Below are 118,170 nucleotides of genomic sequence, written 5' to 3' on the forward strand. Positions count from 1 at the left end.
GATCAGTGGGGTTTAAATAAATTTCAGTTCTGGCTGAAGCAAGAAGATGTATCAAGCAAAAATAATAATAATAGTGTTTATTGATTCCAGAAAACAGAATACAAATGCGGGTCTGCCAAAGCCACAAGGGCTTGAAGGGCAGTTCCCGGCAGCGCGCAACACGTCGCAAACCAACAAACAGCAAAAGTTGTAAAAAAAAAAGAAGAAACCATGATAATTTAGACGAAACAAAAAAAGAGGAAGAAGAAAAGAGAAAGGGAAAAAAACAGCATTGTTAAAGGCGATAGTGAAGGTCTATAAGACTGGTTTTAATTTTCCTTCGACTATTCATCGAAAAGAAGTCGTCTGGCAAAGAATTCAGCACCATCGGGACATAGTATTCGCGAACATGTTCACCAAATCTAGTTCTAGTTCGTGGTAAAAGAAAACGATCGCGAGGGCGTAAATCCCGCACAAGAGTGTACGGCTGGCAAAATTGCAGAGACCAAATATACTCAAGTACAGTAGTTTGTTTAAACAACAAGGTAAAATCGGGCATGCGCAAAACACGAAAGACATCTTTGTTATCAAGGTCTGGTGTACCATACAAAACGTGTTTGAGTATCGAACGTAAAATAGCATCCACCTTATTTTTCCAGAAATCAGAGCAAAAGTAAAAACAACAAATTCCGTATCTTAATGTGGAATAGGCTAAGGCAAAAGCAATTTGCTTACGTACTGTTAAGGAACAAAGTGATTTGAGCCCGTACATCAAACACGCAGTTTTCCTCAGCTGAGAACATATAAAGGCCAAATCCGTATTCCAAGACATGTTAGAGTCAAAAAATATACCCAAGTATTTAACAGAGTCCACAGGCAAAATAGGAGTGCATTTACAGTTCGAACAACCAGGGACATGCAAAAAAATTAATGTAACATTCGGTATAGGCTTTAGACTATTATGAAAGCAAACAAATTGAGTTTTTTTAGTGTTGATTCGAATTTCGTTGCTGCTAAACCACTTCATTATCTGTTCACAATCATGTTGCAGATTCCCAACGGCACGATCGAAGGCACTATGCCTGGAAACAAGGAGAGTGTCATCCGCGTACTGAAATACCCGGGAATGAAGTACACAGTTTGAAATATCATTAACATATAAGTTAAAAAGCAATGGTGCCAAGATAGACCCTTGCGGAACGCCAGCGTGCAGTACTTGTGGGGAGCTTGTAATTTTACCCGAAACGACATTCTGTCGGCGGTTACGAATGTAATTTTCTAATAGCAACAGGAATGGACCCCGGAAACCATATTGGTGCAGTTTGTCAAGCATTACATCGTGGTTTACAGAATCAAATGCTTTTGATACATCAAGAAACACTGAACAGGCAAATACGTTGTGATCAATGGCATTATTAAGTACATCCGAAAGGTCATCCAATGCTTTTTGTGTACCCCTACCAGCGGTGAAACCATATTGGTTGGACGAAAGTATGTCGTGTTTTTCGATAAAGGAAGTCATTGTAAAAACCAAATGTTTTTCTAGTACGAGGGCAATTGTTGGCAAGATTGATATACCTCGGTAGCTATTGACACAATTTTTTACGCCTTTCTTGTAAAGAGGTCTAACGAGAGCACTTTTTAAACCTTGTGGCACGATTTGGGTTGCAATAATATTGTTGATGATGGCAAGAATTACACATTTAAGTTTATCAAAATGCGTACGAAGTAATTCAACGGATACACCATCCAAACCTGGTGATTTCCGCTGGTGAAATCCAGATAAGATATACCTTAAACCTTCCTCGGTACAAGGGGGAAGAAACGCAGAATCTTTAACAGAACTAATACTTTTAGTCTTCGGGTTACTACTAACGGCTTGACCAGCAGAGGAAAAGAAACAGTTGAACTTGATTGATTGATTGTGGGGTTTAACGCGCCGACGCAACGCAGGCGATGAGGCGCGCCGTAGTGGAGGGCTCCGGATTAATTTTGACCACCTGGGGATCTTTATCGTGCGCCGAAATCTCGTACACACGGGCGTTTTTGCTTTTCGCCTCCATCAGAAAAGCGGCCGCCGCGGCCGGGAATCGAACCCGCGACCTCGTGCTCAGCAGCGCAACGCCTTAGCCACTGAGCCACCGCGGCGGGTGAAACAGTTGAACTCATTAGCGAGGGTAAGTGATGCCGCGCCAAAGTTTTGGGCAATTATATCAGAGGCATGTTTAGCTGTTTTTCCCCGTAACCGATTAATGGTAGACCATGTTTTGGCCGGTCTATTTCGGGAATCGCTGAATACGCTGTGAAAATATTTTCTTTTTTCAGAGCGAAGCACAGCATTTGCTTTGTTACAGGCTGATTTAAATTGGGCTCTTAAATGGTCATTTTTGGGTGAGCGTCTGCAACGGGCCCAGGCCCATTCTCTTTCTGCTATTGCTGCAAGCACCGAAGAATTGATCCAAGGACAATCAATTCTCCGCTGTTTTAAAATCACTGTTCTTTTCGAAGCTTCCAGTATCGTAGTTAACTGGGAAAAAAAGCAGTCATAAATATCGCTCGGAGGAGTAGAAGCAATCAAAAGGTTCCAGTCAAAATTTGCTACTGCCAAGTCCACTTGTCGTTTATCTGTAATTACTACGGAGTGGGATTTCTGCGCATTCGATACGGTATTGTTAGAATCACTGAATACCCGGCACCCGACGAAAAAGTGATGTGACATTTTCTGTTCAATAATGAAAGAAACGAATTTCTTATGTTCGAAGCGGACATTCACATGATCAATGCATGATGACACTATCTTGTCACCTCGAAGCTCGACACGGGTTGGACTATTTATCGCAGCTTCAATTCCTTTATCTTCAAGAGTGTTTAAATAATCAACAACCAATGGTTGCTTATTTTTTATTGTGTTTATATTTACGTCCCCCACCATGCAAAAGTAACCAGAGGGAATACGTATGTCATTTATTTCTTCGATAAAGCGTCGAGGGTTTAGGTTAGGGGGCCGATAGATTGCAAGCAATCTGATATCTGACGTTGCTTTGTGAACATGAATCATGAGGGATTCAGCGGTCACGAGCGAAAAATCGAGCTGATCAGAAGCCCAGTTATTCTTCACGAACACTGCGATGCCGCCCCCCGCCTTATTCCTACGCGTTCGAAAAAAACTAAAATATCCTGCTAACGAAAATGGGTGGCTTATGTTCTCCGCAACGTTTATTTCAGTTAGTACGAAAACATCAACTGCATCTTTTAAATTGTGAACAATACAGGAAAATTCATCCCAGTGCTTACGTACACTTCGAATGTTAACATGAATACATGTCAAAAAACCAACAGTGGTTGATAGGAAAGTATTATAAAAACCCGAGAAATCTTTAAATAAAAGAGACTCTGATGACATGAAAGAATCTGGTACGCAGGATTACTTATCCCCTTTAAGCCAGCTGTGTAAGGTCAGTTGCAGGCGAGACGCGAATAGAAGGATCATCCTCCCTCTTCTTGAGGAACGTGAGGCCGTTTTTTACCCAAACGAACTTATATGATTTGTCCTTCGCCGCCGTACGCGCAGCCCAGTACAGCTCCCTGTTTTTCTTAGTCAAGTTTTCTGAGAAAAACACAACTGGAAGGTCACCGTTCTGAGCACATTCTCTGAGTTTTGAACGCTTATCCAACCAGAGGTTCCTAACTTTGACCGAAGTGAACCTAACCAAAACAGGTGCCGGTTTATTTCGAAGAGGGGCTAACCTATGAGCAGCAACAACGTCACCGGAAGAAAAAGGGATGTCAAGCTTTTGAGCAAAATTTGTGAGTATAGCAGGCAGATTCTCATCGGGTGTTACGGGAAGGCAGTGAATTTCTAAGTTTGCTAGTCGGCTGTACTGTTCAGAGTCATTCAGGTCACTCTGAAGTTGTTCAATAATTGAGGCTTGTGAGGTTACACAAGTCTCAAGCTCTTGCACCTGAGATGACAAAGCAGTTACAGTAGCGTCTCGAGCATCATTTTCAGTCAAAATAGTGTCGTATTTTGTCGAAAGGTAGGGCCTACGCGACACAGAAGTATGCGAAGCACCAGAACGCAAGCGGGGGAGGGGGGGGGGGTCAAACAGAGATTCTGTTCAGAATAAGAATCAACAACCACCGAGCCCTACCACACCTTCCCCTATATAAACAGGTAAATAATCTAGGCCACCCCTTCCACGCTTTTACAGCCACGGTGGCGTTCACCATGGCACCATGGCGTTCACAGCCATGGTGCCATAGGGAGCTTAGGAGGGTTCAACGCTGGTTGACCACTCTCGACATGTCGTAGACACTCGAGTCACGGCGCGGGGATTAAAAAGAAGGTCCCCTTCACCCCGAGAAGTCAGAATGGCTCTGGCGGCTACCACCCCCAAGCACAGGAAAAAAATTACATTGACATAAATACGGGGCGGGGGGGGGGATTGCCCCACCGGTAGCGTAGTGGTTATCGCAGCAGACCGGTATTCAGGAGGTCATGGGTTCGGATCCCACCTGGCGGGCATTTTTTTCCACTTTCTTTCTTTCTTTCCAATTTCTTTATCTGTTTCAATGACCTACCACAACCTCCCCTTTGCTTTCCGAGGTTTTCTTGACTGCCAACCCTTATTTCGGTGTTATTTCTACGAGCCCCTCAATTCCTATTCTGATTCGCTACATGCATAGCGAGGGCCTCTGTTCTCGCAGTCTTGGTGCCATAGGGAGCTTAAGAGGGTTCAACGCTGGTTGACCACTCTCGACACGTCGTGGACACTCGAGTCACGGCGCGGGGATTAAAAAGAAGGTCCCCTTCACCCCGAGAAGTCAGAGTGGCGCTGGCTACCACCCCTAAGCACAGGAAAAAATTACATTGACATAAATACCCCACAACGCGAGAGGGAAAATCGCCCCGCCGGTAGCGTAGTGGTTATCGCACCAGACCGGTATTCTGGAGGTCGTGGGTTCAGATCCCACCTGGCGGGCATTTTTTCTCCGCTTTCTTTCTTTCTTTCCAAATTCTTTATCTGTTTCAATGACCTACCACAACCTCCCCTTTGCTTTCCGAGGTTTTCTTGACTGCCAACCCTTATAGGTTAGTAGAGACAGAGACACACGAGAAGTTTACTGACGTCAGTAAACTTTTATTTTTATTTTTAATGTCCTTCTCGTGTGTCTCTGTCTGTACTAACCTTATTTCTTCGCGCTCTGTGTGCGTTTTTGATTTCAGGCTATTATATATATATATATATATATATATATATATATATATATATATATATATATATATATATATATATATATATATATATATATATATATATATATATATATATATATCGTGATAGCGAGAGAGAGGGTGAACAGAGAAATCTGAGCTCTTGTAATGAAGCCGAAGCCGAAGTTTCTGACTTGTCACTACTTGCAAGCCACACTGGTGGCGATTATAAAGCTTTCGATGTAGGCAGCTCGCCATCGCCGCTGATAATTTATGCAAGGTTACATTTGAAGACATCCGCCCCTTCTAGGCGATCGTAAGACTCCAGACCGCCAGTAAATGGCTGTTGCCTGCTCCTGAGAACCTAGATAAACGTGATGCCTTAGTATTGTTTTTATTTTTGTATATTTACTATAATAAATATTGTCGTCTATTGCAAGTTCATCATCAACATCATCATACCCTGAAAATAATTTTATCGCCACCTCTCGACCGCACTCAGAAATCCGCGCCTGATTTTATGGCTGCCATTTGATGTGGCGCAACGGACGATTGATAATACAATTTTTAACCACATGATGAGGTATTTTTCCACATAAGTCACTTATTTTGGCCATGTAATTCCATTCGCGTTCCTTATCTATCAATATTCGTCTTCGTTTTCTATGCGGGGTACATTTTCCCAATGCGATTCCAGATGACCAGCCACTAATACCACCACACAGACCCATTCCACCATGAGTAGAACTTGGCCACGATTTCTATACAAATTAGCCAGGCCGTTAATACGTAAAAAGGATAGATGAGACAAGATGTGACTAAAAGATACCAGGTGTAAGGTCCACTTATGAGATCAGCGGTCAGGCGCCCGGGCTGCGCGTGAGAACCCGCCACCCTAGCTGGGGGCTCAGCATTGTGCACTCTACGCCGCAGCCGTCGCCAGTTCATCACGGCACGCACGGGAGACGAATTTTCTGGCCCACCGAATGCCATGGGGATAATCCCCCATTGAGAACGCAGACGGCGCCGCCAGATTCGGAGAATCGGCGACGTGACGCGCGGAGAAGGTGGAATTACCGGCATCGAAGCGCGCGCTGCGCGGGCAACCATTGTTAACGCGCCCCGGTCGGCACGGTGCACTGTCGCCGCCTTTCGCACTCACCCCGCGGGGTCGCGCGCACTTGCTCGTCCGCGAGCGTGCCGTTGACCCAAATATGGCGGCGCCTCATTGAATATTCCGTAGCGCACTGAGTTACAGCTGTCTACGTGAATTTGGGCACTCCCTTACGGTGTACGAACGCTACAGGGCGTTCCCGAGAGAGTGTGCTCACGAGGTGTTATAAGGTCGAACTTGGCCGTTAGAAATCGTTCTTGTCTGAGCGCTGAGCTGGGAAGTTCCCGGCGGGACAAGGAGTCTCGACCGTTGAAGCTAGGTTGGGATTTGTGAGCCCCTAGGCTAGAGGTCAAGATCGCGTCGGAAGTTTAGGTACAGCGCCATACCGAGAACTAGACGGATCTTGCGGCGAGACGGAGTCTCGGCCGTCGTTTCTCGAGCGGTTTGTGCACGCGCCGAGGATAGGAGAGTTAGACGAAGTTGAGAAGCTAGAGTGATTTGTGTTCACTTGGAGTTAGCGTCTAGCTGAAGTTTGACGTTTTTCCTTTTATTACTCATGTACCCACTTTTCCTGCTGTAAATAGCTGTATATAAACTATTCGTTTCACTTAATCAACCCCAACGCCTCGAGGTCGTCAATTCGACCGCCGCCTCCAAGAACTTCAACACGATCGCCCTGCCAGCCTCCTGCCAAATCAACTGGAGCCCGGGTGATTGGGTTCCTGATCGACACCTAACTTCGGGAAAACGAACCACGACAATCTTTACTCCAGGGTTGTGCGTCATTCCCTCGTCCGACATGCATTAAAGCCTTTCGGTTCTGCATCGCTTGTTTGAAGACATACCAGCGCCGATAACAGCTCTTCGCCAAGCCCATCACATTCACAGTTGCCAGGCATGACTCTCTTGTCTCATTTTTCAGTACAGTCACACGCGCGGCAATGCTCTCTCGATTGGGATGGTCTCCCTCGATGCAGGAGAGGAAAAATGACCAGAAATGATCAAGTGGACCGCCTCGCCTTCGACGTAGGTGAACAAGTGTATGGCGGAAGGTGGTCCCAAGGCCCCATTGGCCAACATGTAACTACATCGATGCACCGCCAACCCGTGTGTGTCTCCTGGTCTGACCATGTAAGAATACAGGGTCAGTGAGCAATTTTCAATGGTAAAAAAATTATCAATTACTAAAGTAACAAGAAAGGTGAGAATTATAGAAAACAACAGTAGAGAGATTATTAAGAATAAGAATGATCAGATAGGAGAAGCAATATTGAAAATACTTTAGTAAAAACCACGCCAGGGTCTAATAAGAATTCAAATACTTTCAAATCAGGACAGAGAATTTGCTTCTCAGGATTTTCTTCGGTGTGTATACGTTGTATTCTGCTTACAATATTGTTGAGACGGCAAATAAATTTGTCTTATAAGGCGCTGCTTCTCCCGCACGTGTCTGGCAGGAATTGGGCATTCACTCCTGGAAACACGGAAGTCTGAGGCTCACCTTTTCTTGGCGTCATCTACTGGTCATTTACCTCTAAAGCATACACGCTTTATTGCATGTTCCCTGGCGTTCTTTACACTTTGTTCGGAGGATCTAGACCCGTTATTTTCGCACGAAGGTTATTGTGTTTCCTGTATTAGAATGTAGAAACTGGTCGCAAGCCGTTCTCGTTACGGGATGACAGACGTTTCTTGTCATGAAAGCTACTGTAAACCTGCAGTTCCTGCTGCACCTACATTTCCGCTCCTGCTGCACCAATAAATACAGAAAAAATATTTTGTATTGATGCTTCGGAACATTGGGCATAATTTTCACGAATTGTTCAGGTGTTAGGAACTGTTAAAAGAACACACAACCCGGAGTGCAAGACAGTTGACAAAAAATTTGAAGAATATTCACAAGGAATTTACAAATACGCTCATCGTAATACCAGTCATGACTTCGCAATAACACAATTTAAGAAAAAAAAGACAGCATACAGAAAATGTCTTTTATTCTGCAAGACTTGTTGGAAAGGTCACATTGTGTGGAACGCCGGGAATACTGTGTGAAATCTTTCCTGCCGAAGGCTCTGAAGATTCCTCACAAAATTTGGCATCTTTTGGTATCTTGGAAGGATCCCTTTGCTGGAGGTGCGCTTTTTCATTTTTTGCAAACTGTCGGATATAAGAATTGACCTGGCTGTAGCACACCCTGAGTGGCCAGTGACCAACTCCGGAAAAGTACACAACTCTCGAGCTCATTACCCACTCTCGATTGAACTCAGCGATAGCGCTGGAAAGAAAGGCGTCCGTATCACCCCAGAGGATAAGAGCCGTGCGATTAATTTTTCTGTAGGGAAAGGCATTCAAGTTGTCGCTGTCATTATTAAAAGCACGATAGTAGTTCAAGGCAGCAGTAAGGGCACCTGAAAAACAAAAGAATAAATTTGGCGCAGAGCCACAACTCTATTCTCATCGATGATACAGTTCTATTTTCCTCAGCATTACACCAGATACCTCATTCCTATTAAAGTACTCATCTACATTGCCTAACTCAATGATTGGCTGAAGCACGCATTTACAACTGTAGGGATTTTCCTTTTTAAATTCTTGGTCATAAAATTCAACCCTACATTTTGTTTGAAAACAAATTTAATCTTATTTTGTGGATAAAAATATACCCAGTTTTTTTTAAAATATATCTGAAGTGCTAAAAACAATATGTACAGGTCTGTCTGACTGGTGGAAACGTCAGCTTCAGTTTATAAAAAAAAGATCAGATAAAATATATGTTGAACCACAAATTCTCCGCTTGGGAACAACTGCGAGAATTACTCTACAAGGTAGTAATATCATTCTCTTTTGATTTGACACTACCGGCAGAGGATGGCTTTAGATAGCCAAAAGTTCACTTTCCTACAATTGACTGAGATTCGACACATCAGCGTAGCAACATCCACTTAACCACGGGGAGAACGCTATGATGTTTCCTCTCTTCCCCACAAGAAACGACCAAAATGCTCGTGTGTTGCTTAACCATGTGAACAGTACGGTTTGTGTATAGCAAACCGTGTTGCAAAAAGCGAGATATGCGCTTTATTGTCTACTTTTGTCACCGTGTATACCACCACCAACACATGCTTATGCTGCTGCATTTGTTTTACCTGTATACAATGTGTACCTTACTGATACCAGCAATCACTGTTTTGGGAGAAATGGCATCCAGCGCCAGCTATAGCCCCCCACCACGCTTAGCTGGGGAGCATACTGTGATACCACGAAGTGGCCACACCTCACCCCGGTTGAAGTTGCCCTAAAATTATTATCATGTTTATTCCAACACAATGGTTCAGCAGAGAACACAGGCAAAAAGCCACCTCGGGCTTGATGAGGCCTATGCCTTATATACCGGCAAATCAGCAGTTGCAATGCACATTCAAATACACGTAGAAAACAATTTTGCAGGCTGAATCGAATAAGATATAGGGAAACGTGGAGGTAAAAAAACAATTTGGTGGCACACTTAGCCCTGATATTTCAAACTGAACTGGCATAATTACGTTGGAACAAAAACAGTTTTCAGGCACACTTAGCCCTGATTTATACACTGAGCTACAAAATACTTATGTGCAAAACAAGAGGAATGTTTCGGCGAACTTATCCCTAAAAATACCCTGAAATAAAAAGCCGTAATTTCTTACGAACAAAAACAACCAGAGGCACGGTAAAGCAAACAGAAACATAAAAATTCTAAATGTATTTAGCGATCATAATGAACTGGACTATACAATAAATTTGAGGTTGTAAAGCTGCTAAAGAATTTATTGCGGTCGGTAGGGCAGAGCAGGGCATTTTTTTATGTAATTTTTTGTTCGTAGAGAATATTCCACATATGCCCGCAAAGAGCATCGTAGGCTTATGGACGGGTAGCTAAACCAGCGAGCTGTGTAAAGTATAGGTCGTTGTTCTTGATATATATTTTGTATTGCGTCAGCAATACTGACCAATATAATTCATGCACAGGAACCAGTTCAACCATCCAAAAAATGGGGAATGTGTGCTCGTTGTACACTACATTTTCAATTGCCCTAATGGCCTTTCTTTGGAATCTATGGATTTTATTGATATCTGTAGAGGTTGTGGTACCATACAAGGAAACAATACCGTAAGGTTGAGCACAAAAGTAATTATATATCAGTAATTGTATATTCACGGCGACAACAAATGTAAGCGGCACAGCCCGTGAGCCTAAGAGAGAGTTTTGAACAGGTGGCGTCAACTTAAACATTCCAAGACGTGTTTCCGTGAAAGAGAACACAAATATTTTTACGTTTCAACTAGTTCGATAATTACATGCCCTACGTGTTACATGGACCCTGCAACGGTTTTCTCAAACTTTTTCAAATCCTAAATGCTTGCTGAACGCAGTCACCCAACACACCCAGTACCTAGATTGGGCGGTCGCAAAGAACCTTAGCCAAAAATTACTCCTCTATGCCCATCGGATAGCTAGGAAACTCGCTCAAAATATTTTTTCCTCTTTCCCGGCCTTGGCGTTCTTCGACGGCTTGAATTACGTCATTAAGGCCGTGTAGCGGCAGCTGGCCGTTTTTCCTTCAGATGCAGCAATGAACGCTTTTTGATGGCAACTTCAAAAATAAAGCTACAAAAACTAAGCAGAAACGGAAGGCGTATCTGCTGCGACGAGCAAATCACGCAGGGCCGCTCCATAGTGGCGATAACTAGAGCTTTCGCAGTGCTTCCAGACGCCAAGAAAAGAGTCCGAAGCGTTTATCGCAAGTTTTGCAGGGTCCCTTTAAACGTAGCTCTGAGTCAACTGAAATGTTTCGGATTCCAAATACTAGAGCTGTGGCTTTAGGAACGTTTATGAATAAATAATTACTTATGATGCACGTTTTCAACTTTGCCAAAGTTCTCTTCACGTTTATTTCAAGTCAGGCTAAAGTTCGTTCTAGGAAATACAGACAGTGTATTTGGCGTATGCTACCCTTTGTCAATGTTTGCAATATCATTTGTAATATAAATGAAAAACAATGGTCTATAGCAATGGCCCAATCAAATAGGATGATACCTTTCTGTACACCAGCTACCAAAGTCAAAATTTATTTATAGTGATTTGTGATAATTTGTTGCTTCCGATCACACGAATAACTCTTTAAAACCGCAAGAAACGTACATCAAAAACCAATGTTTTAAAATTTTATGTCATATTCGACCGAATGCTTTTTAGCAATCGATAAAAAATGCTAAATCATACGTTCCTTTTTCGAAAGTCTAGTATTTTATCCTTTTGTAACAATGATGCGGCTTTACTACATCAGATTTGCATGCAGCCGAACCAGAACAGGGCTGCATAAAAGTTGACATTCTTTTGTAATCAACCCTTCAATTAATTTGCAAAATGTTGGTATTACTGATACAGCTCAGCAGGTCAAGATGTCATTCATATCACCAGTCTTCAAAGTTACGGAAAACTTCGCTGTCTCTAACATATTTCCGAATTTACCCTGTGAAAACGTGAAATTTGCTATACACTAACACTGCCACAGCAGCTATATTTAAATGTAGAAAATATCGCTCTGATTTCTCTCTCATCGGTCGGATATAAAGATGCCCGTTCTCGCACATTGGGGATTAAAAAGGTCTGTGGTATGGGGAATGGATAAAATTTGGCATAGAGATAAAGTAATCATTGAGCGCAATGGCTAGGCTCTTCGGGTTGTTTTGTTCTCTGTGGAATGTATTTTCTGGAACCGCAGTGCATTGATTTGAAGACCGAGTCAGGGTAATGTCCAGGCGCTTCCAGATAGCTTCAGAACTGCGAGTGGCCTCATTGCCAAAGAAGTAGTGAAAGTATCAATGTTTACTTTTTTGTATAAATTTAATATTGTGAAGCAGTATACCTCAAACCTCTCAAGGGAAATTTCGTAACCGCGTCCGCAAAAAACTTCCAGACAACAACTGGCTACACAAACAAACATCCCAGGCACTGGCTTCTGGCTACAACCCTGCGAGGTATCAAACCTGGGTAGGCATAGAGAAGAGATTAAGCTACGCTCACACAGAGAGACCGAGCAGAAAGACGGTGGTTTAGATTCAGCATTTGGGGAGGTGGGGGGCGCTCTTTGCTGGCGACGCACTGAACAAGAGTGAAGGGGAAGGAGAGAGAGAGTGGACGCCAAAGACGTGCGTGCCGCCATCCTGCTCACCCTTGAAAGGACGCTAAAAGTGGCCACCAGAAACGGCGTGTTCCAAACTGCGCAGTAACACGGCGGCACGTGCGACATGAAAGCATGCAAAGCAAGAACAGAACTTCCACTCGCGCTGCTCAGGCAGGAGGCGTTCCGGCATTGCGAAGGCGGGAAATTTAAATTGCGCTCTATGCACCTCCGTTAAATTCATCAACCGAGTAGTGAGACAGGGAGGCGATGGGCGTGATTTGTGGTAGCAGTGAGCCGATGCCACGTGTATGAATTCAATGGACGGCGCATGGGTATCGTTGTTGGTATCGTCTACAGCTTCGCAGTCCAACCACCTGAACAGTGTGGGATTGAGACATTTTTTGTTTTATTTCTACATTTTAAAGAATACAACATCTTCACTACTTCTAGTCGCTATAAAGCGTCAGTAGAGAGAGTATTTTTTGCTAATCGCTTTTAGGTAATCCCTTGTTATCCAAGATTTTCAGCCGTTGCAAGATTCAACTTTTGTAGCATAAGGAAAACGTTGCTTGTAAATTATCTTGTAGTTCCCAATAAACCGTTCGTATGCCTGACGAGGCTTTTTGGAGTACACAGTGTCATTTCAGTTTGTAGCGGCCAATCCGGTTACACAACATACGATAGTTTATTTCATATGCTTCTGGTTTTAGTATTTGCGATGTTGTATTTGTTACAGCGAAAAATTTGGGAGATGTTCATTATGTGCTGCCAGTACTCCTGAGCAAGTTGAAATTGCGCTTTAATACACCAATTAGAGTAGACGAGTCGAGCTGTACACGGGTGGCATCACTTACAACATTTTTGGAAGCAACTGATTCGAATATGCGGTGCAGATTTGGGGTGGTATTCCAGAAGGCGCGAGATTATGCGAAACCTGGTATACAGGAGCTGTGGGGCGGCCCTGGTAAAATGTCGGTAACATGTCGAGAGGAACTCAAAATGCTTTAAAAATGCTGTTCAGGCTTTCTTCTGAGGTTACGTAACTGGCACAGCAGAGCTCGCTCCTAGAAGGCGCGGCTATGGCGTGGTGGCGCTTTTCAGTGCTTTCGCTCGCTCCACTCTTGCACTGGTGGCAAACAAATCTAACTTTTCTATTGCGTTTTTATATTAGCATCTGGATATCAATTAAAGAATCTTCTTGGGTTTGGAATATAGGTGCGTACAAGACGGCTAATGAAAGCTGCCTTCACTGTCTCGGGCAGGTTAGAACTGGCAAATGATGGAATTATGTTTCGGGTCATGAGTTCTGCCCCGACTCATCTCATAACAATTGTACGGACGCCAACAACTCCTTTGTCATGCACTCTCTCCAGGAGATCATGATCTGTCTCATGGAGGAGTCTTCGTATGAAATACAGTCAAACTCCGCTACAACGAAATTCACGGGGATCGCGAAAAATTTCGTTGTAGCGAGAATTTCGTTGTCGCGGAAAAATCAGTAAATACAGAAAACAGGGCAGGCGTCTAACTGGCGTCGTGAAATCTCCCACCTACCTTCTCGCCCCAATGTTGCCAACTTGCTTGGAGCTCGCTCCGCCAAAAATAGCACCCTTTTTATAGCACGGAGTTTATATCGTAATTTGCGGTCACAACGCTTCTCGCGGCGCTTAGACCAGCGTTGTAATATGCGCGTCGTACTCGTGGAGATCCGCGCAAAAGCAGGCGTCGTGAAATCACAGCGCGGAGTTTATATTTTAATTTGCGGTCACGGATATGCACGACACTCTGGGAGCATTTTATTTCAAAAACTTGAAAAAATCGCTGATTTTTGACTGTTTGCGCTTTCGCACGAGCAACGGGAGAATGCGCTGCTCACAGTCTGCGAGGAGCTGCATGGTGACATCATCGTCATGGGCGCCAAGGAAACTACGTAAAACGTCCAAGGAGTTCATGACCTGCGACGCGGTCACTGACGTCGGGACCGTCGGAACACCATGCCCGACTTCTTCGTCGTCGGATGAATCGGCGGCGGCGCCGGAGGCGGCGCGAGCACTCTTGAGGATCTCGGCATCACTCAGCTCCTCGTAGACGATCACGTCCGCGTCGGCATTTACGTAGTCGCTCAATGCTACGTTCTCAGGAACAATGCCGGCTTCCTCGAGAGCTGCCCATGCTTCGGCCGTTTCCTCCTCCTCCGCCGCCGCCGCCGCCGCTTTTGAGCGCCGTCGGCGCCGGCAATCCGGACATCGAGAAGCTGCAGCTTCTCGATGTCGGGATGTTCGGAGAAAATGTTGCTACTAATAATTTACATTGTTAGAACTTATCAAAATTAGTTAGAGTGGTTCAGTCCGTTGCAGATCGAGTGACTTGTGTCCCGGGAAAATTTCGTTGAACCGTGAGAACAATAAAAAAAGTGGTTCGTTGTGGAGGGAGTTTTAATACATTGGGGCCTATGGGATGCGGGCGGGGAATCTAAAAACCTTCGTTGAAGCGGGAATTTCGTTGTAGCGGAGTTCGTTGTAGCGGAGTTTGACTGTAACACCTTGGACACTGCTTAGCGTGTGGTGTAACGATGATGGTGAAGATGGCAAATTTTTATTTCTTCAGTAGGTTCTCACTTCAGTTTTTTTCTCATAACTTCAACAAGGAGGTGTCCAGAGATCATCTTTTTGACGCTCTAGTCTTTCGCAACAATGTTTTCAATATACGTGGCAATGAAGAAGGCTGACAGGTCAGGGATATGTTTTTTCTCGGTAGAGTTCCCCCTTTGGTATTTGCTGAACGTTGCCTGAGGTGGTTGGGTTGGGAGTGGTTCACTGCGATCCCTTTGAAGGAGTTGATCAGGGTGTTTTGTAGGAATAGAGGAAGTAGCCAAAAGACGCAGAATCAATTCTGTGGCAAGATCAGTCGCCCACCATGGAACGTGGCCAACGCCAAGTGAACGTGGCTTTGCAGCACACGTAAGTGTACGTCGCCACCATAACCCTACGCTCGGAACCTAGGGTGATGTCTTCGAACAGGATAAAACCTCGCCGACAGGAGAAAAAAAAAGAACAAATGAGAAAGAGTAAAGATAACAATACATGAATAGGAAAGAAAATATGGAAGGGAAAATGTGACGAAGAGGACAGGAAAAGGCGACTGGCTGATCCCCCCAAGTCTGTGGGCACAGTCTACGAGAAGCGGTTGCCGAAGTTACGTGTTGCCTCCGCCAGAGGGCCATGAAGGCCCAAAACAACCCTCAGCCACCAGGATGCCATTTTTTCCTGAGACGGCAAAGCCACGCACAGCCTTGGGCGCGGGTGGCTCTAATCCACACGAGCCATGTCCGCGATGTTGTTACTAGTGTTACCCTACATACACAAACTGCCCCTGCGGGGAAAAATGCCCTTTTTATACACGATTATAATTTGGTTACCATAAGTACCCCTTAGCTGCCTTATTATTTGCCTTAATTTTTGTCATTTGGCTTGATCTGGTAACCCCCTGGTTTCAGTTTTACCCGCCTTGTTACCGAACTTGAAGCACTACTTGTCTAGACAAGAGATTCATTTTAAAAAGCCACCAGCTTACTTCGGAGAATAGATAATTGATGTAAAGGGTGTGCTCTAGCACACCCTTTACATCAAGTATTTATTGCAGTATATTGGAAACCAGTACACTGCATTACAATACAGTAAGCTCCCCTTAAAGCCACATCGAAAGGGCCGTAAAACATTACTCGTAATACCACTAATTCGCCTTAAGCAGACTCTTTGTGCCATGCGTATTACACAATAGTGTAAACGTCTTGCTCGTTTAAACCATATAATTCGTTGTAGCACAGTTTGTCTCAACGAGAGTGTACTGCCTGTTGTCAGTGCCCCATATTTGATGACCCGTAGCGTGCACTTCCCTAAAGCAGCAATGCGTGAAAAATACAAGTTTTATTCGAAAGAATTCGTGTTTTAGTGCCCCCAGGGCTTGTCCGGAAGGATGGTTGAATAACTGCGTAATTAACCAATTTTGGTTGTAATGTTGATTCTCCTGCCAAATCATGTGTTTTGGGACATCTGCAATGACATCATAAAAACGGGTCTTCAAGCTAAACTTGGTGTGACTTGTTTACCGTTGGTCAACCTAGATGGCTCCACCATACCGAAGGGTACCATAATGTCCCTTTCATTTGTTTTTCACCGTATTTGCACGTGGCTTGTTTTTCTTCAAGGACAAAATAATCGTTTCATGAAACATGGTGCTCGCTCGACAAATACAGTCTCGTAAGACGCCCTCGCTTATGCCAATCGGCCAGTGTCGTGTAAGACAACTCCAAAGCGCCGCAGTGCTGTGCAGCTAAAACAAGCACCGTGCGCGCAGTACCAACAGCAGTACGCATCCGTATTTGTATGTTTACGTGTGCTTTCGTAACTTACACTTGTTTATTCCAGCATTCTTACTACTATAAAAAATGAACCCTTAATTAAACCGCAAATAGTTTGTTCGGCAAGCTTATAAGCCCTGCCTAATTTCCGTTTGCTTTTGCCAGTCTCAGCGAATGGCAGAGCTGGTGCGTATGACATTATAGGTTTTGTTGTGGGATGGGTCGCATGATCATTTTTTATTTTCCTAATCATATAGTTTATTTGATTGAAGTTTACGTTAAGAATGGTGTTAGTACGATTCTAACGAGGCAATCCTTCAAATGAACCATACTTGTGTTTTGTCTGCCTGCCCCCTTTAAGTGAAGTCGAATATAAATGCAAGACCCAAATAACGAAAAATTCTTTCAATATTTATGGAAGCCAGAAACACCACATACCTTGCTGTGAAAACATGTATTTGCTCGCATTCAGTTCTTTCGGAGAAAATGAACCGGCGTATATTTTGTCAAAAAATTGGAAGTCATTCATAATTAGGAACTTCTCGGGAACATCCGGGTGGCGAAACGGGAGCAAATACCTTTAATGAAAGAGAATTTGTTCGGTATGTTTTTTGAAACAGGGTTACAATATTGCAAAGAGATAATTCCACGCGAAGTCTGCAGCTCAGCACTAAATTTCGTTCCGAATCTCTGGGCGATAATTGCAGCACAATGCTAGAAGGACAAAACCACCCATGCAACAGCCATATTTTTATTAGGCTCAGGAGAGGTCTTATGTCCGAAGATATCTGCATGAAAGAAACACTTTTTTGCTAGCTTTTGCCTAATAATTAAAAAACCACTTATTTCCCCAACTAGTGGAAACCATGATACCTTACACCACTTAAAAAGCCTGCCAACTTTCATCCTGAGAAAGCAGCGGGGCTTCAACCTCGTAGCTAACACACAGAGAAAGATTGCGAAATCAGCAATGATTACGTTCGGGCAGTACTAAATGCACAGTGTATGGGCATAAACACATGTACAGAAATTCGGCGCAGGCAATACCACAGAACAAAAAGATATACTTTAATTCATTTGTTAACATGAGCACCTCAACAGTACGGGTTGACAAATTATTGCAGTAGTGTACTTGTTGCATCTGGAATGCAAGACGAAATATCTTATGACAAATGGATTCCTAAGAATTAGCGCTAACGACGATACGAATGCCGTTCGTTACAGTCAGATGTGAAGGCTGCAGTCAAGATTATCCTCTGGAAACTGCCTTGCCTGTGGGATCTCAATACTAACACTAGCGCCCGCATAATATTAGAGGAGTGACTATGACCCTCTAATTAACAGGAGCAGCTTTGTTGAGTGAGCCAGTGGGCGCTCGATAATCGCTTCAGAGCTGTGTTGCCATTTAGCCACAATCGGTGCGTTTGATGACGTGTGATGACTTATGGTCGCAGAAACTACGTTCGCTGAGCGCAACACGTGTTTTTGTTTGAATATCCACATTACAAACTCAAGATGAAGCATCTTTTCGTAAACTCAGTCCGCTTAAACTGCAATGTTGCTTTCACAGACGCGAATCTACTTCCTAAAACGGTGATACTCAAAACAGCCACTTTCTATAGAACCAATATTTGTCTATGTAAAACGATACGTGTATCCTTGCATGGATGCAGAATATATTACGTACACCACCCAGCACACCAGACAACATTGTTAGTGATTGTTACAAATACAAGCATGAGTTGACGGTTTAATTCATGTCCTCTATACAGCAAAGGTAACATAAATGGTCCAAATGCGCCCATGTCTGGATTCCTTCAGTATTTGTAATTTCAAAATGTCTGGTTGTCAACCTTGCGCGTGACTGATGACGGCTTCACACCCTGTGATGCGTGGCGACAATTGACATTATTTTTACAAGCCCCTTGACGGACTTCTGCGCGAAAACGGCAGCGTCTCGTGTAGGTCATAAAGGCATGCTCAAATTTGTCATGATCTTGGGCCATGGCCCAATGGTGCTGATAGCACCATGGGAAAAAAGTACTGCTCCGGGTCCTACGAGTCTATGAACTGGACAAATATCTTTAAATCATAGACATTGCTAGGGTGTCAGATATGTACTCTTTCGTACTCTGGGGTTTATCTATTTTTTTTTCGGAGTTGTTGTTCTTCATCTGTTTTTTCACCGTTTACTTTGTATTTATAATCAGAGTATACTTTAACGATTTCCTTTTTAAACATTCATATGTACCGTCGATTCTGGCAGCATTTCCTTGCTGGCAGCATTTACTCGCTAGGAGTGAGATATTGTAAAAATTTGGGGGACGCTTACTGCACGAGCGCTATACAACAGAGTCGCCTAAGCTGCTTAAAACTCTAAAACTACATATATGTGTAAACTGGTTATACGTTATATGCCTTATATTTCCGCCGTCAACAGAGGTCGTCCGTGTCTGAGTGGTCTCGAGGGCTAGGTACGATATTTTGTAAGCGCAAGTTCGAATCTCCAAGGGTACTTTTTTTGTAAGCTGATTGCTTTCGTTTTCTTCCGATCTTTTCTATGCTGAGTTCACCATTTTTGTGCCGTAACGAGCCATGAACGAGTTCGCAGAAGGCGCGAAGACTGTCACTGACGCGCCAGCCAGTTCTCGTTGGCGTGTTGTTGCCATAAGCACTGACTGCTTGCGGGCAGTGGACACAGGCCAGAATCAGCAGACCCTTGGCCTGGTGTGAGCACGCTTTTACGATGCAGTCATGAGTGGGGCAAACTCCAAATACGGGGGGAAAGCGCATGGCATTTCAGCGTCTGCGGTGACGGGGAGGGCGTTCATCCACTGCGTAGGCCTCGGCCAGTGATTGCTACGATTCCAAGCCATCCTGGGAGGCTTATCTTAGGCATTTCACAGCTGACCACATGGTGGTAGCGCGGTATGACGGTTACTGAGATATCGAGAATTCCCATCGGGTAACGTTGGATGTCAAGCATGTTGTTTTAGAGAACCGAAACCTAAACTTGTTTGAATGCTAACCGTGGGCATCGTTCAATCACGGTGCACCTCCTCCCGTCGTCACAGCGTTTAGAGGGTGCGGCCGCTGCAGACCGCGCATGGTAGTTTTTCTTCTTTCAAGCTTTGTAAATTAATTACGGACTTGTAAACCGGATAAACGATGAAAAGTGGGTTAATTTGAATCACTCTACGCAGTAAATGCGAAAACGAGGGCTTGGCAACTTCACTTCAGTGTCCCTTTAACGTTTTGTTTGTTTGTCTTCTCATTGCTTTAACCGCAATTTTCGACATTCACCACGCATCACTGCAGTCATCCACCATCTGCCAAAGCAATCTCTCTCAACTGCAGGGCTGACCTCACCAGTTCACATTAAAAAGCCCTCTCTCTCTCTCTCCGGGAAGGCGAAGTGTCATTTATTATTCTGTATCTTCTGTTTACACAGAAGGACAAACAACGGCTATGCCTGTTCTAGAAAGGACTGTGGCCCCCGACCTCTCTTTAAGTAAATCATTAGGCTGTTACTTTGGTTTCACTGCCTACTACTGGATTTGTAGGCAACGTGAAAATATTAGTTCCCAGTCAACCATTAGTGGGTTGTGCGTGGCTGTTTTGCGAATTTTGAGAACACAATATATTTTGCTTGCAACGTTTTACTCGTCAAAAAAATGTTCCCTTCAGAGACATTGCTCAACGTAAGCATTCTGCATCATAAAAATGTCAAACACACGCAGGCATATTCGAGCTTCCATACAGCTTCGCTACCTTCAAGTCTTACGCGTTAGAGTGAGCTACCTCCATTTTTTTATTTATTTACAATTCTGCCATCCGCGGTTGAGGGGGTATAACAGGTTGGAAAAAGGAAACGCATGAAACTATAAAAAGACAGTAAAAGAAAAGTCCAAGTATGAGAAGGAACTTTGAAACTGATTGCCTACTTACAGAGGCGATCTCAGACTGCTCGTCTTCAAGGGCGAACTAAAAAGAGGCTGCTGACCGCTCTAAGAAACGTCCTCGAAGCATCTGGGCTCCACCACTTCCTGTAGTTTTGTACCCCCTTGCATGAATAACCTTTTTTTTCAATTCCCAGTACCTGATCCCTCTCCCCTAGAAACCAAAATTCACAAACTTGGCGTCTTAGCATTTCTGGAACAAAAAATAAATGCGTGTTACCACCTCCGCTAACACACCCGTCAGAATAACCTGTGCAAAAAAAGAAAAAGTGTTCACCCGTCTTCCTTACACAAACTGCAAGCCAATTACGAAAACATATTGCGCGCAGATTGTGGGCGCAACGTACAAAAAATGAAAAAGGCAAGTAAACTTTTAAATGACCTAAGGGGAGGTTGCTGAACAGCACCGTTTCAAAACTGAGTGAACTGAATCACTGCTCTCGGGAAGAGCGATGAGAGACAACGTAAAAACTTTGTTCTTCGCTCGTGTCTAAGTAATGCTGAATGACGTTAAGAAGAATTCAGTTCACTGCTGGATGATTCAACCCATTCAAATTTACATTTGCACGACTTGCGAAGGGTATGCATGGTTCTTAAAGAAAGTTACCATATTCTGGCCCTAATCTTCCACAATATCTCGCTACATTTAGCATCACTGCCCGCGCTGTTGCCAACCTAATATGATTTCTGTAGAATTTTTTTGCCCGAACTGTGCATTGCTCAACCTTTTATATTTTGCGTTGTACCACAACAAACGGTACACGTGGTGTTCGACCAAGTATTCTGTAAAGTGCATGAAGAAGGGCTTGCGTTCGGGATAGTTGGTATTCCATAACGTTCATCTTAAGCGCAGAAAAAAAACAGGGACACAGTAGACAAGGACAAGCGCTTGTCCTTGTCTACTGTGTCCCTGATTTTTTCTGCGCTTAAGATGAACTGTAAAGTGCAGTAATGCTTAAGGCATGCTCGCAAAATATCAAAGCTCCTTCTCGAAGAGAAAGACGGTTAAAAAACAAATCTCTCTTTCATGCAACAGGAATCAAATTCAAATTCCAAAATCCTAACTTCCAATGTAATGGGATGGTGCAATGGCATTGGCTTCATAATTCGAGGTATCCTGGTTCGACGTCGACCACGGGAAGCGTTTTATTCTGGAGGCCCTTGATGTGCCAACGCCCATTGTCATCATCGCTTTGTGAAATTCATTGTGCAAAGTAGCTTTCCTACAGTGCGTTTTCACTCCTAGACGCCATCAGCGAGGCATACCAAGCGCCGCTTTTAAAAGCCCGTGAGTTTACAGCAGCTCCAGGTTATCCAATTCTGCGTACAACCCAAATTTTGTATTCTAACTGGATGTCCCATGGACGTTGAAAACTGGCTTTGTTCTTTGAAGGAGGTCCGACTTGTTATTTATTTTAGACACGGGCCGGATGTCGGAAAACCCGACTGGCCCGTCCTTTCGATGTTCCTAGGACGACCACTTTTTTTGCACCCGGAAATCTCACAAACGTCTGCATGCGACCGCCGCCTTTCTGAGGATGTCAGACGGATGTTCGTCAGACGTCCGTGGCGCAAGGGTATGTAACCCGACTGCCGTGAAAGCGTTACAAATTGCTTGGATGTGACATCAGCTTCTGGTTTATTGGGATCGCAGGGCAATCTGGCAGAATTAGCACAAATTGTAGTAATTTATTTTCATTTATTGCAATAAACTTACAGCCGCCAATAGACGTAGGTATAAAGGTAAATGCCAGCATTTATATTTTCTCTCCTTTCTACGGCAAGTATACTAAAGACGTTTGTTATCAAGAAAATGATTTGTTAACTAAGTTGTGCGAACAAGGAAGCTGGTGTCATCGCTACAATATTCTGGCTTGATTTGATTTGATTCGCAAGCGTACTCCATGCATCCTGTGTCTGTAAGCTAAATCCTTCAGCTGAAATATCGCTCTTAACAAACGTTTAGGTTCCGCTGGTATAGGCCGTTAAATTGTGTTGAAATCAAGACTTTTTAAAAGAAATGAAAGAACCTATGCAGGTCCCTGCCGTATTGCAATGCGGTCGGTAAGGCTGATTTCAACGACAACAAACATTTGGAATAACGGACAATTTTTTTACATATGTATTATGTGTTGTACGACGGAGACGGAGATGGATGTGATGCACGACGGAGGAGACCGTCACTGGGCAAGGTTTTCCCAGCAGCAAAACTTTTATCCGTGAAGCATTCCAAGGGCTCTCAGCGTGGATCTAGGGCCTGAGCCAGAAGGGCTGCCGTCGCAGTGCATCACTGTCAGACTTGTTAGCTCTATTAAATTCCACAGTCCTTGCGGTCCAGCAAGCAGGCGTTGCTGCATTTCTTCAGCTTCACTTTTTTGTCTCATTCCAATGACTCGTCATCACTGTGGGGTGGCTCCTCTCGGGATAAACCAGTTTACACCACGGGTACCAATTTTTGACACCAACCATACCGACTATGTTGACCGCCGAGTTTAAAACTTGGCATTGACTTTTACTTTGAATAATACCAATCTCAAAGTAGTTATTATTCAAAAGCACGACTTGTCAGTTACACCGCCGCAAATTTGTTGCATTATTGAGCAATTTTCTACGAGTTATTACATATACCTTCGAATAAGCAAAGCTTGCAGTACGAAACCCCGTACCTCGATCTCAAAACAACAGAAAAAGCTAAGCTCAACACCATGATTCGCCAAGCGTAGAAAACTGCACTTGGCCTCACCACTGCCACTGCGGTCCACAAACTACTCAATTTGGGAGTTCATAACATGTGGGAAGGCGTGCAAGAAGCCCATCATTCAGATCCACTACGGCGCCTGCAATTTGCTCCCACAGGTCGACAGGTCCTTAGCGCATTAAGGCTACGTCCGATACCCCCGAGGGAATAAAAACAGTGCATTCCTCCCGCCCGGCGAGATGGCATCCGGGTGGCCCCGATTCCTCAAGATATGCACGCCAACTACAACCTTGGCCGCTGGGCTGCCCGTGCTCGAACCCCGAATCCGCGATACGGGAAAGACCCCACCACGCTATATACAGATGCTACCTCCTACCCTAGGCGCCCCGGTCATGTAGCCTGTGTAGTTGCACATACTGGCCAATGCGTCAATGGCGCCAGTACTACCACAAGCTCAATCGATGTCGCCGAAGAAATAGCCATTGCCATGGCCGCCATTTTCCACTCTCACAGTCACCATCCTCACCGATTCGCAGACAGTATGCCGGAACTGCCAGATTGGCCGAATTTATTCATTATCCCTCCACATGCTCAAAAACTGCTTAACAACCCCTGACATCCGCATCGTCTGGGCTCATGGACACGCAGCCATCCCCGGCAATGAAGTGGCTAACGTCGCGGCTCGCGATCTGATACACCGAGCCATTTCCGATGGTGGCCAATGTTTACCCCCTCAAGATCAAGCCCTCCCACCGAGTGGCTACACGGAGATTCTCGCTCATTACCGGCAAACTCGCCGTCGCATCCCAACACCACACTGGCGCCTCTCCAGAGAGGAAGCTACAACTTGGTGGGGGCTGTAGACGAATACTTACCTACATCTCACCCGCCTCCACCTTATCTTTTCCACCCAACACACTTCCCTCTGCGCTCACTGTCCCAAGCCTGGCACCCTCTCCCATGTACTATGGGAGCGCCAACGTACTCCGGACTTTCCCCCAATTTCAAAACCCACAGTGGATGGCTTCCCTGGCCAGCCCAGACCCTGATACCCAACTGATACCGAGCAAGAGCAAAACCGAGTACCTAGGAGGAGGTCTCGGTTTTGCGGGCACCCGCCGACATTTAAAACGGCTATTTCGGCTCCTGAAAAGCATGCAATACACTTTATACGGGCAAGCAATCAGTAGATAGAATTATTCGTATCGATGTGTCAATATAACTCTTTAGTTCAAATGTATTGAAACCCGCGTATTCAATTGAGCACCGTTAGTTGAAAAAGCAGGAAATATTTTTACGGCACTGCGATGAAGAGGGCAGTGGCGCGTAGCTCTGTTCTCACAGACTTCGACGACGAAGAAGCTCTGTGGGGCGAGCTGCTTGCGCGGACTCTCGCATGGCCGCCATGTAAGCAGTGTAAAAAGGTCGCTCCCCATCAACCATGGTTCGTCTCATTTGTTCTAGTGTCACGTAACAATATCCTTCATTCACGATGTCAATGCTGACAATTCTCAGGTGGTCGTTGACAGTGACAGATTTCACACGCTAAGTACAACAATTTCCGCAAAAGGTAAAGATTATGTATTTTTCGTTTCTTCTAAACCATACGGAATTTACAGTGTTCTTTGCATATCTAATGCTCTTTCTGTTTCATCATCATCGTCGTCATTATGAGTCGCCGTTCTCTGCTAGAAATCTATTTGAAAGCAATGTGAAAACTGTATAAAAATAATATCCTTGGGAATAGGCAAACTCACCATGACATTTTCATTTGTGTAACACTTCTTAGCAACTGCTTCCTGAAAGCTACAGGATGCATTCCATTGATGATGACCATGCTGCTAATCAAAACTTCGTGCAAAGTCGCAAAGACAAAGCCGATCATTCCGCCCCAGTCATGTCCAACCAGAACAAGTTTCCTCCGGCGACCGGGATCTGCACGGGGGAAAAAACAGAAGCTTACTGTTTTTTTACATGCTCACACATAAATGAATATGTCTTCAAACAAGTAATTTTTGGTTACACAAAATTGCCGCTTAAGGAACAAGCCATTCTTTCCACTGTATTATTACATTTGCGCTGACGCTAGCAAAATATGTTGGCAGACATTTGTCAGCAGTATAGATTTAGGTACCACGCTGTAGAGAAGGTTGAGATTGCTCGGAGCCCACGAGACAGACGACCGACTCGTTCAGCAGCAGGAACGGAACCCCCTTAATATAGGCGACCTTTCGAGCACGCACTCCCGCCGCGCACTCTCCAACACTGAGGCACACATGCAACAGTGGCCAACGGTCACAGAGAAAGTTTCGTGCCAGCGCTCCCTACATCTCCCTTTCGACTATAACCAAAATGCTCAGGCGCTACAGGTTGAATCTTTGGGGGGGATAGGACCACTCTTCCCAATGTAGTGCGATATTTTCCTAGGCATTGCGCCAAGTCAGGAACGGAAGCTTCTCCCAAGTTGGTGGTCGCCCCGTAATGCAGTGTTGTAAGTAAAGCACGTGCGGAAGGAAGCGATTAACGTGATGATTGACAATGCCCAGTATCCGGCGTACTCCGGAGGTATCCGTTGGTGGCAGAAGACTTTGGATAGCGTTGACATTGTGTGGGTCTGGTGACACTCCAATCTCGTTGACATAACACCGAGGAAACAGAGAGACTTGGCTCTTAACTCGTATTTCTTCCTATAGAGCATAAGCCACTTCCAGGCGTTTCAGGGTGGCCTCCAGTCTTCTGCAATTATCTTAACCTTCTTTTCTGAAAAACAAAATATCGCCCATCGTATTGGCGGCCCCTGGAAGACCCTTCAGGATTCGAAACATGAGACGCTGGAAGAACTTCGGAGCGGAAGTGATACTGAAAGGAAGGCGACGATAGCAATTGTGACCGAATGGTTTTATGCAGGTAGTCAGCTCTTTAGTTTCAGGGAAAAGCTTTGCCTGATAGAATTCTGATGGGGCGTATAACTTAGAGAAGACGTTCGTGTTCTTCAGCTGACCAAGCACAGAGGCCACAGTTGATAGAACGTAGCGTTCTCTTTGGACACAGTGGTTTAGCTTGGTGAGGCCTAACAGATTTTGTAGCCACCTTTCGATTTTGTCAATTAGACCGGCCCACCACGGCGCTGGGTTGTGTACCTTGTGGATGACGACCGCGGTCTCCGTCCCGTCGGGTGATGCTTTGACCACTGGCAGTAGTTGAATCTGAACCCACAGTTGTGCGCACAAAGCGAAGGGCTGCGCATCCGGTAAAAGGTGGATATTGTACGTTTCTTGAAGTACACCAACCCCTTCAGAGATTAGAGGTTGCAGAGGAGGCTATCGAGGAGGTGTCGCATCAACGAACTTTACTACCCCAACGTCGTTTACGGCGGAACGCCCAAGTAGCGAGATGCTACTTGGCTTACCTCGCATGACGTAATGTTGTTGATTGGTCGACGTTGAGTGGTCGACTTGTCTTTCCAGTACACGGTCACGGAAAACGTCCAGAGCACCGGTCGAAACTATTGCTTCGACCATTGAGTTTCGCTTCTGCTCGATCAGGAACTCTCGGAACGGCAGGAAATCTAAAGGGAGTACTGTATCCTCGGCGCCAGAGCCTATTTTTAATCCATCGACAGATTCGCCAGGTTGCTACGTTCTGTGTTTGAAGCGTCTCGTAGATCTCGTTGACGGAATGAACGTAATGACGGGTCAAGGTCTGCGTTACTGCGTCAAGTGTTGGGACTCCGCTGCTGATAGTCTGCCTCTGCTCTCCTAAACTGTAAAGAAACATCCCAACCTTTCGTTGGTCACCCGCAGAGCCGAGGCTAGACACGAAGACGTAATCGTCGAGTGTGGCGATCAACGTAGGCCATTCTCTCATTCGTGAAGACAAATGGGGACGGGACGGCGCTCTTAGACCGGAGGCGTCGAAGCAGACGACTTGGACATCTGTGACTCAAAACATTGGTGAGCGCCTCTGACACCACGTTTGGAGCTCACGAGAGAGATTACGGAGTCGTTCGTTGGCAGGATTGGAACTCCCTCTTCCAGCCAGCCTCGAAAGACGCCACGCCACACCCTCTCGCGCACTTAGGCACTCATGGTAGAGTAGCCAACGGCTCTTTCAAAAATGTTTATCCGAATGCGCTCGCGGTGCGCATTGCCACTGAAAGGGCTTCCATATTATTTAAAATGTTTTATTACGAGTTGAATTTAAAAGCAACTGTTTTACATATTTTAAAACATCAACGAATTATAAACGAAAAAAATTCTGCAGGCCTAGTTTGAGGATTCCGACCGGAAACGTGTACATACATGTGTGCCCTGGCAGCGCAAAACAACCTTTTCTTCACACTATTCAATGGTAACACCACGATAGTAAACGTTGTGGTGGCCTATTACTTAATTCATATATACTTCAGTTAAAACGCTACGAAATCTGGCAATAGAGCCGACAAGAGCCAAAAATTATTAAACAATTCCTGAACACGTGACTAATGCGGGTAAAATGTCGAGATACGTGTATGTTAGTACCAGTGTAAAACCGTTGCCTAAATTGAGTGATTGGGAGTTTGCTTATATACCCATTATTTATTTTCATGCCGGTTTGCAGTACATTGTACGCTATGTACAATAGGCACGGCCAACGTAATTTACAGAAGGTATGGACGCCATGTCCTGCTCTTAATTATTAGTTCTAATACATTTAAATAACTTCACAAGACGATACTGAAGCCTTTTATGGTGTGGGAAAGATTATCTTGATCGTGAACAAAAATCGAAGCCAGCCGTGGCCACCATTTTGGCACACGGCCGCAAGCTTCGAAAAGCTTACCCCACGTGGCGTACCGAGTTCAAGACGCTTTTTTCTTTACTCTTGCTTTCCCTGCCAACACACGAGCACCAGCGGCTTCACACTGTCCAGCTACTCTTCGCGGTTTCCGCCAGTGGGCAAGCTTTTCCCGGTTGAAACTACGGAAGAAGGAAGGACAAAAAAAGAAGCGGGCAGCCTCGACAGAAGCACCCTGCATGGCCTCCAAGAAACGTAATTGCCGTCTCTACGCTCTCACTAAGGAGGCGCACCCGCCGCGAGCGAATGCATTCAAACCATGAGTGCGTCCTTTGTGACTAGAAGCGCAGCCATCCAAAGTGCGGCCTACGAAATAGAAACTAGGCTCTGTTGAAGTGGCTTCCGCGAACGGCTGGCGGCACCGCGCCGGAAGTCCATCGCGGAGGCAATGTGTGGAACTCCACGCACCGGACTCCAAATGTATTCTATCGTATGGTTTAGACAAAAGCGTAAATTTATCTGTTGGAGACGCATTTACAAAAAAAGGCAGATATAGCACCAACGAAACACATTCTTAAATAAAATCTGTTGCCAAGTACCATTAAGGAGGAGTTTCAAACAAGGTCACCTTGATATCTCGACCTGCAATTTTTGTTTTACGCAAAATTGCGAACACCTAGCTAAATTTTATTTAAGAGGTTAGAGATTTAGGATTTGAGATATTTTATTCAGGAGTTCATTGCGCAGGTGTAACTCCTATAAAGAATCTCCGCCCCTGTCTAGTTCCGCATCTCATCCGCAGCATACCACGTCATTGTAGCGTATAGCTATCAAGCCTTGATAGACCTCTTAGGTTTTCATACTCCTCCTTTGTATCGGTACATAATTATTTCGCTACATGTGTTTATTTATGTGAGGGACTTATTGCCGCATCCGCCGCGGTGGCTTAGTGGCTAAAGCATTGTGCTGCTGAGCCTAAGGACGCGGGTTCTATTCCCGGCCACGGTGGGCACTTTTCAGATGAAAGTGAAAAGCGATGAGCCCCTAGTATTGATATTTCGGGGCACGGCGAAGATCTCTAAGTGGTAAAAATTAATCCGGAGCCCTCAACTGCGGAGCGTGTCATAGCCGAGGTCTTGCTTGGGGGCGTTAAACCCCCAAATCAATCAAATCAGAGCTTATGCGTCCAATGGGAAAAAACCAAATGGACAGCCAGTAAAAGTCTCCCCCGATATCTGCATTTCAAGCTCTTTATCGAAACGGATGATTGATGGATTACTTGATTGTAGGGTGTAATGAGCCGACGCAACGCAGGCGACGAGGCGCGCCCTTGCGGAGGGCTCCGGATTAATTTCGACCACCTAGGGATCTTTAACGTGCGCCGAAATCTCGTACAGGCGGGAGTTTTTGCTTTTCGCCTCCATCAGAGCAGCGGCCGCCGCGGCCGGGAATTGAACTCGCGACCTCGTGCAAAGCAGCGTCACGCCTTCTTATTGGAACGGTGTTTATTTCTATTAAGTTACCAAGCCTTGTCCTACTGGTGAACGAGCGCACTTGTCACAAGCCCGCTGGTCACCGGAGAACTCCTGGTAGGCCAACTCGTCACACCGGCCTCTTCGTACAATGACATTTAAAGATAGGAGCTGTCGGACAAGGTGCCTTTTCGTGGAAGGGATTTCGTCGTACCGCGACCGTGTGAACAAAAGCCTCGAAGCGCTTACCGGAAATTGACGTTGAAAGTGGTTCCGAGGCTGGTTTCAACTGGTTACCGCTGTTTAGGAGGGCGTGGGAAGGTCTGTGCCACCTGCGCGCGTGCGTAACGCCGTTAAGCAGGGATGTTTTTTTTCTTCGGGGAAGGGGGGAAAGGGGGAGCTGGAGAAGTCACCCGTGACGTGGACTGCTGTGAAGCTGCATCTTGCAGCTTTTTTCCGTGAGTCTTCTCTCATGATGTACTTTTTATGAGAGGAATAAAGATCTATCTATCTACGGGATCTAGCTAAGGGCTGATCATACGTGGGCGTTGAGGTTGGATATTTAGCTGGTATGAACAATGGTACTTTGAGTTACAGCTGTAGTTGGGCAGTGTTGTGGAGAGCTTTGTGTGGCCGTGTCATGGTGTGACCTGCACATGTTTGAACCTTTTAAACGCAGCTGAACCGCTGTTCACGGGTGGGCTACGGTGCAGGGGCAGGGGGAGGACGGCCAGAAGCAGCGCTCTCCGCACTTGTCTCAAAAACAGGAATGATACCAGAGGGATTTGTAGATTTGGGCCTAGAAGGTATGCTAGTTTTTCTCGCTTCGATTTCATTGCTCCGCCATATTGTAAACAAATCACTGGCATTAAAGAGCCAGGAAGAATGGTCTACGGGCAAATCAAGTGACCCCTTAAAAGAAGCATCACGGTGAAAAACGTGTCATGTGATATAAGTTCGATTACAATCATTATATTAACATAATGATGAGATATGACGGTATATTAAAGGAGTACTGACACGAAATTTCAAAGCTGTGATTATGTAAAACGCTTCCTTTTTATCAGGAGATATCTCCCAGCAAGTGTCACCAGCAACAGTTCAGCGAAACATATTTAAAATCCATTTTAATCTTCGCCCGCACGAGAAAGCCCAGAGCGGGCCGACATGGCATCATGTGCTACTTGCCCCAAACTGCCGACGTCGGGGCTCCCGTGACAAAGCCGACGCGCTGGCTGTGGTTGGCGCGCGCTGCTCGGGCGTGTGTGCACGTCATGGTTTTGGGACTGACGTCATGCTGCCCGGCCCTGTGGGGACGGCGAAGACCTCGGCCGGTCTGGGCGCGCGCGTGCGCTCGCTCGCGCGCGCTTCCAGAGAGGTAGCGATGCGGCAAGAATGGTGACGTCATGTGATATATTTTGTTATGGCGGCCGCTCGGCGTTTTTCAGTCGAAACCGAAACTGGCACGAATAAACGACGCCGTAAATTAATGTTTACGCTGCGCTCGACCGTCTAATCTGTCATTCTATGATTAGTAGGCTGGTAGGCACGCATAGCAGCGAAAAAACCGTAACACGAAAATTTCGTGTTCGTGTCAGTACTCCTTTAACCGATCTTCCTGCGCAAAAAAGTTCGACCACACTCGCCCGGGGCCGTAGCCAAAACTTTCTTTCGGGGGGGGGGGGGGGGAGGAGGTGGGGGGACGAAAGAAGGTTATCGGAAGGGAACATATTTTCCGAAATAAGCACTAAGCTAAGTCTGGCGCCCGTCGTCCCTGAACTGGCCCATTGTCAGGTTCGGTGGACAATATTAAATAGAAGAGGACGCTTCGAAAACGAGACTAGTTTATGATGTTATACCCAAAACCCCAAAGGAAATACATAGCGAAGTAGGGAAACTAAAGAACGGTGGGGAACTTCTAAACACTGGGGAACGGCAACAAAGTGGTATAGAACACAGTAATAAGTTCACCCATACGGGGAACAGTCAAAGTCCGGTAATGACGGGCTAGGGCAAAGCACGGTAATGAAAAGTCCACAACACATGTCCGCTGCTGGAACGGAGTTGCCCTACCTCTCGTCGCGGAGGCGCCGTCGTGATGCTTCGGTGTTGAAAGGTCGAGGTGGTGTGTCAATGCCGGGGTGGTAGCGCGCGCACCGAGCTCCCGTTGCACCGTTGTGGGGAACGCAGCTCTCTTGGGGCGTCGCGGTCTCCTACTACCGCACGGCGAGACGACTTCTTTGCGGTGGTAAAGTTCTGGGGGTTGCAGTTGAGGAGGACCTCTTGGGGCACGACACGGGTCCGGTCGCCCGACCGCCGCGCATCCCGGTCTCGCTCCACACTCAAGCCTCCCTTCTCTCTCTGCCTCTTCTTTTTTCTTCGGTATTTCCTCTGCCCACCGGTCGCTGGCCGCTTCCCATTGACTGGTCGCCGGCGCAAGCTCGTGCCGTGGTCGCGAGCCTTTGGCGCCGTAGCCGGTGTCGATGACCTTCGCGCCGCGTGCCTTGCGTCTTCTTTGTTGTCGTCTTCTTCGGGCGTTTCTTGTGGTGTTGGCCTTACCTGTCATACGATTCCTTCGCATGACCCGTCCCCCCACTTAAGCATTTTTCAGTTGAAAAATGTCTTTTCACGGTCTACTCCACACGCATTACCAACACTAACCAAATCGACGGGAGAACACTCATAAGAAAGCACCACAACTCAAGGCCAGGTTTTAAACCGCACACTCCTGCAGCATACATAACAAAAACAAGTTCACAACGTCAGGCTGGTGGTGCGCTCGTTTGTTTTCCTACAACGACTTCACAAAACAGTTTGCAGTCTATAACAAACCAAGGCACCAACTTCATTACTACAATGTTTACACGCGACACACAGGTGATGTACACGGACCAGATAACAATCGCAAAGGCATGCTAGCGCAGTTTGTCCCGTTTTCTACAGTGACTACGGTGCCACCCCCGGCCTCTTCCATACACGCTACTGGCATGGCCGTGATTGGGTTCCTTCTTGCTCTTACCAGCTGACACCTTATATAAGCATTCAAGGGAAGTGTGTGAATGCGGTGCGGGCGACCTTGTGTTCCCACTGGCCGATTCTTCGCGTGAACAACTGAGTTTTACCTTAGTTCCTTTTCCTGCCCGTCCGGTTTTTCTTTTGGTTCTCTTGTTCCGCAACTTCCGCCGGCCGAAGCATCTCCTTTGGTGCTTATGCGGTCCGTATTTTCTACTCGACCCATGGACACTCTGGATTGAAATATGAGGCGGTGGAAAGTCCCTGTCTGTGATAAGGACTTCTTTTGGTGCAGAGCTCCGCTTTTGAGACGGGCTGTGCTGCAAACACGGTTTGTGGTCAACATTAACCTCACCAAATCCCGAAAGAGTCAAGTGCAATGCCGCCACTTGCGGACTAAGTGAAAGTGAAGTTTCTTTATCAGGTGATGAAAGGGCTGCCTGATATTCCACAGTTACATCAAGTTCCCTGTGTTCATTGGCATCTCGTGCCACATCAAGAGCGGGCGACATTTGATCTGCACTAGAGCGCGGGGGTGAGAAAGCCTGTACTTTATCAAAGCTTTTCCCGCCATCCTTAGATAGAGGGGCCTCACTTCGCGTAGCCTCAAGCTCCGCGAGTTGTTGCCGCAGCTTCAAAGTTTTCTTTTCAATTTCCGCGCGCTCTTTTTCTATCTCGGCTAGCCTTTTGGCCGCCTCGATATCTAGAGCTATTTTTTCACGCCAGAGCATTTGCACCCCGAGTGCCCACTCTGTCAGCTCGTCGCCGCTTAATCCCAATCGCTTCCCCAAATCAATTAGCTCTGCAAGGTCCATGTCGGGTGTTTAGGAGTATCCACAAATGAACTAGCCTCGTCCTGTCGCGAACGCCAATTATTGTCAGGTTCGGTGGACAATAATAAATAGAAGAGGAAGCTTTGAAAACGAGACCAGTTTATGATGTTATACCCAAAACCCCAAAGGAAATACATAGCGAAGTAGGGAAACTAAAGAACGGTGGGGAAGGAACGGTGGGGAACACTGGGGAACGGCAACAAAGTGGTATAGAACACAGTAATAGGTTCAGGCATACGGGGAACAGTCAAAGTCCGGTAATGACGGGCTAGGGCAAAGCACGGTAATGAAAAGTCCACAACACGTGTGCGCTGCTGGAACGGAGTTGTCCTACCTCTCGTCGCGGAGGCGCCGTCGTGATGCTTCGGTGTTGAAAGGTCGAGGTGGTGTGTCAATGCCGGGGTGGTAGCACGCGCACCGAGCTCCCGTTGCACCGTTGTGGGGAACGTAGCTCTCTTGGGACGTCGCGGTCTCCTACCACCGCACGGCGAGACGACTTTCTTGCGGTGGTGAAGTTCTGGGGGTTGCAGTGTAGGAGGACCTCTTGAGGCACGACACGGGTCCGGTCGCCCGACCGCCGCGCATCCCGGTCTCGCTCCACACGCAAGCCTGCCTTCTCTCTCTGCCTCTTCTTTTTTCTTTGGGATTTCCTCTGCTCGCCGGTCACTGGCCGCTTCCCATTGGCTGGTCGCCGGCGCAAGCTCATGCTGTGGTCGCGAGTCTTTGGCGCCGTAGCCGGTGTCGATGACCTTGGCGCCGCGTGCCTTGCGTCTTCTTTGTTGTCGTCTTCTTTGGGCGTTTCTTGTGGTGTTGGCCTTACCTGTCATACGATTCCTTCGCATGACACCCATACCTTTCTTTACAAGGCAACGTATACCAGGCGGTAACATCTCTTCGATGTTCCAAAACAAGCTCTTAAAGGAACACTGAAGTGATTTGTAAACATTGCGGGATTATGTGCGCGCAAATAGTAGGCCGGAGTCCATAGACCACGTTTCCACCACTCTAACTGCGTTTACGCGTATTGATTTAGTAGAAAAATCAATTCAAAAAGGCTGCCCTCCTCTCTCCATCCTCGCCAAATTTCTGTTGCGTTTTAGTGTGACGTCAAGAGGAAATGACTTGGCTTGACTGAGCCGCTGAACCTCTCGCCGACCTTCCGACAGAGTCAGTCCGCCAAGCATTTAGTCCGCCGGCCGCTGACGGGTCGTCGCAATTCGTTCGCTCAGTTGAAACTAAGCCACGACACATGTTTGAATGGAAGAATTTGCGTTTCTTTAGTTTAGGTTTTTGTACAGTGCATCAAGCTCAAAGTCCAGGTCGCTCCACACAAGCGCAGATGCGACGTTTCGTTGACCGGTACGATAGTGGCAAAATCTAAGGCCACTTGATGGCGGCAGAAGCGTCAGCGAACTCAATATAAGTACTTAGAAAATAAAATCAACTGATACTCTTACCGTACAGCGTAAAACTAAGGAGCATGTCACCGTCTCCTTTAATTGGGTGCACTGTCAGAAGATATGGGGAGTCTACTTAAGAGAGCCAACAAACCCCACCTAATCCACAGGGCACAGGTGACAAAGGGGGTGGCCGTCTGTTGTGGGGCTTTCGCCGACCAAAGCAGCAAGAATGAGCAAGAGCCTTGAACAAAAACAGCACAAAGACTTATATTTAGACAGGCAAAACACTCCACAAACACGAGGTAACGAATCGATAATGACAGACAACTTAGATCGAATTCAAATGCAAAAAACAGTTCAAAATTGGACAAAATGACACGAACACGAGCGTCAACAAATGGATATTACAAAGGGGAGCAGTTAACTAAAAAGAAGAAAAAAACGACCAGTTCGATGCATATGAGAGACAGAGTCCCACAATATTGACCGACCGGGCCGGATGATGCAGCGCTGTCGGAGGCGGTTCGGCTACCTGGGAAGCGTGGCTTCGTTGTAGGCCAGGCCGTCGAGACAAGTACGGTGATTGAAGGCCCGGGAGTACGTTGGCGTCCTCCAGGGCGCGGGTCGCCGATGGTGTGATGCACAAACTGGCAGGTGCCGTTGTCACATCACGATTTCCAAACGTAGCTGGATTTTAGGCGCGGCTTATCTTTTTTATAACCGCGCCGGCGCGGAGAGAGAGGGCACAACACAGCGCGCCCGCCGCCGTCAGTGAATAACTTCCCTCATTCGCCCTTCTAGTATCATCGGAGCGCTTTAGCACTGGCAAGGCCACGCGTGCCTCCTCGACAGTGCTCGAAGGTTCGGTGTAAGCTGAGCGGCGGAGCTTTTATTTTGGTATTTTCTTGCCGATGAGCCGGCGAGTGGTCGTGTTACCGCCACTTCGTTCAACAAAGTTTCAGCATTGTCTCGGGCTGAATAGAACCGAACTGAATGAATCGGACGACTTTCGCACGAATTAGGCGCAGAGCAAGAAAATGAAAAAATGATAGTGTAGTTTATGACGTCGTACGCTCGAGTTTGTGACACGGCCCCCATTTTGAGAATATTATGCAATAATATTCCCAAATCTCACAAAGTCATGCGTACGCGTCATTCACACTTGGTGAACAAAAGATGCTCTGCCTACTAACACAAAATCTAATACAGTACAATATCTTCAATGATATTACTGACAAGTACATATCTCGCGTACAGTGCAAGGGGTGGTCACAGATTCCTCAACAAATACACATTCTAGGGACAACTGATAAGTTTAAGAACAACACACTTCTGAGTACTGGAAATAAGGTAGTGCCGATAATAAATGTCTCGACAGTAGTCATTACAAGGGCGAAACTCATGAAAATACAGGGTGCGCTCCAGTGCGAAAGTGTCGTAGGTTCGAATACAATGAGTGTACGTCCGTACCCAGAAATACATACAATGCACTGGAACAATAAAAGTCATTTGAACATAATATGCTGTTCACAACAATATAAAGAACACAATACGATGCAACCAGAAATACCACGGATTGTCGCAACTAGTGCGCCAATAATGCACAGCCGATGTACTGTACAATAGTGAAAACAAAGTTGACGCAAAACGCAACTAGTACGAGAATACACAGCGCATACACCGTACTGCCAGACTGACAACATAAATGCAAACTTCGCGTACAGTACGATAGACAAAGAATACAATGTTCAATTATACAGTACACGACCTCAAGAATAAACTCGTTCATACAATTCTACTCCTACAGCATATGCATACCTGAATTCGTTTTCCTCATATTTAGCCCGTGTCTATCTGGTGCTTGCGTAACTGCGCCTTTGGAATTCTCGTCGGTGAAGTTCCTTCCCAAATGTCGCGCAAAGCGACAAACTCTTTCGTGTCTACCGTAATACCGGGCCCGCAAAAATGCTTCACTGTCTGGGCCTTCGCCTGGCGAACGTCGGAGCGTCCAGCGAATTGGCCTTCCCTCGCCTTTCCTAGGGTGGTAGTTGACCGGTGCTTCTTTACATCTGCCCGATATGTGCAATGCCAGCACACACATTTGCTCTTGCGCTCGAGATCAAATTTGTGCTCGTTTCTCTGGCTGCTCAGTTGCTTGCCGAGTTTTGGGCGGCCGGTTTTCACTGGCTTGTTCTTTCCGTGCCCTTCACACCTTCTCCTGCTCTGAGGTGGCTCCGTCCTAAGGGCCGCAGTTTCTAGTCGCCGGAAATGTGCCGGCATCGCTTTTGCCGGTGCTCGTGTTACGACGAGCACGGCTTCGCCTCTATCCGAAGCATCGCATCGCAGTGCCCCGATAACTGGCTCTTCTTTCGTGACGGCGGGTGGTTTCACTCTCACCGTCATTCCAGACTCTTGTCCTCTTTACCGCTCACATCAGATGTCCTGTCGCGGATGACACAAACTGCCACAGTCTTCTTTAATTAGGTGCACTGTCAGAAGATATGGAGAGTCAACTCAAGAGAGCTAACAAACCCCACCGAATCCACAGGGCACAGGTGACAAAGGGGGTGGCCGACTGATGTGCGGCTTTCGCCGACCAGAGCGGCAAGAATGAGCAACTGCCTTGAACGAAAACAGCACAAAGACTTATATTTAGACAGGCAAAACACTGCACAAACACGAGGTAAAGAATCGATAATGACAGACAACACAGATCGAATTCAAATGCAAAAAACAGTTCCAAATTAGAAAAAATGATACGAGCACGAGCGTTAATGTTTTCTAAATGGATATTAGGAAGTGGAGCAGTTAACTAAAAAGGAAAAAAACAGACAGTTCGATGCATATGAGAGACAGAGTCCCACAATATTCACCGACCGCGCCCGACGATACACCGTTGTCGGAGGCGATTCGGCTACCTGGGAATCGTAGCTCCGTTGTAGGCCAGGCCGTCCGAGACGATCACGGTGATTCGAGGCCCGTGAGTACGTTGGAGTCCTCCAGGACGCGGGTCGCCGACGGTGTGATGCACAAACTGGCAGGTGCCGTTGTCACATCACGACTTCCAAACGTAGCTGGTTTGCATAGGCGCGGCTTCTCTTTTTTATAACCGCGCCGGCGCGGAGAGAGAGGGCACAACACACAGCACGCCCGCCTCCGCCAGTGAATAAGTTCCCTCTTTCTCCCTTCTAGAATCATCGGAGCGCTTTAGCACTGGCACGGCCAGAGTGCTTGCTTGAGAGTGCTCGAAGCTTTGGTGTAAGCAGGGGGCGGAGCTTTTATTTTGGTATTTTCCTGCCGGCGAGCCGGCGAATGGTCGTGTTACCGCCTCTTCGTTCAAGAAAGTTTCAGCATTGTCTCGGGGCGAATGGAACCGAACTGAATGAATCGGACGACTTTAACACAAATTAGGCGCTGAGCAAAAAAATGAAAAAATGAAACGGTATTTTGAGACGTCGTACGCTCGAGTTTGTGACAGAGCAGGAAGCCCTTTCTTGCGCTGGGTGTACAAGCACAACGGTCGGCAGCACGACTACGCATCTACGAACGTTTTTCCGTCACAAATGCAATTGCTAGACGTGAGATATTGTGGAAATTTGGTGGACGCTTACTGCACGTGCACTATACAACAAGTAGTCACCTGAGCTGCTTGAAATAGGAACACTAAATAAAAGTGTAAACTAGTTATACGCGCATTATATACCTCATGTTTCCAACTCCGGTAGCGCTGGCCCGTGACCGACTGGTCTGGAGCGGCTTCTATGTTGTTTTTCAGGTTGCAAGTTCAAACCCCCAGGGTGGATTCTTTGTTTTTGTAGGTTGATGTTTTAGTTTTCGGCCGATGTTTTCTATACTGATTTCACCATTTTTGGACCGTAATCTTCACTGCTCCACGAACGAGTTCGCAGAACGCGCGAAAACTGACGCTGACGAGCTAGGGAGTGCTATTTCGCGTGCTGTTGCCATAAGCACCGACTGCTTGCAGGCAGTGGGCACAGCAGGAATCAGCAGACCCTCTGCCTGGTACGAACACGCTTCTTAGGGTACAGGCATAAGGGAGGCAAGTTCCAAATATGGGGTAAAAGCGCATGGCATTTGAGCGTCTGGCGTGACGCGGAGGGCGTCCATCCTCTGCGTAGGCCTCGGCTTGTGATTGCTACAATTCCAAGCCGTCCTGGGAGGCTTATCGTAGGCATTTTACAGCCGACAACATGGCAGAGGCGCGGTATGACGAATATTGAGATATCGAGAATGCCCATCCCACGATGACGTCGGATATTAAGCATGTTGTTTTAACGAATGGAAACCAAAACTTGCTTGAATGCTAATCTTGGACATCGTCCAATCATTGTGCACCTCTTTCCGCAGTCACAGCGTTTAGTTGGTGCGGCAACCTCGGACACCGCATGGTAGTTTTTCTTGTTTCGGGTTTTATAAAATAATTAGCGACTTCTCAACGAGATAAACGGTGAGAAGTGTGTTAATTTGAGCCAGTCTACGCAGTGAAATCAACAATGGAAGCTTGACAAACTCACTTCAGTGTCCCTTTAGTGCAAGTTTTCCGTGTGACGAATATTGCGGCCGCAGATCATTCCTCGTACTATGACGAGTTGGCATTGCTGAGCAATTTACCTGTGAAAAGTAGGCCTACGACGAGCGAACTTGTGACGAGTGGGCCTAGACCCAGTCTACTGTCCTCAACGATTAAAACAAAAAAAGAAAGGAATTGAGTTTCCAAGATAGTCCCCACACTGCCGGTTGGTTCGTCGTAATCTATCTCCCCCTCTTTGCTCCTCCGCATGTCAGGAGTTTTAAGCCCACAAGCTTCTATGTTTTTTATGCAGAAATGCATTATAGTCGGGGGTTGTCGTGCGTCCCTTGGCCGGTGTGCGCAGCGCGTCTGATGATGGTTGTGGCATGATGCCCCTAGGGATTGGCCAACCAAACTTTCCATCACGAGATAGCTTCGCGTTCAACCACCATCGTCATCTTCCCGTAGGGGAACCGCTGAAGAAGAAGAAGGAGAAGAAGACAAAGCTGCGAAGAGGAGGGCTGCGTGAGTTTTGGCTACCGTTATCCTCCTCGGCCGGCCCATCTTCCCGATCTGAACCCGGTCGAAGAGCGGCTCATCGTGCCTCGACTCCCCTTCATGAGCATCAGGCGGCTGACTCGAGGCAACGGGCAGTTTAGAATCAAGGGACAGGCGGTGAACGTGCCCATCGACGTATCGAAGGTTGTGCGGTGCCTTCCTCGCAAGGTACCCGAGGACGTTGCGTTCGACGTTCACATCAAGCGGAGGCTGATGAGTCCGGCAACGTACAAGCGGGGGTTGGTGAAGCGCGGCAACATCCTGGCTTGGCTCAAGCACCTGGAACACACCCGGCTGTATCGCGCCATCAACGTTCGGGTCGATTGGAGTCGGCTCGATCACTTCGATGACGGCGGCGAACGAGAGGAACCGCAGGAAGACGACGTCGATGATGCTGACGGTGAGTTCGAAACGATTCCCGACGACTTTGACGTGAACGATCCTCTGCAGTTGGCGGTTGCGTTCAACGCGGTCTCGAAGACACTTCTCTATAAGGAAGCGGAAATGACGGGTGTGGGAAAAGAAAAAAATAAATGATTACGCTCACACTCTCGCCTCTCTCTTCACCATTAATCGCATCACACTCATCGGTGCACCCAATGCATTTCTGCATCCTCAAAATCCCCCTCGGGGAGGTGCGGGGGAATTTTTTTTTGGCTTAGGTAATCTGTTTTGTTCTTTTTCGGTGATCTGTATGTTCCTGGTGCTGCTGGCGCCATTCGAGTAGCCAGAGCTCAGCTTCCAGAGACGGTTTTAATGGCAAATACAAGGTTGAAGATGGTAACAGTCCCCTCCTGTTCTCGTGACCTTGTTCCCTCCAATTTGATTTTGATCCAGTTATTCTACAATTTCAACGCGCTTCTGGTGCTAGATGAGCGAACTCACATGGTTCCAGTTGTACCGCACATGACTTTGGTCACGCAGTATTCAGTGCTTGTGGCCTCCAGTCTTTTCTTTGAAGCCTTACTTTCCCCGCTGCAAACCTCTCTCCCTGCACCATCCATTCATATCGCATACAGTAGCACTAATATTTTCAAAGTCCTTGGCGTGGTATTTCTGCAGATGCAAAAAATGAAATCACCCGTCATAGTAGCAATGGCGTTCAGATCACGTGACTAGAAAATTGGCAGAACACAAGACTCCAGGTCACGTTATGATGAGCGTTGGCGCGAGACAAATATTTGGCAATTCCAGTCTAAATACACTGAACAGACCTAAGGAATATTGTGGACAGGATTAAGGTTTGTATTATAGTGCGAAATAGTGCAATATAAAAAAACCTGCTTGAGCACGCAATGAACACGCAAAAGTAAAAAAACAACGAAAATGCGGGAAGGACGCATCAACATATACAGGGTGTCCCATGGCATTACTGGAACAAAACCTAGTGCATAATGTTGTCAGCACAGTGTTGTAGCGGGAAGTATATTTTTCGTAAAAGAAAATAATGCATTGTTTGTAATTAATTAACTAACTCGAAGTACTGTCCTAATTGTTAAAGTGTCAATAAAGCACTTGTAGGTACCCACGAGGGCCATCTAATTGCGGCATTTTCAGCCACGAACTAATTTATTCAGATTGACCAAGAAACCCCGCGAAATAGGAAAAGTACCACGTGACGGCGCTTCCCGCCGTGCCATAAAGTAGTGCCCTCAGGCGGCCTGTCTCTGAGCTATCCACAATAAAATAAAGAAAAGAAAGAGAAAATAAATGGCCAGCCAGTTTGTGTTTGGTCTGCACACACGCACACCCGTTCATGCTGCTCCTCGCATGAACGGCATTATCAAGGCCGCTGCGGGCATGTGACAGGAGAAGCAGTTGCTTTTCAATTAGCCTATTTTTAGTGCGCTCTGTTATGGTACAAACGGGACAGGAGTCACGAGGAATTATTCCAATGTGCGGGGTTTTTTTATCAGTCAGAATAAATGAGTACGCAATTAGTTCGTCGCTGAAAATACCGCAGTTAGATGACCCTCGTGGGTGCCTCATTGACAGTTGCATGATTAGGTCAGTACTTGTCGAGTTAGATAATTAATTACAAACAATCAACTAATTAACCACACTTAACTAAAAAAATACTGGCCGCTCCTCCACTGCACTGGAAACATTATGTACTACGTTTTCTCCGAGTAACGCCATTGCTCTTTTTTTAAATGTTGGTGCATGATAGCTAGGACACCCTTTGTATTGATGCTCCTGCACGTAATCCATGGCTGAGGCAGTGTCGAATAAAACTAGCTGCCTAATAGGTTAGTGCAAAGGCAGGTTAAACAAACACCGAAAATGACAGTGAAAGCAGAACAGCCACAGTTTCAGTAAAATGTGCGGATGGGGTTCGATGGAAGGGCGTTCGATAAAAGGGCGTTCGGTAAAACGGCGTTACATAACCTCTTTGCGAACCTCCAGAAATGCCCGTTTTATGGAACACAATTTTATCGAACCACCTACATCCGCACTATCGAAGGTGGTGTTTTGCTGATTTTACGGTCATTTTCAGTGTTTATTTCGTTTAACTGGCCTTTGGACTAATCTAATTTGCAGCTAGTTTCACTCGACATTGTTGCGGCAGTATATTATGTGCACTACCCTGCATATATGTAATGACGCGTCTTCTATAGTGTCGTAGCACTAGCCACACGTGTTCACACCCTGTACTTACCTCTGCCTTCTTTTACAGTTTTCATAGTTTTTTCTCATTCTTCCCTCTCCCCACATGCACGAGAGCAAACCAGGCCACAGCCTTGTTGACATTCCTGCTTTTGCGTTACCTTTATTCCTTCGTTCCTTCCTTCCGCTTTTTTGCTGTTTTGGGGCACCTTTATTTTAGGGAGACTTTTTTATTTGATGCATGTTCGTTGATAGGTCCCAAACATGTATATTCCAGTTTTTTTTATTACAATATTAGCCACTACATGAGCAAACCTAACCCCGGGCGCAATACCCCTTAGTTTTGTTCGGTGTATTTAGATTGGTATTGCCAAATATACACCTTGCGCCAACATTCCCGATCCTGTGATCCGTTGTCTTGTGCTCCCGCAATTTTAGGTACGAAGCACCTCAAGACTTCACAATGTCCATCCGCCGTCCGACGGTGTCTCCCCAAGTCTAGAGCTAGATACACGAGAGGGCGCTATGCATAAACACGGTATCACATTCAAAACACGCAAGCTGTCGTTTCACTTCGTTTTATTTTGGGCCAATAAATCACACCATCTCCACGCCGTGAACGATGCCGAGGCTGTGGACCACTGGGACGCGACTTGTCTTGCGTGTGGCGTTTGTCAATTACAGTGCACTTACTGCCCCCAAATCATTTATTGAACTTTGAGTGCATCATCGTGCACGGACGATAACACTCATCCACACAAGTTGCGTCCCCAAATCATTTAATAAACATTGAGTGCACCATGGTACACGGACGATAACAGTCATCCACACAATACACATAACTTGCGTCCCAGGGCATCGCACCCTAGGCATCGTTCACAGAGTGGAGATGGTGTGATTTTTTCTCGGTACGGGATCTGCACGCAATTCCTACTCTGACCATGTGTTTCCCATTTTTGCATCTTGGAGAAATATTGCGCCAAGGAATAATTAGTGCTGTATGAGTAGACGGGGAGAGGGGGGGGGGGGGTGAGCAGCACGGCTCTCCAGGAGCCACGTGAAACGGCTATCAAGCGGCTCCAGCGCAGTGGCAGACCTGGCTACTGCGCAACGGTTTAAGTGAGGCCCCGAAAGAGGTGGGAGGGCACAACCACTGATTGTTTTCCGTAGCCGCCGTCCCCTATAACCCGAATCGCCCGAGACAAATGCTACGTGCACAAAACAAGCCCTTTGGCAGAGCTCGTTACTCAGCCTGTCAGCCGGCGCTATTGTGCCGTACAACTGGAACCACCTTAGTTCACTCCTCCAAAAACAAAAATGCGCTGAAATTGTAGAATAAGTGGAATTAAAATCGTTTTGAAGGAGACAAGGACACAGCAACAGGAAGGGAGTATAGCTATCTTTAACCTCCTATTTAGCCTTGAAAACAGTGCCTGGAAGAGCAGTTTCTACTTGGAGTAAGGGGGATAGAAATATCATTGAAGCAAAAATACAGAACAGGTAGCCAAAGCTAAAAACGAACAGAAAAAATCAGCAGTGGCTTAGCTCGGCTATGCCAGGATTTACGTAGCGTGAGCTAAGTTCAGTTGGTTATTCCTAGGTTTCCTGGTTGTCTAGGATTAGCTGATTATCATGGTTACTGCTGCTAAAACCATTTCCAATGCAATCCAGATCAGTCCAGTCCAGTCACTGCTCCTCCCGCATGAGCACCACGGCTCTCCAGGAGCCACGCGAAACGGCTATCAGGCGGCTCCAGCGCAGTGACAGACCTGGCTACTGCGCAACGGAGCCGACAGCTGGGCACGCGCCGGCGCCAGTGCGTCTGCCGCGGCTGTGACGTCACTCCTCTGCAATGCGCAGACCCAATTCTCTTCACACTCGTGCTACAATTGGATTGGATTTCTAATACAATCACATTTATTCCAAATCCAATCCAATCTAATCCAATCCAAGCCAAGCCAATCCAAATTCAATCCTATCTCATGCTCTTCGCGCTTGCGCAGTACGGCCCTTCACGACCCACGCGAAACTGCTTACGCCACACGCTGGCGAGTGCTGCTTACGCTACAAAACAGAAGCTTGTGGTCTGAAAACGTGTGACATGCCGAGGAGCAAAGAGGGGGGCAGAGATGAAGACGTGGCCGGCAGTGTCAGGATAACTTTGCAACTATTTTTTTTTCGTTTTAGTTTTAATCCTTGAGAACAGTAGGACAAGGCTTGGCAACCGGCTAGAAACCGACTAGAACGGACACTGTGCCGAAAAAGAGCTTGAAATGCAGAAATTGGAGGACTTTTATTAACTGTTTATTTGGTTTTTTCACATGGGACGACGAAGCGCTGATTTGATTGATTTCGGGGTTTAACGCTCCTAACCAGGAGATCGGCTATGAGGCGCACCGTAGTTTTGGGATGCGGATTAATTCTGACCGCTGAAGATATTTTACATGCTCTGCAATCTCGACACACGGGGGTTTTTGTTTTTGTATTCGTCTTAAAAGTAGCCACCACAGCCGGGAACGAACCCGCAACCTTGGTCTCAGCAGAACAACGTAGAACCACTAACTAAGATCGCCTTACCCACTGCGCCCCCACGGCGAGGTCGCACAAGTGCCAAGAAAGGCCTGATAAACCGACGCTGTAGAATGATTAATTATGTGCCGATACGAAAGCGTACTATGGAAAACCAAGAAGCACATCACGGCATCCCAGCTTCTACGCTGCAATGACGTGTAATGCTGCTCATCAGATGGGGGAGAATTTGGAGACAGAGGTTCGCTATAGCTATAACACGTGTGCAATTAACAGAACAAAAATTTATGGAGAGACACTTTGCCCATTACAAAACCATAAAACGCATGCAGGAAATCAAACGCATCCTTTATAAGTACAACAAATTTCCGTAAATAATAAAGAGCCGTTATGGAGACAAGCTTTTTAAATACATAGCATGGAGGAAAGTAAGAGCTGTACTGCAAATTTTCCTAAATGATAAGGTTGAGAAAAGCGTTTGTGATAAAGCGCATTCGATGAAACGTCCGTCGCTAAAACGGCGTTCGATAAAACGGTGTTCGGGCGCCTTTGAGGGTTACCCTTCTTGGGTTGCAGACAGTTCATCGGACGCCGTTCCATCGAACACTACTTCATAGAAACCATGTCATCGAACATAATTTCATCAAACGCCGTTCGGTAGAAGGACGTTTCATCAAAGACATTTCATCGAATTTGGTTGTGCACACCGGAACAGGGCTTTCAGAGCGCATGTGTAGAAATTGTTTTTTCGCGGTCTGCTATATTCGTCCTTCTAGTGTTTACTCTGCCAACTGCGCACTATTACTGCGGCAGAAACTGATTTGTTTTTTCAAGCATGGGAACGCGCATTTTGCATGTCGACCGGCTTTTATGGGTTCGCAAGATACTGGCATCTATATAAGCGCCTCGGCTAAGGCCGGGTCCAGACTCTTGCCGCAACTGTCATAATAACTTTAAAGAATGACGTAATCTCACCCCTCAACCAACCGAACTGCTTGACATGCCATTTTTTACCTCCATAGATCACAATATGACTTTTGCTTTGGTAGTCTGAACAAAGCCTAACGGTATGTCAAAACAGCGTCAAAATGGAATTGACAACAACCGTACGTGCAAAGCCGGAGCTCTGTCTCGACGGCTCCGCATACATTGTGCACAAAAACGTCGGCTACAGAATGTATTGGAAGTGTCAGCGCTACGTCCAGTGCATTGGCTGCATGGTAATCATTTAAGAAGGCCAAACGACCAACAAGTACACGGCGCGAGAAAACATAACCCCTCTCCGGACAGCACAAGAGTGGAGGTCAATCAGTGCACTGCACTCTAAACTTTTTTTCCACCCATATACTCCCTAGAGGTTCTTTTTCGCCTGTCCTCTAGTGATCCTCCTTGTAGGAGTTTTTTTACTACATGGAACAGGGAGGTTTTGTTTACCTCCTCAAAACAGGGTGTTTTTAGGTGATAGAAAGGAGGTAGTTAGGGAGTGTTAAGAAATGTTAGGGAGAATTTAAGGAGATCAAAATGGAGTATTCTTTACTTCCTCAAGGCGTTTTTAAGTGATGTTTATGGACTTTTTAGGCGGTTGAATAGGAGCCTATTATGGCTCCCTTGGGAAGTACTTATGTTATTTTAGGGGCGTTTTGAGGAGGTTCAAGGGAAGCATATATTTCTTTTGCATGGAGTTTTACGTTTTGTAGGCCTCGCGAGGGGAGTTTTTAGGAGGTTCAAGGGAAGCATATATTTCTTTTGAATGGAGTTTTGCAAAGTTGGGGCGGTTTTGTAGGCCTTCCGAAAGGAGTTTTTTCAAGGCCACAAGGGAGAGTTTCTAGTTCCCTGCGGGAGTACTGATTTCACACGGTTTTTCTCGGTTTCAGGTTTATTTCAAACGAACTTTCGCATACAAGTTTACATGGTACATGGTGTACACAAGGAGGCTCCGAAATAGAAACTTTGGGCGACCTCCTATAAGAAAGCAAAAATGGTAAATTGCTAAAAACACGCCAGTTAGGAATGGAAGACAGCAATAGAATGCTAGTGGAACAAACCGTAGAATTATTATTACTACAAGAACTGGAAATACGCGAAAAACAAAGATAGGCGCAAACACAACCACATGGTAAGTGAAATCATTATATAATAATAGCGGGTCGGGAACGCGTCAGTACTTATCAGAACTTATAAGAACGCATCAGCACTCAGTACAGAAAGTGAAAAAAATGGTTGCAGTGGTTTACAACAACAACAAAATTTCAGTTGGTGGTGAAATGAGCGATCTGTGTGCTAGTTGAACAAACTGTAGAAACAATATTACTACAAGAACTGGAAATACGCGAAAAACATATAGGCACAAACACAACGGCATGGTAAGTGACATCATTATATAATACTAGAGGATTGAGAACGCGTGAGTACTTATCAGTGCGCATCACAACTCAGTACACAAAGTGAAAAAAATGGTTGCAGTGGTTTACAACAACAAAAAATTTTTTCAATTGGTGGTGAAATGAGCGAGAGCTGTGTAACGATTTGATATTGAAAGGTAACGAGCATTTTGTAGATGGTAAAGGCACAAGAGATAAATGATGTAGGAGACAGACAGCAATGAGATGGCTATGGATAAATGAGTAATATAAAGAACGAGAAATATGCTGCGGAAAATACCAGTGCGTTTTGATAAAGACACAAATGCGCCAAGAAAAGTGACCCAGTCTGAGGGGTTAATTGCAAGGATATAGAACAGAATGCGTGGTTTTGCGACAGCTTCTTCAGAGTGAGAAGAAAAAGCCATGTAATTCGTGTTTTTCCGATAATTTTAAGTTGATTCATTTGGCACCAGTTGCCAACATTATTTAGATAATTGTTTCAAGATATATTAGTTGGTTAATATTATTGCTTCACTAAAAGATAGCTGTATTATCAGCATACTGAAGGGCCCACCAAATATCCCCTGTTCAGTAAAAAAAAAAAGAAAACGTCAGAAACATAATACGAAATTCTTTAAACTACTATCCAATGATTACAGGATTGAAAACAAATAAAATATTGGTGAGGGATATTGATGCGATAAAAGTTAATTAGTTCTAAATCCTTCACACGTGGTTTGGTGCTGGCAAGGTCCAAAAAGGCATGTTCCACAAACGTTAGAGCTCTGTGTGCCTTCTTGGGATATTGAATGTTGAAAACCCAGAATGATGTAAACAGACTACACAGTCCTCCCAGTAAAGATGATGCAGTCAAGACACTCTGGCCATCGATGCGGAGGCTAATTTCCCCGTTCGCGGAATGCAGGCAGGGAGTCAAAGGAACATCTACCTGAAAAAGCAAAAAAAAAAAAATGACCCACATGTAAAATTCAAAACAGACACTATGGTTAAATGAACTTAATTATTCGGTACAGTAATGAAATAAAAAAAGGTTCCCTGCGAAGATTCAGTACTTAAATTAGGAATGCAAAGGCTTCATAAAACCAAGTGCCAGTACATTAACCATCGTGGCTTTTGCAGCAATAAAAAAGATTACTTCCGCACAATATACTCGAGCACAACTTTAAATGACAGTGAAGTTAAAATGCAAGTCTCTCTAGGTTGATAGATTAGCTCACGGAGAACACTATTATACCCCTCTTACACCTGGCATTTTTTTTTAAATAAGGCTGAAACTAGCAAAAACACGTTTTCACCGGAAGGGCTTAAGTGGCCTGACGCGCACAACTTCTTTCTTGGCTGCCGCTGGATGGTGCTACTCGTCCATACTTGGGGTGGCAGTACCGCTTTCCAAGGGAGCATGCGAGCTACGCATGAGAAAATCGTTCGACGCCAAAACTTGCGGGGCCTCAAAAGGCCAATGTTTTTCTTCAGTGAAGCGTAAATACTGATCACAGGTCCAATGGAGAAACATTTTGCTTAGTGGTCTCGAACGGCAAATGACAGGGGAGTTTGGGGAAGCATCAGCGATTTGACCGGAACTGACCAAACTGCTTGGTACGTGGTAATGTTGTATTCAGTTGCTTGTATACTGCTATTAATCACCGCTGCTTCACTTGCTTCCGGCTTATCCTGATGCAAACAGAGACTGCAGTCGTGTTTGCGTCACGTTTGATGAGCAGTTGAACAGCGATTTCTCAGCACTTAAGGCATCTTGGCACTAAATCAATGCTGAAATGGCTATGCGGAGGTCCGACTTCCGTTTGAAATCAACTTGCTGGTTGTCTTCAATGACCCTTTAACAACAAGTTACCCTTATGCCTCATCACTGCAACCGATTGTTCCTCCGTGTGGTGCAAAGTGTGTTACTGTGAGTATTTTCAACGTGAAACGAACCGTTTCTGTGATTTGTAGGACTGATTCTGTTATTAATTACTGCAGTGACAACAAGCTATGAAAGAAAATCCCGCCATCTCTACGAAGTGAATGATGATGAGAGGGGCGAATCTAAAATGCTTATCAGCAGACAATGTGCCGCATAAAGTGCAAGCTGCTTTCATAGTGTGTGCATTGACATTAGGATATGGCCCCCTGGCAGAATGATGCGCTGCGCGAGATTTTGCCGTACCTAAAAGGACAGGCAACTCATTTTTACGGAGTATAGGATCTGTAAAAGGGTTGCGAGTTGGGCGAGTTGGTAATTATGCATTGCGAAAAATAAACTGCGCGCAAATTAACGGGGACAAGAACACATGAAGACGGCACAAGCGCACACTCGCAACTAATTTATTATTGCACAATTCAAAGCTTTATATGCCCAAGCGCCCAATTGCCGCGCCCCCAATGCGTCACAGTTCTCGGCGCACTCAGCCGAAAATACTAAAAAACCGTAACAACAAAACCACAAAACGAACTTTGAGGCGCAGGAAAGGCGAAAAATCAGCAAAGATAACCGCATCATACATGGATTAAGACCCCCCTCCCACCCCCAACACGCATTCCCAGAAGAAGCACCGAAATAGCGCTCAATGTGCGTCTAAATATGCGACTTCTCGATTAAGCAGGGCGATAGAGGGATGACTGATACATTCGGAACCAGCTTTTCTGATGTGGCTGGCTTCTACAATTTCTCGCGTTCGCTGGTTCTTATGTCGCAAAAGGATGGCTGTGCGCTCAAACACCGGGACACAATCAGGTCTGCATGCGCGGCAATGAGAAGATAAGTGGCTCAGGTCACGTTGAAAAATGAAAAAAAAAATATACGGTACTTTTAGACGTCGTACGCTCGAGTTTGTGACAACGTACCCGTGTGCGGCTCTGTCCTGCAGTTCGGAGAAATGCAGGCGGGTTGTGTTATATTTCTCGTCTTGCATTACGCTTTCTTTTATATATTAGCGCCCTCTTTCCCGATGTCTCTACCTTCCTTCCCGCTTCCGTCTGACTGCGCTGATTTTCGCCAGCACGAAGTAACCGTCACGTTGCTTTGAAACGACGCCGCGCGCGACAAACGATTTTATCTCGAATGCCCTGTTACAAACCGGCCTACAAAAGAATGCGAACGCATACCCCAAAACCCACAAACAAGTAAAATAATACGAGTGTGCGCTTTTTTCTTTGCCCGTGCGTGTACGAGCTGTGAGCGGCACGGGTACCCGGGTACTTCGCTGTTAACCCTATCCAAACGTTTGACAAACGCATCGACTGATGAAAGACCACTTACCAGCGAGCTGTCCACACCTGTCGCCGTATCCAAATGCTGTTTGCGGCCGTTCCTCGTGTGACAGGGGCACATGAAAATCTTTCCACCAAATGGCACTACTAGTCCTTCACAAATATGAAAAAACGACGGCCCAAGGCGAGGCTTGAAGCTCCGGCCGCGCCGAGTTGGCCGAGTCACCGGCCGCGCTGCGTTGATAGGCCTCCTGCGCTGGAGTTTTGGCGACATGCAGCGCCCCTAGCGGCCGACGCCTCTGGGTAGTACAAAAGCAGACGACTCCATGTGTTTTCAATTACAAGCCAGAGTGAAAGTTGGTTGTGGCGCTTTGTGGCGTGTTTAAATCACTGCATACTGTATGAAATAGCCCCTAAAGTAGCTGCAGAGGCTAAACAAAATAATAGCCGCAAAAAGAAGCCGATTTGTCGGCTTTCTTTTGAGCGAGCTGTCGCGGAGGTCGGGTGGTTTAACTGTTTGACGACAGTTACAGTTTTTTCTTCTTGCGTGCGGTCGACAAAGGAAAGTTCACGAGTAGCATAAACACGGAACGCTGCTCATCTTACATCCTGAGGTAACTGCAAATGTTGCTTCATCGGGAGCATGCAAGCGAACGCAAGAATTGCGCAGCCAACTCAGCTGACACTGCTGGCCTGGCACCGCCTTTGAAACGAGTGGAAATTTTGTTTCGTATTTTCGCAAACTAAATGATTCTTGCGTAACGTTTTACGCCGCACGATTTACGAACGGCAGGGTACATAGCGAGTAGGTGGGGCAATAGCGCCAATTAAATAAACAAATTAAGCGCTATTAAAGGACGCAAAACACGCACCAAATCACACGCCCTGCAGAGATGTGTACTTCTATAACATCACATAACACAGCCGCATCCCAAGCAGCATTGGCCGATAGCCAATCATTGGACGCCCCTTGGCTTCCCTTTGGCTTCCGATAGCTTGGCCAGACGCCGGCCTGTACGCAAAAGCCATTAGTGGACAACGAGCGCTATACGACCGGCCTTGAGGACACGCATTGGCCGGTGCGCAAAAAATCACACTGGACAGCCGATAGCTTGGCCAGACGCCGGCCTGTACGCAAAAGCCATTCGTGGACAACGAGCGCTGTACGACCGGCCTTGAGGACACGCATTGGCCGGTGCGCAAAAAATCACACTGGACAGCGCGCTCATTCAGACGTAATTTTTGATTATAAAATTTTATGAAGAGTAGTAGCCTATATGTGACGCAGGTATTTATGAGTGCCTTTACGCACGTCTTGGCATTTTCTTGTTAGTTGAATGACCACTCAAGTTCACTCAAAATATTACTGAAGTTTGCGTGTTTTTGAATTTGTTTTCACGCGCAGCGCACAACAAAAAAAGTAGTTCCAAATCATTTTCACGCGTGTGTCAAGTAGCACATTTAAATAAAAAGTATTGGCAGGTGTAAATGCCGACAGCCTTGCCTGTTGTTGCATATTGTTGCATGAAGTCTCACTGTAGAGCACTCGTGTGCGTTATTTTGCGTGTATACATGCGCACCCGGCGCGCAAGCAGCACCACTCGAGGGCAGCACTGCGGTCGTTGCCCGCGGCCATGCCCGCGGCGGTTCCCCAACATGACAGATTACGACGGTTAGAGCGCGGTGAACAGGCCAAAACGCAGCAAAAAGTAGTTACCTAAAGAGCCACAGCGCCGTGCCACGAAACAAAGCGTACTTAAACTAAAGTGCAGCTTATTCAAAGCAGCGTGAGAGAGAGTGTTAAACGTTCAGTAGGAATTGGTCATTTGTGTGTCCTAACGCAACGGTGAACGTCGAACTACTTCAGCGTTGTGCCTTTGCGCGTTCTTTGAACCCGCGGCGGGTTAGGTGGACGGGCGCGTTGCACCGACGGCTCCGTCTCTTTTGTGGCATTGAAACTGCGGTAGTACTCCTGTACGTGTCTGTGAGGTGCGTTTTGGTGTCGGTGGCTGTGTGGAGTATAACTGACTGGTGTAGTAACATCGTTTGCCTGCTACGGCCGCCGCTGAAAACGTAAGTCACCATTTCATTTTTTCGCGGTGCGGGAGTGCTCGCGCTCGTTCCCGCCAAAACTTCAGCTGTCGTTTATAACTGGCGCTCGCGAGTGCTGCTTAGTGTTGTTGGTTCTTGCGAAGAAAAAAGTGGTCACATACATTTGCTTCCAATTGTGTGACGCCAGTTCTAGCTATCCTTTTTCCGGCTTTGTGTTTTCCGAACAAGCAGCCGTGCTCCCACTGCAGGTTCACGACGTTCAGCATGCGTTGAATCAAGACTCGTGTGCAGTATAAGAGTTGCGGATGTATTAAGCTGGCTTAATTAAACTCTACCTATTAATGAAGCTTTCGTTTCATTATTTTCTTGAGCAACGTAAAGGTATTGTCGAGCGACAAAGTAATTACACTACCGCTGGGCTTCTCCGTCGCTCCGTCGGTTCCGTTCGCGTCTTGCGCGTCTGACGGGGCAGAAGTGAGCGAAGGCACAACAAAATTTCACGGAACCGCTGGCGTGTTGCTTTGTCTATTGTACTTTTTATATTACCTTGCGCGACTGCAATACGAGTGAAGCCCATTTTCGGTGAAATTCCGGACTGTTTTCTCAAGAACGAGCCAAGTAACTGCTACCGTAAAACGCAATATTGAAAAATGAATAGTGCAGTACGTTTTATGTTTCATAGCGAGTGTTAACAAGCTAGAACTTTAGGCTGAATATTTTCACACGGACATGGGGTAAGGCTTGTATAGGTGCTGTATTTAGTAAGCAGCGTGAATTTAGCATTATAGTGAACTATTTTTTTTTTACTTATTACAGGCGCTACGACGCACAGGTGTTTCCCGTGGACAAGTGGCGGGTGCAGCAGTGACAAGCTTTCCAAGCTGGGCTATAGTGCTGTTCAACATATTGTGATCTTTTCACGTCGGCGAATTACCGGGAATGAGGGTCCTGTTTTCATTTACCTGGATGCTTCTGTTTTGTAGGCATCTCAAGCAGTTAAACGAATGATAATTGGTTCGCGCTTCATGAGCAGCGCTTTTTAAATTTTTTTCTCGACTGTTGTGTTTGTGTTTGCTTTCATGTTTGTGTTCGTATTCTTGCTACTGTTAAGCCAGGTTTCTCGTATATTTGATGTGCATAATAAAAAAGCTACACTGAGAGACCCGGTGTGTTGCTCAATTGTTTTTGGCAAGTCACTTATCTATAATTGCTTCGCAAAGTTGATGCAGTTTGCTTATTGTGCCTCGCGGTCCCATTTCTGTTTATACATGCCATTGTACAGGAAATTATTTAACGAGTGCGCATTAAATAAATAATGCGCACTCGTTTAATAATTTCCTGTATACTGGCATGTATAAAGCAGAAATCGGGCCGCGAGGCAACTCATAAAATAAGCATTGGTCATAAGGACTGGCCACAAAGCCAAAAATGTGCATGAAAATAGCGTGGGGTCCACCCATTGGCATTATAATGGCAAGATACTTTGCCAAGCGTTGTCCAATATTGGCCTTCCAGGGCTTGGCCAATTGTTGGCTTGTCACCTTTCCCAAACACCAGCCAATATTGGCGGCCGAGGTATTGCCAAGCTCGGACACATTGGCCACTGATGAATTGCCATGCTTGGGCTTGGCAATTTCTGCTGCTTGGGATACACGGCGCGGGGCCCCGAATATTTCTATACGATCATCACTGACTGTGTTGGTTTTCTAGTGCAGGGGTCGTACGCCGACACGCCAGTTATGACTTCAAATGGAGTTAGACAGCGAGACAAGAACAGAGAAGTGGCGTCCTCCAGTTGAATTGCCCCCCCCCCCCCCCCCATCTTCACACTTCGCCAGATTATTGTCAAATATTATTAGAAATTCGCTGAATTTTTTCTCTTTGCATTCAAAGCCCCCCTCCTCCTCCTCCTCCCCCCCCGCCCCCCCTAGTTGCCGTCCAGCCCTCGGCTGTGTAGGCTGCATGGAACTCAGCCGTTGCTGACCCTGATTCTAGGCTATTAGGTGCGAACTGGGACTGGGAATGTATGCTGCAAGAGCGTAATTAAGTAAAGTGAGAGCAAACAAGGAAAGCGAGCGGCCTCTTAGTTCGCCCGACCACTTTGTTTTACGGCCACTAATTTCGGAATCGCAAACAGATTTCACGCTTCTGACGGTCGCGGCATTTTGCCACTGAGACGCGCAACAAAACGGCAAGCTAACACTGCACCATGTATTCGTAACGGCGACGCAAACGAGCACTGTTTAATGAAAGCGCACGCATAGTGTGCAGGTACGCAAAAGAGCGGCGCACCGCAGCAGGCGAGCCTGCGGTCCGTCGGACTCGCTGGCTTTTTAAAGCGCGATCATCGTCGATTGCGTCACTCTTCTTTTTTGATCGGCTGTTTTTGAGAAGTCTTTGTCACCTAGAGTAGTAGTTTAAACTAGAAATTTTACTTAAAATTTCACTTCGTACGACCATCGATCGGTGAACCTGCGAGTAGCAGACGCCGTCACGGTCCCGGCACTTTCGTCGGCGCTGTAAACGTGTTTAGCGCTGCAAAGCTTTTTCCCATAATGCCAAGTTGATCGCTGAAATAGATCTGACGCGTCGGGGATGAGCTGGTGACCACGCCACAAAATAATCGGGAGCGTCGAGCTCATTTTGCTTCTGTCAACACGGGATCCTATGGGACCCGCGCAGCTTTGTACTACCCGGAAGTACTGCCCGGAAGCCGCTTGCGCAGCGCCCCCTGGGCAGCGCAGGAGGCCTATAGTTGTTTACATCCGGGCAGCCAGTCGTGCCGCCAGGGCAAGTTGAGTCGCTGCAGTCGGGTGCGTTGGCGCGCTGGCACGAGAATTAAAATCGGCTATGTATGCGCAAGCAAGCGAAGCAGATGGACATTGCAATTGTTTGCAACGGCGAGAACTGCATCTTCGTTAGCAGCAGAGTTTGACAACACCTATCGCCAAAATAAACAGATTGAGACAACACGGCCGCGCTCTCTGCCTGTGATCGCGCTGGTTGAAGCATCTATACGGGTATACGTACGGTATTGGTTTTGTAGCTGCGTGCAACCGTCGCGTCCTGCTTACTCGTTCTAATTAGCATTAGGCCACGGTTGAAGTGCTGGTGCACGGAGACAACAGAAGACTAACATGGCGACCGCCCGCTTGAGATGATTACCTCAGATAGGGCGTTTATTGTGGACGTGGTAGTATACAAGGAACCGAACGCCATCTCACAAATGGTGTTAAGTCGTTCTAAATCCTCCCTTTTGTTACCCGGATGGGCAACGGTTCTACCATGGAGGTTCGTCCACTTCTTTAGATCATGCCTAGGGAGTACATTTTTTGCTATAGGTACTTTTCAGGGCACATTACTTGATTAAAACTCCATTTCCGGCTAGTTTGCGTTTACAGTGTGTGCACCTGGTGTCCTTACAGTGTGCACCATGGTTGTTTTGTTTTTTTCATTTGTCGCAAAATGTTTACAAGCGCTTTGCAAAAGCTTCGCCTTCAGACACTTTATAGAAGTGACGTAAACATTTTGGTCTCCGTCAGACAGCTCCGTGCTTTGGCCTTCCTACCACCCCACACAATTGGACGGGTACGTCAACTTGTTCGAGATACTTCATGCCTTGCTAAAAGTTTTCCATCTCGCAGGGGTTCGACTAGCTGAAAAACGAATCCCAGCCAGCCGTAGGGCAGCTGGTATACTGGTTCGAAGAGAATTACGTCATCGGAAAGCCACGCCAGCCACCAAATGGGCTGGTGATCCGTGCGCCACCCCTGTTTTCTGGTGCCTTCTGGTTGGTGCAGCCCTTAACAGAAGAAGGGTTAACAGGGTTAATAAGGGTTAACAGAAGAAATAGAAGAAGAAGAAGGGTTAGAAGAAGAAGAAGGGTTACACCATGAAAAAAAACCCCGTAAAGAGCTGGCACAGCAGGTCCTCAAAGGTTGTTGGAGTCTGGCATCGTCGCGTTTGGCGGTTCATCAGCCGCCTAAAATCGTAGCAACAAGTTGCGAATGAAAGGCTGGAAGCACAGAAGCAGAGAAAGGCTGCGCTAACCAAACAAGCGGCCCTCGAGCGCGTTTCGAACAAACAAAGAAACATGCCTATGAATGACTTTTTGAGAGAATCGCTCATCATTTGAAACAGTCACTGAATTTCGGACACTTTTATGTCATTGCACAATGCAGTTGGTATAGAGCTCGATCGTCATTGTAAAATAGTTTTGTTTTGATAGTCAATTCATAATTTTTAGTGCGTCCTAAAAATGTGTGCCTTCTAGCGATTGTCGCGAAAATCGATTATCACCACGGGAAGTAGCAATGAAAAAGACTTATGCTGGCAAATTCGTATAACAGTAGTCATAACACGAAAGGCAGACCCACCAGGAGCAACTTCAACGCATTGCACATAGCCGATAATCGCCACGGGGAGGGGCAGTGACAAGGATTTGGGCCTGAAAAATGAGCGGCTCTCTTTTGCGACCCTAAATTGTAATGCCCTTACTCCTTCATGCATCTCTTTATTACGAGAAAGCATTACTACCAGCTATACTAATCGCGACCGCAGCTTCGGAACAGCATTCGATAAAACGAGTGACGTAACTCCAATGAAACGGCGTTCGATGAAACAGTTTCGATGAAACGAACGTGCCTTCGATAAAACGGCGTTCCATGAAGAGTGTTCGATGAATTGTCATGTACCCATCTTTATCGCCAGCACTGACGGCTGTGTGTGATTATCTCACATCAGCAGATACGTCATTTAGTTTCTGGTCCCCATTCTCGACTGCACAAATTGCCAGCCATTTTTTTGCGTAAGCACGACGTAAGCAATCAGTGACATGCGGCACCTACAGCTATGACGACATACAGTGTAATTTGACGATTCACTCATAAAGATCGCAACCAAGGTATCAAATATTGTGCAAGAAAGATAAAAAATTATGTAAATGGCATGTAAATTATGTAAATGGCAATAAGACGGTAGCTGAGGCTGACAACAAAAATACATTTCTGGAGATCAAAATTGGCATCAACATCATAAGGCGATCGAGTAACTTTGATTTAAAAGCGAGCGCAAGGTGGATGTCGAGCTAAAGAACATCACACAATTTTTTTAGCGTATCTATTTCTTTCAGTCGCTTTTAGCTCTGCTTCAATGCAAGCTTTGTTGCGTTATCACCTTACCTGCAGCCACCGCCGCCACGCCATGGTCTGCTGCTATGTTACAAGTTGATGGCGTGATCACAGAAAAAGACGGCCGCGACCATCGCTTCTGTGACAATAAGAGCAGCGAAGCGCTACGCCTGATAACCGCGGAGTGCACCGATGTCGCCGATTCACGCGTTCGTCAATCTGAACTTCAGTCAGCGCTGTAATGAAGCAAAGAGTCACTTTCATTTGTTATTTTTCTCTTGAGTTCGATCATGTGACCCAACAGCTTACAATGACGAGCGTGGACAAATGCCATGCATTGGGTTCTCTTTGTCATGGAGAGGCTTGTACTGCCCTCTTATTTTGAAGTTACGTCGAACAAATATTTTTTTTATTTTATTGCCAAACATAAAAGCAAAATACTGCACGTTATTTGTATGCTCCATGCTCGCTGACTTGGAAGCAGTTGAAACTATAATTTGTTTCCGTAGAAAACATGCTTTAAACAGCGTGCATGCGAAACTGCTCCTGCTGAAAATTGGCGGACATTTCGCGGCGCCGAATGCAGGGACAATTTTTTTTTTGCTTGTATTTTGCGAAAAGAACAGCCGCCATTTTCAAGCTGTTAGGTAGCATTACGTCACTTGTACGCAGCCTGAAGTTGCCAATGCCTGACATAATTATTCCCGCCAACTGTTTAAATTACGTCATGCCTCCTCAGCCAATCACAGAGAGGGTGTGTATTACAGGCATTATTGTTGTTGAATAGCAAAGACATGCCTACGTTGTCATGTCTAGTGCTTTTAGTCTGGTTTTTTATTGCCGGCTAAGAATTATGCACTTTCAGTAAAGAGAAATAAGGCAAACTTTAGAACTGGTGCCCGTAAACATCCTAAAACGACAAAATGACGGCGACACACACAACCGCTTTGTCAACCGGAAGCACGTGAGCAAAGTTGAAAGCCAATGAGACAAGACTTGCGGCAAATTGCAGGCAATTTGTGCAGTCGTGAATAGGGCCCCTGCTTTGCATTTGTGGCGGTTTTCTGTAATGTAGCTATCAAATAAGTTCATTTCTGTGAGAGAAAGGAAGCCAGTCAACAGGCGTGATGTAGCTCAAGTGGCGTCACTCATGTGGCCAAACATTGTACAGACCTAGAAAGACAAAAATGTTTTGATAAAGCTCCTGCGTTATCTGATGGGTTTGAAGCAGCAATATTCGTGTGAGGTACTTTGTTGTCAACTATTGCTAGCACTGGTTGCACGAAACGAATTTTCGTGAATGTCACCTGTTTAAATAACCATGTTTTGTGGTTTGTGGGCCCAGCCTCTTTCAGTCATCGCTAACGCTAACGCCGTTTTCACTAACGCCATTCACTAACACCATTTTACCGACGGGAAGCGCCTTTCCTTGTTTGTTTCGCGGGGTTTATATTTAGGTTCATCGTCCCTTCTTATATTGTCTTCTCGTTTCGGTAAGATATGGCCTACTGATATCAGCGCTTCCGCGTCTTTCCTTTCTTTCGTTCGTGGGTGTTTGCGCTGTTATACCATATGATTTTTTTGCACGGGAATGAGGATGGACGTTTTGGTCTTATCCTCAATTTCCCTGTCCAGTCTCCTCTGAAGTTGCTTCGAGTACGTATTTATACACATATATATGTGTGGCGTTTCGGTGCGCAAACATCTCGGTGAACGGCATTGTGCGCTTCGTTGCTCAAAACTGCCAGTGTTCATTTTCGCAGATTGTAGGTTGTGGATGGAAATTTACTGCAGTGACTTAAGTTTGTTGATTATTTCTGTGTTTCGAATGTTAATTCGAGTTTAGAATTCGAGAACTTGCATGTCTTTGTTTTATGGCTTTATAAAGTTTATATATAAAGTTATAAAGTTATACATAAAGTTTAAAGTTATATAAAGTTATATAAAGTTATATATAAAGTTCTATAAAGTTATATATAAGTTTCTATGGCTTTATAAAACTGACTGTTTGCATTCTTCGTGATCCTTTTTCTTGAATTCTCGAGTACAGGGAGGGAACGAGGTTTTTCGAGTTTTGAGGTTTTTTGCGGGTAATGGGGGAGGATTGGTGAGAAAACACTCAAAAGAGTAGGCTTTAATCTTGTTCTGTGACGTTTCGTGATTTACTGACGAACGTCGTTTTAGGTGCACAAAAAAATGGTGCCGGAAGAAATATTGGCTAAAAAAAAGGTGCCGGAGCTGAGGTAGGAAAAAAAGGATCTCGACGGAATAACAGTATTGTTGAGGTTCCAATACGTTACTTTTTAAACTACAGCGATTTGTTTGCCTATGCTTGCTTTCGTATCGTGCGCTTTTTTACTTACGGCGTTATTGAGAGTGACTGATTGTAGAGTTTAACGCGCCGACGCAACCCAGGTGATGAGGCGCGGTGTAGTAGAGGGCTCTGGATTAATTTTGACAAGCTGGGGGTCTTTAACGTGCCCCGAAATCTCGTACGCACGGGCGTTCTTGCTTTTCGCCTCCATCAGAAAAGCGACCGCCGCGTTCGGAAATCGAACCAGCGTCCTCGTGATCAGCAGCACAGCGCCTTAGCCACTGAGCCAGCGCGGGTGTTATAAGTAAAGTAAGGAACCATCTAAATACTAACGTTTATTTTCCCCTGACCCGTATCGAATGCACCCACGAATGGCAGGAACGGCCTGTCCAGTAGTTCTACCGGCGTATTTCAGACCACACGGATAAAATTGTTTGAGCAGGCGACGTGGAAATCAACGTTAGTATCAATAATATACGGAGCGACAACGTTTTAAATGGAGCGGGTCGGATAATGTCAAGGTATACATGGTTGGAAAGAGTGTTTGATGAAACGGCTCTTAATTTAGGGTTTTTGATTTATAAATTCCTGTTGACACTACCTTCTTGTTGCTCTGTTGATGATCTCTACGTTATTTTTGTGCTTTTTGTGCTCACTTTTCACGTGTATTGTTTTTTATTACGATGGTGGCTGTGAGCAGGTAACATATCTTCATAAATATACATTTATAGGTTTTTGGTTCTTTTTGGCCCTCAGCTCGCTGTTCTGCGCGGGCGTATGGTTGAGAGCATACATAGTTTTCATGTGACGCCATGTCCGCGTTTTTTTTTTGTTTCCGGCGTGGTCCCGCTAGTTGGAGAACCTGCATAAAAATGCGCCAGTGCAACCGGCAAGAACATTCGAGCGTGTTGCTGCTGATTTTGCGATTTTACTACACATGTCTTGGAATCAAGGGAGCATCAATGCATCTTTGTCTAGACTGTGCAGCACAAAACTGGAGCCAACAGTGAACTGACAAAACACCTGAAATTATGATTGCGGTACTGTTCTCAATATTTGTGACTTCTATTACGCGTGCACGGTCTTGAGCAGCAATGTTTGTCCCCACCTGTGCAAATGACAACACCCGAAGTAATGATTGCGGTACTGTTCTGAATATTTGTGACTTCTGGTACGCGTGAAAGGTACGTGTTTAACTGACATCTGAGCTAAACTAACAAGTGCAACTCTACAGCTGATGCGTTATTTATCGCAAAGAGGCTGGAAACGCTGGAACACGTCCGTGAAGCTGGGGTGTGCGAAAGCTTGGTACTGCTTACTGTGCTTAAGGCATAATTGGAGGAAGTCGTGCTAAGAGGTCACGCTGGGCAGAGAAAAAGGACGTGGTAGAAAAGACACCACGTCGAGTCGAAGAAATGGACGCTGCCGAGTTGCGCACTGAGCTGCAGTTGATTGGCGCATCAACAATAGTTAAGTCACCAAGGAAACAGCGCCAAATTTTTATAGGCAACAGAAAAACTCAAGTGATGGCGCAGAAGACAGATGTCCAATAGCGCGGAAATATCTCATGAAACTCGTCAGTTTAAACCTTGTGTTTTGTACATACAAGTGGTTGTATTGTGAGTGTGACTTCACGGAGTGCGTTGTGTTATCAAAACTTCGCTAGATTTTTTTTTTTATTTTTGAAATGAACATATATTAAAATTTCGGTGCCGCATCTGAGCTGTGATAATCATGTTTTATGCTTTCGAGGGGCCCAGAGGCAGTTGTTTGTTATCTCTCTGGTGGTACATATTGGGTTACATTGGTGGTACATATCTCGCTTTTTTTATGTTTACAAGCAAAGCGGGGGAGATGTCGCCGTTCGGCGCCCGGACGTTCAATGGAAGTAGTCGTGAGCTCTCGCATGAGGCAGGACCTTTTACTCACATTTTTGTGCTCGCTTTAATAACCCGTATTGCAGCCTGGTACGGACTCAGGCGCCATCGCATCTTTGGCGTAATCCATCAGGCTCATAATCTTCTAGCTGAAACCGGGAGCAACTAGTTTTGTTCTTCTGCGTTAAAACCTTACGTTAAAGCCGGAATTATAGTGACTAGGTGTGTATCTGGCGTTATACTCGGCATATCCTGTAAGAAATAGAAATAAATTTGGCCGGTAACACGCTTGTATTACTATGCTGACCTTCACAAGTTCACGAGGTGCCATCCGCCGTCAATGCACGGGTTCCTACCAAATAAGTAGACTATGTGAACTCTGCATTCATTTATTTCATTCTCTGCAACAAGCATTCGAAACTGCCGCGAAGTTTCACGGCTGAAGTGCTAAGATGACCATCAGAAGTTTTTAAATTGTTTGAATAGTTCATGCGCAATATCACAGCCCCGTTTCAGAAACCTTTCTCCACTACTCACCAGGTTTCGCAAGGCAGCTGGTAATGGGTTGTAACCATCCTATGTTTGTCTGTTATGATAAACCTATAATCCTGTGGAGCTTCATCGGGTGAACAACATGACGTATGCTAGATCCGAAACCAAAAATAGCGGCAGTTTAAGCGGTGGTCTCTTCACATCATGGTCAGCGGCCCAGTTATTTCACCCGCAACAACTTCCAAAACAGCGTATCCAGTGACACCGACAATCTGCTGTGATTGTAATGAGACCTTTCTCGTACATTATTTCGCAGTTTCTTCAGCGCTTGCCATCTAATATAGTTTTGTGCATTGTTATTGTGCTTTTGCAGTTCTGATGTTATTTTGTAAATACTTCGCAATATTGTAACGGCGATGACAAATGCAGTTATATGCGAATATGTCACTGCTTATTATGTGTTTTATGTTCTGGCTAGTTCGTTCATAGCTTTTTCGTATGGGTATTTGCTTTGTAGTTCCTACTAAAATAAATTCTTGTATTGGTACTTCAAATTCGCCATTGCATGATTTTTACTGGATTTGATCACTGCAAGTTCCAGCAAAGACTTGGCTCCTACGTACGTAAAAAAGCAACTTCACATCAGTTATACCCTGCAGCTCACAGGGAAGATAGATTAGTATCTAAAAAGCAGCAAGTTCTCCACGAATCTCTGTTACGCTGCTGGGACGAGAGCTTAGTTCTAGTATTGGATGTGTATATGACTATGTATCCGAAGGAAATATTTATGCGTATTAAGAGATGTCACGATGAACCATTAAACCATCTGTTACCACCCTCTCAGCCACCGGAGTATGAACGACTGCTGTCGACAGTGCGAAGGAACGGCCTCATGACACCCAGACGTCGCCGAGCATTTTTATGAATTCATGAAGTAATTGAAATTGATGTGAATCCCTCCCGCTACTGTTAGAACAAGTGGCCACTGATCCCGTCTTACTAAGAGGCGCAGGATTCCTCAATGCTCGGCTAGTGAGATTCATCTTCTCTAAACCAGATTGGAATGCTTAAGTTTTCTCACATTACTCATTCCAATGGTGGGACTCCTGACGGTGGACTTTCGGCTACCATCACCTAGTGTTCAGTGCTGTTATTACCCATATATTGTTATAAGGTTTACCAGTAAATAATCTGAGAGTACACTGAACGGCGAAACAAACGGAGGGAGTGACAGAGCATGTTTTTTCTTGAAAAGCTAAGTACCGGTGCTTACAACGCCATGTATAGGCATGGAGTGAGCCATTACAGTGAATGGCTGTTGATTAAAATACCGGAAGCCGTCACTCCTGAAATCAGCTGTTCTCCAGATGTCTTTCATTACGTTGGTGAGTGAACCGCCTTCAACATATACTCGCTCCACTTTTTGTGGCGCAGTTTGTGTACGCACAAAACGAGTGTGCGCGCAGACGAATTTGTGCGTGCGGGAGCTGAGTCATAAAGTCAAGGGCGGTTACATCATATTCATCGTCAAACCAAAATCTAGCATGACAGCAGATACGTGAACTATCTAAGTTTTGTGAATTTTGGGTGCCGTATCTGCGTTTTCGTGAAAGTAACGTTTATCACGTACACTTTTATAATTAATATGAATAATACTTTGAATATTGTAATAGACAATGGCACAATATATTCTTACGAGCTATTTTAGACTTAGGTAATAGTTCCAACTATTATTAACCGCATTCTATTTACACACACATTTAATGCTGGTGCTAGAAATTCTCAAACTGTTGGCCTCGGTTTATTGTTGCCTGGCTGCCTTCATTCCTAAGGGAATATACTTTCCAGGTGGCCATGTGCAAGGGCGTGGCGACGTTTGTGACTGTATTAAAACTAGGTAATTATATTTCTTGCCATCGAGAAACAATTTTATTTCAGAGTACTCACTAAAAAAAACACTGATGAAAAAGTGCCGGAAGTATTTGGAACGTGCGGTACCAAAATTTTAACTACAATTTCAGCTGCGTCTAACCAGCTTCAGAAAATACCGATTCGTGAAATGTTCACAGCGCAAGGAGCCAAGTCGCTACGCCGCCTTCCCGCTGAAACAAGCGTGTCGACGCAAATTGAGGCTGGGGGGGCCATCGGTGAACTTCAGCGGAGCAAAAAGAGGGCAGGGGGTTCTCATCTCCACTCCTTCCAGGAAAAAGGAGAGGCGCCACGTAGCGTCAGTTTTTCAGAGCTCGTGGCAGTAAGCCTCACCAAAGCCATGAAAAGTGTTGTAGGGGAGCTACACAAACAATGTTGCAAGAAATCTACACTAAATGGTTTGTAGGCCACAACCTGAACTATTCAAACCCGGGAGAAATTTTTCCTACCTGCTTTCTGCGCGCCACAATTTTGTGTTAACGAAGGTGGCACAACCTGAAATCCAGCCTGTTCTCATACTCAGCATTAAAAAATGTTTAAACGCCCTGGGAACCACGTACGTTAGTCGTACAAGCATAACATTTTGCTACAACGTTCCGCTGGCACCATGCTACGGATATCCCTGAGGTGGTTATCGTAGCTGCCTTCGTTATCAAACGGTGGTCGTTTGTTGAGCCATTCAGTTACGCTCGGACGAGCGAAGCGCCGGTAAATAGCACCAACAGGTTTCGGAGGCTAGTGTCCCTCTATCCTGGGGATGTTGCACAACACTGCAATCCTGATGTTACAGCAGAGCTGTACGCGTATCACTAAGCTAAACAAGGCTAGCGCCGTATCAATCACACAATACCATTTACTCTGTATATATATATATATATATATATATGAATTTATGTGTATTGTCACGGTGCAACAATTTATCAAGGCCAGTAGGTCAGCGAAAAAGAGGATGTATTTCCAGAAAATTGTGCCTGATGCCTTGCTGCAGTGACACCACGAACACGCGCTCACAAAGGGGCACGTCCTCTTCTTCTTCCTGCCTTAGGCGGTGATGTTCATGCTTGTGATCTCCATGATGATGAGGATGATGGAGACACGCCAGAACGGCGCACACCCACTCCGGAGGATTGGCATAGCCAACAGAGAATGCTGCGTCGGCGCCGTGTGCGCTCTGTCGCTGATTACACTCGGAACACTATCCCCCTCCGAGAATATCATTGTCCCGATGCTGAAGATCACTGTTAACATGGCCCGTAGCCGGAATGGTCGTGAAGTCGGCTTAGCGCGAAACATACGGTTTCAAACGTACTACATAGACCGTCTGGGGTCGAGATCGACGACGACCGGCCACACACGAATTCGCGGGTAGCACCTTGAAGGTTACTTCGCTAAGTTGACGACGTACCTTGTATGGCCCAAAATATTTGCTCACAAGATTTGTCAATAATCCGCGACGTCGATCCACTATCCAAACCCAAACAAGGTCAGCTGGTGCAAATGCCGCGTGACGGCGGCGAAGGTCGTCGCGGGAAGCGTCGAGGTGCTGGTGTTCTGTGATGCGGAGGCGGACAAGCTGCCGGGCTTCCTCAGCGCGCTGTACGAATTGCTGGGAGGTGATGCCATACCATGGTTGATGATGAAACAGCATGGCGTAGAGAATTGTTGCAGCTTCTCTGCCGTACAGGAGGGTGAACGGTGTCATTCGAGTCGTTTCATGCTCAGCCGTAATATACGCAAACGTGACATTGGGGAGGACAGCATCCCAGGTCCGGTGTTCAACATCAGCGTACATGCTGAGCATTTCCGCAATAGTTTTGTTGAGCCGTTTCGTGAACCCGTTCGTCTGAGGGTGGTACGCACTGGCTTTTCGTTGAGATGTGCCGCTGAGTGTGAGTACTTCGTGCAGCAGTTTCGCGGTAAATGCGGTTCTACCGTCACTAATATTAACTTTGGGAGCCCCATGTCGGAGAACTATCCTCGTGAGGAAAAACTGTGCCACTTAAGCGTGGTGACCTTTGGAAGAGCTTTTGTTTCTGCGTACTTGGTCAAGTAGTCAGTGGCGACTGCTATCCACACTTGTTTTCCCCTTTAGTGGTGGGCAAGAGGCCCAACAGGTCCATTTCCACTTGCTGGAACGGCACTTCAGGAATTGGAACCGGTTGAACAAATCCGGCAGGTCTGCCTGGCTCAGCCTTGCGTCTCTGGCAGTCTCGACAAGTTCGGACGTACCCTCACGTTCGGCTAGAGTTTGGCCAGTTATACGCCCTCTTGATTCTTGCAAGCGTGCGTGCGTAACCAATGTCGCCAGCGGCCGGCTCATCATAACAAGCATGCAAGATGTCGTTGCGTAATGGTGGCGGGTCGCGAAGAATGTAACGCCGGCCATTCGGGGCGAAGTTTCCTTCTAAATTCGCCGCGCCGCTGCGCAAGCAGAAAATAGCACGCCGCTGCGAAGGCAGAATTTTGGAATACCTCTGATAAAACACTTGGGGCGGATGGTGGCGTTGCCTTGTAAGAAGTCGATCAGTAGTAGCAGTTCTTGGTTTTCCTGCTGCTGTTCCGAAATGGTGGCCGCACTGAGACTCCAATCAATGGTTCTTTGTCGATGTCATCGTCACCAGCGGGAGAGTTACCGACCGGCGCTCTCGAGAGGCAGTTTGCATCGGAATGTTGCTTGCCAGATTTGTAGACGACGGTCATATCAAACTCTTGGAGTCTGAGACTCCAGCGTGCCAAGCGGCCAGACGGGTTTCTGAGGTTTGTAAGCTAACACAGGGAGTGATGGTCGACTACAACTTTGAACGTGCGACCATAAGGTACGGTTGAAATTTTAGGATGGCCCACACAACCGCCAAGCACTCCTTTTCGGTGGCAGAGTATTTTTTCGGCCTGTGACAGCGTTCGGCTTGCGTAGGGAATGGCTCGTTCAGCACCATCTTGCCCTTGGGCGAGAACAGCGCCTAGCCCCACAGTGCTGGCATCAGTGTGCACTACAGTGGCTGCCTTCTTGTCAAAGTGGCCTAAAACAGGTGGGGTCTGCAGGCAAAGCCGTAACTGCTCTAAAGCTGTTCAGCGGACCAGACAAAAGTGACGTCATTTGGTGTAAGGGCTGTGAGAGAGGCTGCAATGTGGGTTAAATTGGCAACGAATCGCCGATAGTATGAGCAGAGGCTCAGGAAACGCCCAACGAACTTATTTTCAGTAGGTGTTTCGAAATGAGAAACAGCTGAAAGCTTGTCAGGGTCACGGGAACACCATAGCTTATATTGACCTGGCCGAGAAAAACTAGCTCCTCAAGCAGAAGTGACACTTTTGTGGCTTGAATGTTAGCGAGGCGATTCGTTTAGCCTGGAGGGCGGATGACAGTCGCTCTAGGTGTCCCTCGAATGTATTTGAGAATACGGCGACGTCATCTAGGTACAAGAGGCACGTTTGCCACTTCAGGCCAGATAAAACAGTGCCCATCATGCGTTGAAAAGTTGCAGGAGCTGAGCACAAGCCAAAATTAAGAACCTAAACTCGGACAGTCTATTTGGAGTTACGAAGGTGGTCTTCTCACGATCACGCTCGTCGACCTCTATTTGCCAATAACCGCTCTTCAAATCCATGGACGAAAAGTAAACAGCGTGCCGCAGGCGGTCAAGGTGGTTATCTACCCGAGGCAACGGATATAAGTCCGTTTTCATTACGTGACTGAGTTTGCGATATTCGACGCAGCACCGCAAGGTGCCGGAGCCCGACACTTGAGACACGTTCCTGGGTCTTCTGGTGCAGGTCACCAAGCCCAGGTGACTGAAGGTGTGAGAGCCACCCCAGCCGGAAGCCTCCTGAGAGAAACTTCCTCAACCAGGGAATTAGGGCACGTGTGTCCTTTCTCAGGAGAGATTTCATGGCTAAAAGGCGGGAGCATGGATCACTAGGAAGAGGGCTAGGGGCGGATTCAGATTCAGGTGGGGCAGGAGAGTGCAAAAGGTTGTCCGCTAATTGGTTGAAAAAATCGTGACCGTGGTCCTGCACCGAATGTACGCGTACCATTAGCTGTGCTGTCACGCGGAGGCTGGGAATGTCCTGGCAGATCAAAAGAGTCTTTTTCACTTGCTTTAGGTGCTTGCCAGCAATTAGCCAGTCTCTAGTATGCGACTCTTTATTTGCTATTTTTTCTTTATTGTGGTTTTCTCACCGCCATTGCATTCCAAAATTATGACACTGTGAAACGTTTTTTAGCCTAATAGCTCTAAAACGATTTTTTATTAAAAGTGTGCCTATTTATGTTTAATTTTACATACCAGCTTTTTGTCTTATCACCAAATTCGATGCTTGAAAAGTGTGGAAGGTCAATAGCGAACAGTAGCGACAGCACACTTTACAACACATTCGGGAACTGGAAGATCGTAACTGCCAAAAGGCCATGGAAATTCGCATAAGAGAAAGTGATAGGTGTGAAAGAGACAGAATAGTCCAATATTAAGTGTACAACCTTAATTAAAACAACGAATATTTAAAGTTCAAATTAATTTCAGGCAAATCATGGGAGATTTGCCTGAAATTAATTGAAATTAAATGGCTGCAGAAAACACACTGTAAGTTAAGACTTCTGCACATACTATAACTAATAATTTGCTTAAAATACTTGCTGAGTGCTTCAACGAGAACCTTGATATCTCGAACAAGCTCGACCATGCGGTACTTGGCTGGGTCTGTTGGTTTTGATGTCCAGCCGTAACCACGAAGGTCCGGGGCCACAACGCTGGGGGTTATAAACAAAGTTATCAGATCCTTATTCTTACGGCAAAAAACAATAAATCGTGTTGTACCTAACAACATGAAACACCAGTATGATAAAAAAAAAAACAGAGGACGTGGGAACATAACGGAAACAATGCGGGTCTGTGTTTTCTTGTGTCCCGGTTTGGTGCGAGTGATTTCGTCCTACGTCGTGTATTTTTTAGTTCAAGCTGAATTTTAGAGTTGATATGAACCAACTCGCCCAAAACCCAACAAAGTCTAGGGTTTTATACTGTTCTGTTAGCATACAATAAAACACATCAACCTATTTTCATTTTGCAAGAAACAAAAGGAGTTGGGGCACAATTATGCGGCTAAGGTAGGGGGCCTTTAACTAGTTACCCTACCCTAAATACGTAGAAGGATTATATCGGCACGCAGGCAGAAACGCAGGGTTTTTTGTAATACAGCTGGACTAAAACAGGAATGCAATGGCACACACACCTTGTACAACAAAAGTCTTAGAAGGTGCACTTTTTCAGTAACATGAGTATTTCTGCAAGCATAAATACGTGGTTCAAGGTGGCATCAGAATTCACAACATCTCTCGGAAGCTTTGTTATTTTAACTCTTAAAACCAAACTGCACTAACGCTTAAGTATTGCGGTTGACTTGTGTCTTCTAAAGTTAACGAACCTACATAAAATACTCCGTCCTATTTCACTATCGTAATAATATCTAGAGTAGTAGCTATTTAGCACTTGAAAGATTCGTAGTGATGTAGCATACAGATTCGTTAATTTTGGAACGCCTATACTTAACTTTTTTTGCCAAATTACGTTACGATATTTTACCCCATTGTGGTGTCGTTGACACAGCCACATGTATTTTTAATGCCTAGTACAAAACGAACCACGGGAAACTAGGCGTTTAGGTCTTTTTATTCAAGGCCCAAAGATATTTGCCGAAATGAAACCACCCAAATATTTGCTGTGTTTTATGAACCTGCGTACAGCTAACGTTTGTTTCCACAAAAATAGGTTTTCTATCGCAGATTCATACGAAAAACTGAAAATCTTTCAACATTAAAACCAATGTGGCTGGTACAACCTTCTACCTGTTCTACCTACTTATTATTCCACCTGTTGTCACCATACCGTGAGATGATATGTACCGTGTGCGGTAACCATCTTGGAGCCACCGGCAAAATAAGTTACTGGTTTTTGACAAAAAGAGGTCTTTTACTTCAAGGCTGAAAAGAAACCTCGAAAAACTGTTTTTTTGTAATACTTACATCATAAACACTCTCTAAGCCATGCACACCCGCAAGTTTAGCGAATTCACAGGAGGAGGAAATTTCGACGTCAAGCAACTGCCGTGATGATAATGAAGATACAGCGGAATCGCTGCCTCTGCGGAACAAATTCCTCATCTTGTTACGTCAAGCACAGGCCTGAGCCTAAATGAATAAGAAATAACGTCGCAAGAACGGTCTTTAGTTGGAACCTGAAGCGAAAAAACGCTCTAACTCCATTCCAACGCTCAGCATGGGCTATCATGAAACCCAGTTCAGTACGATCCGTTACCTCCAATCAAATAACATTTTTTGATACCGGAAAAAAGTGTATGGACACTGACAGCTCGTCAGCCTCAACGGTGCTTACGCCCTACGAAAGCAAATAGCGGCTGAATGTAAAGTCTTCTTAGTACGTGGTGTTCTGTAACCAAATGACATTAAGCAAAAAAGGATGCACAGCCGGAACGGGTAGCCTGTTCTTTGGCGCCTGCACCTCTGTGTCATGTTCTTCGTCTGTTTTTTGTTATACTAAAATATAATGGTAAGTTCAGTGAGTTCGTTCAGCATCTCTCCGTTGAACGCCGAGCGGTACTAAGCACGGACAAAAAGAGAGAGGAATGCACAGTACAGCCTCTGTTCCTGTGTAGCCTATCACGTTTTTGTCCCCGTCTAGGAATGCACTGTTGTCAACCAAATATTTTGGTGCCTAGCTTGGCTGATAAATTGTGTTGGATAGAACTAAGTAATATTTCTTTACTGTCATGAAAATGCAATTGTGTGTTAAGGATAGCACATAGCTCGCAAACGGCAGCAAATTCGAAACTTTTTAAAACAATAAATTTCAGGTCCTACACAAATGATTTTTTGCAATTTAGAAGAACACACTGCTGGGCAAGTAGGTGTATATTTGGGGACCAGTGCGTCAGCGAGTCATCGGTGTTACTGCGTGCTAGTGAATTTCATTTTTCCCAAGCTGCGCTCTGATTGCAGATATATCTCGCCAGTGTTTTTTGTGGTGCTTTTTTGCGCATGATCCGGGCACTTTTTGTGTATATATGAGCCGATACCTCCAATAAAACTAGTTGTGAATGAGCGCTTGTGTTTGCCGTCTTTTGGTCGTCCTTGTTGATTCGCGTTGTAGGTCTTACCAGGTTATTTGGTATGTATTTACGTATATTTATTGTAATATTCGATCGATTTGGCGGAGGTAATTGGCTAAGAATGCTCTCAGTAAATTCAAAATGAACGATTCAAACAGTATAATTTAAGGTATCACTCAAGCACCCTTCTCCGAACTTCCTGCGTTGTTACTCCCATGGAGGCCTACGAGTTCGACGCAGGCTGACTCTGGCACAGTGAACGGCGGTCTCAGGCTACAGGGGGTCACTCCGAATGCAACTCGCGATATCATACGGTGCGCCAATTGTTTCTCATGCAACGTGCTTCGCACTCTGGATGCAACTCGGGATATCACTCTGGATGTCACTCTGGATGTCACTCTGGATGTCACTCCGATGTCACTCTGGATGTCACTCCGAATGCAACTCACGATATCATACGGTGCGCCAATTGTTTCTCATGCAATGTGCTTCGCAAGGGCGCTGAGATCTTTCCTTATTGTGGCGTAGATTCCACGACCAACCTGTTTAAAGCTCTGTCATCGGGTACCGAAGTCTTCCAGGTGTTCGAGGAACCAACTCCAACAAATCCAGGCCCACCGGTAGGCTTTTTACACCCATTTCACCGAGCGGCCACGCCGCAGGAAGCTAACCCTAACCAGCGCTTAGGAACCGCCGCCGTGCCTGGTCGATGGCGCCGGGTGCCACGGGGCCTCCGGACGTGACCGCGGGGAGGACGCCACCTCAAACCGCGCCGCTGGCCTCTTCGTCGTGCAATATGGACGTCGTTGAAGTAGAGGGTGAGACTATTTCACCCGACAACTTTGAAAATGATACCGGTTGGCTCTCGAGTCACCGGAAAACAAGTGGCAAGGCACTCGCACGGCTAAACCTAGCCCAGAACGACTCTCAGAGGCAACCAGGCACCGGTAGTGCCTCATCTGTCAGCGAGACTCCAGAGCCAAAGCGCGAGCAAGCAATACGGTTGCCGCGCCAGCCGCGGCTGCCGAAAGAGGACATAAAGATCGTCCTCCGACCGCGGGACGGACTTGACGTCGCCAAATTGAATGACGCACAGATCAGAGACGGTGTTCTCTCCGCCGCAGCAATCAAGAAGAAGCCGAAGACAATTTACTTCGGAAAAGCCCCAAACAAAACCTCATAGTCATCAGCACCCCAAAGATGGCCCACGCCGAAAAGTACAACGGAATCCGACAGCTCTGTTTCGGCGAGCACAGTTACGAGATCACCGCATACGCCGCCCCCCCCTCCCCCGGAGGACACTACCAAGGGAGTGATCCATAATATTCCTGACTATGACACCGCTGAAGACATCACACGCCACCTCGTTTACAAGAAGAACCCAGCGGTTTTACAGGCCCGACGCATGGGCAAAAGGAACTCAGTCATTATCGTCTTCGAGGGCCGCCGCGTCCCATACTACGTCTACTATAGAGATGCATAGTATCACTGCTTCCTCCGTAAGAAGAAACACGAATTCTGCACAAGCTGTGGTCGACTCGGACACCGCGCAGATGTTTGCCCCCAACCGGACAAGCCCTTCTACAAGAGCTGCAATCTCGAGAACCCACCAGACAATTATGTTTGTGGACTGAACTGTGCAATCTGTGGCGAAGGCCGCACGACTGGTGACAAGAAGTGCCGTAAAAGGTTTAAGACTCCTTTTCTCCTCAAACAACGTCAGTGGGAGCAACAGCATCGTGGTTCCAGACCCAAGGACAGCTTCACGGACACAAGCAACACCGACAACAGTGCCGGCCCGGAAGGGCACCACCGAGAAGCAAGAATCGCGGAGAAGAGGAGCCGCTCTGGTTCGTTTCCTCGAATCCCTGCCCCAGCCGCAGAGAAGGAGAGCACTGGAGGCCGGCACAGATCCCGTTCCAAGTCTCGTCACCGGGAGGCGAAGCGCAGAGAGTCGTGCTCTGCCTCACGCTTCAGACTCAACGACAACTCTATGGTGGATCACAGCAAGGTGAGCTGGGCCAGCACGGTCTCCCGAACTGCTCCATACAACACACAATATAATTCAGGGCTACCTTCTGCAGTTGAAGCAGAGCTAACGCATATCAAGCAAATGCTGGAGTTAGTTATCAGAGAAAACCAACAGCTTAAAGCAGAGAATGCCCAACTCAAGGCCAAAAACCTCCCACCACCGGCAGCGCGACCTAACGGCCCCATTGCTGAACCCGTAACGCCAATCCCAGTTTCCGTTAATGCATCAGTAGAAGATATGTGCGAGTGCGAGGCGGATGCACCGCCCCTTAAGCGAAAAGCGGGAACTGAACCCGGTGACCCGACAACCGAAAAGTTTATTGAGGAGCTAGAAAAAAATAGATGCTCGTCTCGAAAAACTGCAAGACATGTTCTCCAAATTTGCGGAGTCGGTGAACAAGCAATTAGCAAACTTGAACACTAGGGTACTCGCTATTGAAAACGCGCAAACAATAGCACAACAAACACTAGGCGTAGGCGCATACAAATCCAAGCCCTATTCGAGGCCTAACATGGGGGAAGGTGCCAGAAGATTCGATAACTCCAGCGGACACTATGGCCCGGAGTAACAATGCAAATATGTACGTCATTTCGGAATGGGACTGCCGCGGGTTCAAACGAAAACGGGGAAATGTATGGCAGTTTTTAAGTAATCAGCAGCAACCGGAGACGCCAGACCTAATTGCTCTCCAGGAAACGGGAGGCGAAGCTAAATTATCAGGCCATAAATCGTACTACGACTTGAACTCGGGTGAATCCAAAAAAAACCGTTACTACCCTAGTGAAACGTAACATCCCGGCCATTCAACACAATACTGGCATTGCGACCGTAGGCCACGTCCTCGTCGAAATTTTATCGGGTAAAAAACGCGCAGAGGGCAGCCTTTTTGTGCTTAACTTGTACAGCAGCCCCCGCCAAAAGCACCGATTTGCAAATCTTTTTCGCAAAACATTAGACATAGCCCGAAAACAGGCACTTATTATTGTGGGTGACTTCAATGCACCGCACTCTGCTTGGGGGTATAAGAAGGACCTCAGCAAAGGCCGGCAGCTTTGGCAAGATGCCCAACAGATGGGCCTCAGCCTGGTCACTGATCCTACTTACCCCACAAGGAAAGGCAACAGTATTAGCGTGGACACCACACCAGATCTTATATTCACAAGGAACACACGGAACGTCACATGGCTGAACACTCAAGAAAACCTAGGGAGTGATCACTGCATTTTAAAAACTACCATCCAATCCTCGCTAACTAGGGCAACAGGCAAGCAACTCAAAATCACAGACTGGGACACTTTCCGGCAAATTAATGCTGATGAACTAATTTCTATTTGTTCAGTGATAGAGGACATCTCAGCATGGACATCAGATATTCATGCACATGTCCAGGCAGCAACCAAAATTATACCCGAGGAAGCCAACATACATCAAGCATACTCTAGGCTACTAGACACGTGGGAAGCCAAGGCTGGCCTTGAAAAACGCCTTAATAAGCAGAACGTCAACCGCAGCCTTCGCAGGCAACTCGCCTTACTTAATAGAGATATTGAGGATTACGCCAAGCAACTCACGCCTCAAAACTGGGACTCTACTTGCGATGGGATGAAGCTCCAGATGGGACTCGCGAAAACGTGGAACATCCTCAGATGCCTGCTAGATCCAGAAAAGAGCAAACTTACTCAGAGACACAATCTCAGTAAAATACTACATGAATACAAGGGCACAGACGACGAACTTATTCAAGAAATCAGAAACCGTTACCTTGGTACTAACCCTACAGAGACTCTCCCACCCTACAAAGGACCACCGAATCCGCAACTAGAGCGTCCCATCACTGCAGCAGAAGTGCGATATGCCATACACTGCCTACGTACCAAGTCTGCCCCGGGTCCTGATGAAATAAATAACAAAATGCTTAGAAATCTGGACGACAACTCAATAGACGCACTCTCCAAGTACATGAACCACTGCTGGGAAAGGGGAACCTTATCCCCCCAATGGAAATCAGCTAGGATTGTTTTTATTCTTAAACCAGGCAAGAAACTCCACCTCGAAAACTCAAGACCTATATCGCTTACCTCGTGTGTAGGCAAACTAGTGGAACACGTCATTCTCAATAGGCTCAACAAATTCATGGAGGAGAAAGATCTGTATCCCCACACCATGATAGGGTTCCGACAAAAGCTCTCAACTCAGGACATTATGCTACGACTTAAACACCAAATTATTGATGCAGACGGGTGCTTACAACTAGATACCAGGGCAGTACTAGGCGTCGACGTAAGAAAAGCCTTCGACAATGTGCGACACGATGCAGTGCTCTCCAACCTCGCCCAGCTTGAGGTAGGAAAATAGGTCTGTGACTATGTCAAAGATTTCATCTCGGGGAGGACTGCACAACTACTTATTGGAGGATTAGAATCTGGCGAGATCAAAATTGGTAGCAGAGGGACGCCGCAAGGGACTGTTCTCACTCCCTCTCTCTTTATTGTCGCCATGATTAATCTGCCACAGCAGTAAACAAAATAGGACGGCACCACAGCATATATGCTGATGACGTCACACTGTGGGTTGCTGGTGGCAGTGACGGAGAAATTCAAGTAAAACTACAACAGGCGATAGAGGTGGTAGTGGCTTATGTGACCCCCAAGGGCCTTAGCTGCTCGGCACAAAAATCTGAATTGCTTATTTGCAGACCAACCAGGAGAGGCTGCAAACGAGCCCGCGATGTTGCCAATATCCAGCTATATGCGGACGGCAGACCCATCCCCATGGTACAGAGCACCAGAGTCTTTGGTCTTCGCATACAGGCCAATGGTTGCAATACAGAGGCCATAAAGGCTCTCGAAACGAGTGTACACCACACAGTCCGTCTCATCTCTAGAATTGCCAACCTGCATCATGGTATGAAAGCAGGTAACCTCGTCAGATTAGTGCAGGCTTTTGTTCTTAGCCGGATAGTCTACGCGATGCCCTTCGTGGCACTAAAGGCCGATGAAATAAAAAAATCAATAACATCATTAAGCGAGCGTACCAGCAGGCACTAGGTATACCCATTACGGCACCAAATGAATGCTTTGGAGCGATGGGGCTGCACAATACCATAGACGAGCTTGTAGAAGCCCAAAAAACAGCACAGCTAGAAAGACTCCAAAACCACAACAGGCCGACGCATCCTACAAGAGCTTCAAATCACCTATGCGGCTCAACAAGGAAAAAAGGTGGATATCCTTAGCGAGCAGAGGGCACGTATATACACAACCCCTCTGCCCAGAAATATGCATCCCGTGCATAACCTGCAGCGCAGGAATGAAAGAGCCAAAGCCCTCCAAAAGCGATTCGAACGATCTTATGACGTGGTCTACGTGGACGCGGCAGAGTACTGTGGACACAACGCCATAGCCGTGGCAGTAGTCGATCGGCAGGGCCATTGCATAGCCTCCGCAACGATCCGCACGGACACTCCGGAGGTAGGAGAAGAGGCAGCCATTGCACTGGCGCTTTATTCTACAAGAGCGAAATACATAACAAGCGATTCCAAATCTGCAACCGTAAACTTCGCTAAGGGAAGGATCTCACCCGAGGCCCAAGGAATCCTTAAAGGATTCAACAAATTAAGTCTCCGAGGGGTCCAAATTATATGGGCACCGGCGCACTCTGCACTTCCGGGGAACTAAAACGCTCACGAGGCAGCTCGAGGTCTGAGCTTCCGAGACTGCCCAGAAACACCTGAGGCATCGTTTCGCACGGGGGGTAGGGACCGCATGGTGACCTATAGGGAGAAAATCGACCGTTACAGATTAGGGAGGGCCAGATATTCCGCAGCTCATCGCACCTTGGGAAAGTGGCAGTCAGTAGCGTGGCGTCTACTTCAGTCCTACACTTTTCCGAACCCGGTGATGTACAGTCAGTGTTATCCCGGTCTATACGAAAATAAGTGTAAATTATGTTCAGCGAGGGCCGACCTTGAACACATTTTATGGGCCTGCTCCCTTAAATTGAACACCACACCTCAAGCACTAGACGTCACTTCCTCAGAGCAGTGGGAGACCGTGCTGCTCAGTTCAGACCCGGACGTTCAATTCCGGCCCGTCCAGATGGCCGAAGACGCCGCCAGGGAGCAAGGACTCCTGGCCGCCGTCTGAGGGGGGAAGAATGAAGGGGACTCCCATCTCACTTCTTCCCTTACCCCCGTCTCGGGCTCAATAAATTTATGCACTCACTCACTCAGAATAAATCGGACTGGTAAGCGTCCTCGCGAATGATCTCGGATGACTTGACACATGATCAAGCTTCCCTGCCTATGGCAATTTCTTTCCCCTTACTCCCAGGCCGTCTTACCAGAAGTCCTTCCCAAGATAGTGGATTTGATTGTTCCAGGTGTACCAGAAGTCCAGAAACCCATGCAGCAAAAGCAGGATTGGGCCACTTTGATGTTCGTCGCAACCTTTTTTTACGTAGTGCATTGTAATATCCTAAAAAGCAAACGGGGAAAAATAGCACTTCAGGTTGTAGTATAACATCACATTTCGTTGCTAAAAATCGCTACCAACCAAGTGTTTAAAAATTTTATGAATAGGGGACAGGAGTATGGCGCCTTCAGCTCTTGTGGCTTCCAGTTTGAGTTAATTTGTTTAGGGATTATTTATTCTTTGTTTTTATGAACGTCGCGACAACAAGAGACTTTCTAATGTTTAAGCGATAGCAATCTGAGGAATTTTTGTGGGCTTGCAAGACGGTTGATATTTCAGTAGGAGCCTTAAGATCGGTAGATAGCGCAACCTGTCACGCACTGATTGATTTAGATGTGAATATAGGTACAAATTCTCCCCTGAAAACTCTACGGCAGGACGCAATCGAAAGGGCACATCGGTTTGGAACTTTTGTGCGAGATAAATCAAGAACAATAATAGTAAAGTTCTCGTCGTTCAAAGTAAAGTACACCACTGTTGCGCAGAAAGCCAAAGAAAAATAGACGGGAATTACTGTCAGGGAGGCCCTCTGTAAGGCAGCTAGAAACACGAGGAAAAAGGTTCACGACTTTGGGAAAGGCAGAGGGTACAGTACTTCGTACGTTATAACAAGTTACTAATCAGTAAGAAATGTTTTGTTTATTGCACTTAAACTGACAGCGTCGGGGAAATCAACCCGAGAACTGAATGTTTATCGCCAATCGATAGCCCTCTTTATCCACCCAACTCCCGCACAACCACTTCGTAGCAATTGCAGTTCGGTGGGATGTAAGTTTTCTTTCGTTCTTCCGAACATATACAGCGTAATAAGCAAACCTGATGAACTGTCTTCAGTAATGGACGACTGTGATGCTAAAATTGTTTTGCTCATGGAAACGTGGTTGTCCAGAACGATCTTTTCTTCACTAATACTGTACTGCATAAATAAGCAGGGGCGGGATTACAATAAGTAGTTACTTGCTCTCCTAATTACCGCAGTTTCCCGACACTCTGTTGTGTGGTCTATAAAAAACAGCCGAAATGCTCACGACACACGCCGATACCAATGCAAATACCAAAGGCAATTATATTAGGCGAGTTTTCGGATACAGTTTGCGCGACTTCTGCCATTTCTGCGGATAATTTATAAAGCAAGTGAGGAGCAAGTAAGTACAAAATATAGTCGCAGCATCATTGCAAACGGCTCGATGCAATCTCGCCGGTCTTGCATGTCACTGTCCTGCTCTCACCGTCAATCAAGCCTGGGATATTCATTTTGGTGTTTAAAATACGATAAATCCCGATGTAATGCGTCAGTGAACACCATAAAGACATTATAAACAATACAACTAGGCTTGCCATGACGTACAGCCGCTATATAAACCCAACGTGCATTCACATTAGGCCGCTATATTTTAGCATAATTTAAGGGTATGTCGGGTACAAATAACTATGCGTACAATTTTTATTGTGGATGCAGTTTTGTTTAGGTGAACACAATGACAGCATAAAAAGTACCTTCCACGAATTCTCGTACATTTTTGTTATTACCTTGTTCTGAAGTCTTCGTAACCGTAGACCACGAAGGGTGCTCCGAGGGAATGGAAACAGTGGGTGCCTTCTCGTTTTACAAACCGACAGGGGTTGATTGGCTAAAAGATTTGGTGTTGGTGGTGTCCGTGTTTTCCGTACAAGTATGGCACGTTCTTGGCGAGGGAGCTTCTACGTCATAAGATTTTTCGAATTCTTCCGTGTTCCCGTGGGACTCAGATCCAGCCAGTTAACGCAGCTACATTACGGATTCTTAGCACCTTTGTAGAAAACACCGGATGTCAATATAAAAGCCACATAAATTCGGAAGCAAGCAGTCCAACACCGTTTTATAATTTTTAAAGCGAAAAAATTATTGTTTGTATTTTTTATTGTTGAAACTAGTAGTTTTTGTAAAAGAAGTACGTATACGAAAAACTGCTGATCATAGCTGAGAACAGTCTCTGTTCGTACAAGACTTCTATACTTGAAGATTCAGAGGAGAGAACCAAAACAAAAAAAACATTGTGAGGTCTCCTATGATGTCCACCTATTAGGGGTGAAGCCCCTTAGGGCCTCGGGCTGTCGGCGTCTCATGTCGCCGTGGAAGTCGTCGTCGTGATCGTCGTCTTATGTAGTCACGGTAGTAGAAAACCCGTAAACTCGTTTACGTCTCGCGCTAGAACGTAACACGTACTAAAAGACAACAGGGCATTCGTTTACGCCTTGCTCAAGAACGCTTCGTGCTCCAAAAACACGAGACTCTCCTAGCAAAGCTGTATACCTCTACTCATCAATGGTTTCATTTCCATTGGCAAAAACATAAAGACGCGAAGAATACAATTATACACCGCATGCTTCGCCCCTCCCAATGTTTCACGTTAGTGGAGATGGCCCGGAATTTTTTTATTTCTGAGAGTGACTTTTCACTTATTTTTTCTGTAACAGCGAACTAAAAACACCTCGCCAGTTTCCTCACCTGGCTGCTTCCATACTAGTTAGGAGGAGGAGATTCCGTATATTCAGCGAATTCGTGACTTTTAAACCCAGTATTCCTTTATCGGGTCGCTCAAAGTGGGGCGCAAACGACAAAAACATGCCGTCCGTGGGTTCCCCGAGCAACAGAAACTACTTTCCCTATTATGCAAAAATAAACTTAAAAAACACGGAGTCCTGTGTTACATCTCTCCTTCTGTATTTTGTCCTGTTTCTCGTATGATACTCTGTTGGCCAAGTATTCCACTGGCATTTGTAGCAGCTAGATGAAATTGGGTTTATGTTGTTATTTAAACTGTGCTAAATATAAAAAGAATTGAAGGATAATTCTGGAAGAGAATTCATCACGTGGCACAGATATCAAGAATTTTTTGCACAATTTTAAAGATGATTGCTAATGAATCATATGGAATTTGCTGGTAATAACTGAAGATTGAGAACAGGGCAGTGGAGGAGTAGAGCGCTCATTGTGGCGAAAGATACAATAGCGGAGCAGAAAGAATTGGATGATGATCGCTATACTCCTCAGCGAAATTTGAGCGAACTGTTGAGATGGTTCCAGATTGCAAAATATGTTGAGGCAAAGAATTTCTGACGGACATAAGTGCACGGCTATAGACCACTGTTACTCATTACATATTAATGCTCTCATGCAGCACTTTGTTTTTATATGTTCTCATGGAGGACGCGTTTGCGGCATGATTTAGTGTTCGCTACATCGCGGAACACACGACGACACGCGGTACTCTGCCGCCATCTCATTGTGCATCGCAACCGCACAGCAACTCTCGCATGGCACCCGCTGCACTTGGCTTTCGTTGTCACACTTTACCACCCTCTCATCTCCCGCTTTCCATCTCACTCACGTTTCAGGGTGTTCCGCGTTCTGTTGGTTATATCAAGGAACACTGCGACAGGCGGTATAAGAGCTGCTCTCTAAACATTAACAGCCACGGTGCATACCCGTACATACGAAATCTAACTTTAGACTGCTTAGTATCACGTAAGCAAGTTATAATGATGCGTAATCTTTCTTCGAACATGATGGTCGGATGTTTATGGCGGAAGGCCAACTAGGGCAAAGAGCGCCAAACAGTGGTTATGTATGAGAGGTGAAGACAAACTAGAATCACTAAAAAAACAGAATTAAAATAAGTAAGAGACAACGATGATGGCTGGTGTAGAATGCCAGGTGGGGATGGCGCGTGGTATAAAATTAAGTCTAAAAAGCTATTTGTGATAGGAAATGAGGTGTAACTATTTGATTTCACTAAGATACGTAAAAGTGCATTTCGGAGGAATCCTGTGATCATTCGTTAAAAACAATGCTGGGTGTAGTGGAATGTACAGTTGAGAGTTAGAATGTATAGTCTAGTATAATATAGTTGAGAGAAGTGTTTGGTTTTGTTCGGTGGACTGTTTGCATGTAATTAGAATTGGAATTGCGGATACGCCCTCCCAACACCTGCCACACAAGGGTATTGGAGATCCAGTGAGCAGATGGGAGTGTGTCGCGTGTGTGTAGCGTATTCGTAACCTAGCTAGCGCAAATTCGGTGAACCTGTTGTTTGAGTCAGTAGTGTATGGTGCTAGTTGTGGTTTGATTTGGTCTAGCTCGTTGTCAGTCTCTATACTCCAGTCGTCCGGCCGCGTTCTGCGAAGGCGTTGTCTTATGGGTGGTTTGAGATCGGGGTAGGATATTTTTGTAATGTCCACTGTGTTCGCGTGTGCCGCAGCGGCGGCCATTTGGTCTGCGGTCTCATTTCTTGCAATCCCACAGGGACCCGAAAACCAACATAAAATCACATCGAGATTTTTGTCATGCGCTGACATTAAAGGCTGAAGAACTAAATTTATGGCGTGATTTTTTCAGTGTTTTTGGGATGACAATGTACGTACAACGCTGAAAAAATACAACATGCTTCCGCCGTGAAGATGCTGGTATTTATATGCATTGATGTATAGGGCATTAAGGGTGGGTCCATGCGCAGCACAAGACACCGCGATGGAAGTGTGCGATGCACCGCTAAAAACTTCTGCGGCCTGGTATTTTTCCTGCAACTGCTGAAAATGCTGAAAAATCGCGATTTCTGATACCCTGTTTTTCTCTAATTGACACGGCACACGGTACAGGGCGAAATTGCCAGGGGGCTATAAAGTCAATGTTAGCCGTTTTGAACGTGTACAAAAAGATGATAGATGGTGCAGAAGCTTCCCCTGTCACCTTTAGTGAGAAAGGCACAGAAAGGATTGGGCGATTTCAGAAGAGCTGGGTTGTGGAGGTATCCCTAAAAACAGGTTTCAAGGCATGGTTATCTATTGAAGAGATTTTAAAGGCATATAAAAGGTCAACATGGCTTCCCTGCTGCGCTAAGCACCAAATGTGACTCTCAGCGTAAATACTCTGGACAGGACTAGTGCGGAAAGCGCCAAAGGAGAACCGAAGCCGCAAGTGCAGCACAGAATTTACCATTTTAGGCGCTGTTTTCGTGGCTGATCCATACACAACCCTTCCGTAGTTTACCCGAGACCCTGCCAAAGCGGTATAAAGGCGCAGCAGGGGCTGTTTGTCTGCACCGTATGATTGATGCGATAGGACTTTCGGAATATTTACTGTTTTTAAGTATTTTTGTTTGAGTTGTTTGGTGTGATAAATGAATGTGAGTTTTTCGTCTAACACCACAGCCAAAATTTTGTGTTCCTTTTTTTAGTGGAATTGAGTTACCAGTGAATTTTATGTCAGGAACGGGCCATATTCCGGGCCTCTTCGAAAATAGAACACAAGTACTTTTCGCGGGATTGAGCTTGAAACCATTTTCGTCTGCCCAGCGAGAAAGTTTGTTTACCCCAAATCGGACCAAGATTTAAAATATATTTATTCAGAATTCCCATACGTATACAGGAGATTGATGCAGGCAATGCGTTCCGAAGAGAATTCATCTTGATAATAAACATCACGCAGCTCAAAACTCCGCCTCGAGGTACGCCATTTTCTTAAATGTGAACGTTTGAAAGTGCCAACCCGACTCTGACACGAAATGCTTCTTCGGACAAGTGAATATTAAGAGTGTTTAACATGTTACCTGTTACAACACTGGATTTCAGTTCTGCAAGAATGCCGTGATGCCATGTCGTATCATAAGCTTTTACGATATGAATAACATGGTCATGCAGTACTGCTCGTGCATAAACGCGTCTTTTATGTATGACTCTGAACCAAGCAGCCGATCATAGGTGGATCGCCGCGCCCTGAAACCTGCCTGGCAGCCCTCGAGAAGACCGTTGTACTCCAAAACGTACACGACCCTACGGTTTATCATCTTCTCGAGGAGCTTGTCAGGGCAATGGGCCTATAGCTGGCAGGAAAGCAAGTGTATTTCCCCTACTTCAGAAAAGCCACAACTATGGCCTCCTTCTAAGAACTCGGATGCTGCTCCGAAAGCCATATCTGGTTGTATAGGTGTAGGAGTGTATCAAGAGTGTCTGCGTGTAGGTGTTTTATCATACTGCATGTAATGTCTGCCCTGCAGCTGAAGGCTTACCGTTGGAAAAAGCTACCTTCAGCTCATGGAGTGGGAATTCAGAGTTGTAAGCAGAATTCGACTTGATCTTGTGAAGTAAGGGCTTCTTTACTGCCGATGTTTTGTGTTTCATGAAAGTGTTTGTGTAGTCTGCTGAACCGGACACGTGCTGAAAGGTTTGTGCGAGTGTCTTAGCCTGGTCTACGAGTGTGTGCCCTGTAGTACTTACAAAGGGAAGGCAGTGTGTCTGTTGTCCTTTTTGTTTTCCTATTCCTGTCCAGACTTTGTATGTGCCTGTGTATGAGTTGATAAAAGTGAGGAAGGCACGCCATTTCTCCCTTTTCGCCTCACGACGCACAGGCTTCCCAGAAGCGGTTGCCCGTTTAAAAGAAATGAGGTTATACAACGTGATGTATCGCAAAAGGTAACCCCACGCCTTATTCTGGGCCTCCCACGCTTGCCTGTCGTCCTCATTCCACCAGGGCCTACTTGGACTGCGCGACGCACTGGAGGCCTGGGGAATGGACTTTCGGCAAGCGTGGAGGATGTGCCCCGTAGGGATTTGGGCGGCTTCGTCAACATATAAATGTGCTATGGCTGTGTGCTGTAGTTTACATGTCTCTGAAATGTATTCCAGTTTGCTTTTGCTTCACTGAACCTCTTACTCCAAGATGGACTGCTTGGGCCTGTACCCAAAAATTAGTGAAGTTGGGAAATGGTCACTACCATACGAGTCTTTGCCCACGCCCCACTGAAGTCAAGGAAAGAGATCTGCGGAACCAATTGCCAAATCAAGATAAGAGTATGTGTTCTTTCCTATGTTATAGCATGTGGTTTGTTTCTTGTTGAAAAGGCATGCTCCCAAGTATCGTAGGAATTTCTCAACGAGATGGCCTCCGGAATCCGTGTGAGCAGAGCCCCAAAGAGAATTATGTGCATTCAGGTCGCCTATGAGAATGAAAGGTTCGGGTAACTGATCTAACAGACCTTCAAAATCTGAGCTCGGGAGATGGAAGTAAGGAGGGATGTAAAGAGAGCATAGCATTATAAGCCTATTAAAGATTGGAATTCGAATGGCCACAGCCTCTAGGATGGCCTCTAGTCGGACAGCTTGGCACGCCAAGGATTTTCGGGCAATCATGGCCACACCGCCTGAGGATGTGTCACCACCATCCCCCTTCCTAAATACCATGTTAGTATGCAAGGAATTTGTGTGCCTGGAGTTTCAACGGGTTTCTTGGAGACATCCCACTTGGCTGATGGGAATGCAATAACTCATAGACATCATCAAGATTTTTAAGAAAGATTCTGCAGTTTCATTGGGTTATGTTTTCTCTTCCCTTTATGAAGTGTTCAGAGCCACTCGAATGTGATGTTTATGTATCGCCTTTCGGGGCTTGAACTCTCGGAGGGGTTTTTTTCGACCTCTTTGGATGTTTTGTTGAAGGGACCCGCTCCTTCCGCTGCGAGGAAGACAGGAAAGGTCCCACATCTATCTTGTCATCAGATTTGGGATTGGTACCCAGCGGGCCGGACACCCTGGAGTTGCACCGTTTTCGGTGCACTCCGTTCGAGCTCCGACCACCGAGAGCGTCAGGAGCGCCCCAGGTGTAACAGGCGGTGCGGCAGGGGTGGGAACTGCCGCGGATTCCTCCGTGTCCATCTCCCCCGTGCCCTTGCGTGTGCCTTGGGCCGGTGGAGAGGAAACAGTGGAGGCCGCGGCATCCCCAACAGACGTAGTTGCCACCACAGCCGCTGCTGGCTCAGCGAGCAGTGTGGGGGCGGGACGGGCCACCAGAGGCAACCCGAGGGGGGGAGGGCCGGTCTCGGTCTGACTCGCGGTACTGGGTCTCCGCCGAAACCAGAAGCCACTCCGCCTCCAGGTCAGCTGCGTCGGCGTACTTCCCGAGACGGAAACAAGCGAACCTTCTTCGCGCCTCTGAGAAGGTGATGTTTTCGTTGACTTTCACTCCAATGATCTGTTTTTACTCATTAAACTTTTCCCACCTCATAGAATAGGCAGCGTGTGGTTCCTGGGAGTTGACACAGGTGAAGTTCTCGGATTCACAATTGTCAGTTTGGTGGTCTTGTGTGGCACATTTTGCGCTCGTCAGTTTACCACGACAAGAGGGTGTGCATTGCCCAAACCGCTGACGCTTGAAGCAGCGGCGTGGGTTCGGCATGTAGAGTCGGACCAGATATCCCATGAAGCCTGCGTTGACCGACTCAGGAAGTTTTGAGCGGTCAAACGTCAAGATTATGTCTTTGGTTGGTATTATTTGTTCGCTTCGGCGTATGGTTATTCGCCTCTCACGGCCGTCACGCCCTGATCACGGAGGCCCTCGAGCAGATAGCCTTCGGTTTCACTTATAAGATCCCGATCACAGATCACGGCCTGGCAGCTATTAAGAGTTCGATGAGGCGTGGTCTTGATGTCAACATCGACCATGCGCGTTTGTGCGAGGAAGTTAGCGGACTGCTGTCTGTTGTGTAGCCTAATGAGGACTTCTCCCGTTTTGAGTTTCTCAGCCTTGTAGGACTTGCCGACAACACTTTAAAGACACTTGAAAACTAGAAACACGGGCTGGGAAGTGATGGGCTTTGCCTTGTCAAGAGATTCCATGATCAGAAAGCGCGACAAATTATCGGACTTTGAAAGCGAGATTGATTGCAAAGTACGAAAAGAAACTTTGGTGCGGCCCCTTTTCAGGGACCGATCACGCTTGGAGGGGGTGTTTCAAAATACCATATGCAATAGTATAAAAGCAGGGGACGGGGGAACTTCCTTTTCAAACCTTAGCCTGGTAGCTTGAGAGGTCCCTGAGCTCCCTGCCTGGTAAAGAGACAGGGAGCCCATCCGCCGGAGCTTGACCACAACTCCGACGGCCACCATTCGTGGTTTCTCATCCTCCACCTATAAACACATCGCCACAGTTGGCTACACCGTATGATTGGGGGCTGGGGGTCCGCGGTGTCGCCAATACCATCGCTAACTTTACTCAAGGTGCCTGGTCTGTGGGTGTTCTCTTTGTTCCCCTTCGACCTAAACATGTGCAGCTTTCCCGCTCATGGCAGTCCTTTCAACAGTGATTACTCTGCAATTTTTCAGCGAAATGAAAAGTTCTTTTGCACAGCTAATATTTGGGGTAAATACTTGTTTGTGCACAGTTTCAAGTCGCGCACGTTGCGTGACTGGGTTCCTGAGCCATGGGAACTATCCCATAGAAATGCATGGGGAGTTAGATTTGACAGCGAATTACACAAACAAATGATCAGAAACCTGAAATATTCTTTTAGCGTTTTAATCTTCACGTTGGCTTCTAGCGTTATGCCAAATATTATTTTCCAACAGTGGTTTTGCTAGGTTCCCGAGAGGTTGTAATTTTGAGCGACAAAGCTGGGTGTGATTTCATTCTTCAGTAAAAACAAATAGTATCACCTTTGCAAGTTATAAAGAGGCTTAATCTTCGTTCGCGTTCTGCCTAAATTCTATTATTCAATAAAAACAGATGCAACAACATGACGCATTCAACTCTTTAAATAGCCGTTTTCTTGTACTTACGTTGATATCCAGGTATACGTGTTCACCGAACCTCTTGTTGTTAAGCTCCGGTGGCAACGTCCGGTTTTTGGGGATAAGGATGGATGGACCATGAAGAAGTTCCTGGATTTTTACGTATCCGCGCATCCAGAACCACATGCTTGTTCCAATGGCCAGGAACAGAAGTTTTCCCACTGCCGGTGGTATCATTATGGCAATTCTTGTCTGCAAAACGATCGGACACGTATTTTTGGAGCTCGACACGATTTTGGCTTAGGGTTAACATAATCCAAGAATTCGCTTTTGAAACACACATTATCTCTTGGGTTGGGTGAACGTGCTACAGAAAAGAATGTTAAGAATGGGTCTAGATTTAAGGATGTTTACATACAGTTTCCGAGGCCCTCCTTATGTTTCAGTCACATTCATTTCGCGTGATATTATTTTGTCTGTGTGGTGCGTTCTCAAAGTCTTCTTGCTATCCTCGGCTAGTATATTAGGCTTTATAATAAACATTACAACGAAAAAATTCTCCATGTTTTATGCTTACAGCCAGTAGTTCTTATATAAGCCTGTGTGAAAGTACTTATTTTTATTGAATTTAATTCAGGTTTATCTTATTTCCGCACAGCTTTTGAGGAAACCACTTCTGTTATTCCTTCCATCGAAACTAGATATCTGCTGTCTACATGGTTGTTCTGTGAGTCCTGGCGCGAACCACTATTTCCGCATGAGAACGTGAGTTATGTCGCCTGCAGTGTCCTTACTTTGCCGATCACTACGCACTTGGACATGTTTGGCGTGTGACGAAACAAGGGTAGGCACAAGTTTTACGACGAGCGTGGGAGGAGCAATCCACCGGATATGTTTCTCGTATAGTGTAAAGTCTCTGGACACGTAAAGACGTTCCATGGCGACTGCGCAGGCGGAAAGTGGGACGCCAGCCGCACAGCGCTGACAGGAGACCCCGCCTACGTTAGAGAATCCGGAAGGTTTCAAACGGGGAGATGGTGTGACGCAGAGCCTTTCTCAAGTTGGCTCAGGAAGGCAGAAGTGCACATGTGCAAAATCATAAAGGCGGTTGGACCGAACAGTTTGGACGGGTGAGAAGAAGTTGACTAAAATATTATTTTGGAAAATAAAGCGGCGGGCGAAGGCACTACCCACCAGGACCACCAATGGGCACCGTGGCTCGTCGAGCACAGTATTCGTTGTTGCAACATTTACAGCCGGTGTGCTTGCGTTACGTATTGGTAATCACCAAGCTTCAATCGATATGGCAGAAATCGAGCGAAATTTTTAATGTGGCCGCATCAGGTAAAGTCTTGCCCCAGAACGAGGCTTCGTCGTAACACAGAGTGAAAGAATAACCACACAAACAAGAAAACTCAATAAATTCGGGTGTAAGTGTCACAAAGGGGGAATTTCGAAATGCAAGTCGACCTGCATTAGGGCCAAACACAAACTCCGTGCCCTACGTCGCTACTTAACCAAAGGGTTCTTATTGTCTGCTTTAAGACCATCGCCTGCTTTTGGGAGGGTGGCGGGGGTGTGAAAACTTGCTTGAGGCCTACAGAAGATGTTTAAGAGCGCTAATAACAGAAGCACAAATGTAGTTCCGGAAGACAATGTTAGCGCAAGACTAATAAAGGCGACGAAGAAACTAAGACCTGATCAGAACACGCAATAGAACACAGTCATGACAATGGTAATCCGAGACCGCAAGCGCACCACGTGAAGCCTGCATGGGCAAGTTGAGCATTGTGCCACAAGTTCCAAGGCATGGTTTGAAATATATAGTATAGCGAGTACTAAAAGGGCGATTGAAGTCACGTATTATTCACGGTAATACAGAGACGAAATTTCCGCCACCGGGTAGTAAACTATTTGATTGCTCCACTAAATTGATTTCCGCTGCCTATTTTTGCCCCACTGCATTTGATTAAGAAAAGTCCAGATCTGCAGCTCGGGTGAAATGTGGCCACCGAAGAACAAGATACAAGGACGCACAACATACTAGAGAATTGAACAAAATATGAGAGAAAGATGCTTCAGATGACGCAAGAATACACAAAAGGCCAGCGGAGAGGCGGCACGCGCTCCATAACGTATCACTCTAACTCCCACCAGACGGCTACTAAACTTTTGTTCGAGAAATTCCAGAAATTTGTCACGATTACATTTCAAACAGTTGAACACTATTCCACAGAACCTTTGCTCCTGTAATAACTGTTTAGGACTAAGCGTTTTCGTTTTTTAAGTTATTTTAAAAGTGTATCTCAGATCACCAAGCATAAGGTCAGCTTTGAGTGGCGGCCTTTTCGTATTTAATTATTTTTGTATAGTCGCTCTGTTTCAAAGCCGCTCTGTTTCAAAGCGTACAAAACACGCAAATGTTCTTTGCGGAAGGCATTCTTGCAATCACGTGGTGACGGCAAAGTGAGAAGCAATGTTTTTGTAGCAGCTGTAAGAAGAACAGTTGTTTCGCTACTTGTAAAGAAAAGTATTGTCTCAGCAGCTAGAATTGAATAACAAAGCTTTGAATACGATATACGACTCTTCAAATAAGTCCCCCGGCAGTGCAAAGGGAAAGGGGTATTGTAATATCAGGTATGTTTTTAAATTTATAGGAGCTACAAGTATCGGTGGCAAAAATTAATCAAAATTTCCAGAATTTATTTTCTCCGAGTGAGTTGCACGGAAGGGCGTAATGAGTGGATCTTTTTAAACGTGAACCGAAGTTTAGAGTATAATTGTTACATGCTGTGTGATTACGATGATAAAGGAATACTCCCAACTTCCGCTATGCATTCCAATTCGAGCTAAATGCATTACCGCAATTTTTATTCCAGACACACTAACACCATGAGTTGTTAATAAATTATTTTTGGGAAATCAATGAACGCGCCTTTTAAGGAATATACTTTCACTATACTGTGCTTTCTTGGGCGTTCGACACATATTCGTAGCCTACATCAGATGAAAACTGTGTACAGGTACAACTTCTTTGGGCGTTGGTGCTTGAACTGAGTAGCTCATTTTTGGAAGTCCCCAGGGTGATCAAAAACTTGTTCCTTCAAATGCGTTGGTAATGTGATGACTGCCTCCTAAGGAAAAAAAATTCATTGCCCTACGACTTTGTGAAGAAGGATCACCAGCAAAGCTGGTCATATTTTCAATTGGCGATTGAGCTTACTTCCTCTCAAATTAGCTAAATATATACTTGAAAGCTCCTACTTTTATTCTAGCTGGCAAACAAGAGGCTGTCCGTTTCCCTCCGTGTCTTAGGTACCTTAGTGTCTGCCTAACACGCCAATCCAAACGGTCCTCCAGGTTGGACAGTACTCAGGTCAGACTCCCGTCAGTAGAACGAACATGTCATTGGTGAGGGCATGTAGCCTATGCACTCGGGTAGCGCCCCCACTAACTCCCACCGCCCCACTCACGTGTCAAATGGACACTGGTGATCTGCGCAGGCGTAGGCTTAAAATACGCCAGGGCGAAGGGAAGCTTGCCAAGTTTCTCTTAATCAGGAAGGGATTCGGAAGTTCTCAACAATGTACGACAACATGGCAATTACGGTGGCTGCAGATTCTTCAACAGCAGATTTCCGTTGTTTTGGCACCTATTTCGTTGTTTTGGCAGTCATTCCATACAAGCATAGGTTATCGTACCGGGTAAAAATTATTGGAGCCACAACTAGCGTCAATGTCGTGTTTTCCGCACCTCTGAAGCTTAGATACTTGTGCAAAAAGAGCTACTGTAAAGACAAAAAACCACCTTGTGAATTCAAACACAGGATTAGGTTTGTTGACTGTGCTACGTGTGTAGTGTATGTCATTCCGTTAAACTAAAAAAAGATATACGTAGGCTAAACAAGGAGGCGTATCAATGATCGCCTGCGCGAACATGCGAACAATGGGAAAAATGCCAACGCAGGCCATTTGGCTATCATCTGCAGGGATTCTAAGTGCACCCCCCCCCCCCCCCCCTGTTTGGTAAGTGTTATAATATAGCGTTGAACAGGAACCAAATGACCCAGTGAGATCATTGAGGGCAACAAAATAGCACATGCTGGGGACTGCTGCGTAACATTCCCTCCCTCGCACTTACGTAAACGCAGATACACTTCTTAGGCCAAGACAACGGTTTATTTTGAAACCGCCATCGCAGTGGCACATGCCCTAAGAGTGTGGAAATGCACAGAGGGGAGGATGTGTTTGTACCTTGTTTTTTGGATGGGTGTGTATAAGAGAAAGTGGGCAGCATAAATTTGTAATTTCTTCTTAATGAGGTTTGTTGAAAGTGCGCTCTGTCTCGGGTCATTTCTCTCCAGTGTTCGTTACTTTTTCGCGCAATTGAAGTACAACCTATTTCCCGGTTCTGTGAGTGCCGTACCCCTCAGTGAACGGCACGCGCCCGTCGCACAGAAAGTTAGAAGTGCAACTACTGAAAAGGTCAGTAGCTCCGTTATTCCCCGCTTTCGCACATTGTGAAAGAGGCATCTGTGGCTGTGAGGGGGCGAGGGCTATAAATATTGTGAAAGGGGGGCCGGCGGTGGCGAGGAGGAGCAGAGAAGGGGTGCCGAGTAAAACGGGTTCAGCGGACTAAAAACAAGGGGGGAGGGTGCAGCCATTTCAGCTTCGCTGTAAAAATAGTTTTCTTTTTTAATAGGGGCAAAACACGTCAACAGTGAAGAAGGAAACGATGACTGTAAGAACCACAACACGCGACAAATAGGCCTCATTTATGCTCTCCACTTAGATTTGTACGGAACTCGGCTACGCAACGAACAAAAGATAAGCGGACACCTGAGCACTTTTATGCAGTGGCGAATGCCAAAGCATTAAGTGTCCAATTGAACCGTGCACACTATCGACGGGAACGCCATAAGCCCCTCAGCGCCCAAGAAAATGACGCTGCAGCGTGCCGAAATGAAACCACTTGAGACATATGTAACAGCTCTACCGGCTACCTCTGTACATGCCAATCAACTAATTTCTAATCTTTTGGTTTCTTGGGGCGAGATCTTGAAACACGCGCACCAAACGTTGCTTTTTGTCTTTTGGGGATTTTTTATTAGGAAATTTTCTATAATTTTTTTTACGCGCCCAGACTATCTCGTCTTTCGATGTGCATGTTTTAAACGTGTAGCATTAGCTTTCTGCTGTAGAATACGATGCCGTTTCCCACTATATATCTTGACGTGCACACCACCTTTTCTGCACAAAGTAATTTTCGCTCTGGTGAAATTAGCCATCACCGAGATAAAAACGACAGTTGAAGCCACGCATGCGCGAATAAGGAGCTGTGCATCATGGAAAGCCATCGCGAAAAATTCAGTTAATGGCAGTCTAACAGATTTCCGGTTCGTATGTTTGATCCACAAGCCACTGTGGCTCAAAAACTGTGTGCACAGTCTTTGCTTTCGCATTTTGTACCTAGGTTAGGAATGGTAAGCCTTTGCCATTTCTATGTCGTATTGCTAAGCTGATTTGACCTACTTACACTAAGCGATTGGATGGCGACTTCCTGCGAGGCTCCAGTACTTTAAATGTTTACAAGTTCTGTTTGAGAAAAACTCTCTCAACGGATTAGTCCCTGACCAATGTACTTCCCTTCTGCAGCACCAGCGACGTGCCACAAGCCGTCGTTCATGGGACCACCAAAAAAAGAAAGCTGTTACTTTCACAGAATCTGTTGCCGGAAAAACCACAATGTTCACCCTGTATGCGTGCAGGTAAACAAATGTGGGCACCATAAAAGTTTCCGCAGCGGAACCTCGAATCGCCGAGTAGTATGAACAAACGTGAACGTTCGTTGATACTTTACAATTTTGTTCAGACTTGTGGATGTTTGTTTTATGTCAGGTGGTGTTGTGTATCTGCCTGCCCAAGCCCGGCTTGGGACTAATGTGCTTGCTCAGAACATATCTTGGCAAAATTAAAAGTAAGGCAAAGGATGCTTAGCTGAAATCATTTCTTTAAAACTCTGCCGTAAGCGCCGCCAAATGAATTCGTAATAATGAATTAATAAAATGCTTACCCGATAGTGGAAAATAGTCCTAGTTGGTGGGAGCCTATGCTGGCCGTCGGCTTTGTTAGGAGCAGAACCAGGTTCTGGAAGACTACAATAAAATATTTGCAACACATGCGAGTTCTACACAATAGAAGGCATTTGAAATGGCCACAACAACGGCCAACAATGACTAAGAATCTCCCCTATAGTTCGTGAACGCTTTGAAGGCGGGACATAATCTTCTGAAGGGCTTGTTTTGTCAGAAACATTCCGAGGTATAAAGAAAGACAGAATACCGCTAGAGATGAAATTTTAAATGATAAGAAGCTGATACATTTTGGTTTGAGCTTACGTTCTCATAAAAAAATTGCGCCAATCTACCCCGTGAATGTGGTTGGAAAGCAAAGCTGTAAACGGCACCCATACGACGTCACTGAAATTCACTCACATCGCTCTACAAATAGTAAAACCAGAGAGAAGTGAAATGCACTAACTACACCATTTATTACTTAAAAAATATTCTTGGTAAGATCAAATCAATGCATGATGCATAAACGTTGTTTGGTTGAGTTGTATTGGTGTAGCACAAGAGTGGAAACTTTTTTATAAAATTAAAGTAAGCTCTAACCTGGTGTTAGACGATCGGACTACTCCGTCTCAGCGCCGCGGACGGAGGCGACGAGATTTTCGGCAGAGAAGGAGGAGCAGGAGGAAGAAATGCTTCTGTTCAGATTTCTCAACGGCCCAGAGTGAAGCCTTCGGGAGTGATTCCTTTTTCTGTGGAGCCCATATGCAGTCCGCGCGGCCTGTGTTCTGTCCACCCGCTTAAGCTGGGTAGGTAGAGAGGTCATGGACAGCAGCACCTCCAGCTGCTCTTGTGGGGTAGTTGATGGAAAGAGAGGAGGGTGCTCAGGGCCAAATTCGCTAAACCCCATCACGGGCGGAGTGTTCTTTCTTCGGAGCAAAATTTACATTCAACGTCGTAGCCATTCCGATACATCAAGTGAAGGCGCGTAGGCTGTGGGGAGGAGCCCGGAATGTATGAGTCGTAGGGTATTTTGTTGTTCTCTAAAAAGATCCGTGTAAGGCGAAGGTACGGTCTGTCTCAGAAGGCGATAAGGCTAGGTTATCTCCCTGAACGTGACAAGCGGGTGACTGTACTCGTGCAGCTCCATCGCATGGGAGGTAAATGCGGAGACTTGTTGGGTGGGCGTATTTGTTGCCCTCTATTGAAGCGTGAAGGGGTGTCCAGATGAGCTGTTTGGAAAACCGTTTGGAATGTGGTTTTTTAGCACGCGTAGTGCAGGTGAGGACACCCAACACGACTGGTAATTCCAGTAGGCTTTCTGGGAATCGGTGACTACCCTCCGAACCCCTGGTTGAGTGAGAGCCAAGGTGATGGCTGCCTCTTCCGCTGCCGTCATTTCTTGGGTCGTAAGCGAGGTACACGCAAGGAGGTTGGTTCTGGAGGTAGCCACGATTATGGCGTATTGCTGCACTCCATGTTTGGAGGCGTCTTTGTAGTTAACTGCATAATCCCCGCCGAGGGTGGTGTTTAGCGCTTGAGCCCATTCATTTCGGTGTCCCTCGCCATGTGAAAGGTGCATATTTCTAAGCAAAGAGAGCATCTTTGGTTTTAGTCTCCAAGAGTCTGGGAGTAGGTCAAGTGGAGTGACATTATTGGCTGCCCAGCCAATCTGGTGAAGCATGCGGTTACCCACCGTAGTTCTGAGTCGGACCTTCTGGTTAGAAAGATGGCCTTCTATAAGCTCTTCCACCATGTTGTAAAGCCCCGTGCTAAGCAGCCTCTGTGTGGAAGTACTCATGAGAAGTCCAATGGCCTGCTCGACCGCCTTTCTAATCATTATATAAAGCGTCTCTATGTCTTCCTTGACGAGAAGAAGACAGGGGGTTGACGTAAGTGACTCTCAAGAGGGCAAAAGCTTCAATTAATCGAAAGGAACCGGATTCCTTTAGGCCTCGCTTCTTGGTGGCAACTCGCCTGATCATGTGTATGATTTGATTAATGCTGTTTTTGAGGCGGTGCAAGGAGACGTCACTCTTGGTGTTAGCCTAGAGATGTAGGCCCAGGATCTTGATGCTGGGGCTTGGAGTGATGGCCTGGCCATCAAGCAGTATTTGAATGTATTCCTTGGTTTGGCGTGAGGGCGGACGACAAGGAGCTGCGATATTTACGTGAACACTGGAGGCCACAGGCTTTACCACATTGGCGTAAGGAAGTGAGATGCCAAGTGTGAGCATCCTTTATATTTTTGTAACTCTAAGCACATGAGCAAGGTGTGCACAGGGCCTCTAGACGGGCGTGAGTGGTCGATTGACGCTTTCACGTGGCATTCAGCGAGAACGCAAGGGGGAACCCGTAGATATGCTTGGTGAGTACACCACCTGTCTTCCCCGTCGTGGCGTGGGCTCGTAGCTAAATGGGTAAGACAACGGGCTCTCACTTTGTTGGTCTTTTAGTTCCAGGTTCGATTCCTGGCGGTGCAAGTAAATTATTTTGTTTGTTTGCTGGAGTTTGCTGGTGACACAAACAGTCGCGAAGGTACCCTTGGGGGTAGAGGTAAAAAGCTTTGCTTTAAAAACGGCTCAGTAAACCGCCCAAAGACCCGACAACACGCTCAATCGACGAAATAACGTTACTAATCGTAAACGCCCGCAGTATACTAAATAAAGCACCAAGCCTTGAACAACTACTGCTTGATCAAGAGCCACACATAGTCGCCACCACGGAAACGTGGTTGACGCCTGGTATCTCAAACGACGAATTCGCTCCCCCGGAGTATGCTGTAATCCGGAAAGATCGTCCCACACGTGCTGGTGGTGTGGCCCTGCTGATAAGCAAATCGATTCCTTTGGTCGTGCTTCCCGTTGTTATGGGCGCAGAGGTGGTATTCTGTAAAATTCATTGCGATAGAATTAGCATAGTAACCGGGTGCGTTTACAGAAACCCCCCATAAGGAAACGAATGCATTATAGCGATCGAAGAATATCTTCAAAGTCATGCCCAGAATTCTCGACTAATCATCATGGGGGACCTTAACCTTCCCGACATAAATTGGAACAACATGCTGTACACGTCACAGTCATCGGAGACACGTATTGATTTAATTTTAAATTTCAATCTACAACACATCGTGCTAGACCCAACACGTATCAAAGATCAAAGAAAAAGCATACTCGACCTTATATTGATTAGTGGCCAGTTCCAGTTAAATATAACAGTCGTCAATGTCATTCCGGGGATTTCATATAACCGCATACCAATCTGTCAGCTCCAACTAGGAAATGACATAACACCACGTTCATCAGTAACTACTGTACGAAATTTCCCTGGAGGTGATGATGGTAGCATTGTAACCTACTTAGCTCACGAATTTGAAAACTCTTCAAACTTTTATATCCATTCAACGACTGATGTAAATCATCTATGGTCGTGCTTCAAGACTATTGTGTTCTGCGTTACCCACGTTGTCCCACTGTAAACAAAAAGGCAAAAAAAACATATTCCTTGGATAACCCGCGAAGTTTTACACGCAAAGCGAAAATTTAAGAGGCTACGTCAAGCAATCAAAAAGAAATGCAAGAATCCAGTAATCGCATCTAACCTAGCACGTGCTATTACAGACTTAAAAAAAGCAAAAATAGCCAAAAACAATATTTTACTCCAGCGCTTCCGGGTTACATAAAAAACAACCCTCACCCATTCTGTAAACACTTTCGCCCTGCCACTGAAACAAAGTCGGTTTAGACGATAGCGATAAAACAAACCAGGCTAATATCGTCAACGATTATTTTCAATCTGTCTTTACTGATGACAATGGCACCACTCCTACGGCCATGCCTACAGCCCGAATGCCCGTTTAACCATTATTTATAGGCGACACCGAAATTCTTAATCTTCTTTTAAACCTAGACCCGAAGAAAGCCAGTAGCCACGATGATATTGCAAATGAATTCATTTTCCGATACGCAGAACTGTGCAGTAAATACCTCGGCACTGACTTTCTGCGTCCTTCGGTCGTCTTTTGTGTTTCCGTCCTCTATGTGTACTGTATATTTCCTGAAGGCTATAGACCGTCTATGTCCTGCGAGTGTGCCCTACATTGAACTTTCGCCACTGACTTTCTGCGTCCTCCAAGCATCCCTTGAGTTTCCAACCTTCACATTTCCTCCAAGCGACCTGCAGGTACCCATCCTCCACATTCTCAGCACCTTTTGAGTTCGCCAATGTTTTGATAAATGCTGCCAGATCCATATGGGTCGTTTTCAATGTCTCTACATTGGCTGAGTAGCTCAAGAACAACTTTGTATATTATTTTGTGGCATCTGGGACTGGGAATGCCAACTCCCACAAACCACGCTGCAAAACAGTGACAATTCTTTTGCCACTTGCATGTTTATTGACCTTATTTAGCCACCTGACCCTGGGCAAGCATTTAGGATAGAGAGCCAGAAATTTCTTTTTTACCAACCCCGAACTCCGAGCAGGTGAAGGCTGAAAAAAAAAAGAGTGAGTGCGGCAAAAAAATTATTTCTTTTGCAGGCAACAATAAGATGTTAAGGTCTACATAAACACACAATATGCACACATACTCGCATATATTGGATAAAAAGTCTTCATCAGTAGCCATTTCAATTCATCTAAGCAACTTGTAATAAAGGTCTACGTTTGCACTGGCAAGATGTTGAAGTCCTGCTTAACATTGTGTAGAGATAATGTGTTCTGAAAATTCGCCTCCACAAGCAGAGCGTTTTAAGAAAACAAACTCTGAAGACATGAAGATATAACAAGAGCAGACACGTACCACACATAGTTTATGGCCTGTTCAGAATGCATAATATACTTAATACTATTAACGTAAAGTTATAAATGGGGAGGTGTCAACACAAAATTGCAAACACTGCAAAATGTAGAAAATGGGAACAGTTGCAACCTGGGCATATGCTGCATGTACAGCTTACTGTCGCTAAGGCTAATGCGAAGAAATTCTACATTTTTCTTTCCATCCTACACGCCCAATGGTAGTGTCCTAAAGCTGAAGATGGTAAGCTTAATTTCTTCGATGTCGTATAGGGACCGGGTGGCCGTTGTATGGCACCACCGCCGCTTCAGCGAACTGCGTGCTCGTGGCGATCCGCCCGTCAGTGGAATGCCGCTGGCGGCCACCACCGCATAGTTGTGGAAGGCTTTCTGTTGTCCTGGTGCCATGCAGCTTTCAAAGCGTAGATAAACACACAGGCTTTTAAAGCAAAGCTTTTTACCTCTACCCCCCAAGGGTTCTTTCGCGACCGTTGGTGTCACCAGAAAACTCCAGCGAACAAATAAAACAATTTCCTGGCACCGCTGGGAATCCAACCTGGAACTAATAGTCTAACAAAGCGAGCGCCCGTTGTCTTATCGATTTAGCTACGAGCCCACGCGAAGGCGGGGAAGGCAGGTGGTGTACTCACCAAGCACATCTACGGGTTTACCCTATGCGTTCTCGCTTTATGCCACGTGACAGCGTCACCTGACCACTCACGCCCGTCTAGCGGCCCTGTGCGCACATTGCTCATGCCCTAAGAGTTACAAAAATTGAAGGAAGCTCACACCCATGCATGCCATCTCACTTCTAGTATGTCAATGTATTAAAGCCTGTGGCCTCCAGTGTTCACGTAAAAAATCACAGCTCGTTGTCGTCCGCCCTCACGCCAAATCAAGGAATACATTCAAATACTCCTTGATAGCCAGGCCATTGTAGGCGGCCGATGAGCGGAGCGGCCGAGCCCACGTTTATTGCGGTTGCGCTGGCTGCGCCATGGTCGGAATCGAGCGAGTAGAACCAGGGTGCCGTTCCCGAGGGGTGCCGGGTGCCGAGTGTCGCGTGTCCCTCCGAGCCAGCTGACCAATCTGTTGATGATGATGGCGGCGCTGAAGACGATGATGATAGTGGCGCTAGAGGGCTCCCCCCCCTAGCGCGTAGCGCGTTATGAGAAATGTGTGAAAACTATGTACAGTTATGTACAACACCGGTCATCAGTAATATTTGTCCGCGGTCAATGTCCTTACACTGTCCTAGTCGGTCCAGGGAGGGCGTTCGGTGTGTGCATGTCTCTCGGGGGGCCTTGCCTGGGAATGGCGCAGAGATCGCCGGCAGCAACGGGCGTCCGGCGGTGCGTAGACTGCCAGGGGCGGCCAGAGGTACAAGAGATGTCCCATGCAGCTTGAGTGCGCTGTCTTCTCCATGAAGCAAGCCAAGGAGCCGGGAGAACACTGCGTTCGAGTGTAGTATGGCTCCATCGCGTAGGCAGCTTTGTCGTTGCACGGAGCACGATAACGTGTGCGGCGGAAGCGGCGCACTTCACGTCGCTGTCCGGCACGTGCAGGGTGGTGCAGAGACTGTGTTCGCGGCCCATGTCGATGGCACCAGTCTCGCGCGAGTCGCTTGTGGGTCCGACGGTGGCTGGGAATCGGAAGGGTAGTCAAACGTGCGCGCTGAGCATACTGGCTAGGTCGGCGTGTACGTATCCTTGTTGGGCGTCGTCCGAGTGCCGACGAGGAAAGGCATTTGCGCGGTGATTGTTTTTGGCGTCGCCTACGACGTCGCCTGCGGTGGCGAAGCTGGACTGCAGGAATGAGTGCTAAATCCAAGCTCGAGCCGGCAAAAAGGGCGTCTTGGGCACATGTGCTGAGGTGCCACCCTTGCGATAGTGTGCCGACGTCCGTACGTGGCGCTGTTGGGAACGCCCTTGTCTCGAGGTCACTTGAGGTACTGGTGCCTGTGCCGGCAAGCGAATGTGCCGCTGGAGGTGAAACCCCGTTGGAGTCTACCCCGGGTGTAGATGGCGGTTGTGTAGGCGACTGAGGCGGAAGGGAGGTCGCCGCCACGGTAGTGGGTGGCTCACCGCTGCCTGCGCGTAGGGTGGTAGCAGCGGGCGTGGCGGGCGGTGGTCGGGGGGCGCCTGTGAGGTCGTTGGCCACCAGTCGTCTCGTGGAAGGTGCGGCTGGAAGCTCGAGATACGCGCCCATGATCGCAGACCCGTCACCTAGTGAGGGTTTGGGTACATGGGCCGAGGGCGGTGTCGAAGGAGGATTGATGCTGGTAACGGCACCAGGTTCTGCCGCGATTGTCGTCTGCCGGGTTTTCAGTCCGTAGTGGCTGAGCACAGTGTCTTTTAAGTTGTCATACGCGGCAGCTGAATCTGCTGAATCGGCAGCTGAATCTGCTCAAGGAGGTCGGCAGGCAGCTTCTGTAGTGTCACGAGGTAACTGATTTCCGAGGACCAGATGTCATTTACATAGAAATGGCTCTCTAGGATGATGAACCATGCGGCGTGGTATAAGATGGAGTCAAACGGAATAAGGCCCGGTAGCTCTGGAAGGGCGATGGACGTTCGTCGCGTGCCGTTGTCCGCATTGTAGCTGGGGAAGCAGCGGTGCGATTCCATGGCGAAGCCGCTAGTCCGGGTCACCAAATTGTAGGCGGCCGATGAGCGGAGCGGCCGAGCCCACGTTTATAGCGGTTGCGCTGGCTGCGCCATGGTCGGAATCGAGCGAGTAGAACCAGAGTGCCGTTCCCGAGGGGTGCCGGGTGCCGAGTGTCGCGTGTCCTTCCGGGCCAGCTGACCAATCTGTTGATGATGATGGTGGCGCTGAAGACGATGATGATAGGGGCACTACACCATCACTTCAAGCAACAGCATCAAGATCCTGGGCCGACATCTCGAGGCTAACACCAAGAGTGACTTCTCCTTGCAGCGCCTCAAAAACAGGAATAATCAAATCATACACTTGATTAGGCAAGTTGCCACCAAGAAGCGAGGCCTAAAGAAATCTGGTACCTTTCGATTAATTGAACATTTTGTCCTCTCGAGAATCACTTACGTCAAACCCCTGTCTTCTTCTCGACAAGGAAGACATAGAGATGCTTTATATAATGATTAGAAAGGCGGTCGAGCAAGTCATTGGTCTTCTAATGAGTGCGTCCACTCAGACGCTGCTTAGCACGGGGCTCCACAACACTGCGGAGGAGCTGACAGAGCGCCATCATTCTAACCAGAAGCTCCGATTGAGCAGAACCGCGGCGGGTAGCCACATCATTCACCAGAGTGGCTGGGCTGCACAGAATTTCACTCCGCTTGATGTACTCCCGGACTCTTGGAGACAAGAAATAAGGATTCTCTCTTTGCTTAGAAATATGAATCCCTCACACGACGTGGGTCACCGACAAGCACCACCCTCGGTGGGGATCATGCAGTTATCTACACAGACGCCTCGAGATTTATCTACACAAACATCGAGGGAAGCAATACGCCATCATCGTGGCAACATCCAGAACCAACCTCCTTGCGTATACCTCGCTTAGGGCCCAAGAAATGACGGCAGCAGAAGAGGCAGCCATCACCTTGGCTCTCACTCAACCAGGGGTTCGGAGGGTAGTCACCGATTCCCAGCACGCCTACTGGAATTACCAGTCGGGTTGGGTGTCCTGACCTGCACTGCGCGTGTTAAATACCACTCCCCAAACGGTCCCATTCAGTTCATCTCTACACCCCCATCACGCGTCAATAGAGGGCAAAAATACGCCCACCCAACAAGCCTGCGCTTTTACCTCCCGTGTTAGGGAGCTGCACGAGGACAGTCGCCCGCTTGCCACGTTCAGGGAGATAACCCAGCATTATCGCCTTCTGAGACATACCGTATCTTCGCCTTACCCTGACCTTTCCAGAGAACAACAAACTACCCTACGGCTGATACAATCCGGGCTCCTTCCCAAAGCCTTCGCGTCTTCACATAATGTATCCGAATCGCTACGACGCTGAATGTAAATTTTGCTCAGAAGTAGGAACACTCCGCCCCGTAATCGGGGTGTGCGACTTTAGCCCTTAGCACCCTCCTCTCTTTCCGTCAACTATCCAAAGAGCAATGGGAGATGCTGCTGTCCAGGCCCTCTCTACCCACCCAGTTTCAGCTGGTGGACAGAACACAGGCCGCGTGGACTGCATATGGGCCCCACAGAAGAAGGAATCACTCCCCAGGGCTGCACGCTGGGCCGTTAAGAAACCTTAACAGAAGCATTTCTTCCTCCTTCTCCTCCTTCTCTGCCGCAAATCTCGTCTCCTCCGTCCATGGCGCAGAGACGGAGAATTCAGATCGTCTAACACTTGGTTGAAGCTTACTTTTATTTTATAAAAAAAGTGTCCACTCTTGTGCTCCACCAATACAACTCAACCAAACACCGTTCATGCATCATGCATTGATTTAACCTTAACAAGAATATCTCTTTGAAGGAATAAATGGTGTGGATAAGTGCATTTCACTTGTCTCTGGTTTTACTGTTTGTAGAGCGATGTGAGTGAATTTAAGTGACGTCCCATGGGTAATCGTTATGGGTGCTATTAACAGCTTTGATTTCCAACCACATTCACGGGGTGGATTGGCGCGATTTTTTTTTTCAGTTCGGTAAATCTTGAAACTAGAGGCTACCTTTATGTGACATGCCAAGTGTGTGATTTACGCCCATACTCAGTAATTACCAATAGCAGACTACGCTCAATGCGCCAAGCTGTATGTCAAGCTGGCAGTGCAAGCCCGTTCCTACATGCAAATGTTTCATGCCTGCATGTAGTTTGGCGATTCGAGGCATTAATTGCAGCTAAATGCACCTACAAAGCCGATGTGTGCAGCCGATCCAGGAACGCTATGGCACTGGCCTTTGGCAGTTGAAGAAGGAACGGTGTCATGCACAAGTGAACGACAAATTTGGGAGTGCCCTCGAAGATTCTTCCCCCCCCCCCCCTTCAGAAAAAAAAATTGTGGTAGATTCAGTAACTTCATTAACTTCGGTAGAAACGTGTTTAATTTCACCAAAATAAGCCTAATACAGTCACCGGGAATCGTTTACAGAATAAATACCACACGATAGTAGAATGTTGTTGCTTGCGGTGAAAAAGCATTGCTTTACAAGGCTTGGTTGCTGGCTAGTTGTAAATGGATTTTCAAAAAACAATTCCTGCGCTAGTAAAGGACGAGAGACAGGTGGGTGCCAAAAACCTAACCTCAGTTTCACGACTGAATGCTGCGGTGATGTTTTACGAGCTGTCTCCTACGCTTCAAAACTCATGCCCTCCTTCATCTAACGACGGTGATGGTTTATTGGAAAGCTTTCTAGTGAAATTTTCTTCGTTGCCTTCTGGATTTAAACTTTGATTAGGTGAGCTTTGATTGTGACCAGCACGCAGTTTGGTCTTTTGATTGCAGTGTCTTTCACTGTTACCCTTTCCATTCTATCCCACACGAAGAAAGCTTCGCGTTCCATCATCGTCGTCGTTACAGGGAAGGCTGGAGGATTTTTCGGTTTCAATTTGCACGCCCATGCACGCCTCTCCAAATCTTAATTGCTTCCTGCGTGTCGGAAATGCATCTGTGCTGGAGGACTCGGGCTAATGCACTCCTATTTGACAGTCGCGCGCTTTTGGTTTCTTCACAAGGCAATTCACGATTTTTTGGTGCCCATCAACGAATACTGAAGCATTAAAAAAGACAAGCTGACAATTAATACTGCCACATTTTCGAAATATCGGTGCCAGCATTTATTCAACGCAGGTGGTAAAATTGGAGGGCAAGGGGGATGGTTTGTAGCTTACGCTGTCTGGTGGTTGAATAACTGGCTTTTGATAAAATGACCACTACAAATGTGGGAGTTCCACTTCGGCTGCCAGGCTCCCATGCGGTCACAGTGTCGCTCACCAAAACTGAAGGCGCAAAGCTCACAGTTAAATGAAGAAAGTGTAAACTACCGCGACGTTTCCATAGCCACACGGTGATCGATCTCGTATGTAAGTGCCTTTCTCTTCAACGAACACTTATCAAAGTATCCCATTCTCAAGGCTGGCATGGAAACCGTAGTCATTGAAACCAGTGAAGCTAATTTAAAGTGGTTGAAATAAATACTAACATTAGTAGTTTTATTCCTTCTCAGTTCACGTGCAGCCAGGCGCAGAGCGCTGTAAAAAGCGATCATATCAATGTAGTTCATTCCAAAACTTGGAACTGTTTAACAAGTTTATGTAGCCGTTACAACATTTAAGAAAGGAATGCTAATAGCTTCATTCTTTCCCAGGTCGGGTGAAGCCAAGCCTAGAGTGCTGCAAAAACAGGTCGTCAGGGCAGCCCATACCCAACTTTATAAGCGTCCATTAAGTTTCCGTAGCGGTCATTGCATCTCATAAGCTAACACATCTGTCTAGACTTTGTTTCACCACACAAATCTACACCCAACACCCCCAAAACATTCGAAGCACCCAAGCAAATATGAAAAAAACGACAAGAGGCTGCGTAGTCCAATGCACCGGCTCCTTCCACTAACAAGGGGAGCGCCGAGTGGTGGCGCCACCCATCCAGCTGCCCGGTACCTATAAGTTTCATTCCCATGGTGCTGTGAAAATCAAGCACCAGCACTAAATAATGCCATGTCCAGAGTCCCTAACAAAAAGACAAACATGCTAGCCAGTTCGTTGTCTTTCTGCTGTACCCAAGTACGTATCAATCACCAGCTTATACAGAGGAGCCTAGTTCAGCTTTAGTATTCGGAAACACAAGTTGAATTAAAGCAACGAGTAAAATTAACAAAAAATGGGAGAATCCTCAAGGACAAACTTACACAGGACGGCTTGCAACCTGTTTCTGTTTCTGTGCGTTACAGGTTTTGCCATGGAGTGAGGAGCCGGCCAGCTCCTGTGCTGTGAAAACTACACGCAGAAGGTCCCGGGCAAACCTTGTGGGCTGGAGGGCTGCGCTGCTCTTAATCCTGGCCAGCAGGGTTTGTGGCACGAGCATTCATTTTCCTGTGTCCAGCTGCATAAAAAGAGTAAAACCCGTAATCATGTTTATCCCGTAATCATGTTTAACCCGTTATCAGGGTCTACCAGGAGCAAAAAGGACAGACTCGAATGTATAAATGGCAGAGGGAACAACATCATAACAAGCAGCAAATAAAATGGCACTGATGATCATGAGCTTTTGGAAATTGCGTATGCCTCACATTATCAGTAGTGCACTCGCAAACTAATTTCGAGGAATTTTTGGAGGAGCTAAAAGTTCACAAAAGTTGACTGTTCCGCTGGTTGGCACCATAAAAAACGGTACACATGGTTGTACTGCCTTTTGTCCCATTCACGTTCTGTCGGTTCAAGTTCGACTTTGCCCTAGTTTCCCTTGCGCCAGAAAAATCAATCATAATCGTAACCATTGTTCCAAGTTGAAGCACTGTAAAGCGACTATCTGCGCGAGATGCTGAAAGCATCTAAGGGCTTATACAGGGGCTCCGTAGGCAAAATATATGTTTGTTTTATTAAAAAAAGTTTGTCCCGACAACAATAACACCAATTTTTATCCGAAACAACTAACAATCAATATATTAAAGACAACATACAGAGCAGTCGCGACTCCCCATCCACTTTATGGCGATTTCTCTACGATGTGGTAAAATCTTGTTTGACGATTGGCAGCCACCAAAAAACAGGACTGGGAGTTCCATCCGACTGAATAACTCGGATGCTAATGTGCAGTTAACACACCAATAACCTAGCATCAATGCTGGCCAAGGTTGCACCACTGAAGTGCAAAATTTGAAAGTTCGTGCCTTTTTTTCAGCTATAAAACTCAGTTTGAGCCTGGAATGGAGTCGATTGAATTGCCAAGAACTAGTTCTTTCAAACTGGACAAAGTTGTATTTTGTCTAAACTTTTCCGTTACGGTGGGAAATGAACAGATTTTTAAAGGTCTAAAAAAACATTTCTTCTTCTAGAAACAATAGTTAGGCACTGATTAAAGAAACACAAAATGCAGACGATTTAGCGCTCTTTTCAATAACAGCAGTTTTTGAAATGTTCGCATACATCATAGTTGCAAACAAAATATCAAAATCAAAATTCTTGTTAAGTTGACAAAAAAATTCTAGAAAATCAGTTGTGTAAACAAACCATCGCTAGTAAAAAAAATTCGAAGATAAATTTTGTAGAGAAACATTTCAAAAACACGTCCAAGAAAAAAAAATTGGCTTGCGGGGAACAGTTTGCCAAATGTAAAAAAAATGTTAGCACGTGTGATGCCCCAGCTACGCAGTGAAGCCCAACCTCTAATTCAAAATGCGCAATTTTGGGTTGGATTTTGTTTCTCGGTGCATGGAATTACTTCACTCATGTAATGTAATCCATAATATGACTTTTCAGTAGTAGTCATATTCAGTAAATTCAGTATATCTGGTTCATCTGTAATAGGCAGTAGAAGAAAAATCCCCACACACGGTCTGTAGCCACCACACAACTACCACACTGAAAAAAGCTGTCAAAGTCATTATTAATTGATGGAACGAGGACGCTACCCGGATGCGGCAAAAAAGTAAGAAAGACATCAGGAAGTTTATCGCCCTCATCTGTTCCTTATTTTTGTCCCATCTCTGCAATGTTCTTATGTTTTAATATCATTAAGGTACCCCAAGGATGCCAAAATGGCTTTTCATGTTTTCATCTTCTCTCAGACTTAAAAATCGAGATTTTCATGCATTTCACCATCGTAATGAACTTCACTTACAGTTCATGCAGGATAGATCGAAACACGAGGCAGCGAATTCTTCTGGTAGAACACAAGGTACATCACAACGTACAAAAAATTGGAAGATCAAGTAGTAAATAAGCTTCGAAAATTCGGTGTTATAACGCTGCGAAATACCCGCTCTGACAAGACATGACACAATTTCTTTTTTGGTCGGTGGAAGAAAGGCACCTTCAGTTGTTTCTGGCTAAAAAATAACTACATTCATGGCAATCCTTACAAGGCTTTCAGCCATACAATAATGGGACAGAAGCAACCTCACACTGAGGTAATGTTAAACAAAGCCGGTTAAATATCCCTAGGTGGTAGAAATTTGTGGCCCCAGGTTTCAAATGTGCAAGCATATTCTCTGGTCCAGAGGGTGCGAAGGGTTAAGGCTTTTAAAGGAGCTATGAAGAGACAACGCAACTTTGGTTCATTAAAAGGATTGCTTTGTTAGAATCATACTGACAACATTTTAACGTAAACTTCACTCAAATAAGCTACAAATGAGGAACAAATGGAATAGCCATGCGACCAACTAGCTCATTTCCCGCCACAGAACCTGTCATATCAGCCAGATCTGCAGTTGGCGGAGGGCGGCAAAAGCAAATGCAAATTAGGCGGAGCCTATAAGCTTGCCGAACGAGCCATTTTCACTTAAATTGAGAGCACAATATTTTTACAGTAGTAAGAACGGTGGGACAAACAGTAGAAGTTAGGAAAGCACACGTAAACATAGCAGTACCTATGCGTACTTCTGTTGGTACTGCGCGCACTCCGCTTGGTTTAGCTGCACAGGACTACGTGGCTTTGGGCTTACGACACTGTCCGATTGACGCAAGCAACAGTGTCTTTCTTACGTGACCACATTTGTAGAGCGAGCACTATGTTTCACGAAACGATTTTCTCCCTGAAAAAAAAACAAGTCAGGTTTAAATACGGTCAAAATCAAACCGAAAGCAGAAATCGGCTTGGCATGGTATAATGGCGCCATCTATGTTCACTAACGGTAAACAAGGCTTCTCAATCGGCTGCAGAGCGGTCGCTTCCTGCGATGTCATTGCACACCACGAATATGCACGATTTAGTGGGAGAATAAGAAACCGTAATTTCAATTAAATAATTGCTTAGTGAATAAAGAATCGTTTGCATTCGGACAAGTAATAGGTGCACTATAACACACGAAATCTTTCGAAAAACACAAACATTTATATTGTCTTCATGGCTCTTTAAAATCCTCTCAGAGGCACTCAGCGTGTCAATACCACCAAGGAGTAGGCAAGTTGAAATGCTACCCGCCGCGGTGGCTCAGTGGCTAAGGCGTTGCACTGCTGAGCACGAGGTCGCGGGTTCGATTCCCGGCCGCGGCGGCCGCTTTTCTGATGGAGGCGAAAAGCAAAAACGCCCGTGTGTACGAGATTTCGGCGCACGATAAAGATCCCCAGGTGGTCAAAATTAATCCGGAGCCCTCCACTACGGCGCGCCTCATCGCCTGCGTTGCGTCGGCGCGTTAAACCCCCACAATCAATCAATCAAGTTGAAATGCTGACGAAACGAAAAAACGGGATGGCAAAGGAGCACAGTGGGAAGCCCACACCGTGTTTAATCTTTTTTGCACCGTGATTGTACGCCCATCACATGCATGTTTGTAAGAATCAACCTGTTGAACCCATGCTCTACACGTTACGGTCAACACAGTCTATGCAAGCCAGCTACAAATAACGTCACACCACACAAGCATTTCTGTCTGATCATGTCTATGTTGGATCAGCCGAGGAAGGTGGAAAACTTTTTTGCATTTAAACAGTGAAAGCTGCCCTGTGACTGCACCAGCAATGCAGGTTGGAACAGCATGTTTTAAAGCTGCGACGTCTAATCAAGCATCAGGTCAAATGTTCACTGCCTAAAGAACTTGTACATGTGGTACTACTTTTAAAGTTGCTAACAATGCTTAAATGTTGAAAATTCAACGTATAAGAAACTTTAACGTATTATAACTACAAATGTATTGCAGCCTCCTTGCATTTCCTTGCCCGTAAACGAAAACTACCTGTCAGAATAATGCCAAGCTGCCTATGTCCTGTAAAAAATATACTGTGGGTCAACTGCCTCCTCAAAAAAAAGTCTGGGAGTGGGCGCCTTGTTTTAGAACCATTAATGCAGTTTTCTTCTATTTTTCTATGCAACACGCTTTAGCAGTCGAATCCACCCAAGTCAAGCGGCGGCCGCTGGGCCGTCAGCATGATAACATTTTTGTTGCCGGCAATGGCAAAGGGGTCGATCACTCACACAGCATACTGGCCGCCGCCCCTAGAAAATCATTCATGTGACCGCGCCGACGCAGCCGGTAACTTACGATAAAACGAGCGCGGCGAGCAGAACACCAAGCAAAATACTAGAGAGAGAGAGAGAGAAACAACGTTTTTTATTGTCCGGCAAAAAGACGCGGCCTGAACGTCACGCTGGACGGCCACCCGGCGCTCGCTACCTACTCGCACCCAGCCTCCGAGGAGAACGTGCTGTCGGCCGCTGGCGCTCGAGAGCCTCCAGCGCTTGCTGGACGGCCTCGCGCTGGGCGTCGTAGTCCACACTCGCCACCGCACTCGCTAGGCGCGGCGGCAACGCGTCTGTGACGCCGTCCTCTACTTTGCATTTCCACAGCATGTGCGCCATGGTGGCTCGGTCCTCGCCACACACCGCACACACGTCACTGGCGTACACCTCTGGGCACACATGTTTCGCCACCACCGGTGTCCACACCGCTCGCGTCTGTAGCTGCCGCAGCGTCACCGCCTCCTGTCTCGTGAGCTTACGGTGGGGCGGCGGGTACGTCCGCCTGCCCTCCCGGTACCAGTCCAACACGTCCTTGTACGAGGCGATCGGCACCACTTCGTCGTCGTCCTCCGCAGGTCGGGGGCTCGGGCTCGCGCCGCGACTGGTGAGGGCGCGCGCCGCCCGGTCCGCCGCCTCGTTGCGGTTCTCGCCCGTGCTCACCGGGCCAATGTGTGCCGGAAACCATTTCACCGTCACCGGCACCGCTCTGTGTCCTAGGGCCCCGCACACCCTCGCCGCGCACGGGGACACGTTGTCCGTCGCAAAGTTCACGATCGCACTCCGCGAGTCGCTTATCACCGTCGTACACCTCGGGTTCGTCAGCGCCAGCGCAATGGCCAGCTCCTCCGCATGCTCCGGGCTCCACGCCCGCACGCTGCACGCCGTGCACAGCTCCCCGGAGGTCGCTGCGACCACGGCCGCCGCGTACGTGCCCGGGCGGTCCGAGTACCTCGCCACGTCGACGTAGAAGGCTCCGTTGTCCGACGCGTGCGTGGCCGTGAGAGCTTTCGCCCTCGGCAGTCGACGCTCTCGGTCCACCTCGGGATGCATGTGTCTCGGGATCGGCGGCACCTGCAACGAGCGGAGCAGCCCGCACGGCAACGGCGACCGGCCCACACTCCCTTGCAGCCCCCCGCGGTATCCCACTCTTTCCAGTATCGAACGCCCCGTCCTAGTTCGCGCTAACCTAGCCAGCTGCGTCGTTCGCTGCGCCTCGGCTATCTCATCTAGCGTGTTATGCACCCCCAGCTCCAGGAGTCGCTCTGTGCTCGTGTGCGTGTACAGCCCCAGTGCCGCCTTGTATGCTTTGCGTATAATCGCGTCCACCTTCTGCCGCTCCGCCGCCTTCCAGTCGTGAAAAGCCGCGACGTAGGCCACGTGGCTGACCGCAAACGACTGCACCAGCTTCAAGAGACTGGCTTCTTTCATCCCCGCGTGCGGCGTCGACACCTTCCTGATGAGCCGAACGGCCGTAGACCCCTTCGCGTCCAGCTTCGCAATTGTCAGGCCGGTGTGCCTCAGTGCATCGATGTGCAGCCCCAGCACCCGTAGCGTCTTCACGTGCGGGATGGCCGTCCCGTCCCTCGTTCTCAGGTTGATATCCGGCTCGGTCGTCTCACTCCGACTCTTCCCGCGCGGCGGTACGATCAGGAGCTCCGACTTCGCCGGCGAACACACCAGCCCCGTTCCCCGCAGCTGGTCTTCGATCTCGTCGATCGCCCGCTGCAGTGCCGCCTCGATCTCGCCGTCGCTGCCGCCGGTCACCCAGAGTGTTATGTCGTCGGCGTATATAGTGTGCTTGACGTTCGGGAGACTCCGCAGTCGCTCGGCCACCCCGATCATTACCATGTTAAACAGCACCGGCGAGATCACGGCGCCCTGCGGCGTGCCCACGCTCCCCAGCGTCTTGTTCGGTAGCTTCATGTCGCCGGCCACGATCGTCGTCGTACGGTCCGTCAGAAAGTCTTTGACGTAAGCGAACGTGCGTTCTCCCATGTTCAGCCGGGACACTTGCTCGAGTATCGCCGAGTGGTGGACTTTGTCGAACGCGCTCTGCAGGTCCAGGCCCAGCAAAGCGCGGTTGTCCATGGAACGGGTTGGTTGGTCCATCACCTCATGCTTGATCAGCAGCATCGCGTCTTGCGTGCTCAGGTTGGCATTAAACACGTTTAACAAAACGGCGCTGCGCAAGGCGGACGAAAATTTTAACATGCACCGCGATAAACAATCACTCACGGCAGAACACGCAGCATTTTTCACACGTCGCGCAGACAGCCTGTAAACACATTAAAAAAAACGGCGCTGCGGCAATGAGGACAAAAATTATAATACGCACCACGATAAACAATCACTTACGGCAGAACACGCAGCACTTTTCACACGTCGCGCCGACAGCCTGGAACTTGCAGTAGAGGCTCTTCATTCACGTAGGCACGCACAACTTGTCAGGTGTTTTGTGAAATCTAGACCTCGATGTGCGGTTACTACAGTAGCGCAGTACGGCGACGACACAGGCGCGTTACCAGCACTCACGACGTTTTAGGTGGCACAAGAGCACTAACAGGTAATCCGCTCTTTCCAGCCCCTATAGGTGGCGCGGCGGTAAACTGGAATGGAAGAAAAGAAGATTAGAATGCTGGTGGACGAAAAGCAGAGAGAGGAATATTGCCTAGTACAGTTACCACCTGTAACAGGGAAAAAAAAGTATTTCGGGCTTAATAAGCTTTAGTGCCTGCCCTAAGCAGCCCTGGTATTAAACCAAGAGTGTAAAACATGGTTGTATTAGTCCTTTTTGGTAAGATGACATGTCATCACTCCGCTTCAAAGGGGAAACCAATAGCAATCATCATCATCATCATCATCATGGTGGACGAGACGGTGGTAGAGCCTCATCGGAAGCATGCGCGTGTAGCCCAACAGGCCGATTTGAGCCCGGTTGTCTCGCTCAAGATTTTTAGGGGCGAAGCTCCCAAAGCCATGGGTCTGTCCATCCCTTGTGTCTGGTGGTACGTGACCACCGCATGCTTTCGGAGATGTCGCAAAGTGGGCAGCGTTGCACGCGCAAGAACCGGCTGCAACCGGCCGCGCAAACTCGGCACCGGGAGCGCGAGGTTGTCTGTGTTCGCCAACGGAGGCGCGAGCACACGTGCACTGCGAGGGGGAGATCACGCAAGTGGGCCGCGTTGCACGCGCAAGAACCGGCTGCAACCGGCAGCGCAAACTCGGCACCGGGAGCGCGAGCTTGTCTGTGTTCGCCAACAGAGGCGCAAGCGCACGTGCACTGCGAGGGGGAGATCACGCAAGAGATCACGCCACGAACGCAGGCAGTCCTTCTCGGAGATCGAACGAGACGCAAGGACCTTTGCTCGTTTCCTCTCGTCTTGTTCGGGCACAAGTTCGCACTAAATAAAAGTTCATTCTTTACCGTTGTGTCCCATCCTACGTTACAAATTGTGGTGGAGGTGCGGGGTAGTCCCCAATGGCGCGGGGTCTTTCACCAGGTCTTTCGCCTGGGATCATTGACTCCTAAAATAAAAGTTGTTTTGTACAATGTACGCACACAGTCTTACGTCTTTCTTAATGATGTAATGGGCGAACTTTCACGGGAGAGTTACGGTTACCGATAATCTCCCCCTCTCGAGCTTCGCTCCACTTATCATCATTCATTCCGTGGATATGGCGTGATTTTTTTTTCGCTTGCTAAAGCGACGCAGAAGTGCTTCTCCGAAGGTGAGGCTATATAGAATGCTGGTAACATTGTGTGTTCCGGTGTCAGAGCAGCAACGCAAGACGTGATCGGCATCGAAGCACTGTACCTGCAGACAAGTGGGTTGAAGAAACCACCCCACCGCGTTCACAACGGGACCGGAGCAGTAAAGGTATGTAACATTGCTGCTACGTTCGTTACATTGTCTGCTTGTTAGCTTTTCATTATATTCGCGCATCGCGCAGAGAATGTAGCGAAGACGTGCTGGCGGTCGCTGAGCGTACTGCCTCCCGGCAAATTTCGCGTAGTAGCGGTGCTTTCAAATGGTGCTTGTGACCGAACTCCCGACGCCAATGCTTAGAAAATAGAAATAGGTTTACGCTACGTGCGACATACAAGCGTTCACTAGTGGAATGTGCCTTCGCAGCCTGCTGTGTTTGTAACGCAAACGTCATGGAGCGAGTTTTCCGCGTAGGCTTGTTTGCATGAGCCGCCGCTGCTTGCCGAATTGAAACTGCCATCTCCGTTTTTTTTCGAAAACTAGTTTTCAAACTTACGCTGACATGTCTACCAAATTAGTTACAATTTTCTCTAAATCATTACTGTTACTTGCGTTGTTTTTCAGGGAGAATTCGCTTGCAAGGCTGGCCTGTCCGCACGATGCAAGCATTTTTTTGCTGACATCACCTAGTTGAGCAAGTGGGTGGTTTTCTTTTATATTGTAATACGTATTTGCAATTTACAGAGCGTATTTGGGAAAAGGTTTCCTTCTAAAGTGTCTCTTAGCTCATTACTATGAATAATGTGTTTAGTTCCGATTGGCAGCAGTGCTGCTACGCCAAACTAAATAAATGGGTTAGGTGTGATTATCAACCTGCCTTCGAGCAGTTTTTTCCGAATCCCGTCCCATCTGCATTGTAAAATAATATTTAGAACAAGCAGTACAAAAAATTGTTTTATTTACATGCAGTCATAATGTTTATCGCTCAAAATTAAGGCAACATGTACCAATTCACATGTTCAGAGTATTACACTCAGCGTTCTTTGGTTCATGTTTTTCAGAGTCAGCCCCGAACACCTGGACTCACTTTCGTGCACAGATGTTCAGCAGCAGTGGGGCCGAGTGGGTGTCAACACCCTGTACGAGCCTAGGCCAGTCCATGAATTCTGCCACGTCGAACGTAGGGAAGAGACCGCATTTCCGCAGAACGTTCAAGAAGACATCCGAAAGGAGCTCATAGAGGCAGCGCCAAATTCTGCTCTTGCGAAGCATAAGCAACGACAGAGAAAGACAAGGGAGGCTGCACCACAAGACATCAGCGCAGAACGTGTGATGGACACAGTGTTCGCCGCAGAACTTGTTAATCCGACTCTGTGGGTTTACACAGAGTTTCAGTTTTTTGAGCCAGTTCAGCAGGGAATGAGCCTAAAAGTTAAAAGATTTTCTTTGTCCATGCTGCACTTCAAGCAACGGGCATTCTACGAAGTGAAAGTGTGCCTAATTCACGCGCGGGCCAACCAAATCTGTCTAGATTGCTAACCAGGATGGCACTTTCTGGCATAGTGAGAGAAACGAAGAATTACTGGGAGTATTTGCAGAGAGCTGCACACGTTCGAAGAGAAGAAGAAACGGACGTGGGCTGCAAAGAGCGATCGCCTGTATGTTCGCAGCACCTCCACAGGGAACAAAGCAACCACTAATGGAAAAGGCAATGAAACCGTTGCACTAGACCAGGCAAAGGTCGGCAGGCTGTTCTGGTAGTTGCGCCAGAAGTTCCGGGGCTTGGCTACAGTCCAGATGGAGTGAGCAGCCATGGTAACAGGCGCGTTCTAATCGTAGTAAAGTGCCCCGTGCTAGGTAAGAAGGGCAGCATAGTAAACCTCGTGCACAAAAGAAGTTGCAATTTCTCCATGCCAAGGAAGAAAACATTGTTCTCAGGAAGAAGCACAAATAATATTCCCAGGTGCAGCTGGGCCTGCCCCTTCTTGCTATGGATGTTTGCCACTTTGTTGCCTATTGTCCTGTGGGAATCCTTGTGCTTGAGGTGCCAAGGGACGTGCAGCACATACGATATCTTTTGGGCAGGCTAAGTACGTGTACTTTAAAAAAATTCTTCCAAAGTTTGCTGAGATTACCATTCGCTAGCATTGCGTCCCCAATACATAATGATAAGGCCACTTAAACGCCTTCAAATATTCTGCTTTCTCTTGTGGAGCCCAGCGATTTGTCTCAATTACACTGGTCACTCACTAATAAATGCAGAACAGACTCATGATGGCAACAGTGTTGTTTTATTTGTGTACATTCTACCATTGCACGTTTTGGTGAAACGTACACTTCAGATCGAAAGGTTAGTGATGGCTATTATCACATTTTTTGTCATCAAGCACACTTCTGTGACTTGTGCTATAAAGAGAGAATGACATTTCAAAACAACGTGGTCAATCCTTCACTGTTTAAAGAAATTTGTCATCTGCGAGAATAGGAGCACACAAGTTAGGCCCCATGCAACTCATAACAGTCGGCCAGTGTGTGGCAACATGTCACTTGAAATTACAGAATTGAAAGCCTTAAATATTTCTAATATCTGAATTACCCGCTCAACATAAACTCTTGCCCTTGCAATATCAGCTGTTTTCCCCGCATCCCCTTGGGTCATTTTGGAATCCTTCCCTGTAACGGGTGGCCTGACAGTGCGAACTGCACGGGACTCGCACAGGTCGTCGATGAAGAATCCCCTGTCAACCATAATGTCATCTGTAAAGACTCAAATTTGTCAAGCAGGTCTGAATGAGTTAGTGATCAAATGTAGCGCAGCAGAAACACACGGGACGGAAAGAATACACACAGACGAGCGCTGACTTCCAACTGATTCTTTATTCACACTAGAGCAAATATATATGCTTAGCCTTAGCAGGAACAAAAACGACAGAGGAAAAAAAAAACAAATAAAAGCAAAAAACTGTGAGGCGAGTTGCTGACTGTGCACCGCCGCAAGACCGTGGCAGATACGTGTTGGAGGGCCTGGACGTTCTTCAGCGTGGTAAGCCCCCTAATAGAGTTGTGCCTGTAGCTAAAGTGGCTGCTCACCTTAAAGACAATGAACTCTGTGTTGTTCCTTCAGACAAGGAAGGTGATTTTGAGGTGTTATCGCCGGGTAACTACTTCTAGAAAGCCCTTGAAAGTGTCGCTTCTGTGTTTCGCGCTTATGAAGGCACTAGCTTGGTCAAAGTTAGGTCTAGGGCAAGGCAGCTGTGCTCTGAACTAGATTTAACGGCCCTTGCGAGCAAAATTGGGAAGATTGACAAACTTACCCTTGACATGTTCTTTCCTGCCAAGACACACAACGTTGACATGCCTTTCAGGACAATCGTCTCGGAAAGACGTTCTTGGAAAAACGAACTAGGGCGCTTTCTGCAGGACAAGCTTAAGGTTTTTCGAGTTGACGACCCATTCAGAATTCAAAATTCTGGAGAAGTCACTGAATTTCTCAAGCAGCAATCGAACACAACACTGAGGGCGTTCTCGATTGATATAAAGGATCTTTATTATTCGCTCTCGCACACAGACCTGTTAGAGTGCATAGAAAACTGCATGAATAACTTTGGAGCACTGGCGTTTCAGAACACGGCTGGCGTGAGCTATCAAGCGTTCCTAGACCTTCTGTCGTTGTACCTCACGTCGACATTCGTACACTGGAATGAGAAAGTGTACATTCAAAAAGAAGGCGTCTCTAGCGGGTCGCCCATAGCACCTTTTTTGAGTGACTTGCTGTTGGCGAAGGTGGACAGGGCGGTGCAGGAACGGCTGAGTGAATTTTCCGTCGTAAGGACTTTCCGCTACGTGGACGATCATCTGATTTTTCTGCGCTGTAATCCGCAAACGTTCCACCCTCAGGTCGCGCAGGTACTAGAAACTTTCAGACAATATCTCAAGCCGCTTGTTGTAACTCACGACATGCCGGACGGGGACAACCTTCGGTTGCTAGACCTGAGGATTCGCTTCCTTGAGAACTACACGTGCTGGTGTTATGAGCCTCGCGCGCAGAAGCCAATTCTGCCGTTCACATCAGCTCACAGCAAACTTGTCAAGAGAGCGATTGTGCAGACATGTTTTTCGAATGCTTTGCAGAGGTCTTGCCACCACACCTTGTCAGCCAGCCTCCAGGCTCAGTCGGAGCGCCTAGACGGAGCGGGGTACCCTCGCTCATTGCTTGTCTCCGTAGCCGAGACAATGCGTAGGAAACAGAAATGCAGGGGTACTGACCGCGCGCACACAAGGTCAAGCTACAGCGGAAACACAGAGAGAGTGGCCGTGATTCCGTATATGCACTCCGTGACCAATCGCCTTAATAAAATGGGACAACGAGTTAATGTGAAAGTCGCTTTCAGCGCTCCCGATAAGTTGTCTCAGCTGGCAAGCAGTACCTGTCCCGTAAAGCGACGTGGGGTCCAATGCACTGTCAAACACAGGACACAGTCCGTGGAATGTGGTCAAAATGTAGTTTATAGAGTTCCCTTGTCGTGCGGAGCGAGCTACGTGGGAGAGACTGGCAAATGTCTCAATGAGCGTCTACGCGAGCATGCGAATGATGTGCGTAATGGCAAGGAAGGTTTTTTTAGCACAGCATGTCAGCAGGTGTAGGGATTGCACTGCGCAGTTCCCTAGCACCACAGTCGTGGAGAAAATCAAAGACAAGCGAGCGCGCTTAATCAGTGGGGCAGCTC

At 46.6% G+C, this 118,170-nt stretch overlaps 1 protein-coding gene across 4 annotated transcripts; it reads right to left on the reverse strand.

Annotated features, from left to right (window-relative positions):
• Nucleotides 1-8,294: 8,294 nt before the first annotated feature.
• LOC144164231 (epoxide hydrolase 4-like) lies at nucleotides 8,295-94,165 on the reverse strand. 4 transcript variants are annotated; one of them, XM_077694750.1, is made up of 6 exons: nucleotides 93,833-94,165; nucleotides 87,809-88,012; nucleotides 69,248-69,341; nucleotides 25,247-25,424; nucleotides 17,271-17,410; nucleotides 8,295-8,716 (listed from the first exon to the last, which is right to left on the reverse strand). In XM_077694750.1, exons 2-6 carry the CDS (start codon nucleotides 87,995-87,997, stop codon nucleotides 8,301-8,303), a joined length of 1,017 nt encoding a protein of 338 aa, XP_077550876.1. In that variant the 5' UTR covers nucleotides 87,998-88,012; nucleotides 93,833-94,165; the 3' UTR covers nucleotides 8,295-8,300. The 4 variants fall into 4 exon arrangements, with proteins under 4 accessions (XP_077550876.1, XP_077550879.1, XP_077550877.1 ...); XM_077694753.1 differs by lacking the exon at nucleotides 17,271-17,410 and adding an exon at nucleotides 78,090-78,223 and having other exon boundaries at nucleotides 8,579-8,716; XM_077694751.1 differs by lacking the exon at nucleotides 25,247-25,424 and adding an exon at nucleotides 78,090-78,223 and having other exon boundaries at nucleotides 8,580-8,716; nucleotides 69,229-69,341.
• Between the last annotated feature and the right edge of the window lie 24,005 nt (nucleotides 94,166-118,170).

This window comes from Haemaphysalis longicornis, unplaced genomic scaffold, assembly GCF_048455015.1.
Source record: "Haemaphysalis longicornis isolate Haplotype H1 unplaced genomic scaffold, Haemaphysalis longicornis Haplotype H1 scaffold_13, whole genome shotgun sequence".
NCBI lineage: Eukaryota > Metazoa > Arthropoda > Arachnida > Ixodida > Ixodidae > Haemaphysalis > Haemaphysalis longicornis.

What these genes read in the sequence shown, in the direction of transcription:
- LOC144164231 (XM_077694750.1), bottom strand. Translation starts at nt 87,997, where the DNA reads ATGATACCACCGGCAGTGGGAAAACTTCTGTTCCTGGCCATTGGAACA. An exon ending in AGCTTGTTCGAGATATCAAG is followed by an intron (nt 25,425 to 69,247) that starts GTTCTCGTTGAA and finishes TCCCCCGTGCAG; the next exon opens with ATCCCGGTCGCCGGAGGAAA. An exon ending in ACACAAATGAAAATGTCATG is followed by an intron (nt 17,411 to 25,246) that starts GTGAGTTTGCCT and finishes CTTTCATTAAAG; the next exon opens with GTATTTGCTCCCGTTTCGCC.